We start from the raw sequence: 144,179 nt of genomic DNA, 5'->3' as shown, positions 1-144,179 counted from the left end.
AATGAATACAATTCTTAAAAATAGCATTCTTGAATATAATCCACTTGATATTCGCATATATACTTGTTGTTGAACTCGATTCCAAATATTTCTCTTATATGATTAATATTGAATTCATTCTCCATGCAATTCTAAAATAATAAGATACATTACTCGTTAGTATTACCAGTTAAACAAATATATTTGTTGTTAACAAACATTATCAAGCATGTATTAATGTATTCTGTCAGAATTACTTGCAACATATGTTTTATGTATTCTGTTAGAATTACTAGCAACACATGTTTTATGTATTCTGTCAGAATTGCTAGCAACACATATTTTATGTAATATTTATATTCTCATAGAATGAACATGTGTTTGCATTCTGATATAAAAAAAAACCAACTTAACCCTTTTCATCAAAGAAAATTTAGAATAACCAAGTATAAAAAAACAAAGTAGTATATACTTTAATTCTAATAGAATATTTCAACACAAGTATAAACATATTACTATAATTCTAACAAAATAGTCTATTGTTTACCTTAACATATTCTGACGAAATTTCCTAGATTATCACAAACTTTATACTTCCTATAAACCATTTTATGATAAAAAGAAAAATGGGTGCATCGTTAAATTTTTGTTAAAATTTTACTTGTATCATGCAATTATAGCCTGTGGTAGCAACAAGAAACTTTAGGCAAATTAAAGAAATTAGTATTTTATATATAAAAAACAACTTTTTTTCGTCCAGACTTTTGTTTGGTGTAATTACTAATTGCCACAAAAAATAAAGTAGTAATTAGAAAAAAAAAAAAAAAATGCGTCCAATTACTTGGTTCCACCGTCAATTTGGGATTGACTTTCTTTTCATATTTGGTGATATCAACCTTCAAGATACAGTGACCACATTTTTTCTTGATTTAGTGATTCTAATAGTACCTGAATATCTTCATATTTGATAAACGCGAAGCATGATCCTCCTTTGTCTTTCCTCCCCGGGATGTATGTATCGACGAGTTTCCCAGATTTCCGAAAAGTGTTGTATAGCATGTCGTTGGTGATGTCATGTTGTAAGTTTGATACAAAGAAGGATGTAATTTTCTTGTTCGCCTGTTGATTTCTCTGGCACACCTTCGTCCAGTTGTTGGCCATCAGTTTCAATAATTTGAGAGATTTGTAAAGCAAAATGCAATACCCTATAAAAGATGTTAGATAACAACGGATTAGGGTTAATGAATTGAATGTACAGATGGAGGTGGAGGAGTGGACAGATGGTGAAGGAGTGGATGATTATAAACCCTACCATAGCAAAAGGATGTAGCTAGTTGACTTGGATATCCAATATTTAAGGACATAGTAAATATATTAATTATCTACAATAATTAAATATGCAAAGGTTACAATAATACCCTTAAATGATTTATTATTTTCTCAATTCTCATTAGTCCATACATGCACATAATAGTTGCTAGAAACATTTGAACCTAGCTCTCTCTTTATCTCTCTCTCTCTCTCTCTCTCTATATATATATATATATATATATATATATATATATATATATATATATATATATATATATATATATATATAGAGAGAGAGAGAGAGAGAGAGAGGAAAGAAAGTGGGTCCAAACTCAAACTAGTATATAGGAACTGGTTTCGCTTCGATTCCAGGTATGGTACATGGTAATGTGGGACTTGAACCAGAAAACCCAGAAACATCAAATTGGGTAGGTTGTAATAGGATAAAATGGTTTTAGAACCAGAAATCCCGAAAAAACCATAATTTTTTAATAGCTAGTTATTATTACTTAGTCGGTAGAACTTTAAAATTTTCATATTGATATCCCGAGTTTTGGGGACTGTAAGTCATTGAATACGAAACCAAAATTGACACAATTATAGTATAATATCATCAACAAACTCTGAACTACACTCTAGAAAACATTGCATGTCAATCTGACTTCACACGAATGAGATATGCATGTGTTAACATTTTCAGATAATTCAAAGTACAAAAACAAATTGCTGAAAAGTTGAAAATTTTCACCTTTAATATCCCGACTTCAGGGGACTGTATGTCATTGAATATTAAACCAAAAATTATAAAATTACAGTTTAAAATTATCTACAAACTCTAAACTACATGTTAGAAAAAATCGCAGGTCAATCCGACTTCAAACGAATTAGATATGCATCTTTTAAAACATTCTCAAAATACAAAAAAGCTAAAAAACTAAAAACTTCTTGCTTTGATATCTCGACTTTGGGGGACTATAAGTCAATGAATATAAAACTAAAGTGAAAATTTTATAGTATAAAATCATGTACAAACTCCAAACTACACGTTGGAATAAACCGTATGTCAATCCGCCTTGAAACGAATGAGATATGTAAGTTTTAAACATTTCACATAAACTAATTTCAGATCCCAAAACTGGTTCGCATTCCAAACATCGATTATGGTTCTTAGACCCCTTTTCCCTTGACCCGATAGACCGAAACCTAGATTTCCCGGAACCCAGATGAAACCAATTTTTAAACCCATAACTTGTTTTATATATTCTGGTTCCGGTCCAGTTTTTCTATATATATATATATATATATATATATATATATATATATATATATATATATATATATATATCTATATATATATATATATATATATATATATATATATATATATATATGATATGTGCATAATTAGTTCATATTAAGTATACATTTTTACTCATTTATTGGCTAAATTATCGCATATTATAGACAAAAGGTACTTAAAAGTGTTAAATTATGTTTTTCAGTCCTAAGATGAAGCTCGGAAGCGAAAGGAAGTGGGAGAAACAGTTAGAATATCGAGAATGAAATCAAGAAGAAAAACACTAAAAATGGCATCTACTCGGCGAGTAGGGGTGACGACTCGACGAGTCCAATCGAAGAATCGAGAAGATAATGACTCGGGATCCCAGAGAGTCATCACAATACGGGGAATGTGAGAGGGACTCGACGAGTCACCACATGACTCGACGAGTCGATCGTATATTTAAAGATAATTCCACAGATCGATATGAGGAATTCTGGGACGATTCAGAAGTACTTTGCTACGATTGAGAAGCTAGAGAAACCCTAGAAGACGACGAAAGGAGCTAGAATTCAATTCCGGAGAGTAATTGAGGCAAAATTTCATCATTCCACTTATTCTTTTGTTTATTCATCATGATTAAGCAACTTGACTTCGTTTGTTTGCTGTTATTTACTTTAATTATGAGCTAAAACCTTTAGACTTCTGTTTGGGGATACAAAGTTGACAATATGGTTTGATTGATTGGTAGGATTAATTCCAAGTTGGTGAATTTTTGTTATTTTAGCTTGCTAAAGAACCTTGTGTGTGAATAATAATTAATTTTCTGTTAATAGGAAGATAATTAATTAGCATGAACATCTATTGATTATTGACCTCATATGCTATGTGATCACTATGCTATATGTCTAGGATTAATGAATATGAAACTAGAATTAATAAGAAAATTGAGTAAATTCATGTGTAAGCTTGTAAGGTGACCATCAAACAAGGAGTTAATTAAAAGAATAAATTAGTTAACTATTGCAAGTCTAACTTAACCCGAATAATTAATCTAGTGAATATAATTAAATTAGACAATTGGCTACTGTTTAAGTTAGTTTACTTGCTAAGGATTAGGGTAGTGAACACGAATCTAATCACTTGAATCGGTAACCAACGAAAGAATTAATCCATTGCACCATTGCCTTGAAATCAACCATAGAGTTAACCAAGTTGAACTAAACAGAAGTTCCTTTCCAATTATTGAATCTAGTTAAGTCGTTATTTTCTAGTCTTAAATTAGTAATAGTTAGTAAGTTTCTAGTCTTGTAAAACTAGAGAAAACCCCTACTTCTTAATTAACTTAGATAAAATTAGTTTTTAATTTAATTTGTCGTTCCCTCTGATCGATACCCTGCTTATTTAGCTATACCACAATTGATAGGTTCACTGCCTTTTGTGTGTTATTTGATAATTAAAAGTAGGTTTAAAACTAAGTGAGTTTACACACATCAATATATATATATATATATATATATATATATATATATATATATATATATATATATATATATATATATATATATATATATTGTAGCACCTGGTTCTTGGTACGTATTCTGTATTTAATCTTCAAATATTTTTGCATTTTTGGCCTTGGACTCGGCGAGTCAAAGGATTGACTCGCCGAGTAGAACCGGGATGAGATGCGGAGTTTAAGTTGCGGACTCAACGAGTAGCCGCTGTCTGGACAGAAACCCTAATCTAGGGGTTTGCACCCTATTTAAATGACCTTATACAGCCTCCATCCCCCTTTATGCTCCCAAACACTTCTCATAGCAAACCCTAGCCGTTCTTGAGAAAATATAAGGATTTTGAGTGATTCTTGTGAGTTTTGACCTCAAGGAAGAAGGAAGAGCATAGAAGGATCAAGAGGAGACCAAAGGATTCGAGTTTGGTTCATCATTTAGAGCCTACAGAAGGTATAAAGCCTGAACCTTGCTCATTCATTTGTTAGATCCCTCTTTGAGGTGATTGAGGGCTTTTATAAGCCATTTTTGGTGGCCAACCATGTTTGCAAACATGGTTGGGGGTCTGAATTTCTGGATCATGTCATTATTGGAGTCACAACACAGATTTGGGCTGCTTTTGCACCCAAGGAAGGCCCCATGCAACAAAAGAACCATTTTAGAGCCTTTTAAACTCAAAAGTCCCATGCATGCACGTAAAGTTTGTAACTTTACGTGCTAGATCAAGTTTAAGGGCTTAGATCTATCTTTTGGACAAGTGTTGTACATCAAAAATCGAAGTTTTAAGGAGGGGATGTGACCAACTCGACGAGTCCATTCTTGGACTCGGCGAGTCCAAGGGTTCTGTCCCATATCTGTGAAGGTCAAAAGGACCAGTTGAGTGTGGGAAGGTTTTAGGGAGTCTCGTGGAGTGACCCAATGTTCTAGACTAAGCAAATTGTTTTGGAACTTCATGGTACTCGGCGAGTACATGAACAGACTCGGCGAGCCCAAGGCAATCTTCATAGAACTCGATGAGTTGTTCATCAACTCGGCGAGTCGAGGACAGGACGTGTTCATCGGATGAAGAGTAACTCGACGAGTTTTTCATACAACTCGACGAGTTGGATGAAGGACCATTGAGTATCAGTTAGGAAGTAAACTCGTCGATTCAATGCCTAACTCGACGAGTCGAGACGGGAGTAAAGACAATCGACTGGATATGGACTCAACGAGTTGACAAGCCAACTCGGCGAATCGGGTCAACTGGAAGTTGACTTTGACTTTGATATGACTTTGGTTTGGAATCGGTCAGGGGTAAAATATTCATTTTACCCTGGGAATAGTGTCAATGTCTGATTAAGTGTTTTATGAAAATATAGCCGGGGATCACCGTAGCAGTTGTCAGACATTTGCGGATCAGCTTTTCAGCAGCCAGCCTTTTGAGGTGAGTTACCTTCCAGTAGGTGTGGGTCTAAGGCCATAATGCCGGCCCACAAATGAGGAGTATTTAGAAGATGATTGTCTTTGTGATAATTATCTTGGTCTGATATGTGATTGGTTATGAGTTATATCTGTATGATATGTTACATGCATGATAGGGATAGTTTCCCTGATAGTGGTCCTTAGGACCAAGGGGTAGGTCAGTACCCAAATATGCCTAATTGTATGCTTATATATTGTTATTGTATGCTACTGGTAAGGGGTGGAATAGCCCCCAGTTACCGGTTGAAAGATACCGATGATGACTATCGGCTGAAAGATACCGATGATGATTACCGGTTGAAAGATACCGATGATGATTACCGGTTGAAAGATACCGATGGTATTGTATGGTATGTGGTATGTTGGGGGAACTCACTAAGATTTGTGCTTACGGTTTCAGTTTTATGTTTCAGGTACCTCTTCGTCTAAGGGGAAAGAGTCGGCGGCGTAGCATGGCATCACACACACACACATCTGATTTTCCGCACGGTGTTTTCTGGGATTGTACTCTGATATGACATTTGTTTATGTTTTGGGTTTCAAACATGATACTTGATTTATGAGATGACGTGTTTGAACAATATTTTCTAGTGAATGTTTTATGAGTTAATTAATTGAAAATGAAATTTTTGGACTTGAATTTCGTGATGTTACAAGTTGGTATCAGAGCCCTGGTTTGAGGGATTCGGACACACCCTTGGGGGTGTCTGGACTAAAACCGACGGACTAAAAGATTTTTTTTTTAAAAATGGTTTTCTAAAATCTAAAATGGGAAGTTTTAAGAAGATGATGTGTGTGATGCGTGCGACCGGCTGGGCTCAAGTAAGTTTTCCCCAAGATACCCATACTTGTTATGTTATGTTGTATGGTTTTGATTCAGAAAATTGCATGCTAGAATAGGACTAAGGATCTAGGAGGATGCCTTGTGTGCCTGATATATGATTTTGAGAATTGCATGCTAGCTAGGGCTAAGGATCTAGGAAGGATGCCTTATATGCCTGTTGCATGAGCTGTATGCTAGGACTGTTTAGTCAGTAGGATGGCCTGTGTAGGTTATGTCTGGTTTGGTTACTCAACGCATGAGTGTTGCTTGCTTTGCGCTATAGGGGGTTCTGGCCAACTTCGACTAACTAGTGAATGGATATGTAACGGTATCCGAAAGCTAGTTAGGGGACACGGTAAGGACTCCTAATGCAGCTGATGGCGGGGAGTAGGTCAGAGAGTGTCCCAGGGAAGCCTAGGATGTGATTAGTGGAAAGAGCATCGGTGAAAGGGACCTAGTGAAGTCGAGACAATCCTTGGGGAAAGTACGGATAAATGTGGAAGGTAGTATGGGCCCGTACTACTGAAAGCAGAGGATCCATACTTGATTCAAGGAGGGCTAAAATGGAACATGGAACTTGGAGAGTGTGTGAGACCCTTCGGGGGTATATGTGATCCTGATAATTGTATTATTATTTTTGAGAATGGTGGTCACACGTCATGGAGCAGGGGGATCAGGACTTGGTTCGGGATCGGGTTCGGGACCGGGACCCGAGCATGTTGATGATGGGTTATGCGAGTTCATTGCATCTGAGATTATGAGAGGTATCCTTGAGGCGACCCCGGTCATTTTCGGGTCGATCGAGGAAGGGATTATCGAGCCGATGGAGGATTGCCTCCGGGCATTCATGAGTGATCTGGCGTCTAGCCAAGTGGGTACCCGTATGCTGTCCTTTAAGGACTTCCACGGGAGTGGTGCACTGGATTTTCATGGGGTGAAGGACCCCATCGGTGCTAGGAGATGGATCGCAGACATCTAGTCTGCGCAGCTGACGAGCTTCTGCACGGAAGGGTCGAAGGTCCGTTTCGCTGCAGGTTGTTTGAGGGATAGAGCCAGGGATTGGTGGGAGTTGATTGGCGACACGTTGGGAGCCCCAGCCATTGAGGCTATGACATGGTCAGATTTCGTGACCCTATTCAGGGCTAAGTTTGCACCAGCTGTGGAGCTTCAACAGCTGGTCAGATAGTTTTTGGATATGACACAGACTACGGAGACTGTGGCGGAGATCACCGCCAAGTTCCGGGAGAGGGCGTTGTTGGTACCCTAGTATACGGGGGATGAGGATATGAGGAGGACCCAATACCATGACATGCTACGGGCAGATATTCGGGAGCATGTTAGTTTCTCTACTTGCCCTACCCTGGAGTCCATGATTACCAGGGCTAGAGAGAGAGAGATTGAGTTGGAGCGCATACGGAAGAGGAAGGCCGCTGAGGAGCAGACGTTGGGGGCTTTGGGGAAGAAGCCCAAGGGACCCGATGGTAGGCTGAAAGGCCAGACGGGGCGGGACCATTGTGGGAAATGCGGTCGGACACATGAGGGAGTTTGTCGCACTGGGCTGGGTTCAAGCTGCTATAAGTGCGGCAAGGTTGGACATTTTGGCAGAGATTGTACTGCCCCTGCTTCTGCGATTCAGACATCAGACCTGATTTGCTTCCATTGCAATCAGAGGGGCCATAAAAAGGACAATTGTCCCAGGTTAACAACACCAGCTACAGCTGCAGCACCGATAGTGGCTCCAGCGTCAGCGACAGCACGGGTTGTGGATGGCCGTAAGGTCAAGTCGGAGGCTCCAGTGGTTTGGAGCCGAGCATTTCAGCTGACAGCCGAGGAGGCATGCGCTGCACCCGCTGTGGTGACGAGTATGATTTTTTCCCTCTGATTTATTTGTATGATGTTATGATATTGATATGTGCCCTGTATATATGTGTTTAGGATCGTTCCAAGTGAACGGTATCCCAGTTCAGGTATTGTTTGATTCCGGTGTTACCCGATCATTTGTCTCTCTTGCGCTTAGCAAGAAGTTTCCTAAGTATTCGGGCATGTTGGACTGCCCTCTAGAGGTCGAGATTGCAGACGACCGATCAGTGCGAGCATCGGAGGTCTACCGAGATTGTGTTTTGAGACTGTTCGAGGAATGTTACCTGGTAGACCTGGTTCCCATACCGTTGCGGGGGAACAAGGTTATTATAGGCATGGATTGGTTGAGCCCCAATGGGGCGGTAATAGATTGTGCACATTAGTTGGTACGGATCAGGACCCCAAGTGGGGGAGAGTTAGTAGTTCAGGGCAAGAGGCCACATCGAGGACCAGCTGTATGTTCAGTAGCGAGAGCCAGGCACTACCTTCAGCAGGGTTGCGTAGGGTATATCGCTTATGTTATGGACACCCGGGAGGCGGGTAAGGCGACGGTGGGCGATATACCCGTGGTGCGGGAGTTTATGGATGTATTCCCCGAGGAGTTTCCAAGGATACCTCCGAAGAGGCAGGTGGAGTTTAGGATCGACCTGGTCCCTGGCGTGGCTCTGATAGCCAAGGCGCCGTATCGGTTGTCTCCTCCTGAGATGTAGGAGTTGTCTACACAGCTGCAGGAGCTGTTGAACAAGAGATTCATTAGACCGAGTAGTTCACCCTAGGGAGCCCTGATTCTCTTTGTAAAGAAGAAGGAGGGGTTACATCGGATGTGTATAGACTACGGGGAGCTGAACAAGGTAACAGTGAAGAATCGTTACCCACTCCCGAGGATTGATGACCTCTTCGACCGGCTTCAGGGATTATCTTGGTTCTCCAAGATTGATTTGCGATCAGGGTATCATCAGATGAGGGTCAGAGAGGAGGATGTGCAGAAGACTGCTTTTTGTACACGCTATGGTCATTACGATTTTGTGGTGATGTGTTTCGGGCTCACCAATGCTCCTGTCGTGTTCATGAATCGCGTGTGTCGGCCGATGTTGGATCGGTCCGTGATTGTTTTCATTGACGATATCTTGGTGTATTCCAAGATGCGAGAGCAACATGAGGAGCACTTGCGTGAGGTTTTGAGTACTTTGAGGAGGGAGAGCTTATATGCTAAGTTCTCCAAGTGTGAGTTCTGGTTGTGTGAGGTGCAGTTTCTGGGACGCCTTATCAACCAGGACGGGATATCAGTGGATCCGGCCAAGGTGGAGGCCGTGATGAGATAGGAGGTCCCGAGGTCTCCATCAGAGATTCGGAGCTTCCTAGGATTGGCGGGCTACTATCGGAGATTTATTTAGGACTTCTCCAAGATAGCCGTACCTCTGACTAGGCTGACTAGGAAAGCTGTGGTTCTTCGTTGGGGGCCCGAGCAGCAGGCCGCATTCGAGATGTTGAGACAGAGATTGTGTGAGGCACCAATCTTATCCCTGCCAGAGGGCATGGAGGATTTTGTTGTGTGCTGTGATGCATCCATCTCGGGTTTGGGCACAGTGTTGATGCAGAGAGGGCACGTTATTGCTTACGCTTCGAGGCAGCTGAAGCCTCACGAGGCTAACTACCCGACGCATGATTTGGAGCTGGGGCTGTTGTGTTCGCCCTCAAGATTTGGCATCATTACCTCTATGGGGCTCGTTGTATCATTTACACAGACCACAAGAGCATGAGGTATCTCATGGACCAGCCAAATCTGAACATGAGGCAGCGTCGGTGGCTTGACGTGGTAAAGGATTATGATTGTGAGATCCTTTATCATCCGGGGAAAGCCAATGTGGTGGCTGACGCGCTTAGCCGCAAGGTAGCGCCAATCCGAGATATCTACCTGAGGATGACAGTGGTGACTCCGCTTTTGGAGCGGATTCGGAAGGCCCGGAAGGAGGCTATGGAGGAGGAACATCGGAAGAGTGAGCGGATTGTGGGGGCAGGTTTCCTCCTTCGACTATGATAGCTGAGGGTTGTTGAATCATCACCGTAGGGTGTGGGTCCCTTATCATGGAGGCGTACGCCAGGTTCTGATGGAGGAGGCGCACAAATCCCGGTTCTCCATTTATCCCGGGGCGACGAAGATGTATAGGGATATTCGTCTGGACTATTGGTGGCCGTGCATGAATCGGGATATAACTTGGTACGTGGAGCGGTGCTTGACCTGCAGGAAGGTCAAGGCCGAGCACCAGAGGCCCCTCGGCAAGATGCAGCCGTTAGAGATTCCGTTGTGGAAATGGGAAGACATCACAATGGATTTTATCACTAAGCTTCCCAGGACCGCGCGGGGAGTGGATTCGATATGGGTCATCGTCGATCGATTAAACAAGAGCGCCCACTTTATCCCGATTCAGGAGAGCATCTCGACCGAGAAATTGGTCGATTTCTATATCAGGGAGGTGGTGGCGCGATATGGAGTGCCAGTTTCAGTGATTTCGGATAGAGATGTACGGTTTACTTCCAGGTTCTGGAAGAAGTTCCATGACGAGTTGGGTACTCGTCTGCATTTTAGCATTGGTTTTCACCCACAGACAGATGGTCAGAGTGAGAGGACCATCCAGACTCTGGAGGATATGTTGCGGGCATGCGTGCTAGACTTCGATGGTAGCTGGGATACCTATCTTCCTTTGGCTGAGTTCTCATACAACAACAGCTACCACGCGAGTATTGATTGTCCTCCTTTTGAGATGTTATATGGGAGGAGGTGCAGGACCCCGATATGTTGGGGCGTGGTTGGCCAGAGGGTCATGGGGAGCACCGAAGTAGTGCTCAAAACGATAGAGAAGATTCAGCAGGTACGGAGCAGACTTCAGACTACTCAGAGTCGGCAGAAAAGTTATGCCGATAGACGTCGATCCAGACCTGGAGTTCCAGGTCGGGGATATGGTTCTCCTGAAGGTGTCACCTTGGAAGGGCGTCATCTGATTCAGGAAAGGGGCAAATTGGGTCCCAAGTATATTAGACCGTTTAGGGTTGTAGCCCGGGTGGGCAAGGTGGCATACCGGCTGGATCTGCCAGCCGAACTCAATCAGATCCACAACACTTTCCACGTCTCTCAGCTGCGGAAGTGTCTGGTGGACAAATCAGTAGTGGTACCCTTGGAGGACATTCAGGTTGGTGACAGCCTGAATTACATCGAGCGGCCTGTAGCGATCCTCGACCGGAAGTCGAAGGATCTGAGGAACAAGAAGGTTGAGCTAGTAAAGGTGCAATGGCAGCACCGGAAGGGCTCTGAATGGACATAGGAGCTGATGGATGAGATGATGGAGCATTACCCAGAGCTGTTCCAAGATCGAGTAGCAGACTTCGAGGACGAAGTCTAATATAAGTGGGGGAGATTTGTATAACCTGGTTCTTGGTACGTATTATGTTATTTAATCTTCAATTATTTTTGCATTTTTAGCCTTGGACTCGGCGAGTCGAAGGACTGACATGCCGAGTAGAGGCGGGATGAGACGAAAAGTTTAAGTTGCGGACTCGGCGAGTAGCCGCTGTCTGGACAAAAACCCTAATCCAGGGGTTTGAACCCTATTTAAATGACCTTATGCAGCCTCCATCCCCCTTTATTCTCCCAAACACTTCTCATAGCAAACCCTAGCCGTTCTTAAGAAAATCTAAGGCTTTTGAGTGATTCTTGTGAGTTTTGACCTCAAGGAAGAAGGAAGAGCATAGAAGGATCAGGAGGATACTGAAGGATTCGATTTTGGTTCATCATTTGCAGCCTACAGAAGGTATAAATCATGAACCTTTCTCATTCATTTGTTAGATCCCTCTTTGAGGTGATTTAGGGCTTTTATAAGCCATTTTTTGGTGGTCAACCACGTTTGCAAATATGGTTGGAGGTTTGAACTTCTAGATCATGTCATTATTGGAGTCACAAGACAGATTTGGGCTGCTTTTGCACCCAAAGAAGGCCCCATGCAACAACAGAACCATTTTAGAGCCTTTTAAGCTCAAAAGTCCCATGCATGCACGTAACTTTTGTAACTTTACATGCTAGATCGAGTTTATGGGCTTAGATCTATCTTTTGGACAAGTGTTGTACATCAGAAATCGAAGTTTTAAGGAGGGGATGTGACCGACTCGATGAGTCCATTCTTGGACTCGGCGAGTCCAAGGGTTCTGTCCCATATATGCGAAGGTCAAAAGGACCAGTTGAGTGTGGAAAGGTTTTAGGGAGTCCCGGGGAGTGACCCAACATTCTGGACTAAGCAAATTGTTCTGGAAATTCATGGTACTCAGCGAGTACATGAACGGACTCGGCGAGCCCAAGACAATCTTCATAGAACTCGACGAGTTGTTGATCAACTCGGCGACTCGAGGACAGGATGTGTTCATCGGATGAAGAGTAACTCGATGAGTTGTTCATACAACTCGTCGAGTTGGATGAAGGACCATTCAGTATCAGTTAGGAAGTAAACTCGTCGAGTCGATTCCCAACTCGTCGAGTAAATTCCCAACTCGACGAGTAGAGACGGGAGTAAATACAATCGACTGGATATGGACTCGACGAGTTGACAAGCTAACTCGACGAGTCGGGTCAACTGGAAGTTGACTTTGACTTTGATTTAACTTTGGTTTGGAATCAGTCAGGGGTAAAATAGTCATTTTACCCTGGGATTAGTATCAATGTCTGATTAAGTGTTTTATGAAAATAGAGCTGGGGGATCACCGGAGCAGTTGTCAGACATTTGCAGATCAGCTTTTCAACAGCCAGCCTTTTGAGGTGAGTTACCTTCCAGTAGGGGTGGGTCTAAGGCCACAATTCCGGCCCACTAATGAGGAGTATTTAGAAGATGATTGTCTCTGTGATAATTATCTTAGTCTGATATGTGATTCGTTATGAGTTATATCTGTATGATATGTTACGTGCATGATAGGGATAGTTTCCCTGATAGTGGTCCTTAGGACCAAGTGGTAGGTCAGTACCCGGATATGCCTGATTGTATGTTTATATCTTGTTATTGTATGCTAGTGGTAAGGGGTGGAATACCCCCAATTACCGGTTGAAAGATACCAATGATGACTACCGGTTGAAAGATACCGATGATGATTACCGGTTGAAAGATATCGATGACGATTACCAGTTGAAAGATACCGATGATGATTACCAGTTGAAAGATACCGATGGTATTGTATGGTATGTGGTATGTTGGGGGAACTCACTAAGCTTTGTGATTATGGTTTCAGTTTTTGGTTTCAGGTACCTCTTCGTCTAAGGGGAAAGAGCCGGCGGCGTAACATGGTATCACACACACACACATCTGATTTTCCGCACGGTGTTTTCTGGGATTGTACTCTGATATGACATTTGTTTATGTTTTGGGTTTCAAACACGATACTTGATTTTATGAAATGACATGTTTGAACAATATTTTCTAGTGAATGTTTTATGAGTTAATTAATTGAAAATGAAATTTTTGGACTTGAATTTCGGGATGTTACATATATATATATATATATATATATATATATATATATATATATATATATATATATATATATATATATATATATATATATATATATATAACCATGTCGTAGCCCTTGGATCACGTATCGAACGAATCAGATTAAAATGTGCACCAATCAAATTATGTATATGCGCAACACCAAATCCTATACCCTATTGGCATGATGGGGTTTATACATATAGACTAGCACACTTGCCATCTGATTCTCGACCCTAACGAAACCATTCAATCGATGGTTTTCGTAATCATCACACCACCAGAGGTTACCAATCGTCAACGATAGCACCTCGCCATCACCAAACCACCTAATAATACCACAACAACTCGTCATCCTTGTCCTTTCTTCATCAAAATCCCATATCCCCTAATAAAGCTACCATAATTTCACGTTGCATGGGAGATTCGGAGCATGATTCAAATAAAAAATTCCTCAAACCATACTCATTATAAGCTTATTTCTATGGCGTTATTCAACATCTTGTTGTCATGATCCATCTGCTCTAGAAACCACATGAGTCCAACAAAATTTCCCCTATTGAAATTTCAATTTCGATTCTAGAAACAAAAGGTTAGATGTTCATCTCTACATTTGTGTTTATCTCGGTACAAGCTTCTGATAGTTGTTATTTGAACATCTGGCCTTTTTAGGTAGGGATGTCAACGGGGGCAAACGGGGCGGGGAGTGCATCTCCTGCCCTTACCCCCGCCCCCGGAATGTTCAATGTTCCTACCCCCACCCCCGCCCCCGAATCCCCTTTATTACCCCCGCCCCCGCCCCCGTTCCCCCGCCCCCAATTGATTTTGGGCTACTTTTTTTTGGGCTAAAAGAAGTTGTTATTTAGGCTAAACTAAACTATTTTTTAGGTAACAAATACTTATTTATAGCAGAATTTGTATGTTAAAAATAAAAAAGTTATGGCATTTTAAAAAATTATACTAACAACTTAAAAACATGTTTTTTGATGAATTTTGGAAGCTCAAAATCATGTTATTGTTTATTATATTTATATAATTAATATATGTAAATATATGTGCAATTTATTAACGGGGTCCCCATGGGGATTTCGGGATGGGATTGCCTACCCCTGCCCCCGCCCCCGAAATTAAAACGGGGGTTAACCTTGCCCCCGCCCCCGTCCCCGCCCCTGATTTTCTTAAAAAATAATCCCCCAAACGAGACGGGGCCCCCACGGGACTTTTTGACATCCTTATTTTTTGGATTTTATAAGATTTAGAGTAAATTACTGAAATCGTCCCTATGGTTTGGTCAAAGCTGCATGTTTGGTCCCTAAATTTTTTTTGTACTCGGATCATCCCTGAGGTTTGATTTTGTTGCGTTTTTCATCCCTATAGTTTGGTCAAAATTGCACGTTTGGTCCCTAACTTTATGTTTGTAAGGGACGAAAACCACAACAAAATCAAACCACATGGACGATCCGAGTGCAAAAAAAAAAAGTTAGAAACCAAACATGCAATTTTGACCAAACCATAGGGACCATTTCAGTAATTTACTCTAAGATTTACTAAGTCAGAAAAGTTTGCCTTTAATTTGGCTTTTTAATATTTCCTGCTTAATTTTCAATTGGTATGAGGTGCGAAAGTGTGTGTTGGTGTTAGATTTTAAGTGATTGTAATGTTTTGGTTTATGCTGAATATTTTTTAGTATTAACAATTAGCATCTAAAAGAATAGAGAAAATTACACGAATGGTCCCTATGCTTTGGGATAATTTGCGTGCGTGGTCCCTAACTTACTTTTTTAACTTGCAAAGTCCCTACTGTCTGTTTTTGTTATGCGCTTGGTGGCATACCCCCAAACCAGAATGGCGGAAACGTCCAGGTGCGGAGGATTTATTGGAAAATGTCGTAACAATTGAATATGAATGAAACAAGCATCACAACCATTAAATTTAATAGTAAATAAGTTTACACTATACTCAAATGTTGCTTACATGACACTAGAGGCATGTGACATAAATGAATGAAATGATGTGAAGACGTCCCATCCTCCAAAATACACTCGTGGTTACGTGTTTACTTGTTTCCTGAGAATACAAGTGATCTTGAAAAGCGTCAACAATTAAGTTGGTGAGTTCATAAGAGTTTTTTTATGCAAAGGAGATTGTAACTGTTTCGTGTAAAAGATAGTGTATACTTCAATAAAATCTATTATTTTGTTACATGTATGAAGTGTAAATGTCAATCCAAATACTAAAAATGTAGGTATTGTTGTACTGAAAATAGTGTTAAGTAATTTTATCATTATATAAGACTACTTGGAGGTATGTTTATCGCGTAAACAAAATGTTTGTTACTACCCTGTGTAAGTTATTATAACCATACTAATACAACTAGTGTCCTGAACGACGTTCTTCAGACGTCAGAACAGTACGACATTTGTCATCCCAAACCTGTTGGTCTAACTGCAACTAACAGTTTATGTGGGGGTTGTCAATCTTGTATAGATCTATACACAAGTGTCTCGCTCTCCCTACAAGAGACTCTGGTTATAATTCGTGACTTTAGCGGGTACTCTGGTGGATACAATGAAGTAGTGTCTCACAAGTCAGTATCAACCAGTTTACGTTTAGTGAACTGAAAATTCGTTATCTTAGTGTAAGTAATATAACTAATCCCTTAATAATTATTTATCTCTTCTGGAAATGATATTGTTGTGTTTGTAACTCCCATACAATATCAATTATAGTTTACCATGTTTGTTTGTCAAGAACATTCCTATAAAGATATATATAAACACATAGTATATATTTAGTCTAGTTTCATAGTGTAAGTTCAATATCATCTTGCTGGGCTGTAACCCTCAAAATAGTGACATAACTAAAATGTACTTCTTTTTGTGAGAAAACTATATTTTTGGTAGAAAGTTTCCAAAAAAATTGTAATTTTTCAAATCATAAATTTTCCTCATGATTTATATAACATAGGTCATGTTTTCTTTTGTTAGTTTTACATTTTAAAACTAATATATCACAAATAGTTGGTTGAAGCTGGTGATAACCACATCCCATGCAAACCATATCTCATATTTTAACATAAAGATTAAAAATCTAAATATTTGTATAATAAACACATTTTAACTTGTATCCCCCCCCCCCCCCCCCCTAAAACATGAAAAATCTTGAAAATGTGGGGGGTATGAACTCACCTTGAATGGATTTGTGGATTGTTTGAGAAGATGGTGTGAAGATTTTGAAGCCTAAATTATTGGATAAGGTTGATGAACTTCTTGGAAACGGTATGATCCTAAAGGTTTTTATCACATAATAATATGTGTAGATGGGATGAACTTAGCATAAAATGTATAGAATACTAGGATGTCTTGAAATTACTTACCAATATACTAAGATAAATGCTTGAAGATTTAAATCCTTCAAGGCTTAGGTTTGATGTTTTGAGAGGAAATGAATTTTACAACAAGTGCAAATGAGAATGGTGAGGTATAGAGAAGGTGATTTCGGCCTTAATATAATGGAAGTAAGTGATTAGTCTTTGGCTTAGATACTTGTTGGATAATAAGTTTATTTGTTGGGGTTTACTTGGGATATTGTTACCTTTATTGGAAATGGGGTGAACTATCCTATCATAAGGTCAAACCTTATCTTCTTAATCACTTCAAACTCACCCTAGGAAAGACCGCCATGGGGTTTTCGGCCATAAGGAAGGTGATTTCGGTCTAGGTATGACCGAAATCCCTTGGTACACACTCATTCTTGATATTTTCAGTCCTAATGGGCTTCAATCAACTAATTTCGGTCTTATGGTGATCCCATGAATGTGTTTTCGGTCCTAGGTGTTCTAGGATGATAATATTGGTCTTGGTAATCCAAAATCACATGTGAGTGGGGTACTAGGCGAAACTTATAAAGTAATGTTTTTAAATTCATGATTTGTATCCACTATTTGACTTGTTTGTCCTTTAAGTGCTTAACATCCACATGATTTTCAACGTATACAGAAATACATATGTATATATACTTATACAAATAATGTCCCCTATTCGCTTTCCAAGTTTTATTGCAACTAGGTTACATACACATACGTTGTGGGTACACTTATACACAAGGCCTCTTAGACTTTGTTTGACCTAAAATTTCTAGTTGTCACACTGGGTCCCTACTTTTTGTTTTTGTTACGCGCTTGGTCCCTATCTTGCCTAAAAAGACTATTATTTAAATACGGAAAATGGTGGGGTAGATAAGGTAATGTGAGGGGGTGAAGTTAGGGGTGTGTTTATTTAAATAAATTAAATAATCATGGGCAGAATAGTTTTTTTAGGAAAGACAGGGACCAAATGCGTAACGAAAACAAACAATAGGGACCTTCCGAGTTAAAAAAATAAGTTAGGGACCAAACATGTAAATTTCGCTGGTACTCACATGTTAGGCTTTCATTTAATCTAATTTGATGTAACATACGAATTATGTCATTAATGATTAAAATCTTCATCAAGCTATTAAAGTACAAATAAATGAATATAACCATTACTAAGACCTTTTTTTTCATATCATGCAATACCTTTATACTCAATCACAAGAATCCAGCTTAATCTTTCACTGATAAATTAATATGAAATATATTAGATTAGGAATGAAAGTGAGTCCAAACCCAGACCGGATGTACCCAGACCCGAAATACCTGGAAACAATAAACGAGATTTTATAGAACTTCAAACCAGATCGGTATATAAAAACTGGTTTTGGTTCGGTTCCGGGTACGGTACCAGGTACAGCAGGTCTAGTACCGGAAAACACGAAAACATCAACATGGGTAGGTTAGCACCGGAAAAAGTGGGTTTAGAACAGAAAAACCGAATTTTTTGGTAATTATTTATTACTTAGTGGGTTTAACTTTAAAATTTTTCATATTGATATCCCGACTTTGGGGGACTGTAAGTCATTGAATATGAAACCAAAATTGACATAATTATAGTTTAAAATCATGTACAAACTCTAAACTATACTCTGAAAAAACTACATGTCAATCCGACTTTCAACAAATGAGATATGCATGTGTTAAAATTTTCACAAAATTCAATGTACAAAAACAAATAGTTGAAAATTTGAAAATTTTCAACTTTGATATCCCGACTTTAGAGGACTCTAAAATCATGTAGAAACTCTAAACTACAAGTTGGAAAAAACCGCATGTCAATCCAACTTCAAACGAATTAGATATGCATGTATTAAAACTTTCACAGAATACAAAAAAGCTAAAAAACTAAAAACTTCCAACTTTGATATCTAAAAACTAAAAACTTGCAGCATTGATATCTCGACTTTGGCGGATGATAAGTCAATGAATATAAAACTAAAAATGAGAAATTTATAGTTTAAAATTATGTACAAACTCTAAACTACACATTGGACAGGCGTATGTCAACCCAACTTGAAACAAATGTGATATGCAAGTTCTAATGATTCACAAAAAACGGTTCCGGTCCCTAAAATTGGTTTTGATTCCTAACACCAATTTTGGTTCCTTGACCTGTTTTGCCCAGACATGATAGACCCAAACCCCGATTACGCGGGAACAAGATAAAGCGAATTTTTAAACCTGGAACCGGAGTTGGTTCTATATATTCCGGTTCTAACGGTTCCAGTTCTAGTCTGATTCTGCTTCTGGTGCAGATTTCCGATTTAAAATATCATCTCTATATTAGATCATTGAATGCTAGATTCCATCTTCTTCTCTTATGATAATTGGATTTCTTGATTTTCTTTTAAACTTGATAAGCCCAATCTCATTCTCTTGTTCATCATTCAACAAGCGTGTATAGACATCTTAGTTAACGTCTACTTTTGTATTTTCAACTCCAAAAACTTTGAAATTGAGGCAATCACAGGGGATGAATTAGAATACATTGAAATGATATCTATAAAACAGTTCATTACTCTTTATGTAACAAATTACACACATTCTGGTTAAATTTCTTTTTTAACTAAACAGTATGTACGTATATTAATTTAAAATAATATTTATTTGTTTTTATGAAAGTTTAATTTGTAGAAATGTCAAAAATGATGTAGAAAGACACTATAATTCAAGACTCCATTACATAGGTTTTTTAGTTTTGAATTAGAAGAGAGTTAGTTCCACTAAATCCTTTAAACTTATTATTCATTTGTGAAAAAATGTTCATATATGAACATATGTTTATATATTACATATGTTTATTTTTTAACATATGAACATATGTAGTAAGTAACATTGTAATATGCTTGTTCATTTATGATAATGTAGTTACCTCCTACTTTAGTTTTTTAGTTTTTTTAGCTTGTAAATATGAACTTGTATTCATTTATGAACATATGTTCACTTATGAACATATGTCTATCTAGAGAACATAAACTTCCTTTTAACCATCATAACTACTTATATTGATTGATTCGATTATCTTTCACTTCAATCTTCTAGATTAAGTTATATGCTACATTGAAATTGGCTCTCTGAAAAACATAATATACTTATCTTATCCGGATATGATTTGATATGACCACTAGGGTCGGAATAACAATCAATTTCTTAGGCATTAACGAATGAATGGTAACCACATACATGAATAAAATGAAATCAGTTACTAGCGCCTTGGTGACCTTGTGACTTTCCCTCGTCCTAGTATGAGTCATGTGCTTCCAGTAGTATAGGTGACGACTACCTTTCACACCTACTAAAGTATTGTCTCGTAGTTCTGCAAGTCACCATAAAAGAATTTCACATAGTCATTTAACATATGGAAGAATATAACTAAGGTTTATATTATTTCTTGAAACGATTACATAAATATTCAAGTTTACCCTACACTATGCCTCTTATATTAGGCTGCACCACATGATTTTATGTGTATGGCTACCTTATATCCTGATCTTTAGATATATAGAGCTTTACTCCTCCTCCCTTTTATTGTCACCTGCTTCATTAAGGATCATCTGGAACGCTCTTGCCTTTGGCTTTGGTGGCACATTCGTTCTTGTTGCTTTATTTTTCTTCGGGCATACCCTATAAATATGCCCTTCTTCATTACATATGTAACACACCCTCTTGTTGAATGTACACTCATTGGCGTAATGCTCAGTCTTCCCATAGTTGAAACAAGTCACATCCTAGCCACATTTTCTAGAGTAATTCTTTTTGCAATTCTCATACCATTTAGCTTCACTTCCTCCTCCTCAAGACATTGAGAACAAGTTTTTCTTGTTAGACCTCGAAGATCACTAAAAATTCCTCTTCTCGCCAACTTCAACCTTGTTGGTGGTTCTGCCTTTGATCATTTCTTCAACAGACTTTTCATCCCAGATGGCCGCCTCAAGAGTAGGTGCCTGACATACTGACATAGTGTACTCTCATGGTAGTCATTTTGCATACTTATCGATTTTTTCTAGCTCATCAAGGATGATGCGCAAATCAAACTCCATCTTGTCTATGAAGGAATTTGTATACTCATCAATGGACATGTTGCCGTTTTTCAATGTCAAAAACTGGTTTTCTAGCTCTAGCAGGTTTTGGGCCGAACAGAACTTGCGTTTAAAGTGTACCAAGAATTATGGCCATGTCAGCTGTGGTTACTCATTGGGGCTTATGGTCTTTCCCAAACTATTCCACAACGAACAGCCTCACCTCTAAATTGACACACAACATAAGTGGTTTGTAGCTTGCCCTTTTAACCAAATATTATGTAAGATAACTCTATTTCAGAGATCCAATCCAAACTCTGATTGGATCTTCTTTCCATGTAAAAGTTGATGGTTTGCAAGTCGTGAAGTCTTTATACTTGCATCCATTCCTTTCAATTCCTTTATCTTGGTTATTTCTTCTAAACACTAGAGATTCAACTTGACTAATTCCTCTACTGTAATTCCCTTCTTCTGACTCTTCCATCTTTAGTTCATGTTGCACAATAAGCACAGTAGGTTCATCCCTATTCTGTTGAACTAGACGCCTTGTCTCTTCTATCTAACGATCCAACATCATTTGTATCACTGCTTGTACTCCAGCAATCGTAATTCGCTCGGGTATAGCGGCTACCTCTAGTGTACGCTTAATCACTCCTGGCTCCGGCAGCAGGTTTCCACTAGTGTTTCTTAATCCGCTACGAGTTCTCACCATATTGATCTATACACCAAATTAGACGTTCGGTGCGCAGCGACGAGAATTAAGATAGAAAAAACATTATTTACGATAGATGTATAAATCTCCTTATCTTTCCGAAAACTTATATACAAGTTCTAATACCATAATTAAATATTTTGAAACTTGAGCACATAAAAATTCCAAATCCCGTTGACAATAGGCCATAGAACCGATCAAACAATAGCATCATAAATCATATAAGGCATCTTATAGGATAAATCATTTAGCATATAAAAACAATTTTGGCATCTTCCCTAAGTAACCTAGTTCTCGTGTCTATTCAGGTGTACTACCTAAAATATAATAGACTCACTCCTCACGAACATCGCTTAGCATTTCTAAGTTTAAGTCTAGAAATTATCTACATATTTCTAGTTTGCTTAAACTAATGCACTGATACCAACTGTGTCATCCCCATTTTTACGAACAGAAAAGATCATTTTTTATGCTTATTTAAAATAAGACTATCCATTCTAAGGAATATTGCGGAAATTGTTTCCTTAAAACATGATAATGATATTATCAAAGCATTTCTAAAGAAATCTCTTTTATTTATGTTAAAACATTGGGATGTCATCGTCAATACAAAAACATAAGCATATTGAAATATTACATGCCTTATAGTAATTAAACTAATGGCCTAATACTCCTTGAATCTCTCAGCAGAATGTATCTTTCATATAGCCACCTGTCATACATTAAACTTAGTAGGTCGAGTGGGGAAACATGGCCAGTACATAGGGTTTTCAACCCACAATAATATAATTATTATGTTTTAATCATCAAACAATTAACCCAATTTTCATCCCCGTTATCTTCTTTATTCTTAAGGATCTTTCCTAGGAATCAACTATTCTTCATTTATTCATTCCTAAGGATTGTCCTAAGGAATAGGCACGATGTCCATCGCTACCAGGTTTTATCCAACAACCACTAATTCCATATTTGTCGATGTTATCTATTAGGCACAACTACCAATGTTATCTATTAGGCATAACTACAATTGTTATCTATTAGGCACAACTTAAAATATTATCCATTCGACGCAACTGCCAGGATTCTTAAAGTCAAGGATTCTAACCTGCTACCATTCCACTGGACTATTTAGAATAGTCCATGGTCGTCATCTATACTCTGCAAGATGACTGGATCAACTTTAAAGTCAAGGATTCTTATCAACATTCACCTCTCATCATCTATATCACTTTTCATCTTTCATCATTCGTCTACCAATCTTTTACCCAATATATTTATAGGTATAAAAATACATATATAGTTATAATAGCATAAAACATGTATAAATCGTTCATCTAGCATAGATATTAGGAACACATATAATAAGAACATATAGCATGTATTAATATTAAATATTTCACATCTATGTGTAAGATGAAAGTAATTATGCACTTACTTGTTAAAGTAATGTGTCACAACTAGCAAAAAAAAGGTTATATTGTGAATTCCTACAAAATATAATCTCCTTATATAAGCCCAAAACTCGATCCAATAAGTCAAATGCAATCATCTTTATGCCTTAACCCAAGAATTCTCAACCCAAAACACTTATTGGACCAAGACTCACTCTTTGGGCACTAATGGACCAAAAACCTCTTAATTGGACCAAAACCCTTGCATAGAATATTAGTGGGCCGAAAACTCTTGTGGGCAAAGCTAAAAATCGAACACCCCTATTTTTGGGCCACCAATTGGGCCGAGAACCTCCTTCTTTCGGTTGGCCCATATAAAACAAAAAAAATGTGTATTACACAAAAATCAAACCAAAAATGATATTTTTGACAAAAATAGGTTTAAAATGTTATTTTTACCACAAACTAGTCAAAATCACAAGTTTTGAACAAAATGGGGACTAAAGTGTTATTTTTACTATAATTGGGCCTTAATTTAGAATTTTTGTGGCTTGTTGGGCCAAGAACGTCATTTTTAAAAAAAAAGTGGGCTTTTTATATATCAATTTTGTAAATAATCAAGCTAAAATAAACAAAACAATAACAAACAGGTTAAAAACGATATTCATATCCTTATTGGGCCTGGAAACAATATACGTGTTTAGTGGGCCTTTGTGTCCTTTTACATGTATATTGGGCTCAAGATAGATATTCATATCCTTATTGGGCCTCGAAATAATATACATGTTTAGTGGGCCTTAGTGTCCTTTTACATGTATATTGAGTTCAGGATAGACATTCATATTGCTTTTGAGCCTGGAAATAATAGGCACGTACAGTGGGCCTCAGTGGTCCACTTACATGTTTATTGGGCCTGAGAATGAGTTTTATATGTGTTCTTATTTCTCTTTCCGTGTAAATTTCGATTAAGGATCTAGTGAGAAAATATCGGTCGGCACCAATAAGTATAGGTCATAGTCTGTAAGTTGTAACCAGAGTCTCCTGAAGGGAGAGCAAGAGTTTGTGTATAGATCTATACGGGGGTGACTCCCCCACACTTGAGTTGTTCGCTACAGTTAGACTAGGCCAGTCTAGGGTGACAAAATCTTGATCAAAACCGGCGTTTGGAAAATGCCATGACAGGCGAATTAGTCACTGTCATGTATGGTTATAACGACTCACTTAGAGGAATTAACATTGTAAGATTTACGGGAAACCATCCAATGTTCTTTTTTGATAAAACGAGAAGCCTTCTTTTTGATAAAACGGAAATCTATATGCACCAGTATTCAACCATAGGGATTGAGATTCCAGCATCATCTAACGCAAATCATTCTCTTTCTATTTTTGTAAACATTAACACACATGAATTAATATAAGATCTAACACAAATATTTCAAACCATTTCTTATTAGAAAATATCGGATTTTATAATGCACTATGAAAACGATCTAAATAAGTACAAAAACCATTTTTATTTAAAATTGCTCATGAACTCACCAACTTTTTTTTAGTTGATGCTTTTCAAAATGACTTGTATTCTCAGGAATTCCAGTAGCACGTAATAAGCTCGATTATGAGGTCAAGTGGTGCAACTTCAAGAAATTTTACTTTCTTATTTTTGTGTAACTGATGAACAAATTCAATATGTAAACTATGTAAGCGTGTATCGTCAATGTATGATGTTTGGTTTCTATGTTTCATTCATATTCAATTGCTATGATACTATACACGAAGTCATCCGCCCTTGGACATTTCTGCCGTCCAGGTTCGGGGTGTGACAGGTTGGTATAAGAGCATTGTTTATAGGGAACTAGTATATCTAACCATACAAGATTTACAACTATAAATATAATGGGACTAAAAATACTCTGACTAAAAGTATACCTTAAGAATATAAGCATATTTTAAAGGTATACATACTTGCTAGAAACATTTCATAATAAGAACAAAACAAAAGTATTTAGATGTCGAACACTACAGTCAAACCTGGGCAGTTATGTAACATATCTGGAATAAATAGAGCCTGATCGACTGTATTTATTCGAGATACGACCAACATATGTTTGGGAGTGATGGTGGTATTGCAACGAGTCTAAAACTTACAAACCCTACATGCTAGGGAGCATTAGAACCAGACCTAAGGTATAAAATACTATAGGAGTATTTTATGATGCTAAACAATAACAACAAGTCTAAACACATATCGATTTCGTACATCAAGAAGCCCTAGGATCAAACATGTAATACTATAGTAGCATTTTAGAATACCATATGACCTCCACACTTAAGTATTCTACATGTATCTTCACCCCGAAGACCCCTATTACCCTGCGGTAATAGCCAACGAATGGACCAAGGGAGAACTAAGGAAGTGCAAAGAGAGAACCCAGAAATGGGTCTTGGAGAATACCAAGAGATGGACCACGAGGGAGATGATTCTGATGTGGAGTCCAACATGGAGGAAGGCGCCAGAGAGATCCTTAGCGAGCCTTACCCCTAGGAAGTAGTACTGAACCAACACGCATAACAGGAAGACCTTACCAATCATCTCCGCCCCTTAGAAGAGGATGTGACCACCCTAAGAAAACAGTTCATGGAAACTGAGGCTAGGACAGCCTTAGCAGAGCAGAGAGTGGGAGAGGCCACTCATGAAATGAGAGAAATGGTTAGACACCTTTACGCTATTTAGGCATATGAGAGTCATCACATTATTCTCCTTAAGTCCTAGGGTTACCATGTAATTCATCACAACTAGTAGCAGTACATCAAGAGAGGTACGCCCTACAAGAACTCATGTAACCTGAGCCAACTTAAGGATCTGATATCTATAATCTATTAGGGTAACTTAACATTTTTACAATACTTATTTCTACATACTACCATTAATACATCATAGGGATGTAGGTCGAAACAACAAGAATCGTGCACCAAAACATGTGATTTATATAAGTACATGTATAAGTTCATATCTATAATCATAGATGAGATACGACTAGAAATCACCATAGTTACTCATGAACCTATTTCTCATCATGCAAAAGAATCATGTCTGCCCATGGAAACAACCAGCTAGCCGGCAAAACACCAGTTCTGGAGATGGACCCCGCAACCTTCCAAGTTGCTGTAACAGTTGTCGTGACAGCCGTCATGGCACAACTCAACGCCAACAATCCAAATGGAAATGGAAATGGAAATGGTGTCGATAACTCCAACAGTGGTATCAACCAAGGAAACCAATGAGGGATAACATACCCAGACACCACAAACTCCAAACCTAAGGTCACGAAGCGAAAGCGGGGAACAAGAAAGGAAGTGGATCGACTCAAGGGCCTACCAAAAGGCAACAAGTTGTAGTAGCCCCTAACCCTACTAGCTCCCCTACCCTAGCACCGAGAAAACTGTATCATGGAAACCTCCCACTCTACAGCAAGTATTGCTACCATCATCATGGAGTCTGCCAGGAATTGCATTGCAATAGGTGCAACAAGAAAAGGCACACCTCCCGCTACTGTAGGGCCCCAACCCCATGCGTCACTCCAACCCTCAACCCAGAAGTAAGTCTAGTATTACACGCATGCGGTGAGACGGTATGCTTCAAGAGGAATTGTGCAACAGAGAAGAATGACGGAGGACGAGGAGGAGTTTAACAACAAGACGTGATGAAGCAATCATGAACCCTACTGGATTACCGGTACGTTTCAAAACAAAAAAATTAAGCATCACATTTTCACAAAATTTTTTCCAATTAAAAATCATAATCATAAAGTACTCCCTCATCCGAACTAATCATATCCTTCGTAGGAAAACTAAAGATCCTTGCGAAAGTTAGGATAACATAGTGTAAACGTAAGGCCGTGTGTAATTAATATTCTACAAACTTAGAGTGTGTGGACCCACATTATTTCTTATTCCTTGGTTGACTATGGATTTAGGGCATAACCACTCAGTCTACAACTTTTTCAATCTTGAATTACGTACGACTAAGCTACATCGAACCATCATAGAGAGGTTTAATAGAAATCAGACTATGAAATCACATCATCTATACCAAGGCACTCGTATTGCTTGGACACTATCATTTCAAAAAATTATCCCTTTCAGATCAATCCAGCACCTATTACAATAAGGAGCCCGGCGGTGTCAATTGACATGGGCTGACTTGATCCTCACCATACGAAATTGATGTGCCAACGAGGCTTTTCGCCTTAGCCAATTGATTAACAAAACCCCTACAACTTGTAACGACAATTCTCGAATGAGCTCGGGCATCTAGACCCTTAGGTACCCATGCATGTAGTACCACACTCTTTCCTAGCCCTTAATACGGATAATGTAATACCACACTCTTTTCCGAAGCCCTTTCGGAAATATCACCTACATGCCAAGTTGAGTTTGTAGATCGATTCAACTCATGGACCCATTCTCGTAGCCAGATCACTAAGACCACTTAGCACCAACATACACACCGAAGGTATCTGGTCGATGGAACGAACCAGTAAGTATGAGGTTATCAAAAAAAGGCTTGAACCTTAGAAAACGTCAATCCAACTCATAAATAGGAAAGGTTAAGTGTCAATAGGACCACTGAATACTAAGAATCAAACGAAACCATTCTCAACGATCAATATCCCCTATCCCGAATCGAAGACTTACTCGACCTGCCCTCAAGAACAAGGAAAGATCGACCTCCCACTAGTCGGGAACATGCAGTAAGAAACTCTCATGGCAACTTAAGAAGTATGAGGCCAACTATATCGTATGAAACTTTAACTCTAGTGACAATAGTTTTCGCCCTAAGGTTTAGAGGCACTACTTTTAGGGCGTCAAATACATGATACTCATTAACCGTGGCCATCCATTCACTTCACCATATAGGATGCAAAGACAGAATACCTCTGTGTCGGGCTGAGATGACCAACACCCAACTAACCAAAGGAGCAAAGTCAAGGGCCGGTAGCAAAGGTCCGTTAGAACACTAAGCAAAGACTTAAATTCTCCTAGGAACGAAGAGACTAAAAAAACCTAGACATTCTCATTTTTTCCTTAGTACTTGGGATGCTGCTTTAGAATGAATTTCGGGACGAAATTCCTTCTAACGGGAGATGATGTCACAACTGGCAAAAAAAAAGGTTAAGATGTGAATTCCTTAACAATATACTCTCCTTGTATAAGCCCAAAACTTGATCCAATAAGTCAAATTCAATCATCTTTGGGCCTTAACCCAAGAATACGCAACCCAAAACCCTTATTGGACCAAGACTCACTCTTTGGGCCCTAATGGGATGAAAACCTCTTAATTGCACCAAAACCATTGCATAGAATATTAGTGGGCCAGAAACTCTTGTGGGCCATGCTAAAAATCGAACACCCCTATTTTTGGGCCACCAATTGGGCCGAGAACCTCCTTGTTTCGGTTGGGTCATATAAAAAAAGAGAGAAATAAGAGATAATGCATGTGCCACCTCAATTTTGTCCATCATACATCTATGCCTTGGACCAACATGTATCAAGGAACACATATCATCAAGTTTTAAGAAGTCAACGTCTCCTCCTTCCCTTATCTTATTTTCGGCCTATACACACACAATACACACACTTCACAACTCCAAATTCCACACATTACTCTCAAGAACAATCCTTCTTCTCTTCTTCAAAAATTTTGAGTTTTTCATCATCAAGGAGGGATTTCTATGATCCTAGGTAAGTCTATGATTAACTCCATTGTTTTGTTTCAAGTTTTTACAAAGATCCTTCTTCTTACAACTCCATTTTTCGTGATTATGCCCTTAGAACACCCATATTTTCAAGATCTCTCCAAGTTCTTCAAGCTAGACTCAAAGTTTCTTCTTCATCTCCTTCTATACTTAGAAAATCCCCAAGGTGAGCTTCCTACCCCCTTGCTTTCAGTTTTAAAATGTTTTCAGGGGAGGATACAAGTGTTTTAATGTTAGATCTATGTATATGTGCATGTTTATGGTTTTAACTTTTAGTTCTTTACTTGAAAATGAAGTTTATCACTTGGATCTTCATAAAAACCTTGAGAAAAGTATGTTTTATCACATATAAAACATGTAAACTTGTAGATATGTGATTTATCCACTTAAAATAGCAAAAACGAGTGTTGTGAACAAACTTTGATAACTTAAACTCAAAAACCTGCCATTGACAAAAAAGTTTTAGTCCAATCTCGAACTGTTTTGACCTCCTTAATGGTAATATTTTTCAAAATTGTTTTATATGCAAAAATTCCAGGTTATTGACTTTAAAATGACTACCCTCATGTTTTCATATGATTTTTCTACTATTTTTGGCGAATTTTACAAAACTGCCTATCAGTTTTGAAATAATTTCGGACCAACCTGTGAAGGTGAGCAATTTCAGACTTGTTAGAGGCCAATAAAAATTATGAGAAAAATTGTGAAACAAGTAAACCAAAAATTTACAAACTTCTAGAATTTACAGATCCAAATTTCGAATTACGATGATTTTTCTACAAATTTTCCAACAACTAGGTCAGAAATGCCAAAAACCAGAAAAAAAAATGTGTATTACACAAAAATCAAGGCAAAAATGATATTTTTGACAAAAATGGGTTTAAAATTTTATTTTTACCACAAACTAGTCAAAAACACAAGTTTTGAACAAAATGGGGGCCAAAGTGTTATTTTTACTATAATTGGGCCTTAATTTAAAATTTTGTGTCTTATTGGGCCAAAAACGTCATTTTTACAAAAAGTGGGCTTTTTATATATCAATTTTGGAAATAATCGAGCTAAAACAAACAAAACAATAACAAACGGGTTAAAAGCGATATTAATATCTTTATTGGGCCTGGAAATAATATACATGTTTAATGAGCCTTAGTGTCCTTTTACATGTATATTGGGCTCAAGATAGATATTCATATCCTTATTGGGCCTGTAAATAATATACATGTTTAGTGGGCCTGAGTGACCTTTTACATGTATATTGAGCTCAGGATAGACATTTGTATTCCTTTTGAACCTTGAAATAATAGACACGTATAGTGGGCCTTAGTGGTCCACCTACAAGTTTATTAGCCCTGGGAATGAATTTTATATGTGTTCTTCTTTCTTTTTCCGTGTAGATTTTGATTAAGGATGTAGTGAGAAAATATTGGTTGGCACCAATAAGTGTTGGCCGTAGTTTGTAAGTTGTAACCAGAGTCTCCTGGAGGGAGAGCGAGAGTTTGTGTATAGATCTATATAGGGGTGACTCCCCCACACCTGAGTTGTTCGCTACAGTTAGACTAGGCCAGTCTAGGGTGAAAAAATATTGATCAAAACCTACGTTCGGAAAATGCCATGACAGGCGAATTAGTCACTATCATGTATGGTTATAACGACTCACTTAAAGGAATTAACGTTGTAAGATTTACGGGAAACCATCGTATGTTCTTTTTGGATAAAATGGGAAACCTTCTTTTTGATAAAATTAAAATCTATACGCACTGGTACTCAACCACAAGGGTTGAGATTCCAACATTATCTAACGCAGACAACATCGGGTTGTCTGGAAATCATTCTCTTTCTATTTTTGTAAACATTAACACAGATGCATTAATATAAGATCATACATAAATATTTCAAACCATTTCTTATTAGAAAATATCAGATTTTTGAATGCACTATGAAAACGATTCTAAGCAAGTACAAAAACCATTTTTATTTAAAATTGCTTATGAACTTACCAACTTTTTTTTAGTTGACGCTTTTCAAAATGACTTGTATTCTCATGAATTCCAGTAGCAGGTAATAAGCTCGACTATGAGGTCAAGTGGTGCAACTTCATGAAATTTTACTTTCTTATTTATGTGTAACTGATGAACTAATTAAGTATGTAAACTATGTAAGCGTGTATCTTCAATGTATGATATTTGGTTGCTATGTTTCATTCATATTCAATTGTTAAGATACTATACACGATGTCATCCGCCCCCGAACGTTTTCGCCGTCCAGGCTCGGGGGTGTGACATGATGACTCGAAATTTGGGCAGCGCTTCGCTTCTAAAAATTGTCTTTTCCTTTGACAAAACCTAGTGTTATTATCACTAAGTTTTAGTCTATTATTTCTTGCGACTAGTTACTAGTGTAGATTCATCATTAACTCAAAGTCTACTTTCATGATTTATGAAGTAAGGATCAGTCAGGTAGGAAAATTGGGAGGCGGGACCATTGCGGTGTATAGCCTTTCTTAAATCCAACAATCAAGCCAACGTGACCATTTTAGAAACCACTCCCATAAGTTGATCAATCAGTTTAACGAGTTTGAATTATCAATAAATCTTGTTTATAGTTTCATATAACGATAATAAACTTAAACACAAGTTATACTTAAATTGTAGTAAGGATAACTCAATTACAAGGGGTTTACCAATAAACTATGCTATGAGCGGGCAGAACTTCTGAGAAGAAAGCTCTTGTTCTCGACGCCTTTTGGTGCTCCAGGAATCATTTATAACACCTAGGAGGTTCTAGGAGAAAGAATAGAGGGTTTAGGGTGTTTGAGAGAGAATGGCTTAGAATGGTGTGGAGAAATGAGTAGATATGCTCTATTTATAGGCTGGAAATATCACAAACTCGATGCGTTCAAGACCTGAATGTAGGGCATTTCATTACAAGGTGTCGCAATATTGTTCCAAGCCACGGGGATGAAGGTGCAACCCAAATCGCATCACGTGGCACTCGTTGGTTACTCCAAAAATTAATTATCTTCTAAAATCCATAATTTTTGCATACAAGCTCCGTTTTGACGTTATTTATATCCATGCGTAGGTCTCAACGGGATTTACAACTTTTTTTTTGACTCCATTGGCTAAAGTTTAATTTATTTGTATAGTTATATCTTAATAGTCTTAGACAAAGACTTGCTAAAAACATAGACTTTAAGGAAAACTTTAGATCAAAGTGGAGGAATTTTATAGAGGAAGATTGGAATATGTGTGAGGATGAATGAGCCAGGAACCACCTATTTATAGCCAAAATTCAATAAAGGCGTGTCACGTCTATAGCAGGAGTGCGCCAAAGCATGGCCCTCCTCCCTGGTCGCGACATATGTGTAACACCGAAATTTTTAAAACAAAATTTTCATTTAAAATCGTTTATCTCCTTAACACTTTTCATAAATATCTCCTTTTTTTTAAAATTATAATACATGAATCTTTTGTTTAATCAATTAATAAAATAGGATCCTCAAAACAAACGCTTCCTCTGGTGTGTACAATCGAGTCGGTGCCATCCCGTGATCCTGAGAAAACCTGAAACATATAACACAAAACACTGTAAGCACGAAGCTTAGTGAGTTCCCTAAAATACCCCTCTAACACATATTAGCCACTCAAGGCTATAACTCTGTTACCCCTCTGGTCAGTGTGTCTCAGTGGGACCCTCCAGTCCCAACTCTCTGGACCCTTCGGCCCTAACTCTATGGACCCAAAGTTCCTAATTCTGATAACTCTGAATCATGCATATCACATATCACAATAAATCTCATAAAACAAATAGCGTACAAATACATTGGCACATAACTCTAAACCTAACTCTTTAGACCCTCTAGTCCTAGCTCTGTGGACCTTCCGGTCCTAACTCTGATATACACACAACATAAATCACATAGAAATAATGCAGTGCCACACATCGCATAGATGGCATACAAAAACTCTGTCACATAACTTTGTTACCACTCTAGGTAATGTATAGTGAGAAGACTCACCTGACAAGCAGAAAGCAGATATCCTAACACTTGAATCTCGAACATGCCACCGCCTAACACATATGGCAAATATATCTAATTAACACTCGGAGTCTCAACTCTAATTAAACCACCGATTACTCTTTCCCTCTCTAATCGATAGTGGGTAAAAGACCATTTTACCCCTCCATGGCCTCTATTACCTATGTTGACCAAACCCCAAAGTCAACAAAAGTCAACTCAAGTCAACGGTCAACTCTGACCAGACTCGGCGAGTACACAGGGGTGACTCGGCGAGTCCATGCGTGTCTTCTGACTCCTCTAAGGCCTCACTCGACTCGTCAAGTGAACCTTCCACTCGACGGGTTTCCATTGGATTCGAATCGCGGGGCAACCCGACTCGACTCGTCGAGTCCAAATATGAACTCGGCGAGTTGCTTTCATGATCGTACTCAAACGACCTTCTGAGGTCAGATCTGTTCCTCTAATCCATAGATCCGACCTTCCCAAGCTCAAACTTTACATTCATGCAACTCACATATAGCCATAAATGGAGAAATGACCCTTAAAATGATAACGTTAGCTCCAAACTCATAAAGGACTGCATAAAGCTGCGAAATAGGGATTCTCTGGACCTCTCCAGGTCTAGATCTGAAGATATATACACAAGGGGGCATCACATACTCTATATTTCTTACCAAAAGAAGAGAAGAAAACCTATATTCATGAAATCTACCACCCAAACGATGATGGACATGAATCCTTACCTCTCACAGCAGCTCTGAATGAAATGATAGAAGATTTGAGTCCCACAAGACATCCTAGCTCGAAATCCATCCTTCCCTTTGCTAAGACACACCAAAAGTTGATGAATTAGCCCTCCTCTTGCACCATATGCTTTCTATCTCCTCTCTAGGGTTTCTCAGGGTGTAATAGATGCAAATGAAGGCCATAAGGACCTTTAAATAGGTCCCAAACCCGAGAAATTAGGGTTTCTCTGCCCAACACCTACTCGGCGACTCCCTCCTCTGACTCGTCAAGTCCACTCGTTAAATCCGCGTGAGAAGCCCGACTCGACTCGGCGAGTTGGATCCTCAACTCGTCGAGTCTCTCCTTTAATCAAAAGATTAAACTACACAATAATAACCCTGAAAATCCGAATGTTACAATTCTCTCCCACTTGAATTATATTTCGCCCTCGAAATCATTCCTCAACCACACATACATTTAATCATTAACCCGAAAGGCACTACCGAAATGATCTTCATACCACATTGATATCTTTCTCTATGGACATCCAAAACCACATAGAACCTCCAAAACCAGAGTTTAAACCAACTCTTTCACCGTTAAAAAAAATACCCTTTCCCAATAACTAGAAACTCTAGTGGACTGATCCGCCGCCATACCGCCTACTTGAGCGATCACCATGATTTTTGCTCCTCGAATATCAACCCAGTTTCCTCACTAGCTCTCTGATTTCCCATAAGACCATGTCCAACAACCAGCTATCTCTCATCCAAGCCGATCATGCTAAATCATATGAATCATGCCCCACGAATAAAAGGGTTCACACTCCACCGGGGCACATCTACTAGACTGTTATCAGAAACCCTCCGAACAAAGAATCCCCAACACTCTATCCTTAGACACAAAAGCATAACCATTCTCACTCAGAAGTGTCCTCAAACATCCCATTCACAAGCCTCAGCTCCAAATTCCATATCTCTTTTAACACCACACGAGGTCTGACCGTCGTCTATCCGCATAACTCTTCTAACGACTCTGGGCCATCAGCAACCTCTGTCTGACCTGTTGAATCTGCTCGGTCGTCTGAAGCACCATCTCTGTACTACTCATCACACGTTGCCCTACCTCTCCCCAGCAAATGGGAGTCCGACACCTCCTCCCATACAACAGCTCAATGGGTAAGTACGTGACCCAACCCCTCATGGAATTTCTTCTAGAATCTGGAAGTGAAATGTACATCTCGATCTGAGACAATCGAGATTGGTACTCTGAGCTGCGATACAACCTCCTTCACGTACAACTCTACCAGGCTCTTCGCAGAAGAGCTCCCACAGACTTCCTATTCGCATCAACTATCTTGGCCCTGTGATACACAAGTCACAAAATTCTGAAATGAAAACTACAATCCAACCGAAAATCGACTTAGCCCTGACAGAGACTGAGATCCCAGTCTCGCCCCTAGTTCAACCGCCAGGCTCCAAAAACTCAATACTAAGGCTACTCAAGCCTAAAACTCTTCTGCGTCATACACTGATCGGAGAACACTCCGTCATCACACTCTCTTGCCGTCTAGTGAGTACTATGGCTCCCGCAACATCACGACAGCCTCTGACTAGTGAGTACTATGGCTCCCTGTAGCACCACAACACCAACTGACTAGTGAGTACTACGGCTCCCCGTAGTACCACGACTCCCTCTCTCTGACGTGCGAGTACTACGGCTCCCCGTAGCATTACAACACCCTCTGACTAGTGAATACTATGGCTCCCCATAGCTTCACCCCATACTCTCATTCTCATCACAATGCCATACTACGTGCACTAAATCATGCTCTGTAGACTATCATAGATAGCTACACACACTTGACCCACATATGCATCACAAACTCTGGCGGCAACCGCTATAACAAAATACCTACCTCTACGGAGATCAACTTTCTTAAATAATCCGTCTTGATGTCAATACCCGAAGGGCTCTCACTGGAACTGTAGATACATGATACACCACTAGTCGTCTCAAACTCAAGATTGTAAAGAACTCCGAAATCGGGACATTATACCCGGGTACCACGAAACACCATTACAGATACAACAATATATTTCCTCTGAACCCCATAAATAATTCTTCGTTATACCCAATGCGCAACTTCAGTGTATCCAAACACTCAATTTTAATACAAAGAAAGCTCTAACGCTTCAGAACACACTGATGATCCTCCGAAACCCTTTCCCTTACTGCTCACAGTCCATGAAAGAATACACATACCGGCCCGGGAGTTGGCTGCTCGATAATCTTCTATCCATCCCAAAAAGGCATATACAATCCATACTTTGACCCAGAAGTTCTCAACTGCCCATACCATCATTACAAGTCTTCGACTTGAAACGAACCTGACCACCACCAGATTCCAGACCATTGGACACCTGCCGTGGAGACACCCATCCTTTCTCAGAAACATACCACATGCATTATCTCGCTCTGCACCTTTCCTTGATCACCAATGACCCTGGTCTCATGAATTCGAGCCGTAGGTTTCTGTATCAAATTCCTAACCGCTCTTGCACAAATCTCTAGTTCCCTTAATAAAATACCCGATTCTCCCCCACTTAGGGTTCGAACCATCACTAAATGACGCATCAACACTCTAACCCACAGACGGTATCCTCCAGAAACATCGCACCTACGCTTGGAAGGTGCCACACAACGCCCAATGATTTCCCCATGTAGAGATCAAGACACCTCAAATACCCAGAATCTCCGAAGAAATCCTTAGGAACTTCTCATCACAACTGCCTCTAGCCATTCGAAGTCTCATACCTTCCTAATACTGAACATCCCAACTGTCCAGTACTATCACCGACTCTTAGACTGAAACAATAAATCTTCATACTCCTCATCATCGACTTCTCAACCCCCGCTCCAACACGTGAATCATCACGATAATAGGGACTCCACTACCATACTCAATACCCATCATAGAAAGAAGAGCCACCGCTCTGATATACTCAACTGGATTACCCGCTGATACCGCTACCACACGCCCTACTATACTCAAATAGGGTGTGATGTGGTCCTTGACCATCTCAGTCCCCACTGACTACCTGCTCATGGTAGAGTTGGGTTTTGAGCATTCTAACACTCCTAGGTGTACATGCAACCCTAAATACCTTGGATCTATTTTTTCTCTATTATACATGCAAATAAGAACATACAAGGTATAATCCTAATCTAGCATACAAAACAATGAGTGTAACAAGCTAGAATACATACCTCTTTGATGTAGAAAGTCTTCATGAAGCTTGAGTGCCTAGCCCCAATAGTATGGAAGCCTCAAATGGAATCACAATCACCAAAACACTTAGAATAACTTGAGAGAGTTCTATACTTCATCAAATCGGCTAGCCCTTTCATTTCACACTCTAGTGGCCGATTTTGGTCAAGAATAAGATGCTTATATAGTTAGGGTTACACCATGTAAACCCTAATTGACATGGCCTTTCATTTCCATGATCCATGGGTACAAATACACCATGGAGCATCCATGGACCATCCTATGGGTTTTAGCCCAACTTGATTATCCATGGAGCATTAGCCCACTATACAAGTATGGATGATTTACACAATCAACCCATATATTTAATTAGTCTTCTTTTGATCACTTAATTAATCCTAGATTAATTCTTGATCAATACTAATTAAATAATCTTATTATTCTTATTATTAATATACTAGAACTTATAATATATTAATAACCATAAGTGTCTTATTTCTCTCATTATAGTCTATCCAAGTGCATGATGGTATGCAACCCAAATGGACCATGCCGGGTCGGGTCAAGTCTTACCAATTATAGTTATGGACTTAGACATTAATCCAACAGTCTCCCACTTGGATAAGTCTAAAAACTATTATTGCGTATGACTTCAGGAACCAACTGGCAATTGTAGCTCTCAAAAGCTTCTGTCGAACTCTGACCTTGTAGATGAACTCTGACCTTTGTCAGTGACTTGTCCATTAGATAAGGGATCATATATTCCTCCATTCTAGATATCATATGGACTGAGACATGGATTATAATCATTCTCTCTGTCCATTTGTTGTTTCCCGATTTTCGATTTATGACGACTGACTAATTGAACAAATCAAATCAGTCCTGGCCCGGCCGAGCACTTCCATTTGTCATCATCAAATCATCGAGGGGCCCACAGATATCGCTTTTATCCCAAAGGTAAAAGGAACGGATAAACTTCGACTCATATGGCTTGTTCTACTACTTGTTGAATCATACACAAAGGCACGTTTTATAGCACCGAGTTACCAAATGCGTTTTCGTGCAATCAATGTACAACCAACTCATAGTAACAACTCATATCTCTAGGTTTGAAGAATATAAGATATTATCGTCTCATGATCACTCGTGATAAAATCCATGAAGTGATTCCAATGAGCGCGGGTTGAATTCAATACTCAGAACTTATGAGCACTCATGAGTGTTGTAGCCCTTTGTCCAACACCTTAGACCTCTACAAGCCAACCCATGACAGTCTTAATTCATATCTACTTCCAACATATGACCGACTGTGGATGGTTTGAATAACTTAGTCATTCCGGAAGAATAACCCAGTTTATTCGGGAAGTCAAAACATGCAAAATGAAACACAATAATAATTGAATCCAATATGGTATCAACCCTTTGAACATAAATAAAACACCTTTTATTTATCACCATATGATTACACATTATTCATTGTATACTGTTTCAGCTATCAACTTTATTCTTGAATTTAAAACAATAGTTGTCCCATGCTCCAAGCATGTACACTATGTTTTCTTAAACACTAGTCATGCCATACACCAAGTATGCATACTATGTTTGTCTATGACCTTTACTTTGTGAACTAGATCAATTGAACATAACTTCAATGATTCTCTTTTCACACTCCCAAATCCTTACTGCAAATGCAAGAATTCCAAATTCATGCCAATTACTAAAATCTGTTAGATTCTAAACTTATATGCATTGATCCTCTTGTAACGATTATGCACAAACTCACAAAGACTTGGCAACAATCATTACAGAGTATTCCAAAGGAGATCAACTCCTTGGAAACATCCTTCTTGCATTAAGTTTCCTTAATCTTACACAGATTGAAATTTCTAACTTTGAAACATTTCCAGATTCCATTTTGACTATCACTTCTGAACAAGAGTTGCCTCCTTACAGATTATGTCAATATGGTCCTTCCAGAATTAGCACTATACTTCCAATTGTCCTTGAGTAACCAATCTTTGGTAAACCTTAGATTGTCCTCGACAATTGTTTAATCCTTTTAGTCATATCCAGTTCTAAACCTTTTCCCTTCTTAATGCCCCAGGCATTTGGAAAATTTTAGAAAGGATGAATATAGCACATATAATCGATCCTATATCCGAAGCATATGGGAAACGATTCATGATGTCTCACATAAAGACTAAACCAGTCTTTTGCTATAACATTTCCATTTCTATTTGCCAAGTTCTCATAATTCAGATTATAAAAAGGGATGCCGTAATCATAATCGAATTTTAGAACGCAAATAATGGACCCGTATACAGAATTTCCTTATGTTGAGCCATTCCAACATGAAATTCATATATATCCTTGACTAAATGATTAAAACCTCACGATCTAAGCTTATAGATTTGAGATGAAGTATAATTTCCTCTCCCTTAATTATAACAAAACAACTTTTTCCTAATTGAAACTTTTGTTTTCTATAATTAACATTGGTAACTTGCAATACTTATCATAATTATCATGCTCCCACTAACATGATGATTATTAGCATAACACTTATGCTCCCACTAGCTTTGACATGTACCCAGAAATCAGCTGGACTTCTAGAAATCAATACTGCATTGACTTTCTTACCAAAGTTCAGATTTCTGATACTAGATTGTTTTGATAAAACTTTATCAAAATCATACACCTTCCCTTAGATAGCACACTTGTGTGTCTAAACAATTATGAAGAGGTATGCCGTAATCATAATGGTTAGACCTTTTTGCCACTTCTCACAAGTCCAGGTTAGTGTGCCGGTAAACCACACACGCTCCACTAACGACTTTGAGAATGCAAATATCACAATTGCTATCTAGATAAAATCTACTTAGTGAAAGTGTTTCCTCACCATCATTTTCATGAATCGGAGAGAAACCTTATGACACTTAGATTTTTATGGTGTATGAGTTCCTACCCATATGAATTTGTCAAAACCATAATCACAAGACAAGGATAATGACAAATCCAAACTCATATGGATTGGACTCAATCTTAATTTCTTGCCACCTAGCAGCTCAAGGGCCTACCATTGCTTCCAAGTTGTTGTGCAACCAATTGAGAACTCTAAGAACTCATATGCAAATCCAACTTTAACTGGAATGGGCACAGAATATGTCAACACGATAGGTTGTAAACCTCAAGTCGTGTGCTAGTGAAGAACTTCAGGTTTTATTCTTGATTAGTTCTTGAGACTTTCAAGACCTTTAAGAGTCCCACTGTCCTCTTGACCTATAAGACTCCCTTGTCAAATATCCAAGAGATACTGTGGATTCTAATCAAGACAAACACTTCACACAATTGGCCTAAGTTGGTCTTTGTTTTATCCAAAACATCACAACTTACCAATTTCAAATGTACAAGAGTAGAAAACTTTTACTCTTACATTTGACAAGTGTTTTAAAACTTCTTTGAGACATGTCACACAAATTACAATCTTGGAGTATGACTCTAAGACTTTTATTGGAACGAAGTATGACTCATCTTCTTGATTTAACCATTTCAACAATTCAAGATCCCTCTTCTTAGTCATAAGAATGCACTAAGATTTCCTTAGAGAACTAATTGTTCTATGGTTTCTTAATCATTAAGATGATCACAAAACTGATACTAAAGTACTCTCCCATCTTTTCAGATTTGAGAAACTTTTATCCTTCTGCCATTTTGATTCTTCTTATTCGCTCTGCCATACATTGGAACCTTTTCCAATGTCTTAGAGTTACACTTAAGCTTGTAAGTATAATAATATTTACTGAGCTTTAGTAAACTATGACGAATAGTCTTATCAATCTTTTGTGGTGGACTTAATCAGTGCACAAGACTATGCACTCGATCCCTTAGTCCATTACTTGACTCACACATCCATGTGAATATGTAATTAATCTTAGTTTTTCCAATACTTGAAAGTTCTCATTCATCATGCTATACAACTTGCATGATTCCAAGTTCCGGTCCAACTGAAACTTGGGTGATGAGAATCTTTTCTTATTTAGTAAATTTAGACATTACCACAAATGAAAGAATCAATTTCATATTTCCACTCTTGCTATTATTGGAATCATATAAGCAACAATTTTATTCTCAAATACCATTGTAAGGATATTTTAAAATAAATAAAATCTAAAATTTTTCTTTTATTTTAAAACTTTGCGGAAAAACTTATACTTACAATCCATATGAAAACTTGTTGTTATCTATTCCTAAGCAATATCTCATAACTCCTAAGAAGTAGCTCAAGAATCCGATCTTCAAATTATGCGATAGAAATCCATCTACGTGATCAGATTTAGCATATTCTTTCTTTAAGTTTCTTCACTTTTCTTTGATTCTTAAAACATCACCATGTGACCCAGTCACATCATGTATCAAGAATCTCAGAATAGAAACTTAGCAGAGTTAGATAGTGGACTTTACCTAAAGTAGAGTAAAACTTATTGACTTCAACATCCTTAGATAAATCTGGCAGATTCGTAACCAATGTCCCTTCCTTTGGCAATATAAACATATGGACCCTTTGATAATGGTACACGGGACTATCATAGACTTAGCTTTTCTCTTTACCATTTGGTCAACCGAGTTGACTATGGCCGATCCCTTTCCATTGGGAAGAGAATGCTTTTCTGGATTTCCTGTGTCACTATTGTCAATGTCCATCAAGTTTTAAGGAAGTTGACCTTAGATAAGATCATTAAGGGTCTTGTCATAGTCTGTTTCATAGGTGTCCCAAAGGAACTCACTATGTGACTTAGAAAGTGATTGAACCACCAACTTTCTCAAGACTTTGACACCCAACTCTCCCGGCTTGTCAATATGTGACTACATCTCCAAGATGTGACCACACCTAGACCTTGCCTTGCCAATAGGGCTTGAGTGACCTTAAACTTTTTTAAGAACATGTGGGTTAAGGAGAATAGTTGGAGGAGGTGAAAGAAGTATGATTTCCAAGGGACATCATCTTCATTTCGGAAACCTTGTTTCAAGAGATTTGGGAAGATCATAGGTGTCTAAACCAGACATCTTTTGGGAGATATTCAAGATAGTTGATTTAAAGTCCTTAATATGACACCCAATATGAAATATTAAGGCTAGGACCCAACAAACTATTTTATAACTTAGAAGAGGTATGCCGTAATCCAAGCTATAAAATATTTGAAGGTAGGTGAATGACGATTCACCAATTTCCACCAAGATAAACGAAATGTATTATTAGGTTTTAATTGGTTTTGAAACTCCTAGATCTTTGAGATTCATTGAAATTTTCAAAGGCATGTTTCAATCTCGAGTGTGCCCTTCAGGTCTTGTGACTGGGATGCCGAGGATCACAAAACAAGGTGTGAAGTAACCATGCAAATCACTTGGTACCCTTAATAAATTACCCCTCAATCAATGTGCCGGTTAACCACACACGCTCCATCGATACTATGATAAATATTAAGTCACCCTTTACCTACCTTGTTAAGTCCAAGTTAGTGTGCCGGTTAACCACACACGCTCCACTAACGACTTAGACAAAGTGTAAAGTGTAATTTCATGGGTTAGCACCTTATTCACATTTTTCCTAAGTAACTAAGATTGGGTATTATTAAGAGTTTAGTTACTTAGTATTTATCATTAATACTTTTAATGAAGGGAGAATTTATAGTCTTGTCAAACCCGTTCAGCTAACGACCCTCCACCGGTCAAGCAAGCGGTGGGTGAGAGTGGACACCCATTAAGTTGCCATTTTATAGGCAACAACCTTATACCCACCTTATAGACCGGCTTCGTGAATGAGGCGTACTAGCGGTAAGACTGACTTTACTCTTATACATATATATATTATTAACTTATAATATTATAAAGTATAAGGGTTGAATTTTAACTTTTAAAATTCTAAGGGCTAACTTGGAATTAAAGTATTCATAAGTGAAAACTTTTCAAATTCCAAAACTTGAGGGCAAGTTTTGAAACTATTCAAAACTAATTAATTCCATAACTTATGTGTTTAAAGTAGTTTTAATCCAAAAACTCTTCAAGTTCCATAACTTGAGGACAAGTTATGGAAGACTTTAAACTAATAAAAGAACTAACTTTTCTTTATTTTATAACTTATGGATTTAATTATGGTTACATATTTTTCTTTAATGAAGTGTCTCTTGAACTTCCATAACTTGAGGACAAGTTATGGAGTCATAAAAAAAAATTATTCAATGACACAAGACTCTTCATTTTGTAACCATTGCCAACTTTTATGAATTTTATGAGTCTTTAATGTGACTCTTCATGTAACTTGAGGACAAGTTACACAAACACATTTTATACTCAACTCTTAGATTAAAATGGATTGAAAACACATAATCAATTAACTTTTCTATTAATCTAAGCAACTCATAAGAACAAGATAATTCAAATCAAACTTTTTCATGTAATTAGCCTAATCACTAAACTAATTCAAAACATGAATCTATTGACAATTATCTTAGAAATTGGATTAGCATGAACATTACCACATCAAAAACAAGTTTATAAGTTCAAAAACAACTTAGGGTAATGTTCCTAGTCCATTTCTAGCCAAAAACCTCGAATATATGCTGTCTGGGGCTCCTACTCGGCGAGTGCATGAACCTACTCGGCGAGTAGGATGATTTTACTCATGGAATCGGCGAGTTCATCAGTGGACTCGGCGAGTCCAGTGCCCAGAAAGCCAGAAAATCAAGTTTTTCAGCATTTTTCAGCAATTTGCATCAAGTATAAGAGAAAGCAAGCCTAGGCTCTAATACCACTGTTGGGTTTTGAGCATTTTAACACTCCTAGGTGTACATGCAACCCTAAATACCTTGGATCTATGTTTTCTCTTTTATACATGCAAATAAGAACATACAAGGTATAATCCTAATCTAGCATACAAAATAATGAGTGTAACAAGCTAGAATACATACCTCTTTGATGTAGAAAGTCTTCATGAAGCTTGAGTGCCTATCCCCAATAGTATGGAAGCCTCAAATGGAATCACAATTACCAAAACACTTAGAATAACTTGAGAGAGTTCTATACTTCATCAAATCGGCTAGCCCTTTCATTTCACACTCTAGTGGCCGATTTTGGTCAAGAATAAGATGCTTATATAGTTAGGGTTACACCATGTAAACCCTAATTGACATGGCCTTTCATTTCCATGATCCATGGGTACAAATACACCATGGAGCATCCATGGACCATCCTATGGGTTTTAGCCCAACTTGATTATCCATGGAGCATTAGCCCACTATACAAGTATGGATGATTTACACAATCAACCCATATATTTAATTAGTCTTCTTTTGATCACTTAATTAATCCTAGATTAATTCTTGATCAATACTAATTTAATAATCTTATTATTCTTATTATTAATATACTAGAACTTATAATATATTAATAACCATAAGTGTCTTATTTCTCTCATTATAGTCTATCCAAGTGCATGATGGTATGCAACCCAAATGGACCATGCCGGGTCGGGTCAAGTCTTACCAATTATAGTGATGGACTTAGACATTAATCCAACAGGTAGATCATTTCCTTGCGGCAGACATGTTGCATGATACTCTGGTGGAAAAATCGTCATCAATGTCAACCAGTAGGGTTTACTCCTAAACCCAAAACTAAAATGTCATGCCTCAACTACTTCCCATAGGAAACATAAATAGCACCCAAAAGGTCACAGAAGGTGACATCTCCTCCATCGGTTGATTGCTCACTCAGACCGCAATCCGCCATAAATGCCTTCTCTACTAATCCCCGAGTCTTGCGACTACATCTGACATCTTACCAAAATACTCTAAAATTCTCTCAACCTCCCTCTCAAGGGATTCCTCTTCGGACTCAATCATGGCCCTCAGGACTAAAACCCCATGGCATCCAAATTCCACCAATCAATCCTGACCGGACAACCAGAGAATCACAAGCATCATTTGCTAAGAACCATGGTGCTCAACCCATGACATCTCTTCTCAATCTGCTATAACATATGGTACTCGAACCATAACATCACTCCTCAATCTGCTCTGATGCATGGTACTCGAACCATAACATCACACCTCAATCTGCTCCGATGCATGGTACACGAACCATAACATCACTCCTCAATCTGCTCCGATGTATGGTACTCGAACCATAACATCACTCCTGAATCTGATTCGATGTATGGTACTCGACCCATAACATCACTCCTTAATCTGCTACGATGCATGGTACATGAACCATAACATCACTCCTCAATCTGCTCCGATTCATGGTACACGAACCATAACATCACTCCTCAATCTGCTACTTAGAATCTTCAGAATACTCCCTGTATCGAGTATGGGTCCTCTGCTTTCGGTAGTACAAGCCCATACTACCTGCCACATCTACCCATACTTTCCACACGGACTATCCCATAGCTCCTAAGTAGCTACTCAACCTTCTCGTTCACCAATTCTGTCACGCGTGCTCGCACCTCAGCGAAATGCTCTACTCTGCCAGCGTACTCATCTGGCTAAGGTTACTCCCTAGGCCCTTCCTTGGTCCTCCCACTTCTTCGTCATCAGCCGCTGAAGAGCTCCTAATGATGCCAGCCATCTACCTCCTGAATATCGTCATATTCACTTGGTAGCTGACCCCCATTATCGAGAGTTCCAAAAAGCAAGAAGCAAGCACCATTCGGGCATCGAAGAATACATAGAACTCAATCTGGGCGATAACTCCGCTTACACTGCTCATCCTTAGAAGTACCACCAAACTCTGCAACTCTACCCCTCGCGGGTTCTAACTATTCTTTCGATAAGCACCACAATACTCATATAGGCATCTGAATACTCTCACTCATCACATACTCAAAAGCACATCACATTTAACAGTAATTCCTAGACTAAGGCATCACAAATCAGGCCACTCTAGTCCTAAGATATGAAATACCTAGCATGTCTCTAGCATTCATAATATCTCATAAAATGTGTCATAAATATCTCATAACACAAAAGTAAGGGTATTTTGGGAAATCACCATTCGAGCTCTGGCTGATTGTACACACTGCTCTTTCTCGCTTTCTCTTTGAACTCTTATTCACTTTTAGAAAATCATTTCTTTGAAAACCTTTCTTACTTCCTCAGTTTGAGTCCAAATTTACTCGAAGGTGCATCCGAAACTCTCAAACCAAGGCTCTGATACCAACTTGTAACACCGATATTTTTAAAACAAAATTTTCATTTAAAATCGTTTATCTCTTTAACACTTTTCATAAAAATCTCCTTTTTGTTTAAATTACAATACATGACTCTTTTGTTCAATCAATTAATAAACCAGGGTCCTCAAAACAAACACTTCCTCTGGTGTACACAATCGAGTTGGTGCCGTCCCGTGATCCTGAGAAAACCTGAAACATATAACACAAAACACTGTAAGCACGAAGCTTAGTGAGTTTCCCAAAACACCACTCTAACACATATTAGCCACTCAAGGCTATAACTCTGTTAACCCTCTAGTCAGTGTGTCTCAGTGGGACCCTCCAGTCCCAACTCTCTGTGGACCCTCTGGCCCTAACGCTATGGACCCAAAGGTCCTAAATCTGATAAATCTGAATCATGCATATCACATATCACAATAAATATCATAAAATGAATAGCATACAAATACACTGGCACATACCTCTAAACCTAACTCTATGGACCCTCTGGTCCTAGCTCTGTGGACCTTCCGTTCCTAACTCTGATATATACACACAACATAAATCACATAGAAATAATGCAGTGCCACACATCGCATAGATAGCATACAAAAACTTTGTCACATAACTCTGTTTCCACTCTAGGTAAAGTATAGTGAGAAGACTCACCTGGCAAGCAGAAAGCATATATCCTTACACTTGAATCTCGAACACGCCACCGCCTAACACATAAGGCAAATATATGTAATTAACACTCGAAGTCTCAACTCTAATTAAACCAGCGATTACTCTTTCCCTCTGTAATCAGATAGTGGGTAAAAGACCATTTTAGCCCACCATGGCCTTTATTACCTATGTTGACCAAACCCCAAAGTCAACAAAAGTCAACTAAAGTCAACGGTCAACTCATACCAGACTCGGAGAGTACACAGGGGTGACTCGGCGAGTCCATACGTGTCTTCTGACTCCTCCAAGGCCTCACTCGACTCGTCGAGTGAACCTTCCACTCGACGGGTTTCCATTGGATTCAAATCGCGGGGCAACCCGACTCGACTCGTCGAGTCCAAATATGAACTCTGTGAGTTGCTTTCATGATCATACTCAAACAACCTTCTGAGGTCAGATCTGTTCCTCTAATCCATACATCCGACCGTCCCAAGCTCAATAAACACGTAAAGGTTCAAGCTTTACGTTCATGCAACTCACATATAGCCATAAATGGAGAAATGACCCTTAAAATGATAACCTTAGCTCCAAACTCATAAAGGACTACATAAAACTGCGAAATAGGGACTCTCTGGACCTCTCCAGGTCTAGATCTGAAGATATATACACAAGGGGGCATCACATACTCTATATTTCTTACCAAAAGAAGAAACGAAAACCTATATTCATGAAATCTACCACCCAAACGAAGATGGACATGAATCCTTAACTCTCACAGCAACTCTGAATGAAATGATAGAAGATTTGAGTCCCACAAGACATCCTAGCTCGAAATCCATCCTTCCCTTTTCTAAGACACACCAAAAGATGATGAATTAGCCCTCCTCTTGCACCATATGCTTTCTCTTTACTCTCTAGGGTTTCTCAGGGTGTAATGGCCGCAAATAAAGGCCATAAGGACCTTTAAATAGGTCCCAAACCTGAGAAATTAGGGTTTCTTTGCCCAGCACCTACTCGGTGAGTCCCTCCTCTGACTCGTCAAGTCCACTCATTAAATCCACGTGAAAAGCCCGACTCGACTCGGCGAGTTGGATCCTCAACTTGTTGAGTCTCTCCTTTAATCAAAAGATTAAACTACACAGTAATAACCCTGAAAATCCGGAAGTTACAATGTGGCATGCTTACAGTGGATCATCATTGCCCCCTTCTAGAACTGCGTGGCACGCCTAAGAATGCTTGTCGTCGAAGGGAATTCTTCATAGAATCGTATCTTCTTCATACGAAATCCATTTTTAGATGTTCTTTAGATCCACACATAGATATCAACGAGATCTACAACTTTCATTTAGAGTCCATCGGCTAACTCTCACTTAATATTTAAAGGTATATTTTTCACAGGATTGAATTGTTAAAGGCCGTATAAAAGTCATAACTCTTCTGTACGGATTCCTTTCTCAAATTTCTTTACATCGACGAACTCCTATTCACGATATATTCTAATCTTGTTTAGATTAATTTTCCTGAAAATTGAATCGATTTCAATTTCGATTTCTTTGCTAACAAAGTTGTGTTGAAATTTCAAAAAAGTCTTAACTTCCTCTTATGTATTTCATTTAGATTACTTAGGCTAATAAGCAACCTATCTAAAATTCAATTTTTACAACGCCCATAGTTGTGTTGGCTTAATTACAAAACTTCGAAGAAGCAGAAATTCTTCATATAAAGTCGAATTTTTTAGTTATGTATATCCCAGGAATCCCCATCGCGACTACGACAAATACATACAAATTATTTATCCTAAAAATCTTCTATCGAAACATTATTTTATCGCTTATCAAGAAACCCATAAAAAGGTTTGTAATATATACTCTACAATGTGCATGGCTAACGATTTCCCCATTCATGGTATAAATTGTAAAAGCCAATTAGTTATTATATCTCAAATGTCTAACCCGAAGTTACGGACGTTATAGATTCTATTACACATTCTTATACAACTTCTAAGCCTCTTCTTGAGGAACCAAAGATGTGACATCCCTAATTTTACGGCAAGAAAAGACCAATTTGTTTATGCTTTATTTAAATCAGACTATTCTTTTGAAGAATAATGTTGCGGAATTTGTTCCCAAAATATGATAACGATATTATCAAAGCATTTCTGAAGAAATGTATTTTAATTTATTAAAAACATTAGGATGTCACCGTCAATACAGTAGATAAGCATAAACATAAATAGTACATGCCTTGCAAACATTTATTATTCTAATGGCCTATAGTCCATAAATCTCCCATTTCATCATCACACATGTGCTCTTGTGCCACTACCTGCAATACAAGAACTTGAGTGGTACATGCTTAGGGCCCTAGTGAGCATATACGTTATTCAACCTACAGTAATTAAATTATTACTTTCATCAAATCATTCAACCTAATTACCCATTCCCGTTATCCTCGCTTTATGTCCTTACAGCATCTAATTTAAGGGACCTATCCTAAGGATTATATTTGGGGTAGACAATAATGCTTAGGTGTTTGCATAGCAACATATGTTAGTAAGCCAACCATGGGGGGATGGAGTACACCTGGTGAACACTTAGTTCAAAAACACCTACAGGTTGCGAGCCTGACGGCGTTCCAATGGACTGTCTAGTACAATCTATGGCCGTCATCAATATTCCGCTAGATAATTGGATCATTTTTAAAGTCAAGGCCTCTCATCATCTATTTAATTTTTCAGCTCTCATCATCTGTATCATCTTTCATCTACCCATCTTTCCCCAACATATTTATAGGTAAAGCAATACATATACAGTTTAAATCATGTAAAACATGTATAAATCTTTTCTTAGGCATACATATCAATAACATAGATAAAAGGCACATATAGCATGTAATTTATATCAAATAGTTCATATCTATGTGTAAGATGAAATTAACTATGCACTCACGTGTTAAAGTGACGACACGAAATTCGGACAACGCTTTGCTTCTAGCAATTATCTTCTCTTTTAACGTAACCTAGTATTAGTATCACTAAGTCTTAGTCTAATATTTTTTTTCGGAATTATAAGGCTAGATTCATCATTAATTCCAAGTCTACTTCAAGATCTCTTAAGTAAGGATCAGCCAGGCAGGACAGTTGACAGGCATGATCATTTCGGCGTATAGCCTTTTTGATATCGAGTAAGGATCAGCCAAGCAGGATAGTTGACAGGCAGGATCATTCACGATAACGACAATGAATTTAAATAAAAGTTATAGTTAAAGCGTAATAGGTGAAGCTCAACTTATAAGGTTTCTAGTGTGAACTTATAACTAAGTTGGTAAGAACTTGATCGCAGAAACTTTTTTCTAAAGAGATTCTTGAAGCGCTTCAGCTCACCTTATTATACAAAAACTATATAAAGAGAAGTCGAATCACGAGCGACCGAAACGATCGTGGATAAGAAGTGAAAGACTTTTAAATCAAGAGATTGGTGCAAGAAATATGAGAGCCTAGAGCCTCATATTTATATTTATAGTAATTGAATTTTCAAAAACTACCCTATATAGTTACTTAAAGCACTTATTGTTATTTAAACGACCAACTCCCATTTATAATACTATTTTAAATTGATTTAAGAATATTTGTACTAAACTAATGTTGAAAGTATTCAACATTAGTATTATAATGACCGCATCGTTGCTACCTTTCTAATGATATATATATATATATATATATATATATATATATATATATATATATATATATATATATATATATATATATATATATATGATTTATAATTTATTTTAATACGTAAATATGGTATTATAAATTACAAATTGTTCATAAGAACTCGATTTTTGAAGTTTTTTTTCATATCCACACGTACTTATCGACGAGATCTACAATTTTCGTTCAGACTACGTTGGCTAATTTTGACCTTGTGTTTCGTCCATAGTTTTATAAAATTAAATGATTTTGCTAAAATCCTAACTCTCTCGTACGGAATCAGTTTTTGGCAATGTTTTTTCTCAAAATTCGTATTTTAAAGAGTACTACGATTATCTTTTTGGTGGCTTTGGATAAAAGTCAACCATTCTATTCGTAACTTTTTAAGTGATACATTGCTTGTACGTGACAGACTTTTATATTTTATAAGAATCATATCTAATTCAAATAGAGTTACATTTCTACTAAATTTATATTTTCGGGATTGGGACAAAGTGTACTTTCTAGATATTATATATACATATATATATATATATATATATATATATATATATATATATATATATATATATATATATATATATATATATATGTGTGTGTGTGTGTGTGTGTGCGTGTGCGTGTGCTTTGGCGCATTTATTTTAATGATTTACGGGTGATTCGGCGGATTTTTCCTATTTTTATTATATTATAATAATATGAAACACATAATCTTCACATTTTATTTAAACAGCCAAATAGGTTACATCATCTTATTTATCCTTAGCGTGAAATGTGGGTGTTACAATTCTCCCCCCTTAGGATCATTCCTTACCAGAATTATGCATTAACAAACAAATGTGGATAGTGACTCATCCTGTCACTCTCTATCTCCTAGGTGACGCTCGGCCCATTCGAATGTTTCAATCACACTAGTACTAATTTGACCATCTTTGTGTTGCAACTTCTTCCTTTGACAGTCAACAATCGCTTCGGGCTCTTCAATCAACTTCTTATAATCATTAATCCATAACTCCATAAGTGGAAATATATCGGGAACTTCTACCATGAACTCCTCAAATTAAACACATGGAAAGTGTGATGAATAGCATTTAGTTCTTCTAGCAATTCTAGCTTGTAAGCTGGTTCCCAATCCTTGGAAGAACCTTGAATGGCAAAATAAACCTTGGACTCAACTTTCCACTTTTTCCAAATCTTATAAGTCCCTTCCAAGGTGAGACTTTGAGCAACACCGAATCTCCAACTTCAAAAGTCAATGGTCATCACTTCTTGTCAGCATAGCTCTTTTGGCGATCTTGAGCTGATAATATTCTTTCTCTAATCGTATTTAGCTTTTTAGCAGTCTGATAGACTATTTCGGGACCCATAAGCTTCTTTTCTTCGTCCCTAAGACAACAAAAGGGCATACGCCACTTCTTTCCTTACGACACTTTATAAGGTGCCATCTTAATGCTCGAATGGTAACTATTGTTTTAGGAAAAGTCTACAAGGGGTAAATGCTCATCCTAGTTACCTTTAAATTATAGGTTACATTCACTTAACATATCTTCTAGTGCTTGAATTGTCCTTTCGCTCTAAGCATCAGTTTGTGGATGGTAGGCTCTACATAAACACAACTTCGTACCTATTTCCTCTTGTAGGCACTTCCAAACCCTTGATGTGAAAGGACTCTCATGACCCCGCCACAATCAATAAAGGAACACCTTGAAGTCTTTCTATCTTCGTCACGAAGGCATTTTCAAGCTTATCCATAGCCCATCTCTTATTGGCTACTATGAAGTGTGCACTCTTTGTGAATCGATCTACGACTACCCAAATCATGTCGTGACTGTTCTTTTTCTTGGGTTCTTTAGTGACAAAATCCATGGTGAGATCTTCTCATTTACCCATGGGTATAGGGAAAGGTTCTAAACTCCTATATGGTTTATGATGTTGCACTTTAACTCGTGTACATGTTACACACTCTTCCACATAATTTCTAACATCGAGCTTCATCGCTGGCCACCAGAAGTAAGGTTTCAGGTCCCTGTACATCTTAGTGTTGTAGGGATGAGTCGAGTACATGGTCTTGTTAACTTCTTCCATGAGAAGATCTCTAATTCCTCCCATCATAGTCACCTAAATTCTTTTTTGGACTACCATCAATCCTTGACTATTTGTACTGAATACCAATGTTTTGCCTAAATGTTCTTCCTTTAGGTCATTTATCTCCAAAGCTTCTTCCTGAGCTTTTTTAATGCTTTCCACAATTGTTGAGACAACTTCTACTCTTAACGCTCATGGACTTCTTCTTTTTAGGTTTACTTTTCAACTCAGAGCAGCAGCTATGACATTTGCTTTACCAGGGTGGTAAAGTATATCACAGTCATAATCCTTGATTAATTCTAGCTAGTGTTATTGTCTCATATTCAATTTATTTTTATCAAATTGAAATTGGAGACTCTTATGATTAGTGGATAATTTTCACTTTGTGCCATAAAGATAACGCCTCCATATCATTAATGTGAATGCTACCACTGCCAACTTCAGATCATGAGTGGGGTAGCTCTTCTCGTTTTCTTTTAATTGTTGAGATGCATATTCTATCACTTTATATCTCTGGGTCATAACACAGCCTAACCCAACTCCAGATGCATCGCTATAGACTGCGAAATCTTTAACTCCATTAGGTAAAGAATGAATCAGTGCTTCACAACACTTTGTTCTTTACTTTCACAAATGTTTCTTCATGTTTATCACTCTATGTATATGTAGCTCCTTTATGGGTCAAAGCTGTCAATGGAGAGCTATCGAAGAAAAACCTTGGATAAATCTTCAATATTATCTAGCTAGTCTCTGAAATGTTTGAATCTCGGTCCGATTTTTTGTCATTCCCATTTCATCACAACTTCAATCTATAGTTGATTAACCATTATTCCTTCCTGCTTAACCACATGACCTAAGAATTGGGCACCTCGACTCCAAAAATCACATTTGGAGAACTTTGTGTACAACTTCTCCTTATTCAAAACTTCTAATACTTCTCGCAAGTTCTTCCTATGCTCCTGCTAGCTCTTTGAGTAAATTAGAATGTCATCAATGAACACTATTACGGATTTGTTGGGGCTTTGTTTAGTCTGCACGAAAACCAAAAGCTCATAGTGTCCATATCTTGTTATGAATGTGGTCTTGTCGATATCTTGCTCTCTCACCTTCAACTGATGATATCATGACCTGAGATGGATCTTTGATAAATAGCTCGCACCTTGCAGCTAATCGAACAACTCGTCAATCCTTGGCAATGGATACGTGTTCATTAGTGTTTCCTTTTTTAGCTCTCTATAGTCCATGCACATCCTCATTGGGCCATCCTTCTTCTCCATGAATAACACTGGAGCTCCCTAGTGTGAAGAACTAGGTCTATTGAAACTGTTGTCCAAAAAATCTGGAAGTTGCATCATAAGCTCCTTCATCATTTTCGGTGCTAATAGGTATGTTGTTTTTGCTACGGGCATTAATCCTGGCAACAAGTCTATTCAAAACTCTACTTGTCTATCAGGGGGAAATTTAGGAAGATCATTGGGAAAGACTTCCGGATAGTTAGATAGAACTGGTATTCTTTGCATCTTTTTCTTCTTCTTTGTGTCGATCATAAATTTCAAATATGATGTACATCCTTTGGACAAACACTTCCTGGCTTTCATCATGGAGATGTTTCTAGGATTTACTCTACGTTTGTGCAAGTACACCATAAACGACTCTTTTCCCGGTGGGTTTACACTTACCGTCTTCTTCTTACATATTATATTGACATTGTTTGCACTTAGCCAATCCGTTCCTAATACAATGTCGAAACCATTTAACTTGATGGGTAACTATTCCTCATAGAATTTTGTTCTGTTGAAGTCGATGACGATGCTTTTATGAATTTGCCACTAGCAGCTTCTACAACTAGCTCCAAAATCAAACAATATATTGGCAAGCAATCCATTTACAAGAAATGTACCAAAAACGACATATGTTTCATTCCTTACTGCTTCCACATCTGGAATGCTCTTGTTTGTGGTCGTGGCGGCATATTAGACTTTCCTGCTTCTTTCTTCTTTGGGCAGTCGCTAGCGATATCCCCTTCTTCATTACATCTGTAACACACCCTCTTGTTGGATGTATACTCATTGACGTAATGACCAGTTTCCCTACACTAGAAACAAGTAAACTCCTCGTTATATTTTCCAGAGTGCTTCTTCTTGCACTTCTCACACCATTTTGCTTCACCTCCTCCTCCTCCAAACTTTGTAGAACCAAATTTGAAAATATAATCCTCTTCTTGAACCTTGAAGATCCCTCAAACTTCGTTTTCTCTCATACCTCCATCTTCTCTAGACCCTTCTCCCGAAGTTGGGAGATGGGAATTCGAATTCAAGTGAATAAAGAGTAAACCTATCTTTTTCTGGCTCTCAGACTAGGAGTTCAAGTGGTCGACTCAGGATCGACACCTTCCTTGAGAAGATTGTATTCTATAGTTTAAAAATGTCGAATTTAGAACAGAAATACTTTCGTTCATCCATGCCACCTTCGAAGGCCCGTCTTAAGACATTTTTCGTGTATAATCCTGCATAATCTCAAATGTTCTCAGTTCCGATACGTAGACCGATTATCGAACTATTTCATCCCCTCATAAAGATCTGAACATTTTAAAAGGACTTTATAGAGCTGAGAATAGAAAGAAAAAGTGTGAGGAGAATTCTCAACTATATATGTTAGAAGGTGCAAAACTATTTGGGGTCAGAGCTGCTGCAATAGCTTTATCTTGGTTGTTCTAACGACTGTCTTTAAAGTAGTTTCGATTTTGACCATTAGGCAAAAGTCCATTGGCAGTCCGTTACCAAACCTCTCTATCTTGGAGAGCTCATTAGGTACCAAGTAGACGTTTGAGACGATAATATTAAGATATGAAAAGCTCTATTTATGATAGACATATAAATCTCCTTATCACTTCGAAAAGTTGTATGTTAATTTTAATGTCATAGTTAAATGTATCAATCAATTTTTCCAGATTTGGAGCGTATTTGATCTTATTTTTGAAAAAAATTGGCGTTTTGGGATAGATCGTCGAAATTTAAGGCGGGTTTGTTCTTTTCATTTTTGATAAAAACAAGTTTTTGATCGAGTTTTGGAGCAAAAATGGTGAAAAAACGTCGTTTTTTTCGTAACTGTTGAAGGGTTTACGACCCTTGAAGGGTTTACGACCCTTGAAGGGTTCTCGGCTGTAAACAGTTTACGGCCCACAGACGTTTACAACCCAAAGTTCACGGCCCAGCTCAACATTTCGCAAGCAGCAACGTTCACTTAAAAAAAGGGGAAAGGAAAGTTAGGGGTGTCGGGGAACGAACCCGGGTCTCTTGCCACATCCCCTCAACACCTTACCAGCTCATCTACCTTGGAAGATGTTTAACATTTCCCTCTTTTTAATGATATAGTCTTCGCAGCAACTTGTTTACTTAAAAAAGGGAAACATTTTGCGGTTTGCCAGGGATCGAACACGGGTCATCAACCAATGCCTCTTCCAATTGATCTAGAAAGGAACTCGTTTATCAGCTTCCCTTCTAAAATCTTAAGGCTTCGCTTCTTCTTCACAATTTCGCATTTTAGCACTTTTTGCCCAAAAATCAATTTTCCAAATTTTCAAATTTCATTTTCAACCAAAAGTTTTGAATTTTTATTTTTGAATTTTAATTTTAACTTTTGACCTTAAATTTTGACTTTGACTTCCAAGTTTGACCTTTGACTTTAAACTTTGACTTTCTCGTTTAACTTTCAAATTTTCAAATTTAGGTTTTCGGTTTGACTTTTAAGTATGACTTTTCAAGTTTGACTCTTAAGTTTGACTATTTAAATGTGATTTTTAAAGTTGACTTTTGAGGTTTTAAGTCAAAGGGCATATTTTTAAAACAATGAGTTCCTCAAACATTCTGGTCAATGAAGTTTGATGCTCTCAAACTTGCATTAAAATTATTAAAAATTTACTTAAACACATCGATTTATTAAAAAGAGAAAATGAGGAACTTAAATATGAGGGGTACCAACTTAGGAAAGGCCTAAAACCATTAAAAGAACAATTACAGGCCAAAACTAGTGGCTTTAAGAAATTACAGTTAGAGTACAATGACAAATACGCTCATTATAGATATCTTAAGAAAGATTTTCATGATGTAACTGCCGAACTTGATGCATTAAAATCAAAATATAAAGATGCTAAATTCAACTTTATGAAATTTGATGTGTCAAGTGAGGTAGTTGCATCTATGATTGAAAAACAATTAACATTCAAAGATAATCAAACTAAGGGGTTAGGGTATCACAGTGCACCACCTCCTTTTAATGACAAGTATAACCCACCCCTTGATACCAACGAGGAAGAGACACCTACTCAGTTTGGTGCACTCCCTGAACCAGGTCCAACTTCATTTAAGATTGAACAATCAGGGCCAACTGAGGGTGTTGAGGTGAAGAATACAGATGTTCCTACTTTCTGTGCAGGTAAAGTAGCAGAAGATGAGAACAAAGAGAACACTATTGAACAAACCAATGTCTCCTTGAACTCAGAATTTGTTGCTTTTAACTCAGTTACATCTGATAAACCTGTTGTGGTAAATACAGGACACCAAAACAAGCAAATCAGAGTACCTGCTGCAAGTGTGCTTATGGGAACAACCAGAAACGTGGAAAAGGCACGCCACCAGGGGCAGGAAGAAACAACTTCCCAGTGAAAAAAAAGACATGTTTTCACTGTGGAACACCTGGACACATTGCCAGAAACTGTCCAGATCACACATACACTCCTTACTATGCACAAGGATGGAAGAACACGCCAAGAAGGAGATTTTCCAAAAGAAACCCCTCAAGGTCATGTTCAGACAATGGCGATTGGAATGCCAAGAAGGGCAAGAGTTTATCTCCCAAGGCCAAGAAATCAACTCCCAATACCAAGAAGGGAATGTCGTCCCAGAAGTCAAGTTCAAGAGATGCTCTTTTGAATCCAAGACCGGTTAGGTTAAAGTCATCTCGACAGCCGACTACAAGTTCAAAATCAAGTGCCGAGGCACCCATCGGATCGAACAAGTAATGGGTTAAACCTGACTATAGAAGGGTACCAAAGGATCAATCTCCCAAATCACCTAATAACTCTAATATTTCTCCATCTTCTGTTTGTGATAAACAAGATATGTCATGGGAGAGAGTACCATGCAAGGATGAAAAAGGTAAACCCAGTTTCAAAATGCATTGGGTTCCAAAGACTAACTAATCCTCCTCTGTGTCGGAGCAGCTATGGAGGCATATCATCAGACTTCGGATTGTTGGTAGAGGATGTTCCAGGCACATGATAGGGGACATCTCTCAACTGTATAACACTTAAAACATTATTTGAGAGTATGTGTCCTTTGCGGGAAGGGAAGAAAGTATAGGATCACACATGGGGTTTGTGCTTAACGATGTGAAGAATTTTTGAATCTGTTCTGAGATTTTGTGTATTGTTCTTAGACCTTCTAGATGCAAATTCAGTCGGTGACTTACGGTTTAAATTTTCTTCTCTATACTCCTGAGTTTATCTTACATTGTTTTGTTTTGAAGACAATTTTTTCTCTTATAGTTTTTCGTTAGCAGGTGTCTGTTGGGAAGTGAGATCAAGAAAGTGATAACGGGCAGTCTAAAACATGTGTAAAGAGTTGAATCTGAATTGTCTAGACTTTGTGTTCAATGTGCCAGTAGGCTCGAAATATTTGACAGTGTGGATTTAGATAGGATTGTTTGGACTAACCATACGACGCTCGAGTAGATTGAGCAGTGAGATAAACACGGGAACCCACAGGATACACTAAATTAATACACATCTAGAACTATGGCTTAACTTTTCCTTGATGTAGCGACTTATGTCCTTAATTCTAGTTCTGATAGGGCGGCTGGGGGGGGGGGGGGTTCTAATAAAGTTGGTATGTAGAAATTGTTTTCTGGCTCTCTATCTGTCAGTCATACGTTGCTTCCTCTGCGTGATTGGAAGAGATCTGACCTAGATTGCAACATATGCAACTTTAATTCTACGCACCTCCTTATCTATGAAATTCTTTCTATTTGTTAGCCATATTTTGTCCCCTCTGCGTGATCAAAAGATCCGACCTAGGACATAACATATGCAAAATTCTACCTCTCAATCCCTCTAACTCTGCTAGTCATATGTTTTCCCCTCTGCGTGATTGAAAGAGATCCGACCTGGGACACAACATATGCATCTATCTCTAAATCTGTCTTCATCCTTAATAATTGTTTACTCACCTAAAGTATGGAGTCCTTAGGAAGTTCTTGATAACCAGTGTATATCAGGAAGTAGGGAAAACGTTCTAGTGCAACTAAAATTGAACCATTTAAGAGGTTGTCTCTAGATCTCGCTGTTTGATTTAAGTGGACAACAATACACATGGTCGTCGTCAGCTAAATGGTATATTTGAAAAACAATTGTCGATATCCTTCGTGTTTAAGTGGACCATAATACTTGTAATTGACCATATCTATTCATGAAGGTGAAGGTACTGATAAACAAAATTAAGACAGTCTCACAACTTTGATCCGAAATATAGTGTTATTTCTGTTTTATTTCTTGTTCAGAAAAATAAAATATCCAAAAATATTTTTTTATGTTTTTATTTTTTCAGAAAACGTGAAAAATCCAAAAATATTATGTGCTAACTTTTCTCATAGTTTTGTTTTTATTTCAAATTTTTTTCTTTGTCTTGAAAAGTGAATTCAAATGTAGACGAGACTCATGGAGACTGTATCTAGAATTTCTGAGTCAAGGCTTCATCCGTGATCATTGAAGAATTCTCATTCGAAGGAAGAAGAAATGAAGATTATTCTTTCAACATTCAATCTGTCAACCCCAAAAGAAAGGTGAAATTGTACATGAAGATTATGCAACAGATTGCATTGAAGTCTCCTCAATCAATTTGTTGTTTTCATGTACCTGCTGAAGTGATCCAGAAGATTTAATCTCTCTATTCTCACTGAAGATTCCCAAGTTGAAAGCGCTATCTTTCAAGAATCAGTACATCAAGCATCCTAACCCAATGTGCATTCAATGTCAAATTCTGAAGAAAAGCCCAACTACTCAAGTTGATGTCATTCATAGAAGATTCATCAAGTTCATCTTGAAGTTGTGAAGATTTGAAGATTAAAGCTGAAGTGAAACTTCAAATGAAGATTGACAAGAAAAGCCAGGTACATTTTAGGGGGAGCTTGTTGTGTCAATTAGAAAAGAAAGCTATAAATCAAGGGGGATTGTTGGGTCAAAAATATAGTTTATACTTTACTTTTCTAGGCGTTAATAGTTTTTGGTCGTGTAATATCTTTTGCAGGTTTGTTTATAGCCATGATGGGTGTTTACAGCCGTAAACATGTTTACGGTCGTAAACCCATTTATGGCCCATATTCCCTAAGTATATATATATATATATATATATATATATGTGTGTGTGTGTGTGTGTGTGTGTGTTAGGGGTGAGGAGTGGTTAATGAGTTTATGGCCAAGAGAGAGAGATAGAAAGGACCATAGGTGTGTGTTAGTATGTGAATCTTGTGTAAGGAACTTCATTCTAATCAAATCATACAAGATTCATATTCTTCTTCTTCTTCTTTTTCTATTTTGATATGGCATCATCCATTTAATTGGGATTCCACACCATCAAATGAATGTGATTGATACACAAGCAGATTTGGGACTTACAAAATATGTGTGAAATAGCCAAAAGGGTATGTAGGCCCTTGAAAAGAAACAAAGTTATGCAAACAAGTGAAGTCATTATATGGGTTGAAACAAGCCCCAAAACAATGGCATCGAAAGTTTAACCATGTGATGTAGGAAAGTAATGAATGTGACAAGTGTGTTTATGATAAATACATGAATGAGGTGTATATTTTATTTGGCCTTTATGCTGATGTTATGGTTATTGTTTGTAGCAAAAATAAAATGGCTAAATCAATAAAGAACATGCTAAAGGAAATTTTCAACATTAAAGATATGGGTTTGGTCAACGTTATCCTTGGAATGAAGATCACAAGGACTAAAAATGGACTTGATTTAAGTCAAACCTATTATATTGGAAAATTATTGAGAAATTCAAATATGATAATTCTGATGTGGCTATGATACCTATTGATACAAGTCATCATCTTTGTAAACATAGATATGAAGGAGTTGCATAAGTCAAATAGCAAGAGTTATTGGTAGTCTGATGCACCTTATGAGTTGTACAAGACCTTACTTAGCTTTTGTAGTCAACAGATTATGTAGATATACAATTAATCCAAGTTTTGAATATTGAAACAATAGTACACAAGTATTACAAAACTTAAGGTATGTAGCACCCGGTTCCTGATACACATTTTATTCATGTAAGTATCACTTTTGTCTTGGGACTCGGAGAGTTGGAGGCCCAACTCATCGAGTAGAATCGATTTTGGACGCAGGGGTTTAGTGACGTACTCGACGAGTCGGAAGACCGACTCGAGGAGTAGGAGCTGTCTGGAAAAAACAATAACATTTAGGGTTTGCACCCTATTGAGTGTTCTAAGGCCATTTTGTTCATTTTGGTGAATTGTGAAGCTTGAGAATAGGAAAGGAGCTTGGGAATTCAAGTTGGAGCTTGGAGATCCAGATATTTCGTTCCATTTCCAGCTTATTTAAGGTAAAAGCTCTTATCTTGATCTTCCCTGTAAATAATCATATTTAGGGCTTGGATCTTTGTATATTTAGGGCTTCTATGCCATTTTCAGGTTATGAAGTGTAATATGGGATTATGATTTCAGATCTGCGGCCATTGGGGGTCTTTATCGCATAAAGATGCCAACTATGTTGGCACAAACACCCCATGCATCTTGTAGACTATCTTTTATCGCTTTTTGAGCCAAAGATCCCATGCATGTGCACCAAGATGGAGGCTTTACGTGTAAAATGGACATTAAGAGGATAGATCTATGGTTTTGATGTGTTAAGACCCATTTAAATCGACTGTATAGTAATGGTTAAGGACGGAATCGATGGACCAGATGATAGTATGGAAAGTCCCCCTAGTTGTTTAGGCTCTTAAAGGACTTAGGATTCTTGGGACTCGATGAGTGCTAGAACAGACTCAGTGAGTCCAAGGCAATCTCCCAACCCATAAGGACAGACTCGACGAGTTGTTCATACAAATCGACGAGTCACAGAATAGACAAGTTCATATGAGGAAGTTGACCTCGACGAGTTCAAGGAAGAGCTCGGCGAGTCAGTTGAAGATTGTCTAGATGTTATGATTGAAGGAGAACTCGTAAAGTTCTTGCTAGACTCGACGAGTAGCATCGGCTTGGGAGCAGATAATGAGATGGTGCCTCGACGAGTTGGCGGGCCAACTCGGCGAGTCGAGCCAACTGAAGGATGACTTTGACCATGACTTTGTCTTGGGTTTGGGTTGACTCCTGTAAGGGTTATTGGTATGCATAATAATCAAGAAAGATTGTGGTGTAGGGATTGAGGAGTCGAGACGAGTTGATTCCCATGCCGAGGACTTTGCCAATTCTACACGACATCGAGGTGAGTTACCCTCCAGTAGAAGTGGGTCTAAGGCACCAAGGTCGGCCCACTAGTATGAGTTATAGTTGAGATGATTGTCTTCTTGATAATTGTCCGGTATGTGAGATACGTTATGATTACGTTCTAGTATGCTATGATGATATGTGTTATATGATAGTAGGGGTAGGATAGACCCCGGTATCGGTCTGAAGGACCAAAGGGGTAGTTAATGCCCAGTCATGTTAGTTATCTTATGCGCTATGATTTTATGTGATAGCAGTAGTAGAGTGGTGAAATAGTCCCCGATGACCGGTCGAGATGACCGAAGGGGTAGGCCAACACCCAGATATGCTAGCCTAGGTTACTGGTCGATTGGACCTAAGGGGTAGGCCAGCACCCTGGTATGCTAGGCAAGGTTACCGGTCGACAGGACTGAAGGGGTGGGTAAGACACCCGGATATGCGTGGTAGTATGTGTTATGTATGATATGTGGTATGATGGGGGAACTCACTAAGCTTTGTGGTTACAGTTCCAAGTATCTCTTCGTCTAAGGGGAAGGAGCCGACAGTGTAGCTACGCATCACACACACACACACTCATATGGATTCGACATGGAGATCTCTAGGATTGTACTCTATTTTTATTACATCTGATGACATGGTTTTTAGACACATTGTTATGGTTCTTATAAATTGATTTGACATTGGCAATATTTGGTAAACTATGTTATGAATCTTGTAATTAAAAAAATTAAATTTTTGGCCTTGAAAATTGGGATGTTACAAGTTGGTATCAGAGCCTTGGTTTGAGGGATTCAGACACACCATCGGGAGTGTTCCCAAGATACCCATACTTGTTATGTTATATGATATGATTACGAGAACTGCATGCTAGATTATGGATAAGGATTTATAGAGATGCCTTGTATACATGTTGGATGATTCTGTGAACTGCATGCTAGATTAGGCTAAGGATCTAGAAGGATGATTTATATGCATGTTGTATGCGCTTATTAAGTTGTTTGCTAGGACTGTTAGTCAACAATATGAAAGCCTGATTAGGTCATGTTTGACTTGGTTACTCAATGCACGAATGCTGCTTGCTTTGTGCTTATGGGGGTCCTAGCTAGCCTTAACTAACTAGCAAGTGGATATGGAATAGTATCCACAAACTAGTTAGGGAAGGATGTAGGGACTCCTTGTGCAACTGATAACGGAGAGTAGGTCGGGGAGTACCCTAGGTTAAGCCTAGGATGGGATTAGCGTGGGAAGTTGTACTAGTAGAAAGGGACTTGGTGAATTTGAGGCAATCCTTGAGGAAAGTACGGATAGATTTGGAAGGTAGTATGGGCCCGTACTACTGAAAGCAAAGGATCCATACTCGAGTCAAGGAGGGCCGAGATGGAACAAGGAAACTTCGGGAGAGTAGGAGACCTCTCGAGCGTAAGTATGATCCTGACGTTTACATGTTTATTTTGAGTATGGTGGTCACTCGACATGGAGCAGGAGGTTCAAGATCTGGATCAGGATCTGGATCAGGCTCGGGCGCAGGATCGAAGCAGGTTGATGACGGACTACGCGAGTTCATCGCATCTGAGATCACGAGAGGTATCCTTGAGGCGACCCCGATTATTTTTGGGTCGATCAAGGAGGGGATTATAGAGTTGGTGGAGGATCGCCTCCGAGCATTCAGGAGTGATTTGGCATCTATCCAGATGGGTACGCGCACACAGTCCTTCAAGGACTTCAGGGGTAGTTGTGCATCGGATTTCCATGGGGTGAACGACCCCATTGCTGCCAGATGATGGATTGTAGACATTGAGTCTGCACAGTCGATGAGCTTCAGCCATGAAGGTTTGAAGGTTCGTTATGATGCAGGATGCTTGAGGGACATTGCTAGAGATTGGTGGGATTCGGTTGGCGACCTCTGGGACCCCCGGCTATTGAGGCTATGACATGGCCGAATTTCGTTGCCCGGTTCAGGGCTAAGTTTGCACCAACTGAGGAGATTTAGCAGCTGGCCAGGGAGTTTCTCGATATGAGGCAGAAAACAGAGACAGTGGCGGAGATCACCACCAAGTTCTGAGAAAAGGCTTTATTGTTAGCCCAATATGTGGGAGATGAGGATACGAGGAGGACCCACTATCATGACATGTTGAGAGCTGGTATCAGGGAGCATGTCAGTTTCTCGATGTGTCCGACCCTGGGTTCTATGATTGCGAGGGTGAAGGAGAGAGAAATTAACTTGGAGCATATCCTTAAGAGGAAGGTTGAAGAGGGACACGCAACCGGGGCTTTGGGGAAGAAGCCCAACAGATCAGACACTAGGTCGAAAGGCCAACAGAGTCGAGGTCGTTGCGGGAAATGTGGCAAGACCCATGAGGGGGTATGCAGATTGGAATCGTCAGGCGGATACAAGTGCGGCAAGACGGGGCACTTTCAACAGGGATTGTACTGCCTCTGCACCCACTATTCAGACATCCGAGTAGTTGTGTTTCCACTACAACCAGCGAGGCCATAAGAAGGCCAACTGCCCCAGGTTGATAGCAGCAGCAACGCCAGTGGTAGCACCAAATCCAGAGGCGACACGGGTTATGGATGGTCGGAAGGTCAATCCATAGGCTCAAGTGGTAAGGAGCCGATCTTTCCATGTGTTGACGGGTATGATTTCTTCTCCTTAACCTTTTATGTTATGTCGCTATGATTTTCATATGTTATATGTGTGCTCTGTTTAGGATCGTTCCAAGTGAACGGTATCCCAGTTCAGGTGTTGTTTGATTTGGGTGATACCCGATCGGTTGTCTCTCTTGCGCTCAACAACAGGTTTCCTGAGTCCTCGGGCATGCTAGATTTCCCTCTAGAGGTCGAGATTGTGGATGACCGGTCAGTGCAAGCATTAAAGGTCTACCGAGATTGTGTTTTCAAGTTGTTTGAGGAGCGTTACCTGGTAGATTTGGTTCCCATACCCTTGCAGGGGAACAAGGTTATTATTGGTATGGATTGGCTAAGCCCCAATGGGGCGTTGATTGACTGCGTGCAGCAGTTGGTGCAGATCAGGACCCCAAGTGGAGGAGAACTGGTGGTTCATGGCGAGAGACCACAGTGAGGGCGATCTTTATGTTCAACAGCAAGAGCTAGGTGCTACCTTCAGCAGGGTTGCGTAGGTTATGTCGCATATGTCATGGATACCTGGGAGGTGGGAAAGGCAACGGTGGCCGATGTGCTAAAGGTGCGAGAATCCGCGGATGTATTCCCTGAGGAGTTGCCTGGGTTACCTCCGAAGATGTAGGTGGAGTTTAGGATCGATCTAGTCCCTGGTGCGGCTCCGATAGCCAAGGCACTGTATCGGTTGGCACCTCCTGAGATGCAGGACTTGTCTATACAGCTGCAAGATCTGTTAGACAAAGGATTCATTAGACTGACCAGCTCACTCTAGGGAGCCCCGATTTTATTTGTGAAGAAGAAGGACGGGTCGCATCGGATGTGTATAGATTATCGGGAGCTGAATAAGTTAACGATGACGAACCATTACCCACTCCCAAGGATTGATGACCTCTTTGACCAGCTACAAGGAGTATCTTGGTTCTCCAAGATTGATTTGCGTTTAGGTTATCATCAAATGAAGGTCAAAGAGGAGGATATGCAGAAGACAACCTTTCAGACGTGTTATGGTCACTATGAGTTTGTGGTGATGTCTTTCGGGCTTGCCAATGCTCCTGACGCATTCATGGATCTCATGAACCGCATGTCCAGACCAATGTTGGATCAGTCTGTGATAGTTTTCATTGACGACATCTTCGTTTATTCCAATACGCGAGAGTAGCATGAGGAGCACTTGCGGGAGGTTCTGGATACGTTGACGAGGGAGAGCTTGTATGCTAAGTTCTCCAAATGTGATTTCTGGTTGCGCGAGGTGCAGTTTCTTGGGCACCTTCTCCACCAGAACGGGATTTCGGTTGACCCGGCCAAGGTCGAGGCTGTAATGAGATGGGAGGTACCAAGGTCTCCATCTGAGATTTGGAGCTTCCTGGGATTGGTAGGCTACTATCAGAGATTCATTCAGGATTTCTCCAAGATAGTCGTGCCCCTGACCCGGTTGACTAGGAAAGTCGTGGTCTTTCAATGGGGGCCTAAGCAGTAGCCCGTATTTGAGACGTTGCGACAGAGATTGTGCGAGGCGCCAACCATACCCCTTTTGGAGGGCATGGAGGATTTTGTGGTATGCTGTGATGTGTGCATCTTAGGTTTGGGCGCGATATTGATGCAGAGAGGGCATGTTATTGCTTACGCTTCGAGGAAGTTGAAGCCTTACGAGGCGAACTATTCGACATACGACTTGGAGCTGGGGGTTGCTGTTTTCGCCCTCAAGATTTGGCAACATTACCTCTATGGGGTTCGTTGTACTATTTACACAGACCACAAGAGCCTGAGGTATCTCATGCACCAGCCAAATTTGAACATGACGCAGCGTCGGTGGCTAGATGTGGTAAAGCATTATGATTGTGAGATCCTCTACCACCCGGGGAAGGCCAATGTCATGGCCGACGCACTTAGCTGTAAGGCGGTGCCAATCAGGGACATCTGCCTGAGGATGACAGTTGTGACTTTGCTGTTGGAGTAGATTTGGGAGGCCCAGCAGGAGGCCATGAAGGAGGAACATCCGAAGAGGGAGCGAAGTATGGGTTAGGTTTCCTCCTTTAACTACGGCAGCCGTGGATTGTTGACCCTTCACGATAGGGTATGGGTCCTATATTATGGAGGTGTGCTCCAAGTATTGATGCAGGAGGTGCACAAATCCAGGTTCTCTATCCATCCCGGGGAGACGAAGATGTACAGGAATATTCGTCTTGATTATTGGTGGCCCTGTATGAAGAGAGACGTAGCTTGGTTCGTGGAGAGGTGCCTGACCTACCGTTAGGTCAAGGTTGAGCACCAGAGACCTCATGACAAGGTCCAACCGTTAGATATCGCGCTGTGGAAATGGGAGGACATTACTATGGATTTTATCATGAAGCTTCCCAGGACCGCACGTGGAGTAGATTCGATTTGGGTCATCGTTGATTGGTTGACCAAGAGTGACCATTTTATTATGATTCAGGAGAGAATTTCGGCTGAAAAGTTGGCCGGCATCTATATCAGGGAGGTAGTGGCACGACACGGGGTGCCAGTGTCACACCCCCAAACCAAGGATGGCGGAAACGTCCAGGGGTAGAGGACTTCATGTACAGTATCACAACAACGTGTATAATAGTGCTCAAATTAAATACAACCATCATAAATATAATTGAAAAAGTTACACCAAGTATATGTTTACATGTTTCAAAATCAATTACATTATGATGACAAAAATAAATTGCTGACGGTTTAACGTCCCATCCTCAAAGCGCTGAAGTTTTCCTGTTTCACTGATTTCCTGAGAATACAAGTAGTTTTGAAAGAGTGTCAACAATTAAGTTGGTGAGTTCATAAGAGTTTTGTTTGGAGTAGAAACCGTTTTCCTTATAAAATCGATAGAGTTGATTTCCAGAAAATCCAATATTTTCTTAGCTAAGTGTAAACAGAATATTCCTATATGATGTATTAATGAACCCTAGATTGACCCGTAGATTTCCCCTATAATCGTCCAGCGTATATAAGTTATATAAGATTTAAGTTAGATAAAACGTTGAATATAGTGGGTCTGCCCTAGGTCCACAACCCAACGAGGAACAGGAGATGAGGCGGGCACCACCAATTCTAAGCCAATCCAGACTAAATTCTTGTATGACTCAAGCATATACGCTCAACGATTATAGTTGAAGTATAACAATGCGAAACTTTAATGTGGACTTAAACTATGCATACTATAGTTTACCAAAAGTGGTGGTGATGGTGAATATAACCTATACATATAATAGTTCATCGGATAGTAATAGTGATTAGTGAACATGAACTATGCATATTATAACTTATCAAAAGTGGTGGTGATGGTGAATATAACCTATACATATCATAGTTCATCGGATAGTAATAGTGATTAGTGAACATGAACTATGCATATTATAACTTATCAAAAGTGGTGGTGATGGTGAATATAACCTATACATATCATAGTTCATCGGATAGTAATAGTGATTAGTGAACATGAACTATGCATATTATAGCTTATCAAAAGTGGTGGTGATGGTGAATTCCTTTCTTGTAATTAAGTTCATAGTGTAGATGAAACGTAAACTATACCTATTATAGTTTATCACTTTGTTTGTAATATATATATGCCATAACTATACCGAATATAACTAACGTGTTCGTTTGTGGGGGTATAATGGCTTAACTATACTTATTATAGTTTATCATAATTATCCATAGTGGTAATAACCCTTTTGTATGTGTAAAGCTTTAATAATGTGTTTCTTATGTAACATAACTCTAAACTATACCTATTATAGTTTATTAAATATTTGTGTGGGTAGTGAGCATAAGCCCTTCTTGTCTTAATTTACCAATGTTTATATTTTAATGGGTATAGCCTTGTAATATCATTTATATATTTTCCATACTTGTGGAGGTAAAAATCCCTTTGTTTTCTGATGTATGTCTATATAAGAATACAAAATTGTCATATATTGCAACAACACATAATCACATAATGATGTATACCTTGCTCAACATGTTACAAGGTGAAATGAAATTTATAGTGTTTTCCTGTTAATAACATTTTCTGTAACTTTTATTGGCAAATTTGTAGAAAAATCATATAATGTCCAAATCAAGTTCTGCAACTTCTGAGAGTTTGGAAAATGAGTCTAGTTTGTTCATAATTTTTATTATAATTTTTAATGACCTCTTACTTGTGTGAAAAAGTCCATAATCACAGACTGGTCCGGATTGATATTTGAAATGATAGGCAGTTTTGTAAAAATCACCATAAATTGTAGAAAAATCGTATGGAGATGTGCAAGTAGTCATTTTAAAGCTAAGAAGTGGAACTACATGCACCTAAAACAGTTTTGAAAACTAAAATGTTTAAGATGTCCAAAACAGTCCGTGAATGGAGTTGAACTTTCCTGATGAAGGCTGTTAGAAAAGTGTAGTTATGTTCTTAGTGTTTTAACTTGTATTCCCCCCCCCCCCCCCCCCCCCCCCTAAAAACTTGAGAAAACATGAAAATATGGGGGTATGAACTCACCTTAAGTGATTTCAGTAGGTAAGTGTTGAAGAAGAGAAGTGTTCAACCCAAGAACACTTGAAGATTCAAAGATCTAACACAATCATAATGGAGTTTATGTAAGATATCCATGATTTGAGTGGAAATAATTGAGATAATCATAAAGAGAATGGATTATGCTTACCAAATGTGGAGCAAAAACTCAAGATCAGCCCTGGAAATCTCGAATTCCTAGAGAGAGAAAAGAGTTTGATCTTCTTGTGAAATGAGAGCAAATGAGAGAAGTGAGGAGAGAGGATGAATATTCAGCTCTCAAAAACGTGGGAAAGAGTGATGATTGAGTGGAAAGGACATTGATGTGACCTAGGTAAGGTGGGGAGGTGTGGCTGGTCATAGAGTGGGTGTGGGAGTGGTTGCTTGTGTCATAAAGTAAAGCAAAGTCAACAGTCCACCTCTTTGTACTTTACCCACTTGCTTTTATTATTTAAATAAAGATTTTTATGAAAATATGATTAAATTGTGAATATTTAGGGTTTATTATGTTAAAATATGATTTTGGGTGAAAACCCCGCGTTAAAATAATTAAAAACGGGCCTTAAACGTAAAACTACGCGGAAACCGGGAGAAAATGACTTCCCAGCGAGACCTCTCGGTCCTAGGCCGAGGTTCGGTCATGGTGGTTGCTGAGCCGGATGCGAGATGCGAACCAGGAGCGAGAAGCAAAGGGTCCTAGGCCGAGGGTTCGGTCAGAAGCTCAGAAGCGAGGCTCAGAAGCGAAGCTCAGAAGGGAGGGTTCGGTTCCTCTTCATCAGAAGGTTCGGTTCGGAGATAAAAGGCGAGAAGTCAAAACCGAATGAACTGTAGTGAACAGTACCTTCGGTTCGGTTCAGCAGCCTTCTTCATCAGGAGGGTTCGGTTCCTAAGAGGGGTTTCGGTTCCTAAGGTCCGTTTTTCGCGTAGACTTCCGTTTTTGGGCTGTTTTCGCCAAATTCGAGGGTCGGGATGCCCCGAGTGATTATAGAAAGTTGGGAGAGATTTCGAGAGAGATTTGAGAGATATTCCACATACTCAGAGAGATTTGGGAGAGATTTGACATTCTTGGAGAGATTTCACATACAAAGAGATATTTGGGAGAGATTTCACATACTTAGAGAGATTTGGGAGAGATTTGACATACTTGGAGAGATTTCACATACAGAGAGATATTTGGGAGAGATTTCACATACTTAGAGAGATTTGGGAGAGATTTGACATTCTTGGAGAGACTTCTCATACAAAGAGAGATTTGGGAGAGATTTCACATACTTGGAGAGATTTCACATACAGAAAGATATTTGGGAGGGATTTCACATACTTAGAGAGATTTGGGAGAGATTTGACATACTTGGAGAGATTTCTCATACAAAGAGAGATTTGGGAGAGATTTCTCATACAAAGAGAGATTTGGGAGAGATTTCACATACTTAGAGAGATTTGGGAGAGATTTCTGATAAGAAGAGATGGAGTGAACACGATTGAGAGAGGTTTCATTGGTGACCTTTTTGAGTGTCCGGCTTCGCACTGCAAGGTCCGTAAACCCCGTTAAGCCTTGTTTAAGGATCTTGCACACTCCCGATGAGTATGTAACATTGTTTTATCGGTTTGGCTCTCCACATACCACCGTTTTAGGTTAAGGAGATCTAGATGTACGCACTTTTCGATTTATGATCTCTCATTAGAATATAGAGTTGTTTAGAAATTACTTAACGTAAAATCTAGTACTCATGGCAAATTGAGTTGGCCGGTTTAACTTGTTGACTTTAGTTGACTTTGACTTGACTGAAAATTGACGGTTGTCACAGCCAGTTTCAGTGATTTCCGAATGGGATGTGCTGTTCACCTCCAGGTTTTGGAAGAAGTTTCATGACGATTTGGGTAGTCACCTCAATTTTAGCACCGCCTTTCACCCGCAGACGGATGGTCAGAGCGAGCGGACCATGCAGACTCTAGAAGATGTGCTGTAGACGTGTGTTTTAGATTTTGGAGGTAGTTGGGATACTAACCTTCCATTGGCGGAGTTCTCTCTATAATAATAGCTATCATGCGAGTATCGACCGACCTCCTTTCGAGATGTTGTATGGGAGGAAGTGTAGGACCACGATATGCTGGGGTGAAGTTGGTCAAAGGGTCATGGGGAGTACAAAGGTCGTACTCAAGAAGACGGAGAGGATCCAGAAGGTCTGGAGCAGACTTTAGACTGCTCATAGTTGGCAGAAAATTTATACCGACAAGCGTCAATCAGACCTGGAGTTCCATATCGAGGATATGGTGCTCCTGAAAGTGTCGCCTTGGGTTTTGAGCATTCTAACACTTCTTAAGTGTAGATGCAACCCTAATAAACCTTGGATCTATGTTTGTCTAAGTACATGCAAAATTTGGTTTCCAAGGTTCATAATCCTATCTAGCATACATGGGAACTTTAATCCTAAAAGGATAGCTAGAAATACATACCTTGTAGTTGATTTTGATTCCTTGAAACCTTGAGTGCCTAGCACCCTAAGTCTGATGACTCAAATGCTTCACACAACACCAAATGTCTGTGGAATGGCCTTTGTGAGAATACACACACTCTAAAAATTGGCCTAGCCCTCACTTCTCTTTGTGTAGCCGATTTTGGTGGATAGTATGTTCCTTATATAGTGTTGACACATCTAGGGTTACACCATGTAAACCCTAATGTGTCATGACTCTTCATTTCCATGACCCATGAGTTTGTAATTCCATGGAGCATTAATGGAGCATCCTATGGGTTTAACCCAACTTGATAATCCATGGAGCCTCTTAGCCCACTGTACAAGTTAAGGATGATTTACATAATTAGCCCATATATTTAATTAGTTATCTTTTGATCACTTAATTAATTCCAAATTAATTCTTGATCATACTAATCAAATAATACTATTAATATATTAGAACCTATAATATATTAATAAACCACAAGTGTTATTTCTCTCATTTAGTCTATCCAAATGCATGGTGCCATCAACCCAAATGGACCATGCCGGGTTGGGTCAAGTACATACCAGAAATAGTTATGGACTTAGACACCTTATCCAACAGTCTCCCACTTGGATAATCTAATAACGATAACTGCAAGTATGACTTCAGGAACTGATCAACAATCATAGCTCTTTCAAGGTCTCTCAGAACTGAGAGGATGATGGTACACCATTTAAGATAACTGATCATATAATCCTCTATTCTAGATATCAGCCGGACAAATACATGGAACAATGTCTTACTTATTGTCCAACAGTTTGTTTCTCGATTTCCGATTTGTTTGACAAAGAACTTAATTGAACACAACAACTTAGTTCTGACCGGGCCCGGTACATAGGTCAAAACAAAATCATCGAGCGGCCCAGATATCAGCTTCTAATCCATGAAGGAACATATAAACTTCGACTCATATGTTTGTTCTACTACTCATTGAATTATACATAAGAGCACGTTTTATAACATCGAGTTACCAATGCGTTTTCGTACAATCAATGCATAACCAACTCATAAGTAACAAATCGTATCTCTAGGTTTGAAGACTTATATGATATTACCATCTCACAATCATTCGAGATAAATTCCATGATGTGATTCCAGTGAGCGTGGGTTGAGTCCAATGCTCAGAACTTATGAGCACTCATAATTGTTGTAGCCATGTCCAACAACTTAGACCTCTACAACTAATCATGACAGTCTTGATTCGTACCTACTTTCGACATATAACCGACTGTGGGGGTTCGAATAATATGATATACCAAACATAATTATTTTGGAAGTCAAAACATGCAAAAGAAATATAGTAAACGATTAACAAGAGATAGCAACACTTTACTCATAAATAAAACACCTTTTATTCATCATCTAATGTCAATTACACTTTACAAATTTCAAGGTTATCTAAATACTAAATCCAAGATCATCCTTCAGCCCTATGCTCCGAGCATGCTGGAGATGCTTAACCCGAGTCAGTCCCTTCGTGAGGGGATCTGCTGGATTCTCATTCGATGATACCCTCTTTGCCACGAGGAGTCCTTCTTCTATTCGATGTCTGATGAAATGATATTTTATGTCGATGTGTCTGGATCTCTTGTGATCCCTTAGTTCCTTGGCTGAGGCAACAGCACTTTCACTATCATAGAAAATTTTCATTGGCTCCTTAATAGCTGGTACAACTCCAAGGTCTCCAATGAAGATCTTCAGCCATATCGCCTCCTTTGCTGCCTCGCTCGCTATTATATACTCTGATTCACAAGTTGAATCAACCACTGTTTCTTGCTTGGAACTCTTCAAAGAAATTGCTCATCCGTTTAAGGTAAAGACCCAGCCTAACTGAGAGTAAAAATTATCCCTGTCAGTTTGAAAGCTAGCATCACTATACCCTACAACTCTCAATTCATCACTCCCCCCGAGAGTAAGGACCCAGTCCTTAGTCCTCCGTAGGTACTTAAGGATATTCTTTACCGCAGTCCAATGTGCCTTGCCAGGGTTCCCCTGATACCTGCTAACCATGCTCAAGGAAAAGGCTACATCAGGTCGAGTACAAGTCATAGCATACATGATCGATCCTACCGCCGACGCATAAGGTATTCGAGTGACTTCTGTTATCTCAGCCTCAGTACTAAGGCTTTGTTTCTTACTCAATCTGGCGTTAATATGGATGGGTAACTCTCCTTTCTTGGAGTCCTGCATGCTGAATCTCTTCAGCAACTTATCCAAGTAGGTACTCTGACTAAGTCCAATTAGTCTTTTACTTCGGTCTCTCAAGATCCTTATCCCCAGAATATAGGTAGCTTCTCCTACGTCCTTAATAGAGAAACACTTCCCAAGCCAGGACTTAACTTCCTGCAGATTTGGGATGTCATTTCCTATGAGTAGTATGTCATCCACATACAATACCAAAAAGCTAACTATACTCCCACTAGCCTTGACATATACACAAGATTCATCTTCACTCCTAGAAAAGCCAAACTCTTTGACTTTCTCATCAAAGCAAATATTCCATCTGTGAGGTGCTTGCTTTAATCCATAAATGGATTTCTCAAGCTTACACACTCTATTAGGGTACTCTGTATTGACAAATCCGTCTGGTTGACTCATGTAAACATCCTCCACCAACTTTCCATTAAGGAAAGCGGTTTTGACATCCATTTGGCATATTTCATAGTCATGAAGTGCAGATATGGATAAAAAAAATCCTAAAAGACTTAATCTTGGCCACTGGAGAAAAAGTCTCATCATAATAAACTCTCGGAGTTTGTGAGAAACCCTTTGCAACCAGTCGTGCCTTATAAGTGTGTACATTACCATCCATGTCGGTCTTCTTCTTGAAGATCCATTTGCACCCTACAGTCTTACGACCTGGTACATTCTCAACCAAGTTCCAAACTTGATTGTCATACATGGACTGTATCTCGCTATCCATTGCCTCTTTCCATTTGGCTGACTCAGGGCATGCCATGGCTTCCGCGTAATTGTTAGGTTCATCCAGACCTATCAGTGTCTCATCACTGATAAGTGTATCACCTTCCACAGTAATATGGAATCCATAGTAATGCTCAGGTGCATTCCTAACCCTTGTGCATCGCCTCAGTGGTACAGACTTCTCAATTATCTCAATAAGAGTTTCCTCCTCAAGTTGAGTGCTAGGGTTTGAAGTTCCTTCACCACTTGACTCTTGAATTTCTTCAAGGTCAACTTGCCTCCCACTGTTTCCTTGGCTTATGAACTCTCTCTTTCTCTCTCTCGAAAGAAAGCCCTCCTTGCTACAAAGACCACATTTTCACTAGGTTTGTAGAAGAGGTAACCAAAGGATTGATGTTGGTAGCCGATGAAAATACACCTCTCACTTCGAGTTTCGAGCTTATCATGAATCTCACATCTCAAGAAAGCCTCGCAACCCCAAATCTTGATGTGGTCTAGTTTGGGTACTTTACCAATCCACATCTTATGAGGAGTTTTGGCAAATTTCTTTGTAGGGACCAGATTAAGGTTATTAGTGGAAGTCTCTAAGGCATACCCACAAAATGAGATTGGTAGCGAAGCTCGACTCATCATGGAATGAACCATATCCAACAAGGTTCGATTAGGCCTCTCAGCTACACCATTCAACTGCGGTGTCCTGGGAGGTGTCAATTATGAGACAATCCCACATTCCCTAAGATAGTCGAGGAACTCTAAACTAAGAAACTCACCACCTCGATCGAAAGGAAGCATCTTAATGTTCCTGCCCAATTGATTCTCGACTTCCTGTTTAAACTCTTTAAACCTTTCAAAAGTCTCTGACTTATGCTTGATTAAGTAGACATACGCATATCTACTGTAATCATCAGTAAAAGTCAAATAATAACGATTAGCATCCCTTGTTGCATGTTTAAAGGGTCCACACACATCCGTGTGTACAAGATCGTAAGCATCATTCGCAACTATCATCTGACTTTAGGACAAATGACTCCAAGACTCCATCCTTTTGGAGTTGGCCTATGCGTTTCTTGCTTATATGTCCAAGACGACAATGCCATAAAGATGCTTTATCCAAGTTATTATCATTAACAGAATCAATACACAATACATTATTTCCTAAGTTATCAACCACAGATATAGTTTCATACACACTATCACAAGGTAATGCTTCAAAATAAAGAACATTATTAAACAAAGCATTAATTGAACCAACTTCATTATCAAATGAAAAGGTGAAACCTTGTTTATACAATGCTTGAAAGGAAATAATATTTCTTGCCATTTATGCCGAATAACAACATTTATTCAAATCTAAACTAAACCCACTACTTAGCTATAAAGTATAAACTCCAATCTTTGTGACAGGTAAAGCTTTCCTATTCCCCATGATTAAGTTTATTCTTCCATGCTCCGCATTCTCACTTCTTCTTAGTCCTTGCAAATCAGAACAGATATGAATACCGCAATCGGTATCAAGGACCCAAGATTTAGAATGGGGTGAGTTATTAGATAAGATAGTGTAAATACCTGCATGGTTGGGTTTAACATTCCCATCCCTCACATCTTGTTGGTACTTTGGGCAGTTCCGCTTCCAATGTGACTTTTCATGGCAATAGAAGAATTCAGTGACGAAACCTTTCTTGGTTCCACTTGAAGAAGAGCCATCAAGGGTCCTAGCCTTGGTACCCTTCGAAGAGCTCTTTCTCTTCTTCCTTCTACCTTTCCCGATTGCCAAGATAGGGGCAGAGTTTGGAGTAGTAGTGTTAACAACCGACTTACCTTTAAGACCTGTTTCTCAGGGAAGTTCACATTAAGCTTCAGCAACCGATCCACATACCTTTGCATTTTCTGCATGTGGCTCGTGACGGATTCCCCCTCCTTCATCATGGTTGTTATGATCGAGCAGATGATTTCATACATCTCTTGTCGTGCACTTTGATGGTATCTTTCCATCAAATCTTGGTGCATTTCAAAAGGGTAGAAGTCCTCATAGGACTTTTGGAGTTCTGCTGTCATGGTGGCCAACATGATGCATGCTACTGTGGTAGCATCCCTTTCATGTGCCCGGAAATCAGTGATCTCTTAGGGAGTTGCAGTGGTCTTATAAATCTCCTTAAGCTCCTTATCGAGGACATATCTTTGTCCTCGTAGTGGGTAATCATCCTGATGTTTCTGATCCATTCATTGAAGTTGGATCATCAAAAGTGACTTTCCCACATAAGTTAATAAGGGTAAAGGAGCCATTAGGATTAGAGCCAGAAGCAGCATTGTTTGAAGACATCTGAAAGAAGAGAACAAGATTAGTGTAGATATTAAGAGAGTCCTTAATAAAACACCCAGATGTAATATTAAGGCTAGGATCCAATCACAATATATTATAACTTATAAGAGGTATGTCGTAATCCAAGCTATAACATATTCGAAAGGTAGGTGAATGACGATTCACCAATTTCCACCATGAAAAACGAAATATAAATACTAGGTTTTTAATTGGTTCTTAGAAATTCCTAGATTCTTTTTAGTTTCAATGAACTTTTCAAAGGCATGTTTCAATCTAGAGTGTGCCCTCCAAGTTTTGTGACTGGGATACCGAGGATCACAAAACGAGGTGTGAAGTAACCATGCAAATCACTTGGTACCCTTAAAGTTTATCACTCAATCGATGTGCCAGTAAACCGCACACGCTCCACTGATACTATGATAAACCTTAAGTCACCCTTTACCTACCTTGTTAAGTCCAAGTTAGTGTGCCGGTTAACCACACACGCTCCACCAACGACTTAATAAAAGTGTAAAGTGTAATTTCAGGGATTAGCACCTTATTCACATTTTTCCTAAAGTAACTAAGATTGGGAATTTAATAAAAGCATTTAGTTACTTTATAATATTCATCATACTTTTAATGAAAATTTATAAGTCCTTGTCCTACCCGTTCGGCTAACGACCCTCCACTAATCAAGGAAGCAGTGGGTGAGAGTGGACACCCATTAAGTTGCCATTTTATAGGCAATAACCTTATACCCCCATTATAGACCGGCTTCGTGAATGAGGCGTACTAGCGGTAAGACGACTTGATCTTATATATATATATATATATATATATATATATATATATATATATATATATATATATATATATATATATATTATTAACTTATAATATTATAAAGTATAAGGGTTGATTTTTAACTTTTAAAAATCTAAGGGTTGGAACTAAAGTTTATTAAGTGACTTTACTTGTTCCAAAACTTGAGGGCAAGTTTTGTAACTTACAAAACTTTTCACATTCATAACTTATGAGTCATTAAAATGAAGACTCTTCATTTTATAACTTATGTGTTCTTTTTATGGCTTTTAACACAAAGAGACTTTTGGTTATCCATAACTTGAGGAAAAGTTATGGACTCCATTAAAACACATAAAGATCATGAATTAATCATATAAACAAGTAACCTTTATGATCTATCAGGAACTAATAAGAACATGAACATTCATATCAAAATTTCAAGAACATATGAGCATATATAATCATGAAAATTTGATATTAGCCATTGTAAATGGATTAGAACAACCATTACACCATCTAAAACAAGTTTTATAACACCAAAACAATTTAGGGTAATGTTTCTAGTCCATTTCCAACACCCAAGCTCAAAAAACTGCTCACTGGGTGACAAACTCGTCGAGTTCACCTGGGAACTCGTCGAGTTCATGCTATAACACACAAACTCGGCGAGTTTTTGGCCAGAACTCGTCGAGTTTTACCGTCTGGACAGTTTTTGGCTTTTGAAAAATAAGTTTGCATCAAGTTTTTAACAAACAAGCCTAGGCTCTGATACCACTGAAGGGTTTTGAGCATTCTAACACTTCCTGAGTGTACATGCAACCCTAATAAACCTTGGATCTATGTTTGTCTAAATACATGCAAAATTTGGTTTCCAAGGTTCATAATCCTATTTATCATACATGGGAACCTTAATCCTAAAAGGATAGCTAGAAATACATACCTTGTAGTTGATTTTGATTCCTTGAAACCTTGAGAGCCTAGCACCCCAAGTGTGATGCCTCAAATGCTTCACACAACACCAAATGCCTTTGGAATGAACTTTGTGAGAATACACACACTCTAAAAATTGGCCTAGCCCTCACTTCTCTTTGTGTAGCCGATTTTGGTGGATAGTATGTTCCTTATATAGTGTTGACACATCTAGGGTTACACCATGTAAACCCTAATGTGTCATGACTCTTCATTTCCATGAACCATGAGTTTGTAACTCCCATGGAGCATCCTATGGGTTTAACCCAACTTGATAATCCATGGAGCCTATTAACCCACTATACAAGTTATGGATGATTTACATAATCAACCCATATATTTAATTAGTTATCTTTTGATCACTTAATTAATTCTTGATCAATACTAATAAAATGATACTGTTAATATATTAGAACTTATAATATATTAATAAACCACAAGTGTTATTTCTCTCATTTAGTCTATCCAAATGCATGGTGACGTGCAACCCAAATGGACAATGTCGGGTCGGGTCAAGTACATACCAAAAATAGTTATGGACTTAGACACCTTATCCAACATATTCGACCCTTTAGGGTTGTAGCCCGGGTGGGCAAGGTGGCATATAGGTTGGATCTGCCACCCAAACTTAGTAAGATTCATAGCACTTTTCACGTATCCAAGTTGCGGAAGTGTCTAGTGCACAATTCGGCAGTGGTGCCATTAGAGGACCTTCAGGTGTATGACAGCCTGAACTACATCGAGCGGCCTGTTGCGATCCTCGACCGAATGTCGAAGGATCTGAAGAAAAAGAGGGTCGAGCTGGTGAAGGTGCAATGGAAGCAACGAAAGGGCTCAGAATGGACGTGGGAGCCGGAGGATGAGATGAGGGAGCACTACCCCAAGCTGTTTCCGGATCCAACAGCAGACTTTGAGCGCGAAGTCTAAAATAGGTGGGCGAGATTTGTAGCCCCTGGTTCCTGCTACGTATTTTATTCATGTAATTATCACTTTTGGCCTGGGACTCGGTGAGTTGGAGGCCCAACTCGTCGTGTAGAATCGATTTTTGGATGCGGGGGTTTAGTGACCTACTCGATGATTCGGAAGATCGACTCGACAAGTAGGAGCTGTCTGGACAAAACCCTAATATTTAGGGTTTCCACCCTATTTAAACAACTTATATCCCCCCATCTCAACCTCCATCGTCCTTTATACTCCTAGAAGGTGTTACCTTGAAACCCTAGCCTTGTTTGAGTGTTCTAAGGCCATTATCTGCATTTTGGTGAATTGTGAAGCTTGAGAAGAGGAAACGAGCTTGGGAGGTCAAGTTGGAGCTTGGAGATCCAGAGATTTCATTCCATTTCCAGCTCATTTAAGGTAAAAAGATCCTATCTTGATCTTCCATGTAAATAATCATCTTTCGGGTTTGGATCTTGGTATATTTAGGGCTTGGAACACCTGGACACATTGCCCGAAACTGTCCAAATCACGCATACGTTCCCTACTATGCACAAGGGTGGCAGAACCTGCCAAGAGGGAGATTTTCCAAAAGAAATCCCTCAAGGTCACGTTCAGATCACGGCGACTAAATGCCACGAAGGGTAAGAGTTCAAATCCCAAGGCCAAGAAGGGAATGTCGTCCCAGAAGTCAAGTTCAAGAGATGCTCTTTTGAATCCAAGACCGGTTAGGTCAAATTCATCTCGGCAACCGACTACAAGTTCAAAATCAAGTGTCGAGGCACCCATCGGATCGAACAAGAAATGGGTTAAACCCGACTATAAATGGGTAACAAAGGTTGAATATCCCAAATCACCTAATTACTCTAATATTTCTTCATCTTATGTTTGTGATAAACAGGATATGCCATGGGATAGAGTATCGTGCAAGGATAAAAAGGTCAATCCAGTTTCAAAATGGACTGGGTTCCAAAGACCAACGAATCCTGCTCTATGCCGGAGCAACTATAGAGGCGTATCATCAGACTTCGGTTTGTTGGTAGTGGCTGTTCCAGGCACATGATAAGGGACATGTCTCAACTGTACAACCCTTAAGACATTATTTGAGAGTATGTGTCCTTTGCGGGAAGGGAAGAAAGGAAAGGATCACACATGGAGTTTGTGCTTAATGATGTGAAGAATTTTCGGATTTGTTCTGAGATTATGTATGCTGCTCTTAGACCTTTTGGATGCAAATTCAATCGGAGACTTACAGTTTGAGTTTTCTTCTCTATACTCCTGAGTTTATCTTACATTGTTTCGTTTTTAAGACAATTTTTTTTTCTTATAGTTTTTTGTTAGTAGGTGTCTGTTGGGAAATGATATCAAGAAAGTGATAACAGGCAGTCTAAAACATGTGTAAAGGAATGAATCTGAATTATCTAGACTTTGTGTTCAATGTGCTAGTAGGCTCGATAGATTTGACAGTGTGGATTTAGATAGGATTGTTTGGACTGACCATACAACGCTCGAGTAGATTGAGCATTGAGATAAACACGGGAACCCACGGGATACACTAAATTAATACGGATCTAGAACTGTGGCTTAACTTTTCCTTGATGTACGGACTTATGTCCTTAATTCTAGTTCTGATAGGTCGACTGGGGGTTATGATAAAGTAGGTATATAGATATTATTTTCTTGCTCTCTATCTGTCAGTCATATGTTGCTTCCTTTGCGTGATTGAAAGAGGTCTGACCTAGATTGCAACATATGCAACTCTGATTCTACACACCTCCTTATCTATGAAATTCTTTCTATTTGTTAGCCATATGTTTTCCCCTCTGCGTGATCGAAAGATCCGACCTGGGACACAACATATGCAACATTCTACCTCTGAATCCCTCTATCTTTGTTAGTCATATGTTGTCCCCTCTGCGTCATTGAAAGAGATCCGACCAGGGACACAACATATGCATCTACCTCTAAATCTATCTTCCTCCTTAATAATTGTTTACTCACCTAAAGTAAGGAGTCCTTAGGAAGTTCTTGATAACCAGTGTATATCAGGAAGTGGGGAACACGTTCTAGTGCAACTAAAATTGAACCATTTAAGAGGTTGTCTCTAGATCTCGCTGTTTGATTTAAGTGGACAACAATACATGTGGTCGTCGTCAGCTAAATGGTATATTTGAAAAACAATTGTCGATATCCTTTGTGTTTAAGTGGACCACAATACCTATAATTGACCATATGTATTCATAAATATGAAGGTACTGATAAACAAAGTTAACTTTGCTAGACTCGACGAGTAGAGTCGGGTTGGGAGCAGATCATGGGATTGGGCCTCAACGAGTTGGCGGGCCAACTCGGTGAGTCAAGCCAATTGAACGATAACTTTGACCTTGACTTTGACTTGGGTTTGGGTTGACTCCTGTAAGGGTTATTGGTATGCATAATAATCGAGAATGATCGTTGTGTATGGATTGAGGAGTCGAGACGAGTTGATACCCGTGCCGAGGACTGTGCGGATTCTACACGACATCGAAGTGCGTTACCCTCCAGTTGAAGTGGGTCTAAGGCACCAAGGTCGACCCACTAGTATGAGTTATAATTGAGATGATTGTCTTCGTGATAATTGTCTGGTATGTGTTATACGCTTTGATTACGTGCTAGTATGCTATCATGCTATGTGTTATACGATAGTAGGGGTATGATAGACCGCAGTATTTGTCGAAAGGACCAAAGGGGTAGTTAATGCCCAGTCATGTTAGTTATCTTATCCATTATGATTTTATGTGATAGCAGTAGTAGAGGGTGAAATAGTCCCCGATGACCGGTCAAGAGGACCGAAGGGGTAGGCCAACACCCAGATATGCTAGGCTAGGTTACCGGTTGAGAGGACCAAAGGGGTAGGCCAGCAACCAGGTATGCTAGGCAAGGTTACCAGTCGAGAGGACTGAATAGGTGGGTCAGGCACCTAGATATGCCTGGCAGTATGTGTTATGTATGGTATGTGGTATGATGGGGGAACTCACTAAGCTTTGTGTTTACAGTTTCATGTAGCTCCTCATCTATAACCATAACAAACACATCAATGAGAACCTAACTAAGTCAGGGAGAATCATGTGAGACGTGTAGAGATTATTTACACAAATGGTAGAACAGTTTAAATGAATCTAATTTATTGTTCAATTAGTAAAATAAATATGTATCTTAACGAAAGGTTCAAAGGGTTACAACTACATATCCAATGCATGATTCAACTATTGGATTTTACCTAAGCAGTTACAAAATGTTAAAGCGATTTTAATTCATGTGGGGGATTATTGAAAAATTGGATTAAAGATGATCGAGTAATTACATGTAAAAGTGAGGTTTTTTGGAAGAATATAAACAAGTCGGTTGTGTGGTTTTGTTTTGTCCCACATAGGTAGGATGATGAAACGGAAAATGATTTATAACTACAAAGGCTTCTTAGCCTTGTAAGTTTAAATGACACGAATGCTCTCTCTTACATGCAGGGTGTTGCAAATATGAGCCCGTTTGTTGGTTCACTAAACTTATGTGCGAGCGCATCTTGCATGTACGAATGCACCAACGGTCGACAAAAAAATTCATGGAAGTTTTTGCAAACATTTTCATTACAGTTAACAGCTACAAACCCACATTAAATGATATTAATTAATCACATAATTTCGTTTTTGATTTCATGATTAATTTTACCATTTAATTCCGTCATCTTGCATGTACGAATGCACCAACGGTCGACCATGGAAGTTTTTGCAAACATTTTCATTACAGTTAACAGCTACAAACCCACATTAAATGATATTAATCACATAATTTCGGTTTTGATTTCATGATTAATTTTACCATTTAATTCCATCAGTTACATTTTGGAATTAAAAGTTCAGTTATCGTCTGTTGTATAAACAAAACACCTCTGTAACAAATTGAGACGCACCTATTGAAACAAGAGTCACTTCCTCCCATAGGATTCTACTTCATCTTCTATCTCTTGTTGCAACCAAAGTACTTTCCAGCCCAATGAAGTATCATAAGATCTTAAAGAATTGCTTTCTAATGTTGCTTCATGGGAAACATACACTCATATAGTATGAATTTGTTTTAAGAACATTATATTAAACGCAAGTGTCAACAAACAGCTTCTATTTTGTTTATTCGTGCTACTTTTGGTTATATTTTCATTACATAAGAGTGTCAATTCAAATGATAAAATCATAATTATATGTCTTTACATGAGAAAATAATTATGGCTTTACATGAAAAAGGGCTTACACATTTAAGAAAAAATAGGCATGCACATCAAGGTTTTGTTATAAGTATTCCTTTACTATGCATATCGATGGTTTCAATAGAGCATCCACAGCGGCTTGCAAATGAAAATCAGTGACCACGTAGACCAATCTCTTGCAATAGTTGCAAGTCTAGCAAAAGAAACATTAATATTCTATTCTTATTATTTATATATTATATATAATACATATTCCACACGCACCCATTATATATATATATATATATATATATATATATATATATATATATATATATATATATATATATATATATATATAAATATATATTATAATTATGTTTATGTAATAAAAAACTTTTATTATATCATATATTTTATTACTTAAAACTATAAATTAATATATAATATATTAAAATTTTTTTGATTAATTAAATAGTTGTAGATGTGGTAGTGGGGACCAGTATTGAAAGATGAATGTTATTGCACTGATGTAAGTAATCATTGCAAATGTGATGTGGCACAACTGAAGGAGTAGTGACATTGCAGTAATGTGGATAACCTTAGTTTCAAATTGATTTAAAAATATTTAAAACAACTGTGTTTTTTATTTATAAACGCGTTAAAGACGAAGAAACAACTATATTTTGTTATCTTTTTCGATTTAACCACTAATATATATATATATATATATATATATATATATATATATATATATATATATATAATTTTTTTTTTGCTAAAATTCACCTATTGTTAGATAAAACTTTTATCGTTACCACTATGTCATTTACTTGTGCAAAAAAGAAAAATAATAAAAAAAAGCTATCAATTTTCATTTTGTACTAAAAGAAATCGCTCATATATTATTTGTTAAACTTAACTTTTAAAAAATTATAATATTTTTTTGGAATAAAAACCGGCTCTAATAGACGATGGTCGCAAAAAAATGTTTTAACTAAAAAATAATAATTATTTCGAAATTTATTAAAAAATGGTAGTTCAGCCGGAATTTTAAAAAGATTTAAAGCTTTTCTATGTAAATACACTTTTACAAATAAACAATTGATGTGTATGATTGCTTATGCATGGCTTTAAACAACATGTCATGGCGCGCCTCGAGCCGTGTCAAGGCGAGAGGCATGTTGTAACCGTTACAAAAACGTTCAAAGACGAGTTACACCGAAATAACGTGTCACATTGTGACGCGAGTTTTCTTTGAAGACGATGGTTTTTTCTGTTTTGTTATTTAGAAATTTGATTAAGTATGAGAATACTCTGAATAGTCTTTCGCAGACGGGAGAGACACCAACAAGCACTCGTAGGGACCACAAAGCACGTGTTCCATTAATTTTGATATCACATGGAAACCACATGCCCCCTATCTTGTGCTCAATATTTCATTCATACCTCAAGAATTTTATATATATATATATATATATATATATATATATATATATATATATATATATATATATATATATATAGGGTTATTATATTTTGTTTTCACTATATTGTATTCATGTATGATTGATTCTGAACCAATCATTTTAGTTATTTTAAGAAACTAATTAATGCATATTACATATTGAAAATATAACAAATATTAATTACATCTTCAGCATTTAATATGCATTAATTAATTTCTTAAAATAACTAAAATAATTAGTTCAGAATCAATGATACACGCATACAATAGATAGTGAAAACAATTGAACATAACTCTCTCTCTCTCTCTCTCTCTCTCTCTCTCTCTATATATATATATATATATATATATATATATATATATATATATATATATATATATATATATATATATATATAGGGTTAGGTTCATGTGAGACGGCCTAATTTTGTGAGACCGAGAGACGCATTTTTTTTAAAATTTTTTTTAGTTAATTAAAGTTCCGAAAATAATATTTAAAAAAAGAATTTTTGGATTTTTCCATTTATTTTGCATTTTAAAATTATTTTTTAGAATATGTACAATGTAATATTCTATTAGAATATATTTCACGTATTTTTAAAAAAAAAAACGGAATTTATTTTTATTTTATTTTTATTTTTTTTAGTTAATTCAAGTTTCGAAAAAAATATTTAAAAAAAGAATTTTTAGATTTTTCTATTTGTTCTGCATTTTAAAATTATTTTTTAGAATATGTCAGTATAATATTCTATTAGAATATTTCACGTATTTTTCAAAAAAAAAGGAATTTTTATTATTTTATTATTTTTTTAGTTAATTCAAGTTCCGAAAATAATATTTATAAAAAGAATTTTTGGATTTTTCCATTTATTTTGCATTTTAAAATTATTTTTAGATTTGGTCTCACAGTCTCACAAAATTAGAATGGTATCAAATGAACCTGAACATATATATATATATATATATATATATATATATATATATATATATATATATATATATATATATATATATATATATATATATATATATATATAGGCTTGATTCGTAACGTAGTGGCAAGGTCAATCCTCAAGCTTAACGAGCCATGATGTTTTTGAAGACGTGATCTAAGGAGTAGATTTTGTATTAATTTATAATTATGTTACCACATAATTATAGATATATATCAAACATAACTTGTTTTTAGAAATGTTATATCAACAACTAATAGCAAAATGATAAAAAAAAAAAACAAAATATTTGTATATCCAATTACAAAAATGCATTAAAAAAAATGTGTCTCAAACAAAAAAAAAAAACTCGTGTCATAGTATGACATATCTCGTCTTGTCACGCGTCAGGCCTAACTGCAATGTTATAAGACTTTCGTAATAATGAAGTTGCGTCTTACGCCATGGCACGCCTTGACGCTCGTTTTAGAACACCGATATATATATATATATATATATATATATATATATATATATATATATATATATATATATATATATATATATATATATGATGCGAAATGGACCTCCGACAATTCTTCTAGACTTTTGGTGCGGTGGAGATCTGGACATCACAGAGCAAAGTCGTTAGAACTACCCCAGGGACTATGCCCCGGGAGTAGGCTCTGACGATCATGTTAGATCGGTTTGATAGTTAGCTAGAGAGAACTATCTTGGTGCTGGTGGCTGAAGGCAGAGGGTGGCGGCTAAGGCACCCGGTTGGGATCTAGTGTTGTGGCTGAGCCAATGGGAGAGAGAGTCTCCTTTTATAGAGGAGGCAATATTCATTTTATAAGGGACATTTAGGTCAAAGGGAATTAGGTCAGACCTTGGGCAAGCCCAATTCAGGCCCAGCTAGCAAAGAGTTGGGCAAGGTTACCCAGGGGCGCCTGGTAAGGATGGTGGGTGCGCACTAGGAAAGGCTGGCGGGTGCGCACCGGGAGCGCCAGGAAAAGGAGCGTCCGCTCTAGCCGACAATAGAGTGCGAGGCAAGGCTTTAAAGGGAGCGCTAAGCAAGGTTGGCGCCTCGAAGCTGTCTAGGCCATGCTAATGGACCCGATATTAGCAAGTCCCCTCATTCCGATGTTATTGGTACGCGACCAATGACATTGGACTGATTTAAGTCATATAAAGAGTGTGTCATAAAGTTCCCCTACTCTGATGTGATTGGACTGCTAACAATCGGATCGGACTAGACAAATCATCAATGCAACAAATAATAAAGAAAATGATTGAACCTTGCCCACGAGGGTCATGGTGATGTGCAATAAGCCAAGCATGAGCTGGCTTGATGATCTTTCCTTGTTAGGAGTATGATCTGGTCGGTGTGATGTACTGTAGTTGTTGCTGCCATTATGCAGAGAGATATTGTTGATAATGTTGTGTGGAGAGGGGCTACTATGTGACATGATATCGATATGGCATTAGGACATGGTAGCTAAGAAGCGTAAACTCGCTATTTAGTCCCTAAGACTGTTATCCAACACAGTTGTTGTGGTCACGCAACAAAGCCACTACTGATGACGTTCTGTAGATCAAGGTTGTTATATGAGTATGTAGCGCAAATTGTGTGGTGGTTCATATCGTCTTGGTGGACTGTCACCGATAATCATCTACATAGTCTGCTTTATTTGAGCATTAATAACCATCGTTAAGTTGTTTTCTGCTTATAATATACCTAGTTGGATTTCCCCCAGTCTGATGTGGGTAGCAAAGGTAGTCATATCAAACTATGGTGCATATGGGAAGGTTGCTATAAAAGTACACAACGAGGTAGTTTTCATGATAATAGACAACGAGACTATTGCCAAGAGCCAGACAACATAGACGATGAGGGATTATAAGTCGCAGGGTTGCTATCATCATAGCGTTTTTCTTGAAGAGTAACCTTATTATAGTAAGATGTAATGTAGGAAATGCCTTACAGATCATCCAGGCATAGGAAAAACATGTTAATCATAAGAGAAGAGACAGAAATAATGGTGTTAAGTATGACATAAAGTTATGACACGCGACTTACGGTGCGCGACGATGGGCGACTTATGTTACATGACTTAGAAGGATAGTTCGGGCTTAGAAGCCAATGATCATGGACATGTCACGTGGGAGGGCATCGCATTGAACAGATCAGGCTTAGTAGCCAGTGATTACGGATTCATCACATAGGATAGCATCGCATGGAATAGATCCGGTTTAGCTGTCAGCGATTGTAGATACATCACGGGGGAGAGCATCACATGGAATGGATCGGGCTTAGCCAGTGATCGAGGATAGATCATGTGGGAGAGCATCATGTGGAATAGATCGGGCTTAGCTACCAGCTATCATAGATACATCATGTGGAAGAGCATCGCATGAAATAGATCGAGCTGAACTTCCAGCAATCATAGATATATCACGCGGAGAGCATCGTGTGGAATAGAGGTCTTAGCTGCCAGCATTCATAGATACATCACACGGAAGAGCATCGTGTGGAATAGATTGGGCTTAGCTTCTAACGATCGTAGATACATTGCGCGAGAGATAATCTCGTGAAATAGATCGAGCTTTGCCGCCAACGATCGTAGATACATCACGCAGGAGAGCATTATGTGAAATAGATCAGGCTTAGCTGCCAACGATCTTAGATACATCACGCAGGAGAGCATCACATGAAATAGATCGGGCTTAGCTGCCAGCAATTGTAGATACATCATACGGGAGAGCATCATGTGAAATACATTGGGTTTAGCTGCCAGCGATCATAGATACATCATGCGGGAGAGCATCGTGTGGAATAGATTGAGCTTAGCTGCCAATGATCGTAGATACATTATGCGGGATAGCATCGCGTGAAATAGGTCTAGATTAGCTACCAATGATCGTAGATATATCGCGATGGAGAGCATCGTATGAGATAGATCGGGCTTAGCTACCAGCGGTCGTAGTTACTGATGGGTTTTATGCATAAGAAACAATCCTATGTGCTCATACAAACCCTAATGCTTGGATCTAGGTTTCTCTATTGAACATGCTTTGAATCCAAGACTAATAAACATAGATCTAACACATAATAAACTGAATTAGGGTTTAGAGAATTACCTTTGATTGTTATATTACAACAACAAGCAATTCCTTGCTTGGATTGGCTTTAGAAAGCTTAGTGCCTCAAATGTTGCACCTCTAATGGAGTCACAAATACCTTATGCAACTTGGATGAAGAGGAGAAGAAAGGAGGCTGCCAAAAATGACTAGAAACCCTAGAGAATCAGTTGTCCACGTTTTTGGGGCCTAAGGGGTCCTTTATATACTTGTGTGGGTTGCTAGGGTTTCAGTCAAAACCCTAATGGACAGCTTAAGCTCTAAACAGCCCATGGAACCTTCTGGATAAGGCCATGGACGAAAATATGATGGGATTCCATCATAATTTCATTCACCCCTTATTCCTTTAGCATTCCTTAGCCTAATAACTCAATTATCCAATAATTGCAGTTCAGTCCCCTAAATTTAATTAATCTCTTTTAGCCACAAAATTAATTCTTGACTAATATTAATTAAACAATATGATTTCTCCTTTAATATATTATTCTCATAATATATTAATAAATCATATTTAAACCTCTCTCTCCTTAATTCATCCTACATATTGCTACGGTGAAGGCAACCCAAAAGGACCATGCTCATAATCGGGTCAAGTACATACCAAAATAGTTATGGACTTAGACACTAATCCAACAGTCTCCCACTTGGATAAGTCTAATAACTTTTTTCTGTATGACTTCAGAACCTGATCAGCAATCGTAGTTTTCAAAAGTCGCTGTCAACTCTGATCTTATCAGATAGCGTGTCCTCTAGATAAGGGATTATATATTCCTCCATTCTCAAGATATCGTATAGACAAAAGACATGAATTTCAATCATTCTCTCTATACTGTTTCCCGACTTCCGATTTATGACGACTGATAACAGACTACAATTGAACACATCAACTTAGTCTCGTCTTGGCCAAGCGCTTAGGTGTCATCACTAAATCATCGAGAGGCCCACAGATATCGCTTTTATCCCACTTTGGATAAAAGGAATGGATAAACTTCGACTCAAATGCTCGCTTGCATTTACTGATCGAATCACACACAACAATAAGTTTTATAACACCAAGTTACTGGTGCGTTTACTTATTATCAATGTGCAACCGACCAACAAATAACAACTCACACGTCTCGGTTTCAAGAATATACAATATTATCGTCTCACTAATCACTCGTGATAAAACCATGAAGTGATCCAAGTGAGCGTGGGTTTAGTCCAATACTCTAATCTTATCAAAGCACTCATGAACTCTGCAGCAAACTTGTGTTATGTCTAAACCTTTCAGACAATCTACAGACTCTTCATGACAGTCTTCCTTCATACTTACTTCCAACATATGACCGACTGTGGATGTTTGAATAACCTAGTTATTTTGGAAGTCAAAACATGCAAACTGAAACATAATAATAATACTTAATCTTATATGGCCCCAAACTTGTAAGAGTAAATAAAACACTTCTATTTATCCACCATATTGATTACTCATTAGTTATCATTTAATGTTTCGGATAATCAACTCATTACTTGAATTACAACAACAATTGTCCCATGCTCTAAGCATGCACACATTGTTTCCTATGGTCCATGCTTTGTAAAATAGATCAATTGAAAATTTTGCCAATGATTTTCATTTCACAATTCCTTAATCCCCATTGTTAGTGTAAGAACACAAGGTTCTTGCCACTACTAGAATATGCTAGATTCTAACATTTTATGCTACGATCCTTTCGTAAAGTCATATCACAAAAGTCACCAAGACTTGGCCAATGAAATTACAAAGTACTCTATCGGAAATTGTTACAAGACAATTCTATAGACATGAAGTCTCACATTCAAAGTACATTCCTTTGAACATCCTTCTTGCATAAAAGTTTCTAATCTAGACATAGATTCTTAATATCCAACTCCCAATATGGAAACATTTCCACATTTTCCATATGACAACTCATTCTTAATAGAATCTTATCTATTCATAATAATGTCGATATGGTCCATCCAATACCATACTTCCAACTTCTTACAAGCGATCAATCCTCAGCGAACTTTGGATCGTCCTTTGATGGTTGTTTAAATATTTTAGTTAAAACCAATTCTAGTCCTTTTTCCCTCTTAATTCTCTAGACATTTGGAAAATTTTTAGAATGGTAAATATTATAGCATTTGCAATCGATCCTATACCCAAAGCGTATGGGACACGATGCATAATGTCTTACATAAAGATATGATACTTTACCAATCTTTTGCCATAATATTTTATGTGTCATATTCTCATAATTTGAACTATGAAGAGGGATGTCGTAATCATAATCGAATTTTAAGAACACACAATGTATCCTTTGACTGAAACTATTAAAATTTCTCAATCTAAGCTTTAGATTTTGAAACGAAGTATAAAATTCTCTCCCTTAATTATAGCAAAACAACTTTTCAACCCATGCAACTTTGCAAATGGAATCTTTGTTTTTCTATAATTAATATTGCTAACTTGCAATACTCGCCATAATAATTATACAAGCATAACATTTATGCTCCCACTATCATGATGATTATTATATAAGCATAACACTTATGCTCCCACTAACTTTGACATGTATTCAGAAAACAAATGAGCTTCCAAAAAACAATGCCTATTGAATTTCTGAAATTCATATTTCTAATACCAGACGCTTCGATAAGCCTTTATCTAAGCTTCTTAAACTTATACACCTTTTCCTTAGATAGCTCATATGTGTGTTTGAACAATTTAGAACTTATGTTACTAAGTTCCAAATGTTCAAACTAATTGCCAAATCTCACAATTTGAACTTATGGAAAGGGATGCCGTAACCATAATCGAATTTGAGAATACAATTTTCACAATTGATATCTTCTTAAGATCTCTCTTAGTGAAAGCATTTCCTCACAGTCATTTTCATGAAGGAGGGAATCTTATGACACTTAGATTTTATGGTGTATGAGTTCCTATCCATGTGAATTTGCTAAAACCAAGGTTTGCGACAAATCCAAACTCATATGGACTAAACTTTCTTAATCTTGATTTCTTGCCTTATGGTAACACGAGTGCCCACCATGTCTTCCAAGTAGTTTAGTAATTTGTCCTTACATATCAATGTACTTTTCATCGACTAAGGCTCTAGTGTGCATTCAAATGAGAACTCATAGAACTCACATACACAATTAACTCAATTGGAATGGCATAGAAACAAAATAATGTCAACACGATAGGTTGTAAACCTCAAGTCGTGTGCTAGTGATGATCTATAAGGTTTATTCTTGATTTGTTCTTGAAACCTTTCAAGACCATTAAGACTCCCACTGACTCCTTGATATATAAGATTCTCTTGTCAAGAAACATTTCTTGACAGAGCAAATATTCAAGAGTTAGTGTAGTTCTTATCGAGACAAAACACTTCACATAATTGGTCCTAGTTGGTCTTTGTCTTATCCAAGACAACACAATTTACCAATTTCAAATGTGCAAGAATAAGAAAACTTTTCCAATTTCCACATTTGATGAGTGTTATAAACCTACTTAAGACTTTTCACTCAATGTCACAATCTTGACTCTAAGACTTGATATTGGAACGAAGTATGATTGACTTACTGATTTAACCATTTCTAAAATACTCGATTCCTCTTCTTAGACATGCAATTGCACTAAGACTCACTTAGAGGATCTATTGAGACATGGTTCTTAATCATTAAGACTTATCATAAAACACAATAAAAGGTACTCTCCCTTCTTCTTAGAATAGGGAACCTTTTATCTTTCTGCCTATTTGATTCTTCTTTATTCGTTCTACTATTCATTGAAACTCTTTCAATCAACTCAGAATTACACTTAATCTTATAAGTATAATCATATTTACTAAACTTTAGTAAATCATGATGAATATCTTTGTCACTCTTGTGGTGGACTTGATCAACGCACAACCTAGTGTACTTGATCTCCTAGTCCTTCAATTGACACTTTGTCAAAGAATTAGTCTAAGTTTCCCAAATGTGAAAGTTTTTCATTCATCATACAATACACATTGCATGATTCCAAGTTTCTTTCCAATTGAAACTTGGGCGATGAGAAACTCTCCTTATTTGGTAAACATTTGACATTTCCACAAATAACATAATTAAGAATTAAATCCATTGTTGCTAATAATAGAAACATTCAAACATCAATTCTTTCATACATGTCACTGCAAGGATAAATAAAAAAGATAAATTCAAAATTCATTTTATTGCGGAAAAAATTTGTCCTTACAATGCAATTCAATTGAAAAACTATGTTATTATATATTTCTTAACAATCTATTCTAACTCCAAGTAGTAGCTCAAGAATCCATTCTTCAAGTAATGTGATCGAAATCCATTTCATCACGATTAGATTCAGCTCACTTCTTCCCTTAGGCTTCCTCTCTTTTCTTCGATCCTACAAAACATCAAAATGTAATCTTATCACATCATGTATTAAGAATCTAGAATAGGAACTTAAAAGAGTTAGATAATGGATTTTACCTGAAGTAGAGCCATACGTCTTGACTCTCCCATCTCTTAATCTCTCAGGTAGTTAGGGCAGCTTCGTCTCCAATGCCCTTCTTTTAGCAATAAAAGCAAATGGACTCCTTTGGCACAACACATCGGACAATCACAGATTTAGTTCTTTCTGCACTTCCAATGTTGCCAGTGTCCATTGAAGTTTGGGAGTTTGATTCACCAGACAAATTTGCTTGACCAGCACGCCAAATCATTGCTGATTCAGCAACTATAAGCAAATAGGTGAGATCAATGAGGGTCACGTCATGATCCATCATATAGTACTTTCTAATGAAATCACTATATGATTCAAGAAGTGACTGAAGAACCCAGTCAATAGCTAACTCACTTGAAATCTCGACACCCAACATGCTTAACCTATCAATGTGTGACTTCATCTCTAAGACGTATGCACACACAGGTTTCCCATCTTCGTGTTTACTTGCCAAAAGGGGTTGAGTGAGCTTGAACTTTTCAAGCCTTTGAACTTGTGGGTCAGGGAGAACAATTAGAGGAGGTGGAGGAAGTGAAGCATGACTCTCATTTCCTTTATCGTATCTCGGAACGCCATCTTCATTTGGAAAGCTTGTTCCAAAGTATTTGGGAAGACCATTGTAAGATTCAGACATCTACAAAACGGGAGAAAATTCAAGTTATGTTGATTAGAATTCTTGATGTAACAACCAAATGAAACATCAAGCTAGGATCCAACACAATATTCTACAACCTAGAAAAGGGATGCCATAATCTAGTTGCAAAATATTTGAAGGTAGGTAAATGACGATTTACCAATTTCCACCATGAAAAACGAAAAGGAAGATTAAGTTTTAAATGAATTGAAACTCCTAGATCTTTTGAGATTTATTGAACTTTTCAATGGCATATTTAATCTCGATTATGCCCTACTATTTGTGACTGGGATGCCGAGGATCACAAACAAGGTGTGAATAACCATACGAATCACGTGGTGCACCCAATGCTACTATCACCTAATCAATGTGCCGGTTAGCCACACACGATCCATTGATCTATGACAAACATCGAGTCACCCTTTGCTACCAATGTCATCCCCAAATTAGTGTGCTGGTTAACCACACACGCTCCACTAACATTTGACAGGGGTACGAAGTGTAATTCTATGGATTAGCATACAATTTCACATTTTTCCTAAAGTAACTATGATTTGGGAATTTGAAAAAGCATTTAGTTACTTTGTACTTCATTATACTTATAATGGAAGGTTTCTGTCCTATCCTACCCGTTCGGCTAACGACCCTCCACTAGTCAAGAGTGCGGTGGGTAAGAGTGGATACCCATTCAATCGTCATTTTATAGGCAATTTCCTTAAACACCCCTTATATACCAGCTTCGTGAATGAGGCCTACTAACGGTAAGACTGACTGTTTACTCATATATAATACTAGACTTTTAATGTTATATATAATATAGGGTGTATTTTACCCTTTTAAAATACTAGGTGGTTTAACTTAGTAAATTATACTTTTAATTTAATTAAATGTAAACCAAAAACTTTATGGGTTTATTAAATCACTTTTAATTATACACTTTAATTAATTAACAAAACCATAAGGGTGTGATTCGAACTTTTCAAATTACTAGGGTTTTAGAATTTAACATTTCAAAATTAAACTTATAATCAACTTTTAAATTCCAAAACTTGAGGGCAAGTTTTTGAAACATTTCAAAACATTAGGGATCAAATAACAAATAATTCAAATTAAACAATTAATTTCATAATTATCTACATTTGACCTAATCTTATTTTAGTCATTAGATAATTACCAAATAACTTTAAATAATCCATATTTATCACATAAACAACCAATATTTAAAAGATTTGAAATTATCTATTGTTTTGGCAAGGATAAACATATAATTAAGATAAAATTCGGATTTTAGCTTCATAAAACAATTTAAGCATCAAATCCAAGTCAAAACAGCAGCTAAATCCCGAAATACCCTTTGCCTGACGCACTGACTCGCCGAGTCAGACCTGGACTCGCCGAGTAGGGCCAACTCGCCAAGTCCAGATACTGACTCGTCGAGTTGTGTCGGGCAGAGGCAAAAAAAAAACGTTTTTAAGCAAACAAAATAGTTAAGCATCACATACAACTGAAACCAATCAAGGCTCTGATACCACTGATGGGTTTTATGCATAAGAAACAATCCTATGTGCTCATACAAACCCTAATGCTTGGATCTAGGTTTCTCTATTGAACATGCTTTGAATCCAAGACTAATAAACTTAGATCTAACACATAATAAACTGAATTAGGGTTTAGAGAATTACCTTTGATTGTTATATTACAACAACAATCAATTCCTTGCTTGGATTGGCTTTAGAAAGCTTAGTGCCTCAAATGATGCACCTCTAATGGAGTCACAAACACCTTATGCAACTTGGATGAAGAGGAGAAGAAAGGAGGCTGCCAAAAACGACTAGAAACCCTAAAGAATCAGTTGTCCATGTTTTTGGGGCCTAAGGGGTCCTTTATATACTTGTGTGGGTTGCTAGGGTTTCAGTCAAAACCCTAATGGACAGCTTAAGCTCTAAACAGCCCATGGAACCTTCTGGATAAGGCCATGGACGAAAATATGATGGGCTTCGATCATAATTTCGTTCACCCCTTATTCCTTTAGCATTCCTTAGCCCAATAACTCAATTATCCAATAATTGCAGTTCAGTCCCCTAAATTTAATTAATCTTTTTTAGCCACAAAATTAATTCTTGACTAATATTAATTAAACAATATGATTTATCCTTTAATATATTATTCTCATAATATATTAATAAATCATATTTAAACCTCTCTCTCCTTAATTCATCCTACATATTGCTACGGTAAAGGCAACCCAAAAGGACCATGCTCATAATCAGGTCAAGTACATACCAATATAGTTATGGACTTAGACACTAATCCAACAGTTACATCATAAGGGAGAGCATCACATGGAATAGATCGGGCATAGAAGCCAAGCGACTCAAGGCAAGGTTACTAAACATTGCAAGCGAAGCTTGCCGTTATAATGGAGTCGGACTGAGAAGCTAGGCCACTCAAGGCGAGGGTGTTGAACCTTACGTGCGGGGCTTGCCGCTATGATGGATTCGGGCTGAGAAACCAGGAGACTCAAGGCGAGGTTGCTGAACCTTGCATGTGGAGCTTGCCACTGTGATGGAGTCAAGCTGAGAAACTAGGCGACTCAAGGCAAGGGTGATGAACCATGCATGCAAAACTTGTCGTTATGATGGATTCGGGCTGAGAAGCCAAGATACTCTACGCAAGGGTGTTGAACCTTGCATGTGGAGCTTACCGCTATGATGGAGTTGGGCTGAGAAGCCAGGTGACTCTCTGGAAAGGGTGTTGAACCTTTCAGGGTTGGGCGTAGCGACTGGGAATCTATGTGTCTGACCCGAATTATCAAGACTAGCTGAAGTGTAATGGCATCTAATGTTCTGTTGCATCATTAGTTGTATGGATTATTGATGCCTCATCTTCTAATGACTTTGTCGAGAGCTATATAGTGAGGATGCTAAGAGCAGGAGTGTGGAGCTGCTGTCAGGAGGTGTAAAGTGGGACTACTGTCGAAAGTTGAGCAACATGGCCGCTGAGGGTCATGCGATGAGTAGCTAGCTATGGATGAGCATCATAACTACTAAGAGTTGCCCGATGAGACTGCTCTTTCAATCTAATGTCACATCGGGAAGGCACTATCATGTAGAACATCAACTCTCAATGTATTTTAACTCTGCCTTTTTGGAATAGAAATCACTTCTGCATACTGCCGTGCTTAGCCTTTTACTCCCCGATTTTTAGAAAAGGTGAGGAATGAGAACGAGTTGTTATGTTTGTACATTTGAGCGTTATTCGTTTGTACTTTGCAAGTCCCCAGCTCATGTCTTACAGACCGAGCTTTGCTTTGTCGGCGAGCTCTGAGTGTCTCTGAACTGGAGCAACTATCTGGAAAGTCAACATAAATCAGATTTGATAAGTAGTATATTTTCTTGCCATAATTGATTAAAATTGTGATAATTTCGAATGCCTTGTGAGTAGCGGTAGTAGTAATGCACTACTCTTCTCCCTCCTTTTTATAAATGTTGATTGGATAGGACCGCAGAGGCGAATCTTCTAAAACTGAATTTTTTTAGTAGGATTACAGTACACGAGCACTAAGCGGCTTACCGTCAAATTTCTCTCATAAGATTAGCCCATTTTCTTGCAACCCAAAGAGCCCACTTGGAAGGAGCGCAAAATAAACTAGAAGAGGCCCACTTTTCATAGGAGCCGATGATAGATATTGGCAGCCTAATTCCAATTTGATGAAAGCTCAAAAATAGATCTATTTGAGCCCGGGATCCTGCAAGTTTTGTGAGCCCAACTCCATTTTCTCTTGTTTACCCTACGCAAATTGATTGAATTCCCAAATTACCACATTGGCCCACTATTCTTCTTTATCAGTTAAAAAACCTTGCCGCCTCTCCCCTTCCTTCTCGTAATCTCCACTAAGGGTGCCAAAAAGAAGAGGAAACCGACGACATCCTCACATGTGGGCACCAGCTGTAGAGGTATCAACCGAGCAAGTTTCTCGATAACGTTGATTTGCTGGGTCGACGTATTTTTGCACAATACTGACAATGGCAGTCAGAGGCGCAAGATTTGTTGGTTCCTCATCAGAATTTGTCAACTGTGATGGGGATTGAAGCCACAAGCTCCTCCGACAACGATGGTTCGTTGGATCATTTCTTGAAGGTGGTCGTGACGGGTGATAGTCTGGGTGTTATCGTCGGTAGTCTGCGAATGGTGGTCGATCATTCACAGCAGCCAGATTGTAATGGCCAGAAAAAACAGTTGACCTGCAACAGGTTAGCCTCAGTTGTTGTTGGCAAAGGGAAGTGTTTCTTTGGAGTTTGTTGCGATAGGTGGATAACAATTTGGAGGTGCTTACCGATGATGATTATAGAAGAAGGTTGTTGCTGTGAGACGGCGGTTGTGGTCAGAGCTATCATTGGTTAGCCGGAGATTATGGTGGTCTTCAGAGCTACTACTCGCTGGTTGAGTGTGACAACCGTCAATTTTCAGTCAAGTCAAAGTCAACTAAAGTCAACAAGTCAAACCGGTCAACTCAATTTGCCATGAGTACTAGAGTTTACGTTAAGTAATTTCTAAACAACTCTCTATTCTAATGAGAGATCATAAATCGAAAAGTGCGTACATCTAGATCTCCTTAACCTAAAACGGTGGTATGTGGAGAGCCAAACCGATAAAACAATGTTACATACTCATCGGGAGTGTGCAAGATCCTTAAACAAGCCTTAACGGGGTTTACGGACCTTGCAGTGCGAAGCCGGACACTCAAAAAGGTCACCAATGAAACCTCTCTCAATCGTGTTCACTCCATCTCTTCTTATCAGAAATCTCTCCCAAATCTCTCTAAGTATGTGAAATCTCTCCCAAATATCTCTCTGTATGTGAAATCTCTCCAAGTATGTCAAATCTCTCCCAAATCTCTCTAAGTATGTGAAATCTCTCCCAAATATCTCTCTGTATGTGAAATCTCTCCAAGTATGTCAAATCTCTCCCAAATCTCTCAAAGTATGTGAAATCTCTCCCAAATCTCTTTCTGTATGTGAAATCTCTCCATGAATGTGAAATCTCTCCTAAATCTCTCTCTGTATGAAAAAACTCTCCAAGTATGTTAAATCTCTCCCAAATCTCTCTAAGTATGTGAAATCTCTCCCAAATATCTCTTTGTATGTGAAATCTCTCCAAGAATGTCAAATCTCTCCCAAATCTCTCTGAGTGTGTGGAATCTCTCTCAAATCTCTCTCGAAATCTCTCCCAACTTTCTATAATCACTCGGGGCATCCCGACCCTCAAATTTGGCGAAAACAGCCCAAAAACGGAAGTCTACGCAAAAAACGAACCTTAGGAACCGAAACCCCTCTTAGGAACCGAACCCTCCTGATGAAGAAGGCTGCTGAACCGAACTGAAGGTACTGTTCACTACAGTTAATTCGGTTTTTGACTTCTCGCCTTTTATCTCCGAACCGAACCTTCTGATGAAGAGGAACCGAACCCTCCCTTCTGAGCTTCGCTTCTGAGCCTCGCTTCTGACCCTTCGGACCGAGCCTTCGGACTGGACCCCTCGCCCCTTCGGTTCCCTCTGTTCGCTTCCCGCTACAATCCTCAGCATGGACCGAACCTCGGCCTAGGACCGAGAGGCCTCGCTGGGAAGCCTTTCTCTCCCGGTTTTCGATTAAATTCGCGTTTTAAGCCCGTTTTCAATTGTTTTAGCACGGGATTTTCACCCAAAATCATATTTTAACATAATAAACCCTAAATATTCTCAATTTAATCATATTTTCATAAAAATCCTTATTTAAATAATAAGAGCAAGTGGGTAAAGTACAAAGAGGTGGAGTGTTGACTTTGCTTTACTTTATGACACAAGCAACCACTCTCACACCCACTCTATGACCAGCCACACCTCCCCACCTTACCTAGGTCACATCAATGTCCTTTCCACTCAATCATCACTCTTTCCCATGTTTTTGAGAGCTGAATATTCATCCTCTCTCCTCACTTCTCTCGTTTGCTCTCATTTCACAAGAAGATCAAACTCTTTTCTCTCTCATTTTCCCTCTCTAGAACTCGAGATTTGAGGGCTGATCTTTGGATTTTCCTCCACATTTGGTAAGAATAATCCATTCTCTTTATGATTATCTCAATTATTTCCACTCGAATCATGGATATCTTACACAAACTCTCTCATAATGGTGTTAGATCTTCGAATCTTCAAGTGATTCTTCAAGTGTTCTTGGGTTGAACACTTCTCTTCTTCAACACTTACCTACTGAAATCACTTAAGGTGAGTTCATACCCCTACATTTTCATGTTTTCTCAAGTTTTTAGGGGGGGGGGGGGGGGGAATACAAGTTAAAACACCAAGAACATAACTACACTTTTCTAAGAGTCTTCATCAGAAAAGTTCAACTCCATTCACGGACTGTTTTGGACATCTTAAACATTTTAGTTTTCAAAACTGTTTTAGGTGCATGTAGTTCCACTTCTTAGCTTTAAAATGACTACTTTCACATCTCCATACGATTTTTCTACAATTTATGGTGATTTTTACAAAACTGTCTATCATTTCAAATGTCAATCCGTACCAGTATGTGATTATGGACTTTTTCACACAAGTAAGAGTTCATTAAAAATTATAATAAAAATTATGAACAAACTAGACTCATTTGCCAAACTCTCAGAAGTTTCAGAACTTGATTTGGACATTTTATGATTTTTCTACAATTTTTCCAATAACAGTTACAGAAAAGGTTATTAACAGAAAAACACTATAAATTTCATTTCACCTTGTAACATGTTGAGCAAGGTATACATCATTATGTGATTATGTGTGGTTGCAATATATGACAATTTTGTATTCTTATATAGACATACATCAGAAAACAAATGGATTTTTACCTCCACAAGTATGGCAAATATATAAATGATATTACAAGGCTATATTCATTAAAATATAAATATTGGTAAATTATGACAAGTAAGGCTTATGCTTACTACCCACGCAAATATTTAATAAACTATAATAGGTATAGTTTAGGGTTATTTTTACATAACAAGCACATGATTAAAGGTTTTACACATACAAAAGAGTTATTACCACTATGGATAATTATGATAAACTATATTAAGTATAGTTGAGCCATTATACCCCCACAAACGAACACGCTAGTTATAATCGGTATAGTTATGGCATATATATATTACAAACAAAGTGATAAACTATAATAGGTATAGTTTATGTTTCATCTACCCTATGAACTTAATTACAAGAAAGGAATTCACCGTCACCACCACTTTTGATAAGCTATAATATGCATAGTTCATGTTCACTAATCACTATTACTATCCGATGAACTATGATATGTATAGGTTATATTCACCATCACCACCACTTTTGATAAGCTATAATATGCATAGTTCATGTTCACTAATCACTATTACTATCCGATGAACTATGATATGTATAGGTTATATTCACCATCACCACCACTTTTGATAAGCTATAATATGCATAGTTCATGTTCACTAATCACTATTACTATCCGATGAACTATGATATGTATAGGTTATATTCACCATCACCACCACTTTTGATAAGCTATAATATGCATAGTTCATGTTCACTAATCACTATTACTATCCGATGAACTATGATATGTATAGGTTATATTCACCATCACCACCACTTTTGATAAGCTATAATATGCATAGTTCATGTTCACTAATCACTATTACCATCCGATGAACTATGATATGTATAGTTTATGTTCACATACACTATTACTATTTCGTACACTACACTAGGATTGATTCCGGTTATTGGGTTTAAGTCCACATTAAATTTTCGCATTATTAGACTTCAACTATAATCGTTGAGCGTATATGCTTGAGTCATACAAGAATTTAGTCTGGATTGGCTTAGAATTGGTGGTGCCCGCCTCATCTCCTGTTCCTCGTTGGGTTGTGGACCTAGGGCAGACCCACTATATTCAACGTTTTATCTAACTTAAATCTTATATAACTTATATACGCTGGTCGATTATAGGGGAAATCTACGGGTCAATCTAGGGTTCATCAACACATCATATAGGAATATTCTGTTTACACTTAACTAAGAAAATATTGGATTTTCTGGAAATCAACTCTATCGATTTTAAAAAGGAAAACGGTTTCTACTCCAAACAAAACTCTTATGAACTCACCAACTTAATTGTTGACACTCTTTCAAAACAACTTGTATTCTCAGGAAATCAGTGAAACAGGAAAACTTCAGCGCTTTGAGGATGGGACGTTAAACCGTCAAAAATTTTATTTTTGTCATCATAATGTAATTGATTTTGAAACATGTAAACATATACTTTTGTGTAACTATTTCAATTATATTTATGATGGTTGTATTTACTTTGAGCACTATTATACACATTGTTGTGATACTGTACATGAAGTCCTCCAACCCCGGACGTTTCCGCCATCCTTGGTTTGGGGGTGTGACAGATTGGTATCAGAGCATTGTTTATAGTGAACTCAGTATATCGAACCACATAAGATATACAAACTATAAATACATTGGGACTGAAAGTCTCTGATTTAAAGTTTTCAAAGCAACTATACTTTTAGAAACAAATAATTTCTCGGTAAAAGTAGGAGCATGTGCACACACACTAGGGTCAGTATCATGGTGGGATGGGACAAAAGTGGTGATTGTTGAACAATACAAGTAGGCTTGGGGATGTATGGTCAGGTCTGGGAATGACATAGCCTGATCAACTATGTCTCACCCAGAAGTGATAAGCATATGCCCAGGAATGGTCGTAGGTGTTGCAACAAGTCTAAAAACTTACCAACACTACCACAATGAAATACCATAGGGATATTTGGGGTTATTATAATTACTTATTTGAGAACTAAATAGATTTTTATCAATAGGTCAATAATTGCCTAGTGGATACATTAAAATTATATGTATCCAGGACGTCATAGACTTAGAATCTGTGGATCTTTGCTTTACTTCCAGTTCTCGTTGGATTGGGGATTTAGAGTTAGGATCGCTTATTCGAAGGTTTATCCTGTCCCAAATACATATGACTAGTATGCACTAAACAATATATTGAAGTACCTGAGAAAGATCATCTTATAATTATCTAATTAGTACGTCTACTTAGTTATTTCTTATATCCCCATTTCTCGCGAAGATATCATGGCTGAATTCCATCCCTACGACGACCTGTACTACCCTAACCACGGCAATACTGAATGGCTCGGAGAGGAGCCAGAGAATGATTACCGAATCCCTTTGGATGGTCACCAAGCTGAAGGCTTTGCTGATGGTTCTGACTCCGACCCTGAAGTGGAGAACCTACCCTGATGGCCCTTGTTCCGAATCCTAACCCTCGTCCGGTTTTTCAAGGCCCAACGCCTCCTTGGGTAGAGTGCTTGGAAACCTGGAGCGAAGAACACGACCAACCTAGGTTGTTAAATGGAGACATTCGAATCCTTCAGAATCCGGAGACTACACTATTCAAGGGAACCGTAGCATTGCCCAAAATTTTCCTTACGTTAATGAGATGTAGACCTATTTTCCTCGAACCCTATATTACAAACAATTTACATATGGTAACCCCAAGAAATTCTTAATACATACCAAGTGATTTTAGGAAGGGATCAGGCGAAACAAATCACAAGTTGCATTTGAGTCACTACCACTAAAATTCATTCATAGGGGGCTTTGTTATGAATTACATGCAAAATACTTTTAAGTCAGAACATAATACAGACAAGTCTGGCTTGATATCATCTGACTTGTCACTACTATTAAAAACTTATCGTTGTTCGTCTCTACCAACTTATGACAGGACTATGCCGCCAAAGAAAGAGTCCAGACCCTCCGGAAGCACAGCACCGCCCCCTCCGCAGTTTGATCCCATAATGTTTCAAGCTGCCGTAACAGCAGCCGTGGCGGCAGGAATGTCGCAAATGGGTACAAATGGTTCCGGCGGCTTCGGATCCGGGAATACTAACTCGAATCAGGGGGACTGCACAGGGCGTACTAAGGAGTGTTCTTACAAAGACTTCACGAATGGCAAACCCGATCCTTTCGACGGAAGCGGGGGCGTCATCGCACTGATGCAATGGTTCGAAAGGACCGAAGCAGTCTTCGAAATTTTTGCTTGTCCCGAAGCAAGCAAGGTCAAGTATGCGGCATTCACCTTCACAAGAAAAGCTCTTACTTGGTGGAACGGCAGAGTTAAGTCGCTTACTCCTGCAGTGGCTAACTCTATAAGCTGGGAGGATCTAAAAGCTTTAATGCTGAAAGAATATTGCCCAAGAGGCGAAGTGCAAAAACTGGAAGAGGAACTCTGGAACCTCAAAATGTCGGGGACGGATCTCGAAGCTTATACCGCCCGATTCAATGACCTAGCACTCCTCTGTCCTGCAATGGTCACCCCAGAGGAGAAAAAGGTAGAACGATACCTTTGGGGGCTATCATCCCAGATTCATGATAGTGTATTGGCCTCCAGACCAACTACCTTCGACAGCGCCAAGGAGTTGGCACAACAACTCATCGACCATCGTGCCAGCCATGACACTACGACAACCACGCCAATTTTTGCTGTTCATGCTGCCACAACCCTCACCACGCCAACTCCCATGAAACAATACGCTGGAACCCTTCCGAAATGTAGCAAGTGTAGCTTCCATCACACTGGGGCTTGTAGAGAATTGCATTGCATGAACTGCAATAGGAAAGGGCACACTACCCGTTTCTGTAGGGCACCGGTACGACCCATCAACCAGTTTCCCGGCTCTGGAGTAAGCCCAGCCTGTTACAAATGTGGAGAAACAGGCCACTTTAAAAGGAACTGCCCAAGAGCAAGAGATGCCAGTGGTGGTGGAAGGGTGCTTGCGATCACCGAAGGAGAGACCACCCCGGAACTGCCCACAAATATTAGTACGTGTTTCTAACATCGACGTTTAAATTCCAAATTTCTTTATTTGATTAAGTCTAGCATCGATTAAAGCATGCATAGTAGTAATGCCAAGGATTAAACTGAGAGCATAAACAATAAGAAATTCCAAGGCCGTCATGAGACCATTCTATGAATTTACTTCGACTCCGTAATGGGACTGCATCATAGGGATGTAGGTCAAACCTTCGAGAACATACTTCTACTCTATAGGTGAACGGTCGAAATACATCTAGGTTCAATGTTAGCCTTGACTAGGAACTCTAGTTCATTAAGAAGGATTACTAAGAATGTTATTTGTTATGATTTCCTCACTTATACATTCCCCAGTTATATATAACGAATACCTGGTAGATAATAGAATGTGAGAACTCTGACTTAGTTTGTTTTCCTCGTTGGGATGTGAAACTGAAGTAGAATCACACATTTTACTATCCGCCCAGTATTGGTTATATCATAATGTGTATAAGCTAAGTTTTCATGTATAATAACTCCTCTCTTAGTCAGAATCAAAATAATGTAGAGCCGACCTTAGTCATTCACAAACTCTTTGCCTGATTTCAAATTTCGGGACGAAATTCCCTCTAACGGGGGGATGATGTGACAACCGTCAATTTTCAGTCAAGTCAAAGTCAACTAAAGTCAACAAGTCAAACCGGTCAACTCAATTTGCCATGAGTACTAGAGTTTACATTAAGTAATTTCTAAACAACTCTCTATTCTAATGAGAGATCATAAATCGAAAAGTGCGTACATCTAGATCTCCTTAACCTAAAACGGTGGTATGTGGAGAGCCAAACCGATAAAACAATGTTACATACTCATCGGGAGTGTGCAAGATCCTTAAACAAGGCTTAACGGGGTTTACGGACCTTGCAGTGCGAAGCCGGACACTCAAAAAGGTCACCAATGAAACCTCTCTCAATCGTGTTCACTCCATCTCTTCTTATCAGAAATCTCTCCCAAATCTCTCTAAGTATGTGAAATCTCTCCCAAATATCTCTCTGTATGTGAAATCTCTCCAAGTATGTCAAATCTCTCCCAAATCTCTCTAAGTATGTGAAATCTCTCCCAAATATCTCTCTGTATGTGAAATCTCTCCAAGTATGTCAAATCTCTCCCAAATCTCTCTAAGTATGTGAAATCTCTCCCAAATCTCTCTCTGTATGTGAAATCTCTCCAAGAATGTAAAATCTCTCCCAAATCTCTCTCTGTATGTGAAATCTCTCCAAGTATGTCAAATCTCTCCCAAATCTCTCTAAGTATGTGAAATCTCTCCCAAATATCTCTTTGTATGTGAAATCTCTCCCAAATCTCTCTGAGTATGTGGAATCTCTCTCAAATCTCTCTCGAAATCTCTCCCAACTTTCTATAATCACTCGGGGCATCCCGACCCTCGAATTTGGCGAAAACAGCCCAAAAACGGAAGTCTACGCGAAAAACGGACCTTAGGAACCGAAACCCCTCTTAGGAACCGAACCCTCCTGATGAAGAAGGCTGCTGAACCGAACCGAAGGTACTGTTCACTACAGTTCATTCGGTTTTTGACTTCTCGCCTTTTATCTCCGAACCGAACCTTCTGATGAAGAGGAACCGAACCCTCCCTTCTAAGCTTCGCTTCTGAGCCTCGCTTCTGACCCTTCGGACCGAGCCTTCGGACTGGACCCCTCGCCCCTTCGGTTCCCTCTGTTCGCTTCCGGCTACAATCCTCAGCATGGACCGAACCTCGGCCTAGGACCGAGAGGCCTCGCTGGGAAGCCTTTCTCTCCCGGTTTTCGATTAAATTCGTGTTTTAAGCCCGTTTTCAATTGTTTTAGCACGGGATTTTCACCCAAAATCATATTTTAACATAATAAACCCTAAATATTCTCAATTTAATCATATTTTCATAAAAATCCTTATTTAAATAATAAGAGCAAGTGGGTAAAGTACAAAGAGGTGGAGTGTTGACTTTGCTTTACTTTATGACACAAGCAACCACTCTCACACCCACTCTATGACCAGCCACACCTCCCCACCTTACCTAGGTCACATCAATGTCCTTTCCACTCAATCATCACTCTTTCCCATGTTTTTGAGAGCTGAATATTCATCCTCTCTCCTCACTTCTCTCGTTTGCTCTCATTTCACAAGAAGATCAAACTCTTTTCTCTCTCATTTTCCCTCTCTAGAACTCGAGATTTAAGGGCTGATCTTTGGATTTTCCTCCACATTTGGTAAGAATAATCCATTCTCTTTATGATTATCTCAATTATTTCCACTCGAATCATGGATATCTTACACAAACTCTCTCATAATGGTGTTAGATCTTCGAATCTTCAAGTGATTCTTCAAGTGTTCTTGGGTTGAACACTTCTCTTCTTCAACACTTACCTACTGAAATCACTTAAGGTGAGTTCATACCCCTACATTTTCATGTTTTCTCAAGTTTTTAGGGGGGGGGGGGGGGGGGGGGGGAATACAAGTTAAAACACCAAGAACATAACTACACTTTTCTAACAGCCTTCATCAGAAAAGTTCAACTCCATTCACGGACTGTTTTGGACATCTTAAACATTTTAGTTTTCAAAACTGTTTTAGGTGCATGTAGTTCCACTTCTAAGCTTTAAAATGACTACTTGCACATCTCCATAAGATTTTTCTACAATTTATGGTGATTTTTACAAAACTGCCTATCATTTCAAATGTCAATCCGGACCAGTCTGTGATTATGGACTTTTTCACACAAGTAAGATTTCATTAAAAATTATAATAAAAATTATGAACAAACTAGACTCATTTTCCAAATTCTCAGAAGTTGCAGAACTTGATTTGGACATTTTATGATTTTTCTACAATTTTTCCAATAACAGTTACAGAAAAGGTTATTAACAGAAAAACACTATAAATTTCATTTCACCTTGTAACATGTTGAGCAAGGTATACATCATTATGTGATTATGTGTGGTTGCAATATATGACAATTTTGTATTCTTATATAGACATACATCAGAAAACAAATGGATTTTTACCTCCACAAGTATGGCAAATATATAAATGATATTACAAGGCTATATTCATTAAAATATAAATATTGGTAAATTATGACAAGTAAGGCTTATGCTTACTACCCATGCAAATATTTAATAAACTATAATAGGTATAGTTTAGGGTTATTTTTACATAACAAGCACATGATTAAAGGTTTTACACATACAAAAGAGTTATTACCACTATGGATAATTATGATAAACTATATTAAGTATAGTTGAGCCATTATACCCCCACAAACGAACACGCTAGTTATAATCGGTATAGTTATGGCATATATATATTACAAACAAAGTGATAAACTATAATAGGTATAGTTTATGTTTCATCTACCCTATGAACTTAATTACAAGAAAGGAATTCACCGTCACCACCACTTTTGATAAGCTATAATATGCATAGTTCATGTTCACTAATCACTATTACTATCCGATGAACTATGATATGTATAGGTTATATTCACCATCACCACCACTTTTGATAAGCTATAATATGCATAGTTCATGTTCACTAATCACTATTACTATCCGATGAACTATGATATGTATAGGTTATATTCACCATCACCACCACTTTTGATAAGCTATAATATGCATAGTTCATGTTCACTAATCACTATTACTATCCGATGAACTATGATATGTATAGGTTATATTCACCATCACCACCACTTTTGATAAGCTATAATATGCATAGTTCATGTTCACTAATCACTATTACCATCCGATGAACTATGATATGTATAGTTTATGTTCACATACACTATTACTATTTCGTACACTACACTAGGATTGATTCCGGTTATTGGGTTTAAGTCCACATTAAATTTTCGCATTATTAGACTTCAACTATAATCGTTGAGCGTATATGCTTGAGTCATACAAGAATTTAGTCTGGATTGGCTTAGAATTGGTGGTGCCCGCCTCATCTCCTGTTCCTCGTTGGGTAGTGGACCTAGGGCAGACCCACTATATTCAACGTTTTATCTAACTTAAATCTTATATAACTTATATACGCTGGTCGATTATAGGGGAAATCTATGGGTCAATCTAGGGTTCATCAACACATCATATAGGAATATTCTGTTTACACTTAACTAAGAAAATATTGGATTTTCTGGAAATCAACTCTATCGATTTTAAAAAGGAAAACGGTTTCTACTCCAAACAAAACTCTTATGAACTCACCAACTTAATTGTTGACACTCTTTCAAAACTACTTGTATTCTCAGGAAATCAGTGAAACAGGAAAACTTCAGCGCTTTGAGGATGGGGCGTTAAACCGTCAAAAATTTTATTTTTGTCATCATAATGTAATTGATGTTGAAACATGTAAACATATACTTTGGTGTAACTATTTCAATTATATTTATGATGGTTGTATTTACTTTGAGCACTATTATACACGTTGTTGTGATACTGTACATGAAGTCCTCCACCCCCGGACGTTTCCGCCATCCTTGGTTTGGGGGTGTGACATTGAGAGATGTCGGTGATGGCGTCTATGATCTTGAAATTGCCCATCGGCTGTAGGCGATCCAACGAGATTCGGTGGGGGTGGTTGTGAAGTGGTAACTATTGTAAAGGTAACTTTTGAGGTGGTGTAAATGTAAAGCGAGTGTATTTTAATAGAAGAGTAAAGAATGAATTTTTGGAGGTTTTAAGAAATTCACAACGAAAACAGAAGTGATCACGATTTAAACAAAATTGTAGACATAAACTCATTATCGAAATGATATTTTTGATAACATCTATACTAAAAAATGGTAAAAATTCGTAAGAGCTTCTTTCTTCTTAAAGTTGAATAAAATCACTAAAATACGAACAAAGAATAAATATGAGAAAATCTTTGCAAACATGTTCGAAATGAACAAAAATCTCAACGGACCTAAGGATCTGAGCTAAACATATATAGAAATACTCAGATGAAAAATAGGTATTCTGAATGTTTGAGAAGGTCTGAATGTTTGAGAAGGTAAAAGTTCATCGAAATTTTTTTCTTCCTTCAAGTTTCTAAACAACTTGAGTAAACTTGGATACAAAAAATCATAAACTAAATGATATTTTCTGAAAATATATGAACTGAAAGTGGGATAAAACCCAAAAAAAACCTCTTTTTTTTTTTTTTTTTTTTTTTTTTTTTTTTTTTTTGCTTATATTCTCATAGTTTTTAAGGAAAACACCAAATCAATGTTTACAAACAACTTAAATGAAGTTGTATACGAAAAATCATCAACTAAAAACGATTTTCCTTGATAATTAGCAAGAAAAAGAGGTAAAGACTTGTAAAAACAAAACTCTTTTCTCCTCCCTTAGGTTGCTGAAAAACCCACCAGAATGTGAACAAAAGTAGAACAGAGAGAATTTTCGTTTGCGTCTCTAAGATTTTAAAGAAAACACTAAATACAACTTCAAAGGAGTTTTGCAAAGAAAATCATAAACTGAAATTGATTTCTTTATAACATAAACTGAGAATAAGGTCAATATAACAAAAAAATTATTCTCCTCTCAAGGTGCTTGGATAGAACACCAAAATATGAACAGAGATGGGGCAAGACTCATAAGAATCTATTTTCTCCCTGATCTTGCTAAGGTGAACCACAAAAATATAACTAAAAAAGTTTTGACTTGGTTCTTTTAAACATGAGAGATGATTAAGTGAACAAAAACATAGAAGTCTTGAGATCTAAGCTAAAAACATTGCAGATTTGTAGATCTGAATAACAGCTTGATCAAATCTAGAGATTTGAACGATGGAAAAAACAGATCTAAATAGATCTTAGCAATAACTAACAGATCTAAACAGATTTTGGTGAAAGCCAAATGGATATGAACCATATGATGTTAAAAATGAATAGATCTGAGAAAAGCTGAGCTGAAATGCAATATGTGACATCCCCATTTTCAAGGCCAGAAAAGACCGATTTTGTTTATGCTTTATAAAAATCAACGTGCCTCCTTTAATAAAAATGTTGCGGAATTTGTTCCTAGAGAAATATGATAAATACTTTATCAAAGCATTTCTGAAGAAAAGTATTTTATTCATTTTAAAACATTTGGGATGTCATCATCAATACAAAAACATAACCATAAACAGAACTTACATTCGTTATCACTAGTGATTTATATCTCCTTAGTCTCTCAGTGTAATGTGACTTCATATCAATACCTATGATATAAATAAACTGAGTGGGTCAGGTTGAGAAACCTGGTGAGTACATAGGGTTTTCAACCCATAATAATATAATTATTATGTTTAATCTTCAAACAATTAATCAACACAATTACCCATCCCCATTATCTTTTTTAGTCTTAAGGATTTACCCTAATAAGAATCAACTATTCCTCGTTCATTTATCCTAAGGATCATCCTAAGAACTTGGCACGAAGTCCATCGTTACCAAGGTTTATAGATTACAACTGGTGAACACATAGTTCAAAACATCTGGTGAACACTTAGTTCAAAATAACTAGTGAACACAATTAGTTCAAAAATACCTAGTGAACACACTTAGTTCAAAATACCTAACGACCATCTAGTTCAAAAACACCTACAGGTTACGAGCCTGCTAGTGTTCCACTGGACTGTCTAGTGTAGTCCATGGTCGTCATCTATACTCCACTAGATGACTAGATCACTGTCAAACATTGATGTCTTCCGTCGTGTTATCACACAAAAAATATTTCATCTACCCATGTTTTACCCAAAACATTTTGTAGATATAAAATACATATACAGTTTAAATCATTTAAAACATGTATAAAAATCTTTCACCCAACATAAACAACAATTATTCAGACAATATGCACACATAACACATAATTTATATTAAAATACTTCATATCTATATGTAATATGAAAGAGACTGTGCACTCACATATTGAGGTGGTGATTCTGAACTCAGAAAGCGCTTCGTTACTCATAAAACAATCTTCTTCGACAAAACAGCGGGTTTTTTCTCAAAACCGAGCTACGTTGAAGCAGCGTTTCCGAGCCCAAAAGCTTTTCTTCTCGGAGTCGTTGGGTGCTCTGGGGCTCCCTTCTCATGCTAGGGAGGCTCCCTAGAATTGGGAGGGGTTTAGGGAGGCTAGAGAGAAGTTAGAGAGAGAAAGAAAGGTTATGGTATGAAGAAATTATGAAGAGTTCATCTCTTATTTATAGGAGCTTTATCGTAGAGTAATCCATATGCTTCGTCCATCTCTTCCGCGTACGAGCTCCATTTTCTACGTTCTTTATATTCACGCGTTGGTATTTATGAGTACTACAACTTTCATTTAGAAACCATTGGCTAATTCTCAATCTATCTCAGATTTACAAAAACTGTATCGAATTCATCGTACTTGAAGAGTAGAGACTAAGTTTCATCCATATCTTTCACATTCGAGCTCTGTTTCTAATGTTCTTTATATCCACGTGTAGGTAAAAATAAGATCTACAACTTTCCTTTCAACTCTGTTGGCTAATTCTTGACCGATTTTAAATTTAACAGTAGTAGGAGATTATACTGTTAAATGACCGCGAAAAATTCGTAACTCTTTCATACGGAATTCATTTGTATCTGCCTTTTCATTGTTGACGTCCTATTAATGAGATCTTCAACTCTCATTTAGGTCACGTAGGCCAAAAACCGCTCGATCTAAAATTCGAGTTTCGGGTCGTGCACTAGTATGCCAAATCTTAGAAAATACATAACTTCCTAATGCGAAGTTAGATTTGGACGTTCTTTTTATGCACGCTATAGGTTTAACGTATACTACAAATTTTGTTTAGATCAATAAGGCCAAAAAGTCCTCTATCGTAAATTCACTATTTACGTCTCCCGGTGTCGTGTCGGTTTTGCCATAAAACTTCGTCAGACCATAACTTCTTCGTTATGACTCGGATTTCAGTGTTCTTTACATGTACGGAACCCTTGAGATATATTCTACAACTTGGTTAAGATTATTTATTCTAAATAGTCATTTGTCGAAAAGTCATTTTCGACACTTATTTCCTCTAAATTAACTAGCCCGGATCTACAGGTGTTACACAATAGATATGAAAAGATCTCAATAAGAATGAGCTTGACACATAAAGAGATGATGGATACTCATTCGGGCCAGGGATAATGCAAAATGATGTGGCATTGACATCCTCTGATTCTTCTGGACTTCTGATACGGCAAAGATCTAGACATCACGAAGCAAAGTCGTTACAAACACCCTAGGGACTGTACCCCGGGAGCAGGTTCTGACGATCAAGTTAGATCGGTTTAATAGATAGCAAGGTCATCCTTATTTGGAGAGAATCATCTTAGTGCTGGTGGCTAAAGGCGGAGGGCGGCGGTGGAGCCACCCGACCGAGATCTAGTGTGGCGGCTGAGCTAAGGGGAAAGAGAGTCCCTTTAATGTCGGAGGGACTATTCACTTTATAAGGGATAATTAGGTCAAGGGTAATTAGGTCAGGCCTTGGCCCAACCCAATTCTTGCACAAGTAGCAATGAATTGGGCAAGGCCGCCCAATAGCGTCAGGTGAGGCACGCACGTGCACCAGGCGAGGCTGGCGGACGCGCACCGGGAAAGGCTGGAAAGGGAGCACCAGGATAGGCTAAAACTGTCTAGGCCATGCTAATGGACCTGATATCACCATCTATATATATATATATATATATATATATATATATATATATATATATATATATATATATATATATATATATATTACAAAAAGTTGCCAACACTTTTTTAGACCGAATATGGCTTACAAGCAACATTTAAAAACTAATGGTGGTCTTCGTTTTGAAAAATAATAAGCAGATTAGGTGTTGTTGGGTTTTTCACAAATATTTATATTCTTAAAATAACGTAACCTCGTATTTATGTATGTGTGTGTGTATATATATATATATATATATATATATATATATATATATATATATATATATATATATATAAAGTGTAACAATTGGTAAATTTTAGGTCGAAAAACGTCGACGAAACCACCACAATAGAACTTTTTTATTATGAATCGAAGAATGAAATGATGGAATAATAAAATATATGTGGAACATTTATAAATCTATAACCACTTTCCAAACGCCTCAACCCATTAAAATCTTGTTTAATGATAAAGATTTTTTTTTACAAGTATTGTCGCATACCACCTAAAATTAAAAATTTGTTTTGAACAACTTAAACCTCACCAAAAGGGACACTACTAACCACTTGTTTAATTAAATTACCTTCATTAGTTGGAATGACATATTTTTACTTAACCAACATAAAACCATACCAATATTAATAGCTATACTTACCTACACCACCTAGAAAACCCCATATCTCAATTATCATAAAATAGAAACCATTAATATCATACAATACAAGAATACATGATGAAAAATAGTGGTTGTACCTCAATGCCTATTTCTCTACATGGAGCATCTCTCAATTGCCACAATTAGTTATTGATTATCGTGATTATATAAAAACAAATTGGCATAACTTCAATTGGCTAAAAATCACATTTCTTTTACAAAGACTACAATTGAAAATAACTTTTGCATGCAACTTGTATAACAACAACTATTGACCACATCACATGAGACCCACATTACAAATTTATAACCATATAAATCTCATACATATTCTGATGGGTTTTTAGCACTACATAATTCCTATGGTGCACATGCAAACCCTAATATCATTTGGATCTAGTTTCTCTAATGAACATGAAATTGAATATCCAAGGCTATAAACCCTAGATCTAGCATACAATTAATCATATTAACATAAAATAAGGTTTAGATTTAACCTTTGATTGTTATATAGCAATAACAATCTAATCCTTCTTGTAATTGGATTCAGAAAGCTTAGTTCCTCAAGTGTTGCACCTCTAATGGAGTCATAAACACCACTAAGCAACGAGATGAAGAAGAAAGAGAATGAGAACTCCAAAAACGTCCAGAAAACCTCTCAAAAGGATGGCCACGTTTTTGGTTCTCCAGGGGACTTTAAATAGGTAGGCAATTAGGGTTATCTAACAAGGAAGCCATAATTTGACTTCTTAAGCCTTAAGCAGCCCATGGACCCCTTCTAGAGCATGCCTAGGATGAAAGTCATATGGGCTTCCCATAGATTTCGTCCAACCTATATTCCAAGGTGATCCATAGCCCAATTGCAATTATCTTATAATTACAATTCCAACCCCTAAGTTTAATTAATCTCTTTTAGCCACAAAATTAATTCTTAATCAATTCTTGACTAATATTAATTAAGCATTATGATTTCTCCTTTAATATATTATTCTTATAATATATTAATAAATCATAATTAAACATTTCTCTTCTTAATTCATTGTACAAGTTGATATGGTGAAGGCAACCCAAAAGGACCATGCTCATAATCGGGTCAAGTACATACCAAAATAATTATGGACTTAGACACTAATCCAACATATTCTTCCCTTGAGGCACCCCAAAAACGCACGTAAACAATCACCTCTTATATTTTTCTTTACTGATTTTGAGCTAGAACTTAGAGACCATAAACCCATTATGATTGATCGCCGAAAACAACTTGAAATCTTCGTTAGTACCGGTTTTCAAGGTGACACAGGAAGCCTTCCTAAAAACACACAAATATCAGGTTCGGATCACACAACAAAGGTGAGTCTTTATGGCTCCTTTTTTCTTTGAGTTTTAAAAATTTTGGGTGGAGATACATACACATTTTGCATGCTACATAAGAAAGTATAATACCATAATATGTCATATACCCTTAACATCTTCTCTAATGTGTTACCAACCAATGTCTTATGTATATCAAAACAAATATGCAACGTGTATACAAAAATATTTCATCCAAGATAAACTAGCCTCCTTTGTTGTTCATGTAACGTTAAAAAAAGTTATATGAAATTTTAGATGCCAATATAAATATCTTTATTGGTATTATCTTTGTGACATAAGTCCATGCAAGTATTTTTGGTTGATAATCAAAACTAACCATTAGTGTTGGAATGATCATTATTAAAACAAACCAAGAAAAGTATAGATATAGGACCTACTGTGTTAATTTAATTACAAGCAAGGTATAAAGTGTAAATATAATATGAGATAACTGGACTTGTACATACATAAGTATTCCATTGGATTCATGTTATAAAACATGATTATTTTTTATATAAAATTGTTATTTTATATAAAAATGAAGTTTATAAAAAGACCTTGTATCAATTTATAAAATAAGTAGTTTTTATAAAATATGATTATTTTTATATAAAATTGTTATTTTATATAAAAATAATCATATTTTATAGAAACTACTTATTTTATAAAATGTTACAAGGTCTTTTTATAAACTCCATAAAAAGGTCTTGTAACATTTTATAAAATAAGTAGATTTTACAAAACATAATTATTTTTATATAAAATTGTTATTGCATATAAAAATGGAGTTTATAAAAAGTTCTCGTAACATTTTATAAAATCAGTAGTTTTTATAAAATATGATTATTTTTATAAACTTTGATATTTTATATTAAAATGGGGTTTATAAAAGGACCTGGTAACATTTTATAAAAATAAGTAGTTTTTATAAAATATAATAATTTTTATATAAAAATGATATTTTATATAAAATGGAGTTTATAAGGAGATATTGTTGTATTTTATAAAAAATGAGTAGTTTTATACAATATGAATGTTTATATATAATAAGATATTTTATATAAAAAGAAAACTTATGAAAAAAGGCTATTAATACTTCAAGAAAACAAAGAATTGAAGTAATATTTTTATGCCTTCAATAATATATACATATAGATTTACATACTCTTAACAGTATATGTATCATAATGTATCTACAACTATATATATGAATGTGATGACAAAGAAATGCAAACATTGTTAAGGCTCGGAATACAAATGACGAAAAAAATCCTAGACTTCACAATTTAAGGATATTTTGTATGAGAAACACATCAATGCTGAGAATTAAAAAACTTAGTAGAAAGCCCTCTATGCTATAACCTTTAATCCGAAAGGAACGTGGAACAATTATATAGATCTATATGGGTTAACATCCCTGCCTACGATTGCTAGCAACAACCATCGTCCGAGGAGTCAAAACGGGCGTAATCATTCAGTCACTTATATATTTCACGACGTCGATGAAGCGCAGTGATGGTCACAGTACATCTGCTCACCGTACTACTTTACAAAGGCTTGCATGTCCATAGTTCGGTTATAAGCTCATATTAGAACCTATAAATTTTAATCTAGAAGTTTTATCATTAAAATTGAACTTTTCAACAAAATGGATTAGTTTAGAAAATATTATTATATATAATTCCTATTTATAATATTTTCGACACGATACTCAAGAATCATGATTTCTTGGTTATGAACAATGAACCAAACTATTTTACTTGTATGAGATTAAAAGTACGGACTAAATACATTTTTATTATCTTAAAAGGGTCACAAATGTATTTTTGATTTTAAACCATTGGAGTCTAAACCTATAGAGCACACCAAAATTTTTGTTGATGTATTTTTAAATGTATGTATCTTCAGGATCTTAAAAGCTGGAGGAATGCCCAAAAGATAAGGAGGACGTTTCTCCTTAAATAACACAATGACTGAGTAACCAGTCCACTTGTTATATGCTTTATAGAACTTGAATTATGTATTAGTCGTCGTTTGGGATTTATTAAACAATGTATTTCTTCTTTTCAGACTTTAGAAGAATCTAATGTTGTTGGAATCCTTTAATATTCAATGTATGATGTTAAATATGAACCAACATTTGACGTCGCAACCTCGGTGTTGTTAACTATGAACCAACTATTCGCTAGACAACTATAGCGAATAGTACTTTCCTTAGTATAGCACAACTATAGTCTAAGGGCTTACTCTTGTTGGGCTAGTCAGTTTTAAAACTAAAATACTTAGGTCTATCCCTATTGGTCTATAACACTTACTAGTTAGATTCTTAATGATAAAGGCCCTATACTAAGATTTATTCTAATAAATCTATAAATGAAAAGTATTACTAATTATACTTTCGAAAGTAATAAAAGGGTAATTTATAATACATACACAAATACAAGATATAGATTCATATAAAAACTCAATTCAAAAACACTAATCCAAGATAAGAAAATACAAGGAATTAAAAATCAAATATTCAACTAGGTTCCTCAGTACATGCGTCATACCACAACTAAACCTAGTTTCGTGCATAAGCTTTATTATGGTCAGATTTATGCACTACCTAACCTAAGCGAAATAGTTGATTTGTTAAAAATCTTGGTTTAAATTTTCTTTAAAAACAAATGATAGGAACAATACAAAATACTAATAAAACCCTAAATCATGATAACCCCAGTATCTGCAAATAAAATGGATGATGCTCCACCACCTCCACCTATGATGACGGGACTTCCCCAAACAGTACTTGAGTTGGAACAACTGATCTCAGACTGCCTTGCCATGGCTCTAACAAATTTTAGGAGCACAAACTGTGAAAACACCCATTACGGAAATCGATGGAACAGGAACAAGACCAGGGAGTAGTTCGAACATAAACTACAATGAAACACGAAGCGCTTGTTCGTACAAAGAGTTCATGAACTATAAGCCTAAAAACTTCTTTGGCAATGAAGGAGTCATAGGTTTAACATTGAGGTTCTAGAAAATGGAATCAATATTGCAAATCAGTTAGTGTGCTGAGGATAGCAAAGTATGATTTGCTACTTGCACTCTCCTCGACTCAGCCTTGTCATAGTGGAACGAACAGGTGAAAACAATGGGCATCATTTCTTCCAACTCCTTATATTGGGGAGATTTGAAGGCAATGATGGTAGAGGAATACTACCCTAGCGATGAGATCCAGAACCTAGAAAATGAACTTTGGAACCTAAAAATGAAGGGTTCAGGCATTAAAGCTTACACTACGAGGTTCAATGACCTTTCCCTACTGTGCCCAACACTTGTAACACCGGAGCACAAAAAGATCGACCGCTATATATGGGGGTTGGCACCTTAAGAACCTAGCCAAATGTTTGACAAAAAAAAGGTCATTCGAGGATCCCAAGAGGGAAAAATTGAAACTCCTAGGGTTGAACCCAAAAAGCGGAAATCGGATGGAGAAGATACACGCACATCAAAGAGAAAGAAGGTTTATATGGCAACAATAACAACTCCAACTCCAACACCCACGCCCCAGAAAAACTATGCAGGAAAACACCCCTTGTGTGTCACTTGCAACCGACACCATAGTGGGGAATGTTTTCAATGAACTAAATGGAAATGAAAGGGACATATCGCCCCTTTCTGTAAGATCCCGACAGGAGCAGTGGGAAATCAGAAGTTTGGCACTAGGACAGGAGGAGGAGGGGCGAGGACATGTTCTGAGTGTGTTGAAAAGGGACACTTCAAACTGAGATTGCCCAAAGCTGAACGCCAAGATGGGAAATGCTCGTCGAAGAGCATTCGTGATTGGAAACAAGGATGCCATCCAAGACCTATCAGTGGTCAACGGTACGTTTCTCATAAATAACTTGTATGCTACAATACTTTTTGAATTTGGTTCCGCTAAAAGCTTTGTAACTCAAAATTTTAAACAACTCTTAAACCATGAGATTAAGGAGTTAGAGGTAGTATACGAAGTAGAAGTAGCAAATGGCCAGATAGAGCGTACTACTGAAATACTGATAGATTGCACACCAACTCTAAATGTGCACATATTTCAAATAAACCATATGCCCATGCCTATAAAAAGCTTCGACATTATCATAGGCATGGAATCGCTTGCCCCTCATCAAGCTGAGATCCTATAGTATGAGAAGGTTGTACGATTGACGCTACCCAATAGAGAGATCATGATGATCTACGGGGATAAATCGGGACAAAACCTAAAGTTAGTCTCTTGCACAAAGGCTTAGAAATATCTACACAAGAAATATTACGCCTTTTTGGCTCACATAGTAGATAAAAAAAAGCAAGGCAAAGGACATAAAAGACATACCTCAAGTATGTGACTACCCCGATGTGTTTCTAGAAGATCTACCCGAATTGCCACCAAATCGAGAAGTTGAGTTCATGATTAATCTAACCCCCGACGCGGCCTTGGTAGCTAAATCACTTTACAGATTGGCTCCATCAGAGATACAAGAGCTCTCAAGCCAACTGCAAGAACTTCTTGACAAAGGATTCATAACCCCAAGTTTCTCACCTTGGGGAGCAGCATTTTTATTTGAAAAAAATGAAAGATGGATCCTTCAGAATGTGTATCGATTACCGAGAATTGAAAAAATTAATGATGATGAACCGTTATCCACTTCTGAGAATCGATGAATTGCGATCAACTGCAAGGCTCTAGCAACTATTCCAAGATAAATTAGCAATCCTGATATCACCAACTTAAGGTGATGGAATCAGAAGTACCAAAAACCACTTTTAGAACTCGATACGGGCATTACGAGTTTCTAGTTATGCCGTTTAGTTTGACGAATGCCCCTGCAATGTTCTTGGACCTCTTGAACCGTGTTTTCAAACCTTATTTAGATAATTTTGTGATTGTATTCATTGATGACATCCTGATATATTCACAACCAAAAGAAGAACACGACCAACATCTACGATTAATATTGGAACTGCTAAAAAAAGAGAAGTGTGAATTTTGGATCAGAGAAGTACACTTCTTAGGGAATTTTGTAATCAACAAAGAATACATGTAGATCCTACAAAAATCAAAGCAATCAGGAACTGGAAAGCACCAAGAACACCAACCGAAGTGCACCAGTTTATAGGCCTTGCTGGCTACTACCGGAGATTTATTGAGAACTTCTATAAAATGGACAAACCTCTAACTACATTAACACAGAAGGATGTGAAATTTATCTGAGAGGACAAGCAGGAGACTGCTTTCTAGAAATTAAATCAAATGTTGTGTAGCGCGCCAATCTAATCATTTCTAGAGGGAACTGAAGACTTCGTCGTCTATTGTGACGCGGCAAGGATTAGGTTGCGTATTAATACAAATAGATAAAGTAATTTCTTACGCCTCCAGATAACTCAAAGTGCACGAGGCCAATTACACCATTCATGACCTCAAATTAGGAGTAGTGATTTTTGCACTCAAAATATGGAGACACTACTTGTATGGTACGAAGTGTACCGTCTTTACTGACCACAAGATTCTCCAACACATCTTCGATCAAAAGGAACTAAATATGAGGCGACGAAGATGGGTTGAATTATTAAAGGATTACGAGTTTGAAATTCGCTATCATCGCAGGAAAGCAAACGTTGTAGCAGATGCACTAAGTCGTAAGGAACACGTCAAACCCAGATGCATACGAGCACTAACCATGACTATCTATTCCAAACTCAGTGCATAGATAAGAGAAGTTCAACTTGAAGCTGTAAAGGATGAAAACATAATGGACGATGCTTTGTGGGGGAATGGATAAGCAATTCGATCTTAGAAACAACGGAACGTGATATTTCATGAACAGAATCTGGATGCCCAAATTCGGAAATATCAGGAGTTTAGTCATGGACGAAGCTCATAAGACGAGATATTCCGGTCACCCGGTAATCCGATAAGATGTATCACGACTTAAAGAAATTGGATTAATGGCTAAACATGAAAGCTGAGATTAACACTTACGTGAGCAAGTGTCTAACTTATTCTAAAGTTAAGGAAGAACGTCAAAAGCCTTCTGGTTCGCTAAAACAACTAGAAAGACCCGAATGGAAGTGGGAACTAATAACTATGGACTTCATTAACAAGTTAACCAGAACACCATGTGGTTACGATACAATCTGGGTGGTGGTGGTTAGGTTAAAAAAGTATGTCCATTTCCTACCAATTAAGGAGACGGGAAAGATGGAAAAGTTGACTAGAACAGACTTAAAGGAGATTGTGAGACTACACGGAGTCCCAATCTCTATTATATCTTACCGAGACCGTAGATTCACCTCTCGATTTTGGCAATCATTACAAAAGTGCTTAGGTACCAGTCTAGACATGAGCATAGCTTACCATCTCATACAGATGATCAGAGTGAACGCACCATCCAAACTATGGAAGTTATGCCCTGATCCTGTGTAATAGACTTTGGGAATTCATGGGACACTCATTTTCCCTTGACCGAGTTTTCCTATAACAACAGTTATCACACCAACATAAAGGCCGCACCATTTGAAGCGCTTTACGGAAGGAAATTTCGGTCGCCACTATGATGGGCAGAGGTTAAAGACACTCAGTTGGCCAAGGTACATTCAGGAGATACTCTACGGACAGGATACAAGATAATTATTGAGACAACTAAAAAGATATTGCAAATCAGGGACAGCCTGAGGACACTGAGCGATCATCAGAAGAGTTATCCTGACGTAAGGCGTAGACCCTTAAAATTCCAGGCATGTATGAAAAATTTTGACTTTATTTTTATATTATTTATTTATCCTTGCAATGGCATTTATGAAAAATTGATGTTTGAATGTTTCTATTATTAGCACTAATGGATTTGATTCTTAATAATATTATTTGTGGAAATGTCAAGAATTTACCAAATAGGGAAAGTTTCTCATCACCCAAGTTTCAATTGGACAGAAACTTGGAATCATACAACTTGGTTGCATGATGAATGAAAATTTTCATATTTGGAAATTAGACTAATTCATTGACAAAGTGTCAAGTGAAGTACTAGGAGATCAAGTACACAAGGTAGTATGTTGATATACTTATATGATTAAGTGTAATTCTGAGTTAATTGAGAGAGTTTCAATCAATAACAAAACGAATAAAAAGAATCAAGTAGGCAGAAAGATAAAAGTTTCTCTATTCTAAGAAGAAGGGAGAGTACTTTTTATTATGTTTTATGATAGGTCTTAATGATTAAGAACCATCTCTTAATTGATCCTCTAAGCGAGTCTTAGTGCAATTGTATGTCTGAGAAGAGGAATCAAGAATTAAAGAAATGGTTAAATCAAGAAGCCAATCATACTTCGTTCCAAAAAACAAGTCTTAGAGTTAAGATTGTGACATTGAGTGACAAGTCTTAAGAAGGTTTACAACAATCATCAAATGTGGAATTTGAAAAGGTTTTCTTATTCTTGCACATTTGAAATTGGAAAGTTGTGATGTCTTGGATAAGACAAAGATCAACTAGGACCAATTTTGTGAAGTGTTTTGTATTGATAAAAGCTACACTAACTCTTGAATATTTGTTTGTCGAAAAATGTTTATTGACAAGAGAATCTTATATGTCAAGGAGTCAGTGGGAGTCTTAATGGTCTTGAAAAGTTTCAAGAACTAATCAAGAATAAACCTTATTGATCATCACTAGCACACGACTTGAGGTTTGCAACCTATCGTGTTGAAACTATCTTGTTTATGTGTCGTTCCAATTGAGTTAATTATGCATGTGAGTTCTATGAGTTCTCATTTGAACGCATAAAAGGCAAGCACCTTGATTAATGAAAAGTACATTGATAGGAAAAGGTGAGCTGCTTAACTACTTGGAAGACATGGTGGGCACTCGTGTTACCATAAGGTAATAAATCAAGATTAAGAAAGTTCGGTCCATAAGAGTTTGGATTTGTCGCAAACTTTGGTTTTGGGCAAATTCGCATGGATAGGAACACATAAACCATTAAAATCTAAGTTCCATAAGATTCCCTCCTTCATGAAAAAGACTGTGAGGAAATGCTTTCACTAAGAGAGATTTTAAGAAGATAGTGATTGTGAAAATTGTATTCTCGAATTAGATTATGGTTACGGTATCCCTTTCCATAATTTGAATTGTGAGATTTGGCAATTAGTCTGAATTTTTTAGATACACATATGAGCTATCTAAGGCAAAGGTGTATAAGATTAAGAAGCTTGATAAAAGATTATCAAAGCATTAGGTATTAGAAATATGAACTTAATAAATTCAATAGGTATTGTTTTCTGGAAGTTAAGATGTTTTCTGAATACATGTCAAAGCTAGTTGGGGCATAAGTGTTACGCTTATATGATAATAATCATCATGATAGTGGGAGCATAAATGTTGTGCATGTATGATTATTAAGGAAACTATTGCAAGTTAGCAATATTAATTATAGAAAACAAGAGTTATACTCTGCAAAGTCGTAAGGGTTGAATAGTTGTTTTGCTATAATTAAGGGAGAGAATATTATGCTTCATTTCAAATCTAAAGGCTTAGGTTGTGGAATGTTAATAAATTTAGTCAAGAGTACATAGTGCGTTCTCAAAATTTCGACTATGATTGTGGCATAGTTCGAATTGTGGAAACGTGGCACATAAAATATTATGGCAAAAGATTGATAAAGTATCATATCTTTATGTAAGACATTATGCATCGTGTCCCATACGCTTCGGGTAAAGGATCGATTGGAGATGCTATAATATTTAACCATTCTAAAATTTTCCAAATGTCTAGCGCATTTAGAGGGAAAAAGGACTAGAATCGGTTTTGACTAAAGTAATTAAACAAGTATCAAAGGATAATCCAAAGCTCGCTAAGGATTGGTCGCTTGTGAGTAGTTGGAAGTATGGTATTGGATGGAACATATCGACTTTATTATGAATAGATAAGATTCTATTAACAATGAGTTGTCATATGGCAAGTATGGAAATGTTTTCATATTGGGAGTTGGATATTGAGAATCTATGTCTAGATTAGAAACTTTTATGCAAGAAGGATGTTCAAAGGAATGTACTTTGAGTGAGAGACATCATATCTATAGAATTGTTTCTGATAGAGATTGGCCAAGTCTTGATGATTTTGAGCTGTGACTTTACGAAAGGATCATTGCATAAAATGTTAGAATCTAGCATATTCCATAAGTAACAAGAATTTGATATTCTTATACTTAAGATAAGGATTGGGAGTTATGAAATGAGTATGATTGGAAATGTGTTCATTTGATCTATTTCACAAAATAAGGACCGTAGATAAACATTATGTGCATGCTGAGAGCATGGGATAAGTGTAGTTATAATTCAAGTAAGAAGTTGATTACCCGAAACAACAAATAATGAGTAATAAATATGGTGATTAAATAAAAAATTTTATTTATACCCAGAGTTTGGGGCCATATGGGATTAGTATTATTCTTGTGTTTCACTTTCCATGTTTTGACTTCCTGATTATTTAATTATTTCAGAATAATCAAATTATTCGAATGGTCCACAATCGTTCATATGTTGGAAGTAGGTATGAATGAAGACTGTCGTGAATTGGTGTGTGGATTGTCTGAAGTGTATTAGACATAAGCAAATGTTTGCTACAACGTTCATGAGTGCTTATGAATATGATTTGAGCATTGGCTTAAACCCACGCTCATTTGGATCACTTCATGGATCTTATCATCAGTGATTGGTGAGACCATAATATCTTATAATCTTGAAACCGAGATGTGTGAGTTGTATCTTGCGAGTCGGTTACACATTGATAATATGTAATCGCACTAGTAACATGGTGTTATAAAACATATTGTTGTGTGTGATTCGGTGAGTGAGTACAAGCAAGCATTGAATAAAATTTATCCGTTCTTTTTATCCAAAGTGAGATGAAAGCGATATTTGTGGGCCCCTCGATGATTTAGTGATGGCACCTAAGTGCTTGGCCAAGCCGAGACTAAGTTGATGTGTTCACTTGTAGTCTGATGTCAGTCGTCATAAATCGGAAATCGGGAAATAACACATAGACTGAGAGAATGATTTCTATGCATGTCTCACGTCTATACGATATCTAGAATGGAGGAATATATGATCCCTTATCTAAAGGACACGCTTCTGATAGGATCAGAGTTGACAGCGGTTTTTGAAAACTACGATTGCAGATCAGGATCTGAAGTCATACGCAGAATAGTTATTAGACTTATCCAAGTGGGAGACTGTTGGATTAGTGTCTAAGTCCATAACTATTTTGGTATGTACTTGACCCGATGGTTCATGGTCCTTTTGGGTTGCCTTCACCAAAGCAACTTGATATGATGAATTATGGAGAGAGAGGATTAATTATGATTTATTATTATATTATGAGAATAATATATTAAAGGAGAAATCATATTGTTTAATTAATATTTGTCAAGAATTAATAAGAATTAACTTTGTGGCTAAAAGACATTAATTAAATAAAGGGGACTAGAACTGTCAATTGTGTGATAATTGAATATTGGGCTAATGGACTCCATAAAGGATGGGGTGGACGAATTCTATGGGGAAACCCATTAGAAATCGTCCAAGGGCTCTAATGAGGGAGTCCAAGGGTTGCTTAGGGCCTAAGCAGTCAAATTAGGGTTTCCTTGTTAGATAACCCTAATAGCCTCACTATTTAAGGACCCCTAGGGCACCAAAAACGTGGCCAACTGATTCCTTAGGGTTTTTACTCGTTTTTGGAGTGCCTTCTCTCTTGTCATTCTTCATCCTCTTGCTCTTGGTGATTGTGAGCCATTAGAGGAGTGACACTTCTGACTCTAAGCTTTCTAAAGCCATTACAAGGAGGATTTGAGATTGTTATTGCTACATAAAAATCAAGGTAAGATCCAAACCCTATTCTTATGTTAATATGATTAATTGTATGCTAGATCTAGGGTTTAAAGTCTGGGATGAATTGCATGTACAATAGAGAAACCAGATTCAAGCATTAGGGTTTGCATAAGCACATAGGATGTTCTTATGGCTAAAACCCATCAAGTTTTGAATCATGGTTACTTGGAAAAATGGCAAAGTCACACTTTATTGGTTGTTGTGCAAGGGTGAATATTTGTTGGATCTAGTGCACACAAATGTGTGTGGACCCTTCAAAACTGCCACAAGGGATGCTAATCGTTATTATGTGACTTTTACAGATGATTATACTAGATATGGTTATGTCTACTTAATCAAGCATAAGTCAAAGACTTTTGAAAGGTTTAAAGAGTTTAAACAAGAATTCGTGAACCAATTGGGCAGGAACATTAAGATGCTTCGATCCGATCGAGGTGGTGAGTATCTTAGTACAAAGTTCCTCGACTATCATAATGAATATGGGATTGTATCGCAATTGACACCTCCCATGACACCACAGTTGAATGGTGTGGCTGAGAGGCGTAATCAAACCTTGTTGGACATGGTTCACTCCATGATGAGTCGAGCTTCGCTAACAATCTCATTATGGGGGTATGCCTTAGAGACTACCACCCATATCCTTAATCTAGTCCCTACAAAAAAAGTTTCCAAAACTCCCCATGAGATGTGGACTGGAAAAGTTCCTAATCTAGACCACATCAATATTTGGGGTTGTGAGGATTTCGTGAGGCTTGAGACTCACGATAAGCACGAACCTTGAAGTGAGAGGTGTATTTTCATCGGCTACCCACATAAATCCTTTGGTTACCTCTTCTATAGACCTAGTGAGAATGTGGTATTTTTAGCAAAGAGGGGTGTCTTTCGAGAGAAAGAGTTCATAAGCCAAGGAAACAGTAGGAGGCAAATTGACCTTGAAGAAATTCAAGAGTCAAGTGGTGTAGGAACTTCAAAACATAGCAGTCAACCTGAGGAGGAAACTCTTGTTGATCCAATTGACGAGTATGTACCTCTGAGGCGCTCCACGAGAGTTAGGAATGTACCTGAGCATTACTATGGTTTCCATATTACTACGGAAGGTGATACACTTATCAGTGATGGGACACTGGTGAGTCTGGACGAACCTAACAGCTATGTGGAAGCCAGGGCAGGCCCCGAGTCTGCTAAATGGAAAGAGGCAATGGACAGCGAGATACAGTCCATGTATGACAATAAAGTTTGGAACTTGGTTGACAATGTACTAGGTCGCAAGACAGTTAGGTGAAAATAGGTCTTCAAGAAGAAGACTGACATGGATGGTAATGTACACACTTATAAGGCGCGGCTGGTTGCAAAGGGCTTTTCTCAAACTCCGGGAGTTGATTATGATGAGACCTTTTCAACGGTAAAAGGTCTCATCATAATCAACTCCCGGAATTTGACAAAAGCCCTTTACAACCAGCCGCACCTTATAGGTGTGTACATTAGCATCCATGTCAGTCTTGTTCTTGAAGACCCATTTGCAGCTAACTGTCTTGCGACCTAGTACATTGTCAACCAAGTTCCAAACATGATTGTCATACATGGACTGTATCTTGCTATCCATTGCCTCTTTCCATTTAGCAGACTCGGGGCATGCTATGGCTTCCACATAGCTGTTAGGTTCGTCCAGACTCACTAGTGTCCGATCACTAATAAGTGTATCACCTTTCGCAGTAATATGGAAACGATAGTAATACTCAGGTACATTCCTAACTCTCGTGGAGCGCCTCAGAGGTACAGACTCGTCAATTGGATCAACAAGAGTTTCCTCCTCAAGTTTACTGCTAAGATTTGAAGTTCCTTCACCACTTGACTCTTGAATTTCTTCAAGGTCAATTTGCCTCCTACTGTTTCCTTGGCTTATGAACTCTTTCTGCTAACAGCTATGCGGAAACCATAGCAGGCCCCAAGTCTGCTAAATGAAAAGAGGCAATGGACAACGAGATACAGTCCATGTATGACAATCAAGTTTGGAACTTTGTTGACAATGTACTAGGTCGCAAGATAGTTAGGTGAAAATGGGTCTTCAAGAAGAAGACCGACATGGATGGTAATGTACACACTTATAAGTCACGGCTGGTTTCAAAGGGCTTTTCTCAAACTTTGGGAGTTGATTATAATGAGACCTTTTCAACGGTAAAAGGTCTCATCATAATCAACTCCCGGAGTTTGACAAAAGCCCTTTACAACCAGCCACACCTTATAAGTGTGTACATTAGCATCCATGTCAGTCTTGTTCTTGAAGACCCATTTGTAGCTAACTGTATTGCGACCTAGTACATTGTCAACCAAGTTCCAAACTAGCTTGTCATAAATAGATTGTATCTCGTTGTCCATTGCCTCTTTACATTTAGCAGACTAGGGGCATGCTATGGCTTCCACATAGTTGTTAGGTTTGTCCAGACTCACCAGCGTCCCATCACTGATAAGTGTATCACCTTCCGCAGTAATATGGAAACCATAGTAATGCTTAGGTACATTCGTAACTCTCATGGAGCGCCTCAGAGGTACTGACTCATCAATTGGATCAACAAGAGTTTCCTCCTTAGGTTGACTGCTAAGGTTTGAAGTTCCTTCACCACTTGAACCTTGAATTTCTTCAAGGTCAATTTGCCTCCTACTATTTCCTTGGCTTATGAACTCTTTCTTCTAACAGCTATGCAGAATCCATAGCAGGCCCTGAGTCTGCTAAATGGAAAGAGGCAATGGACAGCGAGATACAGTCCATCTATGACAATCAAGTTTGGAACTTGGTTGACAATGTACTAGGTCGCAAGACAGTTAGGTGCAAATGGGTCTTCAAGAAGAAGACCGACATGGATGGTAATGTACACACTTATAAGGCACGAATGGTTGCAAAGGGCTTTTCTCAAACTCCAGGAGTTGATTATGATGAGACCTTTTCAACGGTAGCAAATATTAAGTCTATTAGGGCTATGTTAGCCATTGCTGCCTTACATGACAATGAAATATGGCAAATGGATGTCAAAACCGCTTTCCTTAATGGAAAGTTGACTGAGGATGTTTACATGAGTCAGCCAGAGGGTTTTGTTAATACAGAGTACCCTAATAGAGTGTGTAAGCCTGAGAAATCTATATATGGATTGAAACAAGTACCTCGCAGATGGAATCTTTGTTTCGATGAGAAAGTCAAAGAGTTTGGTTTTTCGAGGAGTGAAGATGAATCTTGTGTATATGTCAAGGCTAGTGGGAGTATAGTTAGCTTTTTGGTACTGTATGTGGATGACATACTACTCATAGGAAATGACATCCCAACCTTGCAGAGAGTAAACTCCTGTCTTGGGAAGTGTTTTGCTATGAAAGACCTAGGAGAAGCTGCCTATATTTTAGGGATAAGAATTCTGAGAGACCAGAGTAAAAGACTAATTGGAATTAGTTAGATTACCTACTTGGATAAGATGTTGAATAAATTCAGCATGCAGGATTCCAAGAAAGGAGAGTTACCTATCCAGAGTAATGCCAGATTGAGTAAGACTCAAAGCTCGAGTACCGAGGCTGACATAGCAAAAATGAGTCGAGTACCCTATGCTTCCGTTGTAGGCTCGATCATGTATGATATGACTTGTACTCGTCCTGATGTAGCCTTTGCTTTGACCATGGTTAGCAGATATCAGCGGAAACCTGGCAAGGCTCACTGGACTGTGGTGAAGAACATTCTCAAGTACCTTCGGAGGACTAAGGACTGGGTCCTTACCCTCGGTAGGAGTAATGACATGAGAGTAGTAGGGTATCATGATGCTAGCCTCCAGACTAATAGGGATAATTTCTGCTCTCAGTCAGGCTGGGTCTTTACCTTCAACAGAGGAGCAATTACATGGAAAAGTTCCAAGCAGGAGACAGTGGTTGATTCAACTTGCGAATCAGAGTATATAACAGCAAGCGAGGCAGCAAAGGAGGCAATATGGATGAATAACTTCATTGGAGATCTTGGAGTAGTACTAGCTATAAAGGAGCTTATGGAAATTTTCTGTGATACTAAAAGTGCAGTTGCCTTAGCAACTGAACCAAGGGATCATGGGAGATCCAAACACATCGACAGAAAATACCATTTCATCAGACATCGAATAGAAGAAGGACTCCTCGTGGCAAAGAGGGTATCATCGGATGAGAACCCAACAAATCCCCTCACGAAGGGACTGGGTAGGGTTAAGCATCTCCAGCATGCGAGGCGCATAGGTTTGAAGGATGATATTAGTTTTAGTACTTAGATAGCTCGGAAATTTTTAAAGTGTAATTGACATGTGATTATGAATGAAAGTTGTGTTTATTTATGAGTAAATTGTTGCTATCTTTTTTCAATCGTTTACTATTATTTCTCTTTCATGTTTTGACTTCCAGAATATTTATGTTATGTATTACATATTATTCAAATTCTCCACAGTCGGTCATATGTTGAAAGTAGATATGAATCAAGACTTTCATGAGGTTGGCTTGTAGATGTCTAAGTTGTTGGACATAGCAAGTGGTGCTACAACATTCATGAGTGCTCATAAGTTCTAAGAATTAGATTCAACCCACACTCACTTGTATCATTTCATGAAATTTATCTCGAGTGATCATGAGACGGTAATATCATATAATTCTTCAAACCTAGAGATATGAGTTGTTGACTATGAGTTGGTTAAACATTGATTGTACGAAAACGCATTGGTAACTCGATGTTATAAACGTGCCTTTGTGTATAATTTAACAAGTAGTAGAACAAGCATATGAGTCAAAGTTTATATGTACCTTCTTGGATTAGAAGCGATATCTGGGCCCCTCGATGATTTTGTTTTGACCTATGTACCGGGCCCAGTCAGAACTAAATTGATGTGTTCGATTAAGTTCTTTGTCAAACAAATCGGAAATCGAGAAACAAACTGTTGGATAATAAGTAAGACATTGTTCCATGTATTTGTCCGGTTGATATCTAGAACAGAGGATTATATGATCACTTATCTTAAATGGCGTATCATCATCATCTAAGTTCCGAGAGACCTAGAAAGAGCTACGATTGCTGATCGGTTTCTGATGTCATACTTGCAGTAATAGTTATTAGACTTATCTAAGTGGGAGACTGTTAGATAAGGTGTCTAAGTCCATAACTATTTCTGGTATGTACTTGACCCGGTTTGGCATGGTCCATTTGGGTTACATGGCATCATGCATTTGGATAAACTAAAATGAGAGAAATAAAACTTATGGTTTATTAATATATTATCAGTTCTAATATATTAATAATATTATTTAAATAGTATTGATCAAGAATTAAATTGGAATTAGTTAAGTGATCAAAAGGAGACTATTTAAATATATGGGTTGATTGTGTAAATCATCCATACTTATATAGTGGGCTAATGTTTCATGGATTATCAAGTTGGGCTAAAACCCATAAGATGCTTCATGGATGCTCCATGGTGTTTGTAGAACCCATGGGTCATGGAAATGAAAAGTCAAGACAATTATGCTTTACATGGTGTAACACTAATTGTAACACACTATATAAAGATCCTTATGTTCACCAAAATCGGCACTTAAGTAAGAAAGAAGAGGGCTAGCCAATTTCAAGTAGTGTGAACCTTGGAAAAATCATGTATGCTAAATAGGATTATGAACCTTGGAAAAATCATTTTGCATGTATCTTAGTCAAACATAGATTTAAGGTTTCTAGGGTTGCATGTACACCATAGGAGTGTTAAAATGCTGAAAACCCTTCAGGCACGAAGATAGTGCTGAAAATTACCGATCAGATTCAGCAGGTCAGACAGAGGTTACTGACGACATAGAGTCGCCAGAAGAGTTATACGGACAGGCGATGATCCAAGCTAGAATTTCAGGTCGAATATTTCGTGCTCCTGAAGGTATCCCCATGGAAAGGGGTGATCAGATTCAAGAAACGGGGTAAGCTGGGACCCCGATACATCGGTCCTTTCAGAGTGACCGCCAGAGTGGGTAGAGTAGCATACCTGTTGGAGCTACCTTTGGAGTTAAGCCAGATCCATAACACTTTCCATGTGTCCCAGCTGAGGAAGTATGTAGCCGATCAGACGAAAATGGTACCACTAGAGGACATTTAGGTAGATGCGAGCCTGAATTATATTGAGAGGTCGATCGTGATCTTGGATCAAAAGGTGAAGGTTCTGAGAAACAAGGAAGTGCCCCTGGTTCATGTTCAGTGGCAACATTAGAGAGGGTCTGATTTGACTTGGGAGCCGGAGTCAGAGATGCGGGAGCAGCATCCAGAGTTATTTGCAAAGTATTACTTTGAGGGCGAAGTCTGATTCTAGTGGGGGAGAATTGTAACATCCGGATTCCCAGGTATATTATTTTATTTATTTAATTGTGAGGTTTGCTGAGTAACACAACGAGTTGGTGCCTCGACTTGTCGAGTAGAGTCACGATTGGTGATGTGGATTAATGATCTGACTCGACGAGTCTATGAGCCGACTCGCTGAGTCAGTACTGTTGAAGGAAACCCTAAATTCTCGGGCATGTGTCCTATTTAAGGACACTTATAGCCTCCATTTCGTCTCACTTTTACCCTTGCACCCTTAAGAGAAACCCTAACGCCCTTAGTGAGCTTGAGTGGTGAGGATAGCTAATCTTGTGATCATTTTGACTCATTTCCTTGAAGAGGAAAGAAGGTTCATCAAAGAGCAAGAAGGGAGGGCTAGTAGATCTGATTCTTCTTCATCTCAAGCTTCAGATCAAGGTAAAAAGCTTTCAACTTTGTTGTAGGATGGTTAGATCTAATGCTCTTGAGATTTAGGGCTTGTAACACCTTTTTGATGGGGCTATGGATGCATCAAGCCCGTTTTTGAGTCTAGACTTCAGATATGGACCTTGTGAAGTCCAGAGAGTTCAAATGTTTAGAGCAATAGTTGTTCAACTGAAGAGTTTAGCGTTTTGGAAGAACTTATGGAGTGGTGATGGCATATATATCAATATATGCCATGCATGGCCATGAAGATCGAAAGTTTACGTGACTTTTGGACATAGGAGGCTATATCTAGAGGTTGGAGTTGCGGATCTGCTCTCAGGTGCCCAAATATGGAACCCGATTAGGTAAACTCGCTGAGTCTATGAGATGATTCGACGAGTCAGATCGGGTTTGTCCCAGTGTTCCTGACCTAGTGATAACTCATCGAGTTAAGGGTCAACTCCACAAGTTGAATGAAACCTTAGCAAGACCTCTGAGGATACAAGTAGAGTCAGCGAGTCGCATGAGTGCACTCGGTGAGTCGGGTCACCTTTGACTGTTGACTCGCATCGACTTCTTTTGACTTTGAGGATGGCTCAGTTATGAGCATTTGAGACCATAAAGGGGTAAAATAGTCTTTTACCCATCCCATGGGTTAGGAAGAGAATAAGAGAACTCGTGGTGTAATTGAGTAAGAGTGGAGTATTGATTAGAGATGCTTATCTAATGTGTTAGGCGGAGGCTAGTTCGAGATTTCTGAATATGTGTCTATTACTTGCTAGCTACAAGGTGAGTCTTCTCACTATACTTTACCGAGAGTGGTATTTACGTGTCACCGGAAGGTCTTATGTGCTTACTTGAGTTGTGTATTTCCTGTGTGATATGTGCTATATTATAACCGGACCGGAGGGTCCAACGAGCCATGGGATTGGAGGGTCCCAACCAGATCGAACCGGAGGGTCTAGAGAGTCGTGGGACCGGAGGGTCCCACTGAGACACATAGACCGGTGGGTCTTATAGTGTTGTAGCCTCGAGTGGCTAATGTGATGTACATGGTATTTTGGGTAACTCGCTAAGCTTCGTGCTTACCGTGTTATTGTGTTATTTGTTTCAGGTACTTCCGAGGATCGCAGGAAGGCACCGACATGATTATACACACCTGTTCGAGACCTTGCTGAGATTTCTGGGATTTAATTTTTATTGTGGATTTATGTTGACACTTGAGACACTTGTGGTTTTAAGAAACATGATATATGAGTTTATGTGTTTTGAAAATGAAAATTTTGGTTTGAAAATTTACGTTGTTACACAAAAGGTAATCATCTAAACTTATTATAGTTGTAGATTTCGATTTTTAATAGTATGCTAGATTAGGGTTCACAAGCTTTGGATTATTTTCATATACAATAGAGAAACCTAGATCCAAAGCTTTAGGGTTTTGCATGTGCACATAGGAATGTTCTTTTGCTCAAAACCCATCACATGCCATATGAGCGTGTGTGACATAGGATTCTTACTCATGGTAAATTCACTTTTACAGTCATGAGAAACTTCAAAGGCTCATCACTGATGGAATTTCTACACATAAGTCACCAATGAAACTCTTTTAGTTACACAATTTTCCTTTAAAGTCTAACTCATTGGAATATATTCTATGTTTGTTTTTATATCCACCATTTTGTATTACTTGGTACTATTCCAATCTACTACTTCGCCAATCTACCAAAAGGTTGAATTTTAACTGCAAATGTAATCGTCTCTACTAGAGTGGAACTTAGCATCAATTTAAATTTTACATTGATCTCTTACATACTAACAAGATCATATCCTTTGTCCGCCTAGGAGACTTATGATTGTATTTTCTTTCGATTCATTGATACTTTCCAAATTAACTTGATACGACTTGTCATGCTCAAGGCATACGAGTTATCATATCTTGTATATCTCATGGCATATATGGTCTCTCACATAGTAGAGGCATGGGGGAATTGACTCCTTTTCTCTAGCTCAATAATTGATCTAAGACATTTTTACTGCTCAAATGTCATGCCATGTTTTATAAGAATGAACACTTTTAAAGCCTTGCTTCTTGAGTTTCCTCAATATTCCATGTTCTTTGTCTTCATTTAATTGATCACTCAAATATATCACAACAGATCCTTATATTTTGTATGCATGTTGATTTTCCCAAACCAGCCAAACTTTTACATTTGCTAAGTTAGAACATCGTTTATTATTAATTATAATTATCCATATATAGAGCAATGGTGACAACAGTGCTCCCACTAGAATTAACACACACACACACATATATATATATATATATATATATATATATATATATATATATATATATATATATATATATATATATATATATATATATATATATGGATCACCCTCGCTTCTCAAAATCAAAATTCTTTGAATTCTCATATTGAAGAAAATATTTTAACTGCTCCTCCTAGCTTTGACATATATATGGATCATCTTCATTTCTTTAAATTCAAACTCATTGAATTCTGTCATTGGAGAAAAGATTCCAATTACAAGATGCTTTTTTTACTCTATATATGAACTTCATAAGCTTACACATTCTTCACGACCTATATAAGTTTGAAAGTGTGTTTGTTCCCTATCCATTCTTGTTTCCTCTTAAAGATCTACTTATACTTATTGGTTTTAAAGTCAAGTGGTTGATTAACCAAGTTTTAATTATTCATGGATTGAATATCGATCTCTATGACCTCCTTCCAAATTGCAGCCTCTATGTCCTTCACCAGCTTTTGATAACCGGTATACTCTCATTGTTATCTACTAGTGACTCATTTACCACAGTAATATAGTATCTATGTAACTATATGTATGGCGTCCTCTATCAAATCTATAAGGAGGAGGTGGAGGTATGACAGTTTCCTCAGTAGGTATTTCAACCTCAAATTGAATGTTAGGGCCAACTTTTGGTTGTTCGTTGGTTGATTCTTGAATCCATATCAAGATCAATAGGACTTCTACCAACCCTTTTGGATATCAGCTCCCTCTCTTGAAAGACTTGCCTTCATGCAACAAACACTTTGTTCTCAGATTGTTAGTTAAACAACTACCCAAAAGGCTTGTTGGGATATCCAACGAGATAACACATATCTACTCTGAGCTCTAGATTGTCGAGCGCTTCACGATGAACATAAACCTTATAATCATAGACTTACATATGTGCTAGTAAGGAATGAACCCGACTCCCTTATATATGTGTAAACCATAAGAATAATATTATTTTAATGCGTTCAAGTATTATCCATTTAGTTCCAATAATATTAAAATAATCCTTTGGCATTATCTCTTATTTATCCCATTTTGTTAATTTCTAATTTTTTATTAACACTTCAATAAATAATAAATTAATCCATAATTATATATTTATTCTTGTTTTTCATCTTTACTCAAGTGTGTAACCTAAACATCCCTACATAATTATTATTTCACTAACATTTTGTTTTAGTAGGCATATCTCCAACATGATATGATGTCAGAGAAATCTTTGTGACTGAACTTCTTTAGTGATCCATGTATGAGTTACCACTTTCAATGAGAATATCTTCAAGCTGTAAAGTTTCCATATTGCACAAACACATACCAGGATAACTCCTGCTATTACTTTCTTAACTTTGACTTTGTAAACCTCATTTTCGAACAAGGCAAGAATCTTGAACACATGACCGATGGAGACCAGATAGGAGGGAATATTCGACCACTAACACGAGATTTTTTTCCATATCCTTTTTAAATTGTACAATTAGTAAAGATGTATTCAACTTTCTCTTCCTCTTAGTTACTTAACATGCATATGTCATAATCCATATTGAACCCTAGTTTCTTAGGTTTATAGCCATTGGTAAAAGATTTTGAATTGTTCTCCAAATCAAGATGTGAACTTTTCCCTAGGACTAGTTTATTCCGGACCCACTTCATATTTATGGATGTGAGCATTGTGTTATTAAATTTATGTCTCAAGGAGACTATTGTAAATGTTTTCTTTGCTTCCATTGCCAACTCCCATTTGTCCGATCCTCCATACAATTACAAACTTCTATAAATTACCATTAGTCTTTCTAGTTCCTCCATAGTTCACTTGCCCACTCAATACACACTCCATTCCCACGTAACTACTACTCCATCGTCACCTATTAATTTCCTTTAATTTAGGATTGTTTTTTGTTGGTTTCCAACGCATATAATCTAGGAAACAAAGATGAAAATGAAGCGGTTACATTACATGTACCTATGTAAAACCTTGCAGAACATTTCATTTATGTTTACATTTAAAAAGATAGGATTCTGATCCAATTTTGCTATTTGATTCTCATGTACTTGAAACAATCTTTTGTGACAAATTTGTCTAAGCCTTCCATCTAGTCCATGAAGTGTTACTACTATCTTTTTCCAAATTGAATCTTGATCAATTAAAAATCTCCACCACTATTTTCCCATTAGAGATAGGTTCATAGCCCTTACACTACCAAACGCTAAACTCCATTGTCGCTAATAATTTATTCCATGAGACTTCCTTTTTTTTATTTAATACGAACCCAAAGTACCAAAAACATATTTGAAAAGTATGGTTCTCCCACTGAATGAAAGAATGGATTACTTTTACAGTGGAAGCTTAGCTTTGAATTTTCGAATGATTGGTTCCTAGTGTTTGCTTCTCTTAATGGATCTACCCACTGTAAGTCCCAGATAAGTGGAGGGTAATTCACCCACCGTAAATCCAATTCTTCTAGCACACCTTTCATTGTCCGAAGTTAAGACACCAATTCAAAATATCCTACTTTTCTACAAGTTCACTTTGAGTCTAGATGCGAGCTCAAAGCATCACAAAATCCTAATTAAGCTCAACATTCTCTTAACCAATCATTAAGAAATATTGTGTCATCTGAAAGTTGAAGATGAGAAACTCTTGGTACTTCATTGGGTAATGTAACCCGTCCAAATAATCATTTTTCTACCGCTTCTTCAGTTGATATTATAAGTCCCCCAGTCTCTATGACAAAGAGAAATAAGTGAGTGGATCTCCATATCTGGCCTTTTATTCCACTTTGAATTCTTTGATTGGCGAAACCATTAATAAATACCAAGCAAGATGATAACGAAAGATAATCGTGAATCCATGTGCACCACTTCCAACCAAATCCCATTTGTTCTATGGTATAATCCAGGAAAACACCAACACTACGTGTCAAATTGTGTCAAATTCTTTCTTAAAATCAACTTTCATTACCCCGATCTTCTGATGTGATTTTTTAGCCCATGCAATTAAATCATTCAATAGTAGCGACCCATATGGTTCATCCTTTTAGATAGCGGTTTGTGATTTAATGATTAATGTATCTAATACCACCTTCAGTGTTTCAGTGTAATGATCTTTAAAACATAACCAATTAATCAGATTTATTGTTTGATATTCATTTAGTGAAAGTGAATCCTTGAAATTTAGGTATCAAGGTGATGAGTAATTAGTTTGAATCCTTGTCAATAAATGAATATTTTTTAAAATGATTTGCTGATAGAAATACAAAAGAGAACCCGTTCTGTCCAGGAGATTTCAATTCACCACATCCCCATCTGCGTGGAAGGTTCTTTGATTTACTACTAAATAACCCTGGTCTTGGTACATCTCCTTTGTCAATCGGGATTTAAAGAGGTTGAATGCAACCAAATGGAGATTTTTTGGTTTGACCAACACTCACCATTTTATACCTAAACCATGAATCTTATTGTTTCTTCTATTTTTGTTGATTATCATGTGAAAGTAAGTGGAATTCTCATCTCCATCTATTGCCCATTTACCCCGATCTTTTTGCCTTAGAGACATCACTATTTTCTATCTAATTTCATAGATCATTATTTGTTTCTCTTTTATTTCGACCAACATCTCTTCATGAACTGTACCTTCCTTAGTTCGAATATCTACTTCATCATTTCTACCTTATAGTTGTTTTAGTTCATTGCTTCGTTCATCCCTCACTCTGTGCCTCCAACTTTTCATATTTTTCATGACAATTTTTAGTTTGGTCGAGACGAAAAATATAGGTGAAGAGAATCTAAGTTTTCGAGATTTGAAGCACCAGCTTTCTCTCATGAAATTTTCAAATTTACATTTCCTATGAGTTTCGAAAATTTAAAATATATAGGACCAAAATTTAAGTTTTTGGATTTTAAGATGGTGTATCAATGGTTTGATAACAAAAAGGCAAGCACCGTTGACCTTACATCAAGCAAGTTGATAGAGAACTCCTTTTAAATAGGTATGCTATCTTAATTACTCAAACGTTGCTCCATTAGCCGACATTCTCATGTTCTAGCTGCCTCTGATCTTGGTTTCACTTAGACCGGTTTCATCTATGAAATTGTTGAAATGCCTTTTACAATGGACTGATCCCATTTTTCGTTCCTTAGGGCATCCACAATGCTTTGAACTCTATAGAGTTCAATGGAGTGCCAAATCATCATTCACTATTCCGTACAACTTTATTCATTTGTATTCCACAATGCATTAAACACTATAAGTTCAATGGAACACATTAAAAATTATTTATTTAAAGATTTAAAGACTTTTCTTTTTCCCATTTAAGAGTTCAATGACCATTGAACTCCAAATCCATTGAATGCCAATGTGGCATTTCACAATAGTGGAGTTGTATCCATTGAAATCCATTAAATGACAAATAGACATGACACCTCATTCAACTCTTCCATTAAACTCCGCATTGCAGATGCTCTTAAAGTCTTTTAATTCCTTCCATAGTATTTTTGAATATATTATATGGTGTATAGATGTTAATAACCCAACAACCAACTTGTTTTGCTTCCCATTTTAGTTTAGTTGTTATGAATTTTGCTAAGCTATATTTTCCCATGAATGTAATATTCATTAAACGAATGTATAAATACAAAGACACCTGGGCCGATACATGCAAGGCTTATAGCAATGGACTAACTAGAAATACATAATAATACATAAAAAACACTACATTCTAATGTGATCCACTAACACTCCCCCATAGTTTTATCGGGAGGAGAATTCTGAACATTTAAACTAGCTTTAAAATTGTTGAGGAGTTGCGTCGGAAGACCTTTGGTGAAGATATCGGCATACTAAGCAGAAGATGGAATATGGAAAACGTGAACAACACCTCGGGCAACCAGATCACAAACAAATTGAATATCAATCTCAATGTGTTTCATGCGTTGCTGTTGAACTTGGTTCGATATTATGTAAACAGAGCTAAGCTTGTCACTATAGACAATAGTTGCTTTGGTCGGCGGACACCAAAGCTCTTGAAGAAGATTACGAACCCACAAGAGCCTGATGTATCTGATGGATCAGCCAAATCTGAATATAAGGAAACATAGATAGTTGGATGTGGTGAAGGATTATGATTGTGAGATCCTTTATCAACCAGGAAAGGCCAATGTGGTGGCCGATGCTCTTAGCCGCAAGGTAGTCACGATTCTGATCAGGGATATATGTTTGAGGATGACCTTGATTAGTCTGCTTTTGGAGCGCATTCGTGTGGCTCAAGTCAAGGCTATAAAGGAAAAGCACCGGAAGAGTGAGCGTATTGTGGGTTAGGTGGCTTCTTTCGATTATGATAGTTGTGGGTTGTTTACTCTTCATCGGCGGGTTTGAGTTTCGTATTGGGGTGGTGTGCGTTAGGTTCTGATAGAGGAGGCACAAAAGTCTAGGTTCTCCATTCATCTCGGGCGATGAAGATGTATATAGATCTTTGTCCTGACTATTGGTGGCCCTGCATGAAGCGGGATGTGGCTTGGTATGTGGAGTGATGCTTGAATTGCAAGAAAGTCAAGGCTAAGCATTAGTGACCCCACGACAAGATGCAGTCGTTATAGATTTCCGTATGGAAATGGGAGGATATTACCATGGATTTCATCACGAAGTTCCCTCGATCTACGCGCAGGGTGGATTCGATTTGGGTTATCGTGGATCAGTTAACGAAGAGCACAAATTTCATCCTGATTCAAGAAAGTACTCATGCAGAGAAATTGGCTGAGGTATATATTAGGGAGGTTGTGGAACGAAACGGGGTGCCAGTATCCGTGGTTTCAAACAGGGATGGCAGGTTTAAATCCATGTTTTGGAGGAGGTTTCATGACGTGTTGGGTACTCGTCTTCATTTCAACACAATGTTCCATTCACAGACCGATGGTCAGAGCGAGCGGGCTATTCAGACCTTAGAGGATATGCTTTGGGCGTGTGTTTTGGACTTCAGTGGAGTTGGGATACATATCTTGCATTAGCGGATATTTTGTATAACAACAACTATCACGCCAGTATCAATCGAACTCCTTTTGAGATGTTCTACGGGAGTAAATTCAAAACCACGATTTATTGGGGTGAGGTCGGCCAGCTGGTTATGGGGAGTATCGAGGCGGTACTCAAAACTACCGAGCTGATCCAGCAGGTTCGGGCTAGGCTACAGATAACTCAGAGTCAGCAGAAAAGTTATAACAACTAACACCGATATGATATAGAGTTCCAGGTGGGATATATGGTTCTCCTGAAGGTGTCACCTTGGAAAGGTATCATATGATTTAGGAGGAGGGGCAAGCTGAGCTATAAGTATATCGGTCCTTTCATGGTTTTGGCCAGGGTAGGCTGGGTTGCATATCGCTTGGATCTTCTAGATGAGCTCAGTCATATCCAGAATACGTTCCATGTCTCTTAGTTGCGGAAGTGCTTAGTGGATCATTCCACAGCGGTACCGTTGGAGGATATTCAGGTGGATGGCCGCCTGAATTATATTGAGATACCGGTGGCGATTCTTGACCAAAAGACGAAAACCTTGAGGAACAAGGTTGTTGGGTTGGTGAAAGTGCAGTGGCAGCACTGTAAGGGTTCAAAGTGGACTTAGGATCCGGAGGATGAGATGAGGGAGCACTATCTAGAGTTATTTGGAGCAGCAGACTTTGAGGACGAAGTTTGATTCAAGTGGGGGAGAATTGTAACACTTGAAGTGGGTAAGTTTCACATTTAATCCTCATTTTTAAAAAGTTGGCAATTTGGTCCTTTTGGCTAATACGCAGGGCGTACTGGCTGAGATTTGAACATGGGAATCGACCACTTATGTTGGGCATATCTGGGTTACGATGGGTGTAAGTTGGCCAGGGATAAACCCTAATTTTTAGGGTTTGTCCCCTATTTAAGCATCATTAACCCACCTCCTGGACATTTTAGACCAGCATCCATCTCTTCAAACCACTAATTTTGTCCCTCAGCTTTTTTATGGTGCTTTTGAGCTGTTATGAAACATTTTTGCTGTGTTTTATGCATATTGAAGACTCATCCTTTGGGGAAGAGCTTAGAGATCCAGCTTTAGCTTCTCCATTTCGTGGCTTTTGAGGTATAAGGTCCAAAATGGATAACTCCTTGAATATATCTTCTTTTGGGCTTGTATATGGTCATTTTGGTCACTTTTGGTTATTCCTTGTGAGCGAAGGCCATTTTTGGAGTTTAACCTTTTAGATCTGGACATATTAAGGGTTCCTTAAGCATAAAGACACAAACTTTGTGGTGTTTATGGACTCATGCATGTGTTAAGACCCTTTATTAAGCCCTTTTGAGCTCTAGAGTCCCATTAAGACATGCATGCACATAAAGTTGCGAACTTTACATAATAAATAATATTTTAGGACAAGATCTGAGAGTATGGAATAGGGGCTGAGTGGATTAAGTGCTTATTTGTTGAGGATGGACAATTAATGAGTACGTTGGGTATAGCAAGCTGGTATGTTGCGCGTACTTGCCCAAGGTTGTGTATTTTGAGAGTACGAGTTGAGTACGCCCTGCGTATTCATCAGATGGGCTTCAGAAGTTTGGGCTTCTCGGCTTTGGGTTAAGTTTGGACCTTAGTTCATAGGGCCTTGTTGGACCATCAGGTTTATTTTGGGCTGATGTTTCTACTTTGGGTTCACTTGGTTCAAGGCCCATGAAGGGACTTGGGCCCAATTTGGAAAATTGGGCCATAATTGGGCTTTGGGTGACTACTTTGGAATTGGGCCATTTAGTGTAGTTGGTTTGGGCCTCGTTCTTGGACCAGTCCAGGGAAAGGGTAAAATGGTCTTTTTACCCTAATTTAGACTG

Source organism: Lactuca sativa, chromosome 3 (assembly GCF_002870075.4).
Source record: "Lactuca sativa cultivar Salinas chromosome 3, Lsat_Salinas_v11, whole genome shotgun sequence".
Taxonomy (NCBI): Eukaryota; Viridiplantae; Streptophyta; class Magnoliopsida; order Asterales; family Asteraceae; genus Lactuca; species Lactuca sativa.
This window is presented reverse-complemented; position numbering follows the sequence as displayed.